Genomic DNA, 144,179 nt, shown 5'->3' with positions numbered 1-144,179 from the left:
GCATTCTGGGGGTGGGTCAGACCGTAAAAACTACAACAATACGAAAGAAACAGAACCTTTGGGATTGTATTTTAGAAGCAACAAAGTAAACTGTCTAAAGCCAAACTTTAGGTAAAAATAGTTTCCTGAAAGTCAAACTTGAACATTAACTTTGATTTGTTTGACTCTTTATTATTTTTAAACTAAGAAAAAGGAAAAGGGTTACACAGCTGGCATCTAAAACGGTAACGACTCATGTTTCAGCCTGAAGGTTTTAGTAGTTCCTGCAGGGTTGAAGCTGTTCAAACGGACTCCATCCTCATGCAGGTGCAGCAGGCGGCTTTTCATCAGGCATCAGTGATTTCTCACTGAGCTGAGATGGAAATGTACCGGCGCAGCGCTCAGTGCATGCACATGCACATGCTCATGCATGCATGACGCCGTGCGCATGTTGCACTGGTTGTTTGTGTAGATCACTGTTGGAAGGGCTGTTTTTGGCCGGCTTTGCCCTTAAATCCGTCTCCCTCTCAGCGTCAGACAAACATGCGTTTGCTGTGGCGGCTGCGGGTTTTGGCGCTGAGACTGACGATTTAGATAAGACTCTCCTCAGGCAGGGAGGTGGGACGCGTTTTGGTCCATTTAACTAACCAGTTAGTTAAAGCCTTTTCACTCATATCAACTCTAACCCAACAAAAGCACATTAAGGCAGAGGCAGACGATAGCCTCACAGAAACATCAGAGAGGAATTTTCACCATCCAACAGAAGCTAAACAGATTTTGACCTTCACTCCCAAACAACATAAGAAAACCACAGTATTGGCATGTATAAAGAAGGGAAATGCCTTCCTTTATTTGATCTAATTCTTTTTAGAGAAAAATAAATATGTGCTGTGATTTACATGGACCAAAAACCCCAAACAGGCCGGAGTCCTCAGCTCCAGGGCTTACTGGCTTCTGTCCACGGTCACGGCTGGAACGCAGAGAGCGTCCCTGGGGTTCCAAGTGCACCGGGACCGTGGGACGACGGGTGTTTTTGATTAGAGGGGAGGGGCGGGGGGTCACGACGGCTTTCTTGCCCTGTGAGGTGATAAGGGGGTGGAGTCTCTCTGTGAGCGCTTGTTGTTCCCACTGTAAAGGGAGGATATAGAGTTGTTGTTGGGGCTCTGGTGTTGGCGAGGGCCAGAGTACAGCGACCACCTCCGGAGGAGCACCACATCCCGCACCACGTTACGGAAGGGTTTGCTGACGAAACAATAGAGGAAGAAGTTGACGGCGGTGTTGAGCATGGCCAGCATGTTGGACAGGTCGTAGGCCAGATGGACACGCCAGTCGCTGTGAACTGAGGACACATACAGGTGGTAGATGACCACGGCCGTTCTGGGCGCCCAGAGAACGGAGAACACAGAGGTGATAGCCAGCAGCATGGCCGTGGTTTTCCCGAGGCGCTGCGCGGGCCTGTGGCCCTTCTGACAGGGCTGCCGCCTCTTCCTCACCCTCAGCGTGTGAATGATCAAGGAGTTCAGCACGAAGAAAATGCTGCAGGGCAGGAAGTAGATGATGGTGACGTGAGTCCATATGAGAACAGAGTCCAGCGCCGTGGGCGGATGGCTGTTCCTCCACATGTCTGACCACCAGAAGAAAGGCACGCCGGACGCCAGCGCCAGCGCCAGCACCGACGCGATGATCCTCCGGGCCCGTGCCGGGTAGCTGATCTGTCGATGCAGGAGAGGGTGGCACAGCGCCACATAGCGGTCCACGGTGAGCGGTACGGTGGACCAGATGGAGGCGTGGTTGGCGGCAAACTCTGCCGCACTGACTGATTGGAGCAGCGCTGCTGGAACGTCGCGGTGGAAAACGGCCGTCTCCAGCAGGAATCCCACAAAGATGATGAAAAGCTGTGACAGGATGTCTGAGCCGGTCACCGCCAAGAGGTAGTAGTAGAGAGCTTTCTTGGTGCGGGAGGCGAGTCTGCACAAGGCCACCGCGGTGAGGATGTTGACTAAAACAAGACACACACGGATAGCTTTGTTGGTGTTCATAATACTAAAACCATACAGGCACATTTCGAAGAAATATTTCAAACATTTATTAGTTGGCCTGTTTTTCTTTTCTTGATATTTTCCATTAATTTCAATGTTGTTCTCTGTTTGGCACGTCCCTTCAGGGCTCGCCACAGCCAAGCAGCTTTCAGTGAGTCACTCAGGCAGTTTGGCAGAGATTTTAATGCCGGATATTCTTCCTGACACAACCCTGTGTTTGTTCCGGGCTGGGGACCGGCACAGGGACACCCAGACCCATGCCCCTATTAAATACATGAAAACTGATGTAAAGGTGGAGGAGGATTTTAATTTTTCTACATCTTTCAGGCTTTATAGACTTTATACATATATGTTGAGGATAAGTCCGCTTTTCCTTTCTGGGTTAGCTTTATAAGATGATCATAATTAAATTCATGGTTTTTGTCCTTTACCTCAATTCCACTTCCTTACCAACCTTTAAACCTTTGTGTGGAAGTGATTATTCCTCTTAGCCGTCTTACCTGGCAGTCCCACACAGAGCAAAACACTGTAGTAGATCACAGGAATGAATCCCAGGACACACTTGGACTTTTGCAGCTCCGCAGGTTGCAGGCCAGGTCCCTGGCGGCTGCTCGCCGTTGCATTTGTCCAGTCGATCATGTCCTCAGCTCCTCCTTCTACAGATGATAAGGATACAGGAAAAGAACAGAATTGTAGAAGGGCAGAGTTTTTAGTAAAATACATTTACAAACAGTAACAGGCTGTTTTTTTGGTTTGATTTTGGCCGTTTTTTCATGAAATAATTGAATCAGACTCTTCCATTCAGAGTTTGCCTCCTGCAGCTGCAGACACATACATCTAGATCAGAATGTCTTCCATAGAAAGAGATTTTACTTTATTTCTTTGTGTTCTGTTAACGATTATAAATCTAAAGTTGATTTGTTAACACATTTACATGAATTGAAAAGTGGTTTAAGATAAAGACGAAGTTCAATAGCATTTTGTTAATAGTAAAACTGTAAGACACACTGAGACCAAAACCTCAGTGTCCGTTTTTTCTCCAAACCTTCTTTCTAGTTTACACTGAGCCCTTCTCATGCTTTTATTGCGGCTGATGGTAAAGTCTAAAACAAGCATCATTTTCTTAATGTGTAAACAGAGAGTTAAACTATTCAACAAAGCATTTGGACGACAAAACTCAGAACCTTAAGTAGTTTTACTTTAAGTAAAACAGAAGCTCCGTCTGTCCAGAAAGATTACAAATAATGGACGAATTCAGAAACCTCACAATGTCTCAGTCGTTTTCCCTTATTCTATTTTGAGTTTGTGTTTGATACAAAAGAATAGATGAAAACAAGAAATAAAATTATCTTTTCCAGGTTAATTTAACATACAAAATCGGACTTTTCCTAAAAGTCTGCAGAAACTATTTTTGAATTAGGATCTGAATCTTTCTGCACCAAGCTGAGCGAAGATTTGATCAGAAGGTATTTTTTCATGAGCATGGCACCAAACAGCCATGGCACCAGGGGTAAACAAACAGTCAAGTGCCACCACAGCATGTGCTGCTGCACAGCCCTGAAGACGATGTTTGCTCAGCCAGACAGTCTCATAGATAAACAAAGGAAACCATAAATCAGTTAATGCGTTTTGGGCTCAGTCAATACACTGCAGGTTGACAACAACAGATGGGCTGGTGACCCCGTCACCCTTCCATTTCCCTCCCATCTTCCCAGTTTCACCTTTGGTCATGTGTGCCGTGTTTCTGTTTTCCTCCCTCTGTTACCTGCTTGCCTTACTAACATCACTCATCAATGAGGCTATATTTGAACAGGGTATCGCCTCAGCTTACAACCACCAACCATTTGTGGAAGTGCACCAGCATGAACATCATCACAGGCCAACAATAACCACATTCACAAAAAAACATCCTGATCTGAGCCGGGCAATCACCACGAGCAGTGAGTCATGTCTAATTACAGCTATTGTAAAGGACCAAAACACAGTTTCTGCTCAATCTACCTGGAATATTTTACAGCCCATAGCTGGAATGTGATCGTAAAGGTGAGGAGCGTCACGAAAGACGCTGCTTGGCTGCTCTAATTTCCCTTAAAGCCATAAACCTGTAGAAAGAACTGGATTGAAAAGGCTTTTCAAAGGTTAATGACCAAATGGTGCATCAGGTCCACTGTGTAAATCTAGACTACAGCAAGCGCCCCCTGCCTCAACCAGCAGAGATGTTTCCTATTTTAGATACATAACAGTTTTCATCGGAGATAAGTACATTTTTTAGGCAAAAAAACAACGCTTTTCCATTTTTCCTTGTAAGATCTTCTTTCCTGAAGACTTAAATGCTCTGTCACGTTGCTGCTGAGTCCATTTCAATCACTGAAGCCTACGGACACCAGACTAGGCTGTCCATCAGCTGGTTTTTGTTCATTTTCTTAACATAGGAGTCCATGGTAATGGCTTCCTACTAAAACATGCCTTCAAATTCCGGCATTTGGTGCTTCCTGGCTTTCTTTAAATGTCACTAAAGAAAGGAGGCAGCATGTATCAGAATACTTAGAACAGTGTTATTTGTGGTTTAGTCCTGCATTCACTGTTTGTGTTCCTCTTTAGATGTCACTGTAATGTTGTCTGGTGTATCCTCATGTCCTACTTTTATCCTTGTTCTTTATTTTAATACTTTGTACATTTTGATATTGAAATACTACTATACTAACTGGTAAGGGACCTGGTTTAACCCTTCTTGGGGTCGCAGTTGCCAGAGTCTGTCCCAGCTACTGTTGTGTGGAGGTATGATACACCCTGCACCGGTTGCCAGTCACTCCCTCCCTCGCTCCCTCACTCACTCACTCACTCACTCAGTCACTCACTCAGTCACTCACTCACTCACTCACTCACTCACTCACTCACTCACTCACTCACTCACTCACTCACTCACTCACTCACTCACTCACTCACTCACTCACTCACTCACTCACTCACTCACTCACTCACTCACTCACTCACTCACTCACTCCACTGTAACTCCCAGTAAAAGTGCAGAAGTTTTCTCTCCAAGAGCACATTCATTAAAACACATAGATAGATAGATAGATAGATAGATAGATAGATAGATAGATAGATAGATAGATAGATAGATAGATAGATAGATAGATAGATAGATAGATAGATAGATAGATAGATAGATAGATAGATAGATAGATAGACGGATTGACTGATCGAAAGATAGAGTTGTATTGTCCAATAGCTTGAGGACAAAAGACTGTAGTAGTATCCAGCTTCTGAACCAGTGACTGTATAAAAGAACTGGACTAAGTGACTCCTCCCTCTAGCGTTTCAAACAGGAAGTGGCTCTAAGAAGCCAAAATCCCCTAGACTTCTCTGGATAAACAGACAGATGTTACTCAGTCATTCTATTGGTCAGAAGAACCAGTCTGAATCAGATTTTTTTTAACATCTCCTTGATAATCCTCTTTTTTTAATGATAATTTTTCTCTAGTTCAAGTTATTCGGGTTCTAAACTGACCAATCAGATGCCTCAATTAAATCATGTGTTGCCCGCTGACCCCCCTGTCATACGTTCAAAACATTTACTTGATGGATATCCTCTTACTGGACCAGCAGGCGCTCGCCACCACAGCCGGATAGAACACGTGCAACAGTTTGAAGCAGATGCTACTGAAAAAGTTCTGATGTTGGCCGCTATGAGAATCTCACTGAGCAAGAACAATTTGTCACAATAATAGACACTAAAACTGCAGGGCAACATGTGAATTTACAGGAATCTACATAACTCCCTCATTATATCAATGAATTGATGCCCACAACTGATAAAATTTGAGCCTTAAGAAACGTGGAGTTTACATAGATGCTGGGGTACAGTGTTGTTTGATTCAATGCGTTTGGAAAAATGAGCGTCCATTCAGGTCTTTCACTCCATTTTACAATAGAGTGAAAGAAATGCCGATTTGGTTGAAAAGTAAAAGAGCGACTTCTCAAGTCAGATTTTCTCCCAACCGTTTGATCCATCCGAGAGTAAAATACCTTTACTCAAGATGATTGTCAACTATGTTTGAAAAGGATTTCGAGGACTAAAAACTTTGATTTATCTGAGTGTTTGGAAGAAAAGCTTAACACTGAGCCTGCAGGGAAGCTTAAATCCAGGCTTTAAATGTTAGAATTGTGGCTTGAAGTCATCCCGCCGTGTGTTTTAGGAGCTGTGTTGATCAATGAAAGCTTTCTCGGCTTTCACTCTTTGTTATGTAAGGACGTGGCTTGTGTGATATAAGATGCCCTATCCAGTATTAATAGGTTTGCTGCTCCCATAGGAGGTGTAGGACACTGGGATGCGTTCATGCCTGCAGTCTTTGACCTTGGACAGAGTCCATCAGTGTGTAGCTGCTGAGGCACAAATGAAATCCAATATCCACATTTTCCTCATTCTTTTGTTCCCGTTTACCTGTGTGATCTGAAAACCTTTTTGATAAAAGTCAAACAAACAGCTGCACGTGGAGTAACATGTATCCCAGAGCAACTTGAATGTTTTGACATGCATGCTGACCACAGTACAGTAAAGCTCCTAATCTGTTTCCCCAATGAGGAGAAACCAAGAGGAACTATGGGGATTATTGGGTTTTCCCTATTTTCCGAAGCTCACATGTCGGGATATCACTCTGGTAAAATGCGCATGAAGACTCTTCAGGATAAAGCTTGAGAACCCCCAGTGTCTTCTTTAGGAAGGATCGCGCTCTCAGGACGAACAGGGACAGATAATCATCACGAATAAGAGCTGTGAGGCTTTTAGCTGAAGGTGACAGAAGGGACCGGCACTCCAGCGAGTTCCAGCACGCGTTTCACTCTGACCTTTGTGGTTCTGCAGCGCCGACCTGCAGCCTCAGCACACTTCCAGTCCTGTGAAAGCTGCTCTTTGGATCTGAAAATGTTCCCACTCAGGAAATGTCACAGTGTCACACAGCCACTACGCACAACCTGTGCATTTTCCACGTATGACATGTCGGTCTTTGGTCATCCATGCGTGATCTTCGTCATTCATTCGTGTTTCTTGCGTTCGGTGATGTGCACTGATGTCCGGCGAGGGTTTCAGCCGACGGGTCTTTACGTGAATTCAGTTTTGAGCTGCTCCAAGTTTTTAGTCGGTTGAGAATTACGCAGTTTACATGTATTTTACATAGTTTATGCATAATTATTACTTAAATCTTGTGCAATTGTGTGTGATTTTTCTGTGAGATACATACACAAATTTGTGTCTTTCCACAACCGTTCCACACATGTCTAACCGACTTTTCACGCATGAACCACCGATGTATAACTTTTATAACACGTAAAAACCACAGGTTTTCTCACTTTTTCCTCATGTATGACCAGTTTTCATCTGAGCAAAGTGTCCGTAGCAGCTTTGGGACACGGCCTAAAGGCGTCTGAGGGAATCACAAAAAGAAACACAAACTGCCTCCTCCATTCAAAATAGAAGACATTCTGTCGTGCTTTGTGTTGTTTTTCTCCTGCCTCTCGGTGAGAAGAAGGAAGTTGAGTTTGTGCTCCTCTCAATTATTTACAAAGAGACGCAGCGCCCGAGACAACGGCGCCGGGACTCAACCGCACAGCTGACATGTCAACGTTTCAGCCGACGGCATGAAAGATGTTTTCAGCCTTTTTGAGATAAGTTTGAGTTTTCCCGAGGAAAACAGGATTCTGGTTTGAATTGTTGGTGCCGCTCAGAGTCTGCCAGAGGCCGAAGCTCTAATCTCTGATCAGGACTGTTGGAAGGACTGAATCCAACAAATCCACGAGGGTGTGGGGACGTTTGTCTACTTTCAGAAGAATCACGATGCAAGTAAATCAAACTAATTTAGAGCATCCCAAAGTAGAAATGGTGGGTGAAACAATCCAGACCTGCTTCTCCAAACGCCTGCAGCTTCACGTGTAGCAGCATGTGGAGCCAGTGAGGCTCGACTGCAGGAACAGCACCAACAAACTTCTCCTCTTTTGTCTTGTTTCTCCTGAATTCGGATGCCTTACCTTCACCTCCAGTTTCACAGGATCACAGTCCGGCCTTTCGAAGGTGGTTCCCCCAGAGACTCCTGCAGAGTCCCTGCCGGATGCCCGCTGAGGAGACGAGGAGCACAGAGAGGAGGAGCAGAGGAGTCCAGGCAGCCAGCACATCCCTGCAACGACTGAGCCGGGGAGAGGAGAGAGGGGAGGCAGAGGAGAGCAAAAAGAAGGGAGGGAAAAGGAGGAGACTGTTGTGAAGGAGGGAAGAAACAAAATGAAACGGAGAGAGTGAAAGGAAAAATGATTAACAAAAACATTTCAGCTGACAGGAGGATCAAAAGCTGTCCAGTCTCCTTAAGAAAGAGCTAATCCAGGTTTCGGTTTCACTGGAAAAGTGACAAAAATACAGTCAAAGCTGCCCATGGAAGCCTTTCTTTACCCATAATTCAAAGTAACATGCAGTTCTTAAGAGACAACACTACAAAATGTTATTTCATCAGAATCATGGCACCCAAAACCTGTGACAGTTGACTTTGCTTTTATTTAAAACAGTATTTTTACATTTTTATAATTGAAATGTAATTTTTCATATTGAATTCTAAATTGCAAAATGCATTTTCAAATTGAAAATGTAATTGTCAATTGAGAATTACATATTACATAATTATGGATAATAAAAAAACAGAAAATGTCCATAGCTATTGATGACGAGAAATGCTTTTAATAACCAAACTACACTCAAAACAAAAAGAGAATCTTTTTAAATGTTTTCTGTCTTTTTGAACTGAGAGAGGGGTTTTATGATTGACAGGTGAGTGGACCCTTTGGTGGACTGTCCCTCCCCATGGTGTCAGGTTGAGCTTGGTCCAGTTTCTTCCTGTGCATATTTGTTTATGTAAATATGGTGAAGCTGGGGCTGCAGGTATCAAGGAGGTTAGCACTCTTTTGTTCCATAGCGAGAAGACAGCTGGGATGTGTGCAACACACCAGCGACTTGTCCAGGGTGCACCTCCCCACCAGTAGCTGGATAGGCTCCAGCAGCCCGTGACCCAGAAAAGGATTCAGCTGGTTCTGAAATGGACGGATGTTCAAGCTGCTCGGTTTGCAGTTATAGTTTGCTTCAACCAGTTAATAATCAGAAACCAGATATCTTTTTATTGTCTTTGTCACTCAACAAAACCTATTTTCAAATGGAAAAACAAAGTTGTTTCAGGAATTCACGTCTGACCTCTTTGCTTCTGCTGAGACTTAAAATGTTATTCTTATGCTGTGTGTCTTTAAACTTTAATTTGATTAATTGATTGATTTTTTCCAAAGTATTAATTGAAGTCAAAACAATTAAAAAATCACACAAATTTATTAAACTCATTACAGAAACGATGAAATACATAAAGATGAAAAAAACAAAACAGAAAACAAAACAAAAAAACACTTAATCACATTTTCTTAATTAAATATAGTGATCATTAACTTAAGTCAAGATTTATTGCTTAAAAAAGAGCGGGAAGAAGTGAGTTTATATAATCCCACCAATACTGAGGTAGATTCCTTTGATAGTAATCGGTTCTGATCCGATAGATTCTTCTCAAGTTACCAAACCCAGTCCTTATTAATGATTGATTATCTTCAGAATACATTCATTCTTGATTTCAGCAAACAGTGACGGTAACCGTTGTGTAATAATCATTGATAATTAAACACATGATCACATTCAACCCGTAATGACAATCTTTAGATTATTGATTGTAATTTAAACATTTCAGTAATCATTATTGTACATTGCAATGTAAAACTCATTGATTGTAATTGAAAGAGCTTTGATTATTTCACCACAATCAAATTCACACACATTTTCGGAATTATTGAAACACCTGTTGATCTTTAACTCCTTTTATCTTAATATGAATTCAGGGTTTCTTTCTACATTTTCTGGAATATTTGGATATTTGAACATTGTTTGAGCTCATTACTGAACCCGTTCCAAAGTTTAGTGCCACACACCGACACACAGAAACTTTTCTTTGTGGTTCATATCAGTTTGATCTTGAAGTTCCTACATCCCCTCAGTTTGTTCCTCCTTCATTTGAGCTGAAATGCTTAAAAAATTTAGACAGTCTGACTGAATAATTTCCATGTGAAGAGAGACAAAAGCACGTTTGTGAATAAAACATCACACACAGTTAAAAACACATTATCTGGACAGCTTAGTGGTATATTTGCACAAAATCCCTATTTCATCACACAACTTAAAAACTGAGGGGGATAAGAAAAAAACATTTCAAATATTCAAGATTCTACATCTTGTTCCCTTTCTTCTCAGAATCAAAGCCTTCACCTTCTAATGTCATGTATGTATTCTTAACAGCATTTGAAACTAACACAATTACATACAAGGAAATGCCCTCTGTCCTCTATCAATGTCTCCTTAATTGAACTAACCCCTCTGAGAAAGCACGTCTCACCCGTTCAAACTGTTGACGGTAGCAGAGCTCCAAAGCAAACAGAGCACTAAGCGAGCAGATCCAACCACCTAATTTGTCTGCAGTGTGTGGACAGACCCTCCGAAAACCTGATCCCTACGTGAGTTCGCTTTGACCCAACATGGCTGCCCCATCCTGCAGATGCATATCATGCTGTGTTTATCTCACATACTCAGAAAATGCCCTGCAGTGGGGTCAGTGCAGACCATAATGAACACAGCAGCTGATGATGGAGAGGCGACCCTATCATTCTGAAGCAAAGCAATGGTTTAAGATTTGTCATGCTGATTTGGTGAAATTGACCATTTATGGACAAAAAACACCCACAAAGATCCACCAACTCTGTCTTCAAGGCAGTTACAGATGTTGATCCAGCATTTAACTTTCAAATTCAGAACTAATGACAGCTGTGGGCCTTTCTTCTACTTTTAAAACACCAAAAATTCCACATTATTTTGCTCTGTTAGCAATGTGTGTCTTTTAAAATGTCATTTCAGACCAAACCAAAGAACGTAAACCATAAAAATCCTGCAAAAAGAAATCAGACCTGAGTAACAACCAGTTTGTTGATCATTATTACATCTGTACAGCTCAGGAGTCATGAATGCATGCACCCAAAAATCCCAGCCATGGCACAGGAAGCACCAACATGAACACCAACTGGACACTGCAGATACACTAGAAACAGTGGTCAAGAAAGATTGCATGTTGGATGTCATGTGTTTGATAAGCACCACTGCTGTCAGCTAAGAACAGGAAACCGAGGCTACAATTGACACAGACTCACTAAACTTGGACCGTAGAAGATAGAAAAATGTTGTCTCCATTTCTGAGTCTCCATTTCTGCTGCCACATTCAGATGGAGGGGTCAGAATTTGACCTCAACAACATGAAAGCAGCATCCTGTCTTGTATCAACGGTTCAGGCTGGTGGTAGTGGTGTCATGGTGTGGGGCATGGTTCCAACTCCACAGCCTACCAGAGTATTGTTGCTGACCATGTCCATCCCTTTCTGACCACAGTGTACCATCTCCGTGTGGAGGCCGTTTGAGTCCAGAGAACTCATTGTCATGTTCTATAAACCAGTCTGAGATGATTCCCGCTTTAGGACATGGCGCCTTATCATGCTGGAAGTAGCATCAAGTTGCTGCTAATTGATTGGCTGATTAGAAATTTGCATTAAAAGGGACCAATATATTGCAAAATTGCCTTTTTGGAGCTTTTAAGTGTATTAAAATGGTAAATCATTAGAAATGAAAAACCTAGAGTGGTATTTTTATCTGTTCATGCATTTCTGAGTATTCCTATCAAAACCTGCTCTCTTAGCAACAGCCCCTTCCAATAAACAAAACCGAGTGTGTTCTCATATTGTGAGATCACAAAGTGAAGAACAGCCCCTTCCGGAGAGAGTCTGCAATACCAGCCCCGCCCAAGGCTAACAGAAACACCCACTTTCTCTGTGGAGCTAGCGGTGATCGGCTAAACAAAGAGTCGGCAACCTGCAGCTCTTTTCTCCCTGTACTAAGGCTCTCTGTGGTTTGATAGAATAACTACGAAGTTCTAAGATTGTCGTGGCGCCTTTAACAACATCGAGATGGGCGAGCGGGCAGATGGAAGAGAGTGAGCGCGGGGAGGTGGCGTGTCTGCAGCGGTGAACACGCGGAGGGGGCGTGTCTGCGGCTGTGAACATTATGGCCACGACTGCCACCAGCGTATAATCCCAACAATGTTCCGACTAGAGCCCTGCGCGGGACTATTTTCTTCATCCCGCTCCCGCCTTCGCCCGCTGAATTTCTGACCAATCCCGCCCGCTCCCGCATGGTATGCGTTACACTCCCGCCCGCTCCCGCAATATGTATGTCCACTCCCGCCCACACCCGCAAAACTCATAGAATTTAGTCCTGCACAGTAATAGAGATGCATTGATTTTGTATTGTCTCCCGTCCCGCAGGAAAAAAACACGTATTTGTATTGATATTATTAAAGAGATTCGTGTCCCTCCTCCAGTCTCATCTTTTCATGCATTCCTCTTTTGTGTAATTTGCAACTTATTTATTAAATATATTTTCACAAATCCTGTTCGGTTAAAAGTGCTGGTGTGTGCGCGCGCACACAGACGGCCTGAAGCGCGTCTGTCTGCGCGGGGCGGGGCGTTGCACACCCCCAACAACAGGTTAGATGACAGTGGCCATTGGGCGTCTCTACCTGGTGCCTTCATGGAGCTTCAGTACATAAGAATCCAACAGCTGCACAGCCTAACGTAGTCCACTAATATATATTCATGAGATATTCATGGCAGCACTGGTCCCGCAGGTTTTTTTTTAGCCGCCCGCTCCCGCCCGCAGCACAATTCAAACCGCCCAATCCCGCGAGATTTGGGTTGGGTCCCGCGGGACCCGGCGGGACCCAATCCCAATGCAGCCCTCTAGTTCCGTCCCCAGCAGGACAACAATGGAGAATTTGGCGAAAATTGAAGTTCCTGAAGAAATCAGTACATTTTATGGCACCTGGGCAAATTTGTTTGCTTTCAACAACTTTACCAGTATGAATAAAATGCAATGAGGAATTAGCAAACAACAAGGTCTCAAATGTGACGAGACATCCCAGAATAAACACGCAGCTTTAGCACCAAAACATCCTGATCCAGATGAGAAAAACAGGTGTTTGTTGACAAAGTAAAAGTTGCTGACTGCTAAACACTTTCATTTTATATCCACAATCTTTGCAAAAGTTCAGATGTTTGTTTTTCAGGGAGAAATGCTGAAACGCTGCTAAGGCCAACTCTTGGATGATGTCATGAAATGGGCGGAGAGAAAGGTGGAGAGAAAGGCGGAGCCTCAGAGTTTGAGTTGTCTAACTTCCGGGTCGGAAAATGATCTGAAAAATAAGTTATATTTTAGCGCTATGGCCTCACAGCAAGAAGGCCCCCGGTTCAAGTCCTGGCTGGGGGACCAGAACCAGAACACAAATGGGGGACCTGAACCAGAACACAGATGGGGGACCAGAACCAGAACACCGATGGGGGACCTGAACCATAAGAATAATCGGTGACCAGAACCAGAACACCAATAGGGGACCTTTCTGTGTGGAGTTTGCATGTTCTCCCTGTGCACGCGTGGGTTTTTCCTCCCACCGTCCAAAAGATGCTTCATTGGTTCATTGGTGACTCTAAATTTCCCCAGGTGTAAGTGTGCATGGGTGTGTGATTGTGGCTCTAGCTGCCCTGTGGCCCCGGATGAATGAATGAATTTATGGATATAACATATCATGCTTAAGAAAAGCGTGATATAGGCTTTTTAATGAGCAGTTGGACAGGTGTATGAAGCAGCAATTGCTTCTACAAAACAATGCTAGAGATATTTTTCATGCTCTGTTAACTCCTTTAAGATTTTCATATTAACATCAGTATCTTAATTAACTGTCATGGTACCTCTGTCAGCCCCGCCCCCTCTCCTCTGCTCTGCTCCTGACTCCACCAGCTGTGAGCAATTCAAACCCTCATCAACCCTGCTGCTCTTAAGGAGACCCAGCTCCACCATTCAACGCCAGTTCGTTACCCCTTATGGTGACTACGCCTGGTTGAGTCTGTTCATGTCTCGTTTGCTCTTGCCTTGCCTTGCCTTGCCTTGCCTTGCCTTGCCTTGCCTTGCCTTGCCTTGCCTTGCCTTGCCTTGCCTTGCCTTGCCTTGCCTTGCCTTGCCTTGCCTTGCCTCAAACCAACCTTGTACCTCCTTGCCTCAGGATTCACCAAAACGAAGGTCACCCGTGTGGAAGTCATCTGCTACTCACCTGCTGCTTCAGCGAACCTTGGAACCGGTCCGCCGCGGTATTACCTCCAGCCACGTCGCGAGCCTTGCTCCTGTCCGGATCGCCAGCCTGCCAAAAACAATCTTGTTATCTCGATTGAGATTAAATATTACTTACCAAGCCACTCACCTGTGTGATCATTCTGGGTTTCAGCGTCTGGGTCTGTCTCGCCTGAAAACTATGACATTAACGTGATTTTTTTGTTTGGTTTCTAACAACAAACATTTTGTCTTTGTCCATCCAGAGTTAATGTATTTTGTTAATCAGCTGTGTTGACTTTCGGAGTAAACTGTGAAAATTGGATTTTATTTTTGGCTTACTCCTCCAGACTTGCTCCGTCTTCGCCTTCGTTGCCATGGTTCGCTCAGATGCAGACAGGATAGTGTCTTTGTTAATCTTGTCAGCATAATCTAGATTTCAATCAGGTAAATGCAGGTGGCAGGTGCAGCAGCTCCAAACGTTTTTCTGTCTCATAAAGTTTTCTATCATTGGGCTGTAGCCTACTGTAAGACATTGATGGGATTTACTCTTATGTAGTACATTTAATGTATAGAAACTACTTTAAATGGATGCAATGTCTCCACTACACCGTATTAGAATATATTGTATATAGAAGCTATTTTGTGGTCTTGGGTAGAAAAAGAGTCTGTTGTTTGAGAAAGAACTGTTTGCGTTAAGTTTTTAACACTACTTTTAAAATGCACAACAGTGTATATATAGAAACAAATACTTTATTGAAAAAGTCAGTATTATAAAAAACACATTACTTAAGTCCAATGAACTCATGTTCTATTTAATCAACTCCTCTTAAAATTAATAAAAATTAACTGGGAAAGCATTTTTTTGTCATATGGACAAAAGAAAAAGGTTTTAATGTGTTGGATTACAATTTCTGGAGATTTCAGACTGGGCTGTCTGCCTCTGTGTCCGGCTTTCCTGCGAGTTTCTTTTCAGGCCATTTAGTTGGAAACATTTTTACATATCACTCATCCTGAGCTTTAGCCTCTCTGCAGACGAGGCGGCTCAGCCTGCAGCTTCAGACTTCGGCAGCACAGTGTGTGTGGAAACTGATCCTCCTCTTCCAGCTCAAACTCATCAGGGTTGGTGCCTCAATTACTTATTGCAGAAATTCCATTTGGCAATAAATCCCCTTTTCCATTCAAACACGTCATCCTTTTTCACATGTTAAGAGTTTGAATACGTAAAAGCAAAACGAGTGTCTTCTTTTTCAACTATTCTGGCCATAAAAACAAACTTGTAGGTAGGTAGGTAGATGGGTAGGTTGGTAGGTTCGTCGTCATGGGAGGACAAACCCCTGCATGGGATGTACCAACGGACCATAACTGAAGTGGCTGATATCAAGAAGTCCTACCAATGGCTAGAAAGGGCTGGCCCACAGGACAGCACGGAAGCGCTCATCCTGGCAGCTCAGGACCAAGCCCTGAGCCCCAGAGAAATAGAGGATCAGATCCACCACACCAGACAAGACCCTAGGTGTAGATCTACCACACCAGACAAGACCCAAGGTGTAGGCTGTGCAAAGAGGCGGCTGAAACAATCCAGCACATCACTGCAGGTTGTAAGATGCTGGCAGGGAAAGCATACATGGATCGCCACAATCAAGTGGCTGGAATAATATACAGGAACATGTGTGCAGAATATGAACTGGAAACCCCAGGGTCAAAATGGGAAACACCTCCGAAGGTGGTAGAGAATGAGAGGGCAAAGATCCTGTGGGACTTCCAGATCCAGACTGGTAGGATGGTAATGGCGAACCAACCAGACATTGTAGTGGTGGATAAAGAACAGAGGAAAGCCGTTGTGGTGGATGTGGAGGTGCCAAGGGATGGGAACATCAGGAAGAAGGAACATGAGAAACTGGAGAAATACCAGGGACTCAGAGAAGAACTGGAGAAAGCCTGGAAAGTGAAGGTGACAGTGGTGCCTGTGGTAATTGGAGCACTTGGGGCAGTAACCCCCAAGGGAGAGGAATTACCCACAAAGGGTGTTTCTGATAATGCACACTCATCTTGCTGGTATCGGGTTGGACTCCCTTTTGTCTTCAGAGCTCCCTTCATCCTTGGTGGCATAGATTCATCAAAGTTCTGGAAAGATTCCTCAGAGAGTTTGGTCCATGTTGACATGACAGCATCACACAGTTGCTGCAGATTTGTCGGCTGTACATCCATGATGTCCATCTCCCGTTCCAACACATCCCAAAGGTTCTCTGTTGGGTTGAAATCCAGGTGAGTCTGTGTGAATTGTAGACTCAGTTTCCTGTTCCTAGCTGACAGCAGTGGTACCCGGTGTGGTCTTCTGCTGCTGTCTTCCATCTGCCTCCAGGTTGGACGTGTTGTTCTTCTGCAGACCTCGGTTGGAACCAGTGGTTCTTTGAGTTCCTGTTGTCTTTCTATCAGCTGGAACCAGTCTGACCTCTGACCTCTGGCATCAACAAGACATTTCTGCCCACAGAACTGCTGCTCTCTGGATATTTTCTCTTTTTAGGACCATTCTCTGTAAACCCTAGACATGATTGTGGGTAAACAATCCCAGTAGATCAGCAGTTTCTGAAATCCTCAGATCAGCCCGTGTGGCACCAACAACCATGGTTCAAAGTCCCTTCAATCCTCTTTCTTCTCTGTTCTGATGCTGGTTTGAACTGCTGTTTCTATGAAAGAATGCAGAGAGAAGTTCATGCCTGCAAAGGTTCTGCAGTGAGATAGACTGAATCTGAGGCCGAGGTGAGGATCAGGTCTCCCTGGACTCCTGCCATGACCGCAGCTTTCCAAACTGTCACTTTTCTGCAGCCATTAGGCAACACGACCCTGAAAGTGTCTGAAAGCCGATCTGATCTGCAGACAAACTCAAGCGCACTACATGTGACTAAATCGCAAAAGATTTTGAGTCTCTTATTTTAGTAGTTCCCCCTCGTCTTAGGCTTTAGTATTGCTGTGATTCAAGACTGCGTTGTAAGAACATGTTTAATAGTGATAAATTTGACATTTTTACGCTATTTGTTCAAGTCATACCAGAGCAGTGACTTGGTCTGCCCCAGACTCTCAATTATTTATCTAATTAAGACAGACATTTGACTCTTGCCATTAAGAAAACACAAACTCAGAGAAAATGTCATTATTTAGGTTTATGTGCTTACACAGTTAGATTTAAACACTGTTGAGGACAACACAATTAGGCACAAGAAAGTCATTAATAATGTCAGAGGCCGTGATAGTGAAAGCCAAAACTGGATCCATGAGCCAAGTCCATCTCACGTTTCATTCAATTGTACATATTTTCCACTTTTTCATGTCAATGTAATCATGGTGTAAATAAACTGACCAAACAAAACATTTCAATAGCTAACACTACTTCTTCTCATGTCAGACTAAAACGAGAAGGACACTTTCATGTTGGGAAACACTTACAACCATGTTCATAATGGAATGAGTGAAAAAGAAAAAGGCAAATGATGTCATTCATGAGTTTGGACAAAGATGAATACTCCTTTTTTCATTTTAAACACACAGAAAGGTTCATGAAAAGTTGTAAAAAATTGGACAAAGTTTGTGGTGTGAAGACGTCTGGCCTCTCATCCGAGCGACTTCTTCTGTTCTGTCCGACTGGTGTTGAGCTGGAGAATCTTTACTGATCTGTTGCCACCCGCTATGGGAATCAAACCCTTGGATTGGTAAGCCAGTTTGAGAAAACGGTCAGGAAACTGGTTACAGACCGCCAGTCCAGTTAATGTTTTTTAGAACTTTTCAGTATATCATGACCTGGATGACTGAGAATCTACATCAACAGAAAGGTTCATATGTTAAACTCCCTTATATTAATAATACAGCTCTCACCCTGTTGGATTGCTCGGTTCGTTGGGTGAAGGACTGAAAGGACTAAAAGGGCAGTAAAAATACTGATGTTGTTTCAGTGTTGTTCTAGGTTGAGTGGTACAAGTTTAGGCCAAATATCTTAATTCCAAATGTTCTTTGTATCCTCTAACTTAAGGACACTTTTTGGTGGCTTGTACTACCATAAAACAATCTATTTCTTTCTGAGAATATTAGGCTTAATCGCTTTAGAACCTGCCTCACAACTTTATCCAGAAGGATTTACTGCAGTTCGCAGCTTTTCAAGGACATGGCTGAACTCAATTCAACATCGGGCCATTGACCCTGAATGTTTGGGGAGACGGCCAGCTTTTCTGATTATTATTGATTAGATTCACCCAGTTTCTGCCTACTCTCCTTTGTTTCCATCTTTTTGCTCTGTTCAGTCAAAATGATGACTCTGAGTTCTGGTCCCAACTGCTCTTAGGGGTGGATACACACTGTCTGCAGGTTAGGCCTGCACACCAAATCCTAAATTTGTTGTTATCGCGATATCAATCTGTGCAACATGCATATCACAAGAGTCCGCGAAAATTGCAATAAATGGTTACTTTAAATTTGCAAAAAAATCTTAGGGCACTTTAAAGTATTTAACAAATTAAATAAATCCATTTATTCATGTGTTAGCTGCTCGCCTCCCATGCAGACGAGGGTCATTTGAAGAATAATTGATGTTTTGTTGACTAGTGAAATGGAAACTAGGTTTTTGGTTGTGTTGCTGTTTGTTCATGTATCGCAAGATATATTGTCTTTGCAATATTGATCTCTAATATTGCTAACAGCATGTCTTCCTCCTATGGTACTGCAGGTGAACATTGGGTAAATCTGCACGCCACATGCAGATCGCCCGCAGCAACCTTAAGGTCGTAGGTAACCCGGTGAACCCGTGAGGCATAAATGCTCGTGCCACAGTCTTCCTACGGCATGCTGCAGGTGTCAGGCTGTGGTGACACGTAAGGGAAAGTTAGGGTGAAGTAGGTGAGACGCAGGGGTGTCCCACAGATTTTTCCTTTCTTTTAACGACCTCTTGAACCCGGAGCACTGCACCGTCAGGGCGGTTGAGGTGAAATGCATGCGCTCCTCGCATGTCCTTAGTGGGCGGCCTGACTGTGAGAAATGAGGAAATTAGACAATCAGAGTGTAGTTTATGTGGCGTCCTACGGGGACACACCCTGCGGCCAGTAAGGAGCCATTGGGATACCTCTCCAATGACTGAAGTGCTCTGTTAAGGGTGCCGTTCGACAGCATCACCCGCCTGTCGTAAATGTGATTAACTTGCATTATCCGTACAAATTCTATACAGTACACCTACCGCACACACGACAATGGTACGTTCCACTTTGATGAGGTGGTTGCAGGAGCCTCAAGGGAACTGCAGGTTACACCTGTGCTCCTCTAAAGACAAACCTCTACAACCCTCTACAGGCCAGGACAACCCAAAAACCTGCAGCCCCTGCTTGGGGGTCGACTCGTACGTGTGCTGTGGGTCTCATGTTGGTGTACTTTCATGTTTAACTAATTTGAAGACTTTTAAGCATCAAACCAACAGATGAGCCATGACAAACGAACAAAGATGAAATTACAATAATTTAAAAGTAAACTCAGAGATTATCTTAGAGCAGGGGTGTCAAACTCATTTTGCCTCGGGGGCCACATTCAACCCGTTTGATCTCAAGTGGGCCGGACCAGTAACATTATAGCAAAATAAAGCAGCTTTGTTTTTGTTAATTTACTCAATTGGTAAAAATGCCTCAACCAACGTGGTAGCCTAATCATTTATTATTACACATTCATTCATGGGGAGCCAATATATCTTAAAAAAAATTTCATTTCACTTAAAAAAAGGTCTACTGAATATTTCACAGACTGAATATTTTACATCGGACTCTGAAGAAATCGCAATAATAAACTCAAGAGGGGCTGCGGAAAAAAATGAAACACCCTACCTAGAATGTAAATGTGCAAATCAATGAAAAATTGAAGTAAGTTAAACTCGCAAACATTGAACATAAGAATTTGGAGCTAACGTTCTTTCTCCCCTGAAACTTCACCCTGCCATCAAAATCAGGATTCAGAACCTGTGAGAAAACATATTTACTGTCATTCAAGTGAGTCAAACACAATGAAATGTCCAAGAGTCTTTTCCTGGTTTGCTGCCTGAATTTTGTTATAACACCTGCCTTCTTCCTGACCGGTCTGTTCAACACCTCTAATAAATATGTACAACTGTAAATTTTCTGTGATGTTGGTGCTTTCATCAGTAGTGACTAAAACACAATAAATGACTGGATTCCTTCATTTGGCACCCAAGTCTCCTCAGAGATGTTGGATCTGTAATTGTAAGCCTTGATAGACTCATATTGGCAAAGGTCGACTGCTTTTTGGGAACAAGACTTCTGCAGCCTTCAGCCTTTTTTCATAAGTTCACCATCAGAAAATGGTTTAGATGTTTGCTCCAACTTGTCTGCAATCAGGCATCTGTCACTGCTCCATCACTGACGTCACGGCTGCAGTAAATGCAGACGGTTATTTTGTCAGTCCAGCTAATAGTTGATAAATCTTCTCTTTTCTAAACTGCAAACAGTGAAACTTTTCTTTATGGTGAGTCTCAGTGGTGCTGAATTTTATATTCTTTGAGCACTGCGACCTGTTGATGACATACCAATCACAAAGGTTTTGCATTCATCTCCATGAACAAATAAAACTCTTTCCATTTTTTCCTGGAAAGCTCAGCCCTCCACTTCAACCTTATTTTATCATTCTGACAACATTTTGTTCATTATTGTATCACTACTGATCATTCTTATAGCAATGTAACAGTGCTGAGGCTCACGAGGAACCAAACTACATCTTACCCAGAGACAGAGCTGTTAGGTTTCCCTTTTGGCACATGCAGATATTTGCTGTTTCATTTGTTTTGCTTTTCCTTTGCTCCCCCTAGTGGCGGAATTGCGCATTTTGGTTATTTCTTTAAAAAAATCATAACTCGCCACAGGAATGGACTAGAAACGTGCTTTTTTTTTCAAACATCCTTTTGATTTTTACTCTTCGTGTGTGGGCCACACTAAACCACCTGGCGGGCCTGATACGACCCGCGGGCCGTATGTTTGACAGCCCTGTCTTAGAGGAAGCATTTTCTACACAGAAACTAAAACACACTTCTGTTTATAATTGAGGTGGACTTGAGGTACAGAAAAATTTAAAAAACTGTAGAAATCACCTATTTAAATGCAATTGGAGCTTCTTTTTTTTAAATTACACATTAAGAAAAGTCTTCTATGTTTTCTACTTTTATTTTTACAGACATTATGTCTCCCAATCACAAAAACTGACAAAGTTGTTCATGATGATGAAGGGATTCTGTGACTGTCATGGTCTCAGTCTGATTATTTCTCAAACTTTAAAATTTGAGATTGCACTAAAGAGTTTATAATTTCCTTTACGTGTTCTTGGAGTTTCTACACTCCTGCCTCAAATCCCACTGGAATCTGGAATCTGTGAATGCAACCAGTCCGCCCTCTAGTGGAGAGAAACACTATTACAGTTTTTGGGAAGCTTCTGTTACAGTAAAACTATACTTTTGCTGAGGGTGTAAAGATTCATTTGAACAACAATTCCATTCATATCATAACTTGTGGTTGATGATCTGATTCAAATTTGACACCGGTTCATGTTGAACGATCAGAACCACCGACCTAAAGTGGATCCAGACCATCTTTCTCCAAACTTCCAGCAGTGAGACTCAGACAGCAATTCCTACTACTGAACAGGGAAGTTTTCCAGATTTTTGAATTTCTTCCAGATCATCAAGTGTAAATGAAATATGTGTCCAAATAAACCAGAAGTGGGGGAGGCGGGTGGGTGGGTCGGCCCCGTCCTGGGGGTGGCTGCTTGGGGGAGCGAGTTGGTCCTCTATCCATATGGCGCCCTGGAGGTTTGACGGGTGGGGGTCTCCACTGAGGCAATCAGTGGCTGCCCCGGCTGGTCGGCTTCCTCATTCCCATCGAGGCCTGAGCAGAGTTCTCCCTGGGGCGGTGCTTGGGGGCGGGGACCTGGGCTTGCTGAACTCGGGGGCGGGGATCTGGGCTTGCTCCTGGAGGGATTCCCTTTGTTGCCGTATGGAACATGCCCCCCCCCCCTCGGTTTTAATTGCAATTTGGACATCTAGGACCCTTGGTAGGGGGTGTTTGGACATCACTGCCAGCAACCAGTGGATGTCCTCTCAGTGCGCCCGCCATTTTTAACTGCACCCCTTTAGTACACACACCCCCTTTACATCACAAAATACTCACTCCAACACACACACCCATACACACACACACCCACGCTCACTAACACACATACATCACACAAGGAAGAGGGACTTCTGATCTTCTGTCCCCCGCCCCATCCCTGGCAGAGGGAACCTAGGCCCTCTGCTGCGGCGGCCCTGTTCCTGGGGCGCTGGCTTCCTGGGCCCGGCGGCCCTCTCTCCACGCAGGGAGAGGGATCCCTGAGCTCTCTGGCAAGACCGGGAGCCAGGGATCATATCACATCTGAGCCTGGGGGTGGTGTGGAGGCTGCTCTACGGGTCAGGCTGGGGGATTCCACTCTCTGCCCCTGCACCCCCCTACTCTCTGGCGTTGGGGGCCGCTGTGGCGGTTCTGCCGGCCCTGCCAGGGGTGGCGGATGTGTTTGCCCGGCAGGCGGTCTTTCTCTATCTACTGTACTGTGGGAGTTTTGGGGGGTCCCGGCTGCCGCTGCTGCAGTGGTGGGGGCCTAGGTGGGGGGGCGGCTGGGTTCCCTCCCTCTTTTTAAATTCCATCATCCACCCCTGAAGAACATTCATGTCCAACATTCACGTCCAATACTTGTTTTGCTCTACTTTTAATTTTGATAGGGAATTTTGGACTGTTCTCAGCTGGAGGAAGGCCCCTCTAGCAAGGCCAAGTGGGCCCCAAAAGTGTCAAAAAGTGGCAGACAATGTGGGCCCCAGATAGGTTTGTGTGAAGTTTCCATGGTGGCCCCTCCTGTGTTTCCCCACGTCGGCTTAAGTAGACACTCAGTGGGCTGGCTCACTACGCCTGGCTGTGTTGTGACCCTGTGGGCGTGCTCTCCACTGATGTGTCCATGGGTTCTTATGGGTTGAGCAAAAGTCCAGCTTGGTAAAGAACTAAGGCGGGGGACCATGAGTCGGAGGGAGGATAGGTTGTGTACAGTCTGACATGTAATAAGAAGAAGGATTGTAACGAAGATCGACCGGTAAATTGAGAGCTTTGCTTTCTGGCTCAGCTCTCTTCACCACAATGGAACCGGTACAGCGACGCATAACTACGGACGCTGCTCCGATCTGAGTAGGAAACACATTTTCCAGTTTCAGTGGAAAGTCACAGACAGTTGTTGTATTTGTAGAAAAAGACCAGAGCATCAGTGATTGGGCAGAGATCTGCATGCTGAAGACTGCTGTGTGAACGACCAGGACACGGGACAGACTCAAACACAAAGGATGGAGCTCTGTTTCATGGTTGAGGATTTAAAATGAGGTGTTAAATCAATGTTAATGAGGAGACTGACTCTCTGACCTAATAAAGCGTTTTTCTGCCTGCAGCGGTGAATAAACTCTAGATGACAATGTGTCACGCAAATGAGCTGAACTGGGTGAACACGCTGACATACATGTCTGCATGTTCAGACTCTGACCATGGGTTGTATTGATCAGGAGGGCTAATAACATGGTCTCTCAAATGAGCTGTTTATGACAAAGAGCAGAGAATAACTGACCTGTCTGAACAATCCTGATGAATGAACAGGGTTCTCAGTCAGAGCTGCCGTTTGTCTGTCAAGATCCTTTTGAAAGACACAAAGGTGTTTGAATTTTTGGTTAATAAAAGAAAATCCTACAATTGTTGCTGACAAGAACAATAAAAAAGACAAAGCCGAATGAGCAGACGAATTAAAAAAGAACCTCATGAAACAGACAGACAACAATCTGACCTCAAGAGCTCATCAAATCTCAGGTGTGTTCACATTATCAGCATGACAGGTGTCTTTAAACAGGTAACCAGTCTGTCTGCCTGTTGAAAGGCTGAAAACACTGTTGGTCTGTTTGGTGAAAAGGTGAGCGACACAAAGATCAGACCACAGAAAGAGAAAGAGAGGTATGGAAAAACAAGGTAAGGACAATAATCCAGATGGTTCTGAAGTGGGAGGTTAAAGTAGAAAACTGAAGAGAATGAATGACCTCTAAAAACATTCAACATAAAGGTCAAGACTGCCCTGTTTCAGGAGACGATCTAAAAGAAAAGAGCAACCAAATCATCCAGACGCCACGCGCACAATCTGAAATCTCTGGACTTTGAAAGCCTTCTGAAGCCAAACGTGCCCAAGTTTGATCACAGTTTCCGGTTCCAACAGGATGATGAGCAAAAACATTAGCATCAGTCACCATTGTCAGCAGAAGAAACCCTTTAAAGCTCAGACAGATGGAGCAGCTCGCTCTGTAGTGCAACCAAACTGCCCGCCGAGCGCTGCAGAAGGCTCACTCACAGCCTGCCACTGGCGTGAATGCAGAAAAGCTTGAACAGCCTTATCCTTAGTGCTTTAAAAGATTCTGTACCACAACAAATCAAAGAGGTGTCTGTTTTTATTGTTGTCAACTGTTTATTTTCTCCTAGTCTTCTTAGTTGCACATTTTCTGTGATCATTTTAAGGTTTTTCTTTGTTTAAGGAGCCATACCAACAGGTTTAAATCATTTATGGAGTAGAAATTCCACATGTTGACTCCAGTCACACGTCTGTTTGCTGTAAAAGCATAATGTCACTGTTTTACTGCTGAAGAGGGTCACAGACAGACGGAACATGGAAAAGAGCTGAAATATACACAGCAAAACGTCCAATAAAGTTTAGAAAATTGTGTCAAAGACTTAATCGCTTAATACTTTGGGTTTCTACTTTTTTGTATTTTAGTTTGTAGAGAGAACAAAGAGCCAATTGAAATGTTTCCGCCCCCTAATCAATAACAGCGGTAAGGATGTACTGGATGTGGCCGGATCATCAGATCCTCCTCCTCCTCCACGGCGGGGCAGCAGGAAGCTCAGGCTCCGAGAACAGCCACGACAGAAGATGGAGAAGCGGGACGCTCGCCTGCTGGCTGGGCTGCTGTTTCTGGCTGCATGGTTTCACCTGGAGGCTGCAGCAGGTAAGATGCTGGAGAATGACAGGTACTGCGCTTGATCCTCCACAACAGACCTTACTGGGAAGATTTGTTAACTGTGGGTTTCTAGTAAAGACTGATGGAATGATTATCTCCATAAGGATGGACAGAAAAGAGGATGAGGGTCATTAGTTTATAACTAAAGAAAAAAGGTTGAATTAGACTTTTTCATGGAAGCAATATATACAACGTATTGCAGCTTATGTTTAATAGTTTTTGCCCCAAAATGCTGCTTTCATCAGACGTGTAATCTAACTTCTTACTAGCAGAGTCCCTGATTCGACGGCGCTGTGGGCGGGGCTGACCCGAGCTCCTGTCACTCTGCAGCGTGTGTCTGTCAGCTGTGACGGTTTTCCTTCGATGCGGTGCTGTGTCTGCATCAGGCATCAGGAAGGAAGTGTCACACATTCGAGAGTCAGAAAGAGGAACTGGACCCAGAGACCATGAAGCAGCGCTCACATCCCTGCAGTTCCTTCACAGAGGCAGGGGGTGGGGTGGGGGGGGGTCAATGTGTATCAAGCTTTAATTAAGCATGACCCACAATGCATCATCAGGCAGACGGGCAGCAGCTCAGCTGATCGATGGCATGGATTTTGATGACACTGACCCACTGTTTGCCCTAATTAATGACCATGTCCAGCTGCATGAGCATCACATGACCAACTTCTCTCACCAGACGTGCTGAAGGTCGATGTCGCCCAGGATGGAGGAAGCAGTGGCGACACCATCAGCCACTCCCTGACTGTGGTGCAGCGTCTGGAAGCTCTGCTGGTTCAGGGCAATGGAAGCGACGTGTCTCTGCGGGTGGAGACCCCCAAAGCAGACGAGGTGAAGGTGTTCCAGGCTCACTCCCTGGTGCTCTCCCTGCAGAGCGCCGTGTTCGAGGAGATGCTGCTGGGCCGCAACAGCAGCACGCTGGTGCTGAGAGAGGGCTCTGACTGTGCTGCTGTGTTTGACAAGTTCATCAGGTGAGTCTGGAGTGCTCAACATCCACCCCACCCCGAACCTGTCCGAGTCCGGACGGATCATCCCACAAGCCCAAACGAGACGCTCCATCAAGAGGTGGACATAAAACCAAATGATTAATGAGGAAACTGCTGTGTAGCTCAATTTGAGCTCCTGTGGTGCAGTGGTAAGACACTGACGGGCCAGCGCTGCAGCAACAATCAATGCAAAAATCTATTTCTATCACAAACCCCTAATGAGTTTCTTTAAAAACGGATTCATCGAATCTGTGACCCAAAAAGATGTCTTCCAGCTGTACATAAAAGCACAAATTGAAAATTCCTGAATATTTTTTAAACCTTTAGGCACCGAATGTGGGTATATTTCAAAAGATGCCATAATAATAAAGGGCAGTAGGTTATGAAGGTTGTGATTTAATAAATGTCAACAAACACAGCCTGAGCTAGGTGTCAAAATGCACACTAATGCTGAAAAAAGGGACAATTACTGTAGAAACTGTAGAAAATGTACCTGAGCTATTTTGCATGAACAGTTATGCAACAAATCTGTGTGTGTTCTGGCAGATAAGCGCTGCACCGCTCTGGTGTGATACAAGGATTATTATCAGATTTCTTACACATCCAAGTCTGATATGTGGTCTAAAACTTCTAGTTAAATGAACATTTGCAGTTATAAACTGTCATCTAGCTACTTTTAAACCACTAATGGGAACACAATAACAGACAGTTGTCGTTTCTGCCTTCCCAACGCAAAAACTTGTAAAGTAAGCTTTATATAGAAAAAAGAATAAATAAAGATTGTTGTACAAGTCCCAAACCTGAAATTCAAGTGGGACTCAGGTCCTCATGTCTCATCTCTGGCTGATAGAAACACGACCAGTCTCACAGTTCACCATGAATCCATAGTTTACCCTCAGGAATGTAATGAAAACAAACACTCTTGTAGAAACCAGAGCGATAACACACCAAGGGTTTCTGTGTTAGTTATAACTTCAGGGAGGGATGGGCTTGTGTCAGGGTACCACACTGTTGCACAGTGTTTTTTTTTTTATTGAAACAAAGAATGTGGAAGTCCTCTGAGGAAACTGCTGTGAAACCAGAACTACAGAGGAGGGAGGGGAGCCGTCTGATCACCATGAAGCTAAAACCAGCATTGTTCCCTTCTCTGTGCAGATATCTGTACTGTGGAGAGATCTCCTTGCATCCAGACCAGGCCACCGCTCTGCACAAACTGGCCACTAAATACCAGGTGTTGAGTCTCCAACAGGGAGTGACCCACTACATGACCCAGAATCTGGCCAGAGAGTCCCGGTCGGGTCACGTGGCGAGCTGGTACGAGTATGCCTTGAAAGCAGAAGACGTGACGCTGAGGGACAGCTGCCTGCAGTACTTGGCCTGGAACCTGTCGTCGGTGCTGCAGAGCGGTGAGTGGCTGACCATCAGCAGCCAGCTGCTCATGACCCTCCTGCAGCGCTCCGACCTCATCCTGCAGAGCGAGATGGAGCTTTTCGCCGGGCTGGAAGCCTGGATTCTTCAGAACGAGCCGGATGGGCTGATGGCAGAAAACGCTTTGAGGGCTGTGCGTTACGCCATGATGCCACCAAGAGAGCTCTTCCGCCTGCAGACCCAATCCACAGTTCTGGCTCGCTATCAGGAGTCGGTGCGAGACCTTCTCTACATGTCCTACCAGTTTCATTCAGCTTCACCACTGCAAATGGCCAAATACTTCGATGTGAACTGCAGCCTCTTCGTGCCCAGGAACTACCTCTCTCCTGTGTGGGGGGCGCCCTGGGCCATCAACAACCCGACACGGGATGACCGCAGCACCAGCTTCCAGACCCAGCTGGGACCCAGCAGCCACGATGCCAACAAGCGGGTGACGTGGAACGCCTTGTTCTCGCCCCGCTGGTTACCCCTCAGCATGAGGTCCATGTACTCGGAAACGGGGGCCATGCAGCCAGCGCGGGTGGAAGGTGGTCGTCCTCGCATCATCATCACTCCAGCCACGTCCAGTGCCGACTTTGCTGGCGTGAACTTCCAAAAGACGGTGCTGGTGATGGCCCAGCAGCAGGGAAGGCTGGTGGTGAAGCACGTGTACAATTTCCACCAGAGCACAGAAGAAAACGGAGATTTCCTGGCTGAAGCCGACCTGTACCGCCGGACATCCGAATATCTCGTTGACAGCTCTCTCCTACTCCACATTGTGGTGAAACCTCTGTACCAAACCCTCATAACCACAAAGAACTAGACTCCCCACTCAGAGGCAGACCGCTCAGGTCCCGTTCTGGGATCTGAACGCGATTGGTTGCATAAAGCGCTTGTTTATCATGTCCTTGAGGGACACTGTGATGACATTTGTCTCAAAAATACTTTCTTGATTTTCTCACTGACACAAAACCAAACAACTACTTCCCAATGCATGACACTGAGATTTCAAACGTGGAACAGAAAGGAACTCTCCTCCAGTCCCTGTTTTCCTCTCAAGGATTTACCACTTATTTACATGTCTTTAATCCCGATGTTTAATTAACAATCCTGATGTTTTAATTCAATCAAAATTAACAATGTAAGACTTTTAAATTCATGCCAGGAAATTTTTGTCAGTGAGAAAAGCCAAGAATATTTTCAGAGGAAGGCTTGTTGCTGAAGGCCGAGTCACAGAGCTGCTTCGAACATTTAGCACATATGTCACGGATGGAAATGGGTCGAACATACGTGGAGAAAAGTTGTGGTCTTTGCATGAAATTTTCACAGATGTATCAGGAATGAACCACATTAAAACCACAGAAGTATGAATAAAACATGCAAAGAACACGTAAACCAATGTAGAACATGAACCGTGTGATTATTGTGATGTTTATATACAATAAATTAGTGATTCCTGCGTCAATTACGTAATCTGAACGTGATTTGTGCGCCGTATACGTGATCTAAAAGTTATACATCGATGGTTCATGCAGGAAAAGTCTGTTAAACGTCAAACGTAGAACTGTCGTGGAAAGACACACATTTGTGTTTGTATCTCACAAAAAAATCACACACAATTACATGAGATTTACGTAAAAATTGCGTCTAAACGATGTAAAATACGGCATCATTCTCAACTGACCAAAATCTTTTAAAAGCTTGAAACTGAATTCACGTAAAGACCAAAACCCTCAACAGACATCTGCGCACATCAACGAATGAGGAACACAGGAAACACGTATGACTGATGTAGATCACATGGATCACGAAAGACTGAAATTTAATATGTGGAAAATGTGCAAAATGTTCAAAGTAGCTGCGTGACACGGCCTTAACGTGTCGTCTGTCTTTTCTAGAATATGGTGCTACTGAAAAACCTTTTTAACATGAAGGTTCACATCTGTTGGTCCAGTGTTGGATGGTTGTCGTTCAAACAAGCCAACAGAATCTTTTAGATTTCAATCTAAAAGGAAAAACCCATTTTGATCAGGAAGGGATTTCATCATTAAATTCTCATCACCAGCAGTACTTTTATTACCTTCTTCACATAAATCTCAATGTCATAAAACATAATCTCACACATGTTTGTAGTTTGTGAAACACACTGGTTCATTTTTTCATTTGTGGTTTTCTTCGGTAGATGTTTTTAGATTTTGCCTGAAAATAAATGTTTTGGCTGTTTTGTGTGGTTTGATGTAATTAGTTTTCTTTCCTTTCATTGTGATTAATTGTTAAAACTTACACAATAACAAAATGAATAAATAAAATTGAATTTTTTAAAGCAGAAAGTGTTCATCAATTTCTGATCAAACTTGTAGTTAGAAAGGCAACAAATCCTGATGATAAAATGGTTTTCTTTGCCTCTTGGCCTGATAGATGATTTTCTCTGCAAAGAAATAGAGTCATAAGTAATCCAGCACAAATAGTCAAATATAATCATTTGAATTTCATTTCAAAGCTTAAGAAAATAAAAGCAAAAGTGTGCTAGTTTGCATTTGCAGAAGAAGCCAAAGATTGTCTTTTCTAATGTTGCATTAATGCGTCTTTGCAACCACTTTCATGCCTGATGCTGCTCATTCAAAGTCAACATTTAAAGAAAGTCATTTAAAAGGGTTAAAACGGGATTTCTGAAGTAACTGTAATCTCTTTCCACATCAGCCCTGAACCTGCTCTGCAGGAATGCATGAGAGTTTAAGCTTCTACCTGCTGCGTTTCAAGCAGGTTTTGCATTATTGTTATACTCTTGATGTTGTAGCTAATGCAAACATAGAGATAAAAACCAAAAGTAGTGTCATCACTATTATTGTCATCTTAAGTTTGCATCATATTCATCATGTTTGAAACCGATAATGAAACAACAGTTTGTCTTTAGAGTCACGAATGTGTTGTTTGTCAGCTTTATCTTTTACACAGATAAGGGCAAAGAAAAGAAATGAAACTGGAAAAAAAAACATGCAACGAAAGCTTGGGTTATTTTTCTACAGTCTTTCTGACGAATGGAACTCCATTTCCCACAATCCTCTGCACCACAAGCAGGAAGAACGTTCTCTCGCAGGGGTTCACTCTGATCCAAGTTAGGAGCTTTCAGCTGCCAGCCTTGGCCCATCATGTAAGTGCTGCTGCGGATTCTCTGCAGAGCAGTTGCAGAATTACCTCTTTTTGCGACGCCGGAGGGGGCCGTGCATTCAAGCCAAGCGGCCCGTGCACGGACACGCACGCTTCGGACGCCAAAAGGCTCAAAGTGCATGAAGATCGAGGCTCGTATTTTTGCATCTTTGTTTGCAAAGCGAGCCGCCAGAAGCTCCAGCGCGAGGAGGGACGATGGAGGGAGGGAGCGAGAGAGAAGGCAAAGTCTTTTGTGCCTCCCCTCCCCCTCTTCAAAGCAGAGGGGAAATGTCTCAGCCAAGGGGAGGTAAGACGCCCGATCCGTGCACGACCAGCGACATGCAATCACGGCTGCACGCTCCGCCACATGCACCGCTGCAGGGCGAGCGCGGCCGGTGCATTTTAAAGTTCGAAGGCGTCGGAGGGTCAGTTGCATTTCCTGTTTGAGATCTTCCCCTTTGCACAGTTCCTGGTAACACGATGCTGGTGCGCGTGCTCGCTCGCACTGAATGACGCTGTCGGTTAGCGCACGGGCAGGGATGTTTTAGCACAGGGCGCACAGTCACGAGATACGCGCAAGGACGGCGGCAACTCTTTTACAATAACGTCTGCACGAGTTGCCTGCACGCTGCCCCGTGCCAGGGCCACACGAGCACACGCATGCATGCAACAAAGCATGCATGCGTGTGCCCCCAGGGCCACGAGCACACACATGCATGCTTTGTTGCACGCTGGGGTCAAGACAGGAGAAGCTGCAGCTGTCAGTGTGTTCAAGTCGGTTAGGAAGGAGACAAAACGAAAATCTAAGAATAGACGGAGCTGGGCATTAGAGGAGGTGGTGTGTTTAGAACAGGACACCCTTCTGCAGAAAGTGGCCTCCTTTTGGGAGAATGTTTGCGTCCAGCACACAGTTTGCAGGAGCACCGACCGGATCTGTTCAGCCTGGGGGGGCTATTTAAGATCAGAAGTGAATCCAACTTCCAGGACAGCTGCAGTGGCGGCTTTCCTCCATGTTTTCCCAGAAGTCAAAAGGGAGGCTGGTTCATTGCATAACATTTACAGGGCCTGCATAACACACAGGTAGGAGAGAGAGATCCCCGGGTAGTCAAAGCCTGTTTATCTGGTACAGTCAAGTGTCCACCCGCCCACCTACGGAGAGGAACTGTCTTTTTGCAGCCAGCTCATCCTGTGATGAATAATGCACACATTTTATTTATGTTTGCTGCATGAATGAGTCCGTCCGGGGCTTTCCTGAGAACAGAGGTGGGTTTCTGTTGTCGCTGGGTGACGTTGGCGTGATGCACAAAGCTGCTGCTGCTGCTGCTGCTGCTGCTGCTGCTGAGCAGTCCGTTAATCACACAGAAGATTGTCCTCACAGCTCCGATTTTTGCAGTGACTTTTCTCAGGGGACAAAATGGTGCTTGCAGCGAAATCCCTTCCACTGGTCACCGTCGGGGCCAAACTGTCAGCTGCTGCTGCTGCGAGGAAGCAGGAGTCCTCAGTGTTGTTGATCTCAAACTTTATTTTAGGAAAAGGACACCAACATATTTCTCAGTTGGAGCTTTTTGCATTAAATGTTTTTGTTTTTGAGCATTTGTTTAACATGTTATGCTAAGTCATGCAGATGGGAAAGCATCACTGCAATGTGATTGCTGATGTGATTGGCAGTTGTACCTGGAATGGGAACACTAATTAGTGCATGATATCATCATAGTAGTAGTTTTAAAGGTTGTCATCTGGACTTGGTTTTTTTTAAAAGTTGGAGACGTTTCACCTCCTATCAAAAAGGCTTTGACAATTCTGAAATAGCTGGTAAAAGAGCTGGTTTACATATGTAACTAGTGCATGCATAGTTTCTGACTTTGGGATTTGGTTTCTGTTCACACAAAAACAAAAGGTAAATTTCACATTAGCAGTTGGTCCAGTGCCTCAGGTTAGAGGTTTCTGCAGAAAGTCTGGCTTCTCCTGTTCTGCTTTGACCACACAGTGACATTGACTGATATACATCGCCTGCTAGAGGCTTCACTGGATTGGGTCATTTTGGTTGTAACAACCTGTCAGTTTCTCTGCCTGTTTGGATCATAAAGACACACTCGCCTGCTAAATCAATACTTTTTTACTCCACTGGAAGCTTAGCGGTGCTTACATGTGCAGAAGACCTTCAGCGGGAGCGTACACAGCTCGAGCAACATCACAGAAAGTCAGAGGGGCCGGCTGCGGCGCAGAGGCGCTGCAGGTTCTATCCCGTCTATAGGAAGAAAACCACAGACTAAGAAACGAGGAGATGGATATTCAAGCCACTGAGCTACAGTGAGCCCATGATTGACAATGAGCCCATTTACAAACCTGCTATTCAACAGACCTACTATTCATACCTTTTCTCTTTACTTGAGCTAAAAAGTGACATGCAGGAAAATCTTATGCTCTACGACTGAAAGCCGCTGTTTCCTGAAAACAACATAAATGGACGTGTTTTTCTCCCAGAAATGTCGACACTTCTGGAACATGCACGCAGCCTTTCTCCTATGTTTTTGTAGGTTTCCATCTGTGCATGTATGTAAAAGAAATGCAAGTGATGGAAGGTATAATAATAATAAATTTTATTTGTTAGGCCCCTTTCTAGGAACCCAAAGTCGCCGTACATAAAAGTGAAAATAAAAATAAAAGCAAATTAATATACAATAAAATATACATTTAAAATAGGCCAGGAATAACAAGATATGGGGGGAATAGGCAGCAGAACAGGTGTGATGTGTTGGATGGAAGGTGTCATTCTGGCAGCTGGGTTTGGAACATATTGTAGTTTTCGTAGAGTCTTTTTGTAATAAACCAAAAAGAAGGGAGTTGCAGAAATCCAGGCGGGAAGTGATAAGACTGTGCACCAGGATGGCTGTGGAATGAGGACTGAGGGAAGGGCGAAGACGACGGATGCTGCGAAGGTGGAAATAGGCAGACCGGGTGATGCTATTGATGTGTGAAGTGAAGGAGAGGGTGCTGTCAAAGATGACACCCAGACTCTTAACCTGAGGGGAGGGGGAAATGGAGGACTTTTCAAAGGGAATGGAGAAGTTCTGGTTCTGTTTGAAACAGATTTAGTGCCGATCTGGAGGAGTTCGGTTTTATCATTGTTTAGTTTTAGGAAATTAGCAGTAAACCAGGATTTTATTGCAAGAAGGCAGCTGGTGAGGGAAGAGGGAGGAAGAGAGGAATTTGGCTTGGTGGAGATGTAGAGCTGAGTGTCGTCTGTAGAGCAAGGGAAGTGAATCTTATATTTACAGAGTACTTGACCAAGAGGGAGAAGGTAAATGATGAATAGCTGGGGTCCCAGGACGGAGCCCTGGGGCACACCTGTATTGACAGGAACCGTGTGGGAAGTGAATGTTTTTAATTGAATGAATTGGGTGCGACCAGAGAGGTGAAGTCAGTTGAGAGGTATGTTTGTGACACCTATGGCGGACAGTCTGTCTAGGTGGATGGTGTGAGAGATGGTATCGAAGGCAGAGCTTAAATCAAGTAGGAGGATGGAAAGTAGGGCGGAGTCAGCAGCAAGGAGGAGGTCATTGGAGATTTTGAGGAGAGCCGTATCTGTGCTGTGAAGGGGACGGAAGGCAGACTGGAACTGTTCATAAAGGTTATTCTGAGAGAGATGTATTCAAAGTTGTTCTGCAACAGTTTTTTTTAAGAATTTTGGAGATGAACAGAGGATTAGAAATGGGGCTGAAATTGTTGAGGTTGGAGGGGTCTAATCCTGGTTAGTATCCAGGTATGAGACCCAGAGTAGCGCTGTGTATTCAAGGCAACCCCAGATATCCCTTTGTGGAATTCAAACTGACAACAGGGACATGGTGTTGTTTATTTATTTATTTATTTATTTATTTATTTATTTATTTATTTATTTATTTATTTATTTATTTCTCCTTGCACCAATGTGGGACAGTTTGCAATTTCGTTGTACTGTTGTACCAATTGTGACTGTACAATAAAGCAACAATAAAGCTTTATCTTATCTTATCTTATTTTTGCAGATGTGTTAGCTCCTCCCAGCACGTTAGCAAAGCTAATGCTACAACATTACTTATTCTTGTAGATCTGGTTTAGTAAATTATAGCCTGAACATTAGTCAGGTTTAGGATCTTTGTAAGTGAAAATTTGTATAGTTTAGTTGCTGAAAAGGTCGATACCATCAGAGGACACAGGTGGTGAATAGATCTGAGCAGAATGATGGCAAAATCTGGTTAAAGGCTAAAAAAACCTTTAAATATTTAGACCGTGTTTTTATATTGTCCTGTGTTATCACTAGCTTCATGGTTTCACAAAATTGGTCTGTAGTCATGGTATTTATTTCTTCATGAGAATCTTAAAATCTGCCTTTTTCATTTGCTTTTCAGCATTTAAAGTTTGGCACAAGTAAACAATTAGCACGAAAATGTGGCTTTTAGTTTGTGCTGGGTTCTATTTCTGAGGCAGCTGGATGGATGATGAAGTTGGTCTTGAACCTGTGACCTGCTGGGTATGAGTCCCACTGTACCATTTCTCTGTGAAATCTTACATTTGCTGATACAAAGGTGGAAAAAATAGGGTTTATGCAGCTTTTCGGGTATTTTTTTTACTGGTTTCTGGAGAGTGGGCGAAGATTTTAGTGAACCATCCTGCTAATGTTGGGGCTGGGTCAACAAGGTTGTAGGTATAACATCCCAGTCAGCTTCATGGTGGTCTATTTTTGACTTGTGTTGTTGGGGGTGCGATTCCTGGCCTTGAAAGTCTATATGGAAAGTGACTTAACCCGTAATTGCTCCCCAAACCTCTATCATATGGTTAATAAGTGAAAACTAAGCACTTTGTAGACTAATAAAACAGTGCTGCATAGACCAAGCGCAGGTTGAGATAGTGGGTGATTAATGTAAGTTGTAATGTCAGAGCCTGTGTCAGCTGGACTAGAAATGACTGTAAGTCAGCTGTTGATGCTGCAGAGCATCCTCCTTGAGGGGGAAAAGCTAAACGTTTTGGTTTGTAAAATCCCACAGAAAATTACATCTGAAAACTGATGGAAATAGAAGTCGTTCAAAAATGTACATTTTGTCATGTGACCACTGGTTCAACACAATCCTGACATTTAAGGGTTCCAGGTGGGCTTTGTGTTTTCTGTATATAAGTTTGGGACGATGTGGATGACAATGTTTTGTGTTCAGTTATTCTTGAGATGAGACCAAGTTTCCACCTTCTGTTCTCAAGTTGGATGCAAACACATGCCGCAGTTCCTTAAATGACCACTGGGGCCAGGTTTCAAGAGCAATTTCTGACTGACTTCCAAGTTAAAAATGTGAATCTCCCCCTGCCTAATGGGAAACACGTATTTTAATCTAATGGGTTTGTGCTGTTTGTCCCACTATGGAGATGTTTTAGAGCTTGTTGGAATACATTACAGTCCAAACTCTTTGACCATCAATCTACCACCTCCATGTTGGTCTGTTGCTGTTTTTTAATATGCAGCAGGACACACATCTACATTACACTTGAAAACAATCTTCTACTAAAGCTGGATTTTATTTCATTTTGCACATAAAAAAAGAAACATTCTTGTACAACGATGTTAATCAAAACATAGAAAATGAAATGATGTGATGTGTTTACACAAGTTATTTCCATTTAAATGGATTTGAATTGAAGAGGCCAACAGATTCTCATAGTAAAACCAATGCTGATGTCAGCTTGTGACCAACAGAACATAACTTCCTTTATAGTGTAAACAGCAACAAAAAAAAAAACAACTTTTACTGCAGTAAAATCCAGAAGATTTAGTTTAAATTATGAGATGTGAGTAGAAGACAAATGTCAAGATTCTAGAATTTGTTTTCTTTAAAAACATCTTTTATAACATTTTGCCTAAATATGGTACCAAACCATCTGTGTTCATCAGCTCCTAGTGGGTTTTAGAGGAATGAGCAGTAATTTCTACAGATCCGTGTCCAGCTGAACTGGAAAATAGGCAATGTTGCATATGTACTAGATTTGACCATTTTTGTCTATTCTGCTTTGATCGTACAGATTCTTTTTTAATTGTTTTCCAAATATTACTACATTGAACCATAAGTCTTTAGTAAGGTAATTTGTTTTGTCCTGAGCCATTCTTTAGTTTTTCTTAGAGCTGATTTGATTTTTTTTTACTTGATAGTCTGTCTTTAATGAAGTTAAAAAAGTTTTAAAAGTCTAATGTCTGTTTTTCCTAATATATGACTGTAAATATCACCATATCTAAAGTCTTGTCTGTAGACTTTACTCTAAATTATTTCCATGACTTTATGACTTTGCAAAAACAAATGAAAATCCAGAAAAACATCAAAGATCCAGAAGCTAAAGTGGATCCAGACTGGACAGAAATGTAGTTTCTCTTTATTGTTTGTGATGCTAGTTATTTCCTCCTTGTGTTTGAAGTTGTCGTGTTTTTGCATGTTTTTGTGTATTTACCTGCAGCGTGGGCCCTGAACAGGAACACATTCTCAGAATTTTTAGTCTTAAAAACATTTGACAGCAGCACCACTTCTCATTTTGCAGTAAAAGCTTGAGCGATGGAGGACCCTGGTGCTTTTAGCAGCTTGAAGTCTTCTTTATTCCATGATTGGGTTATTAGCACCTACAATTCATATATAATGTTCATTTTCATCGTTAGCACAAAGCCTTGCACATCTGAAAAAAATGGACTTCTTTTAAAATGAGTTTTGCTTTAATAGCAGAAGTGTTGACTGTCCAGGAGAGACGTACCTCTAGTTTAGATTTAAGTCCTGAAAAGAGAAGAAAATTAGAGACAAATAAACTTTTAGAGTCATTATTGGGGTGAAAAATGACCATAAAATCACCCACCTTTCCACAGGAAAATAACGATGATCTGAGCTGGCTTAGATTTGCATCCATGATGGACAAAATACTCTGTAACACGGAAGTTTGTGTCCCATCATGATGGCCCGCCCCTGCACAGCATCTGGGAGATGGTAAAAGAGACGTGGATTTAGGGGCGGGGCATCACAGTTAGTGGTTGAAGGAGAATGAGGGGGAGAATGAGTGGAGGCAGGAGGCGTTGCACTTCAGTGCCTAAATGCATACAAACCTCCAGACTACTTTTGCCTGCAGACCACACAGTTCTACAGGTAAATTGCTGTGCTGTCATCAGATTTACTTGAAACTTGCTGCTGATTTCGGAGCATTTGAAGAAGGGGCTAAGATAATCACCCCTCAGCGGGATCAAAAGGCGCAGTACTCAACCACTCAATTTGTTAGTAAGACGGTAAAAGGCCATCTAGAAGCTTAGATGACTGTTTTTGCAAAGTGCATCTAGTTTTTAAGAAATTCAGCTCCTGAAATCAGTAAGGTTGTTCTTATTTTTGCATTGCCCTCTTCATGCATACATCGGGAAAACCAAGTACAAGTTGTAACTGCAGGTTTTCAAGATGATATGAATTAACTAAGAACATGGAATGTTTTTATTAAAATGTACTCAGAACACTGGGAAAAACCATCAACCCTAAATGATATTTATCTATTGCAAAGTAGCAGTAGCATTTACTGAATAAAGGAAATAAGTGGCACCATGGAGCAGATGCAATGGAAAGCTGGTCAGAAGTTAGAATTTTTCTCATTGTATAATGATGTTCTACATGCACTGACTCATCCGCTCTTGTTTTCCTCAGTCCTGAAGAGTAATTTCAGCTGCATCAATGACTCAGTTTTTAAGACGATTTGTAAGGAAAGTCTGTGAAGTGCTGGGAGAGTAAAGACGCATACGACTCTGTTAGTGGTGTAATAGATGTGCATAAAGAAACGATAGCTCACCAGAACCAGAGCAGTGGGGAAAGATGCTATTGCTTAGAGGCTTTGCTAAAGCCTGAACACTTAAACCGTTGTTAAAGGGAAACAAGCAAAGATCTGACAGAGATTTAGTAAAAAAAAACACCCAAAAACTCAGTGTATAAAAAAGTAAAACACCATTGATTTCTTTGGGTCCGATTGCACCCATTTAAAACCAGCTTGTTCTGATTCTGATGGAGATCAGGAGAAAAACTGTCTTGCCATCCAAATGTGCTGCTATGTTGTTTAGCTGGGGATTAACAGAATAAAATGCAAACTCATGCAAGGTTTGCTCCACTTCTATTGAGCAGTTTTTAGACTTTGATGGATTGAGTTGTGAGTTGTGAAAGAGCTGCACTAAAGAGAAACGTTCTTGCTAATGAAGCCATGTCCTTCCTGTGACCCTAAGTGTGAAGCTAGAGACTGATGCTACACAACATTGTTGTCTTGGGGAACATTTGTCTTCTTTTCTGACCATCTATTTGGTTCCCCTCATGATTTTCAGTTATTGATTGCAAGTAAACATGATCTAGACCAGGGGTGGGCAATTCCAGGCCTCGAGGGCCGGTGTGTCTGCATGATTTCAAGATAGCCTTTCCCTACTCATGGCTGATTACCTGGTTCAGGTGTGTCCAGCCAATAATCTTGCCCTACTCATGACTGATTACCTTGTTCAGGTGTGTCCAGCCAATTAGAACATGCCAGAGCAGGGTATGCTGGAAAACATGCAGGAATGCGGCCCTCAGTGCCCACCTCTGATCTAGACGGTGGATCCATACGGGTGCTGCTTGCTTTTAGTTGTCCTGTGGAGAGTTGGAGATCCACTCCAATGAAAATTGTGTTGTTGGTGTTTTTAACACGTTCTCGTGGCTTTTTTTCTAATGGAGCACATTTATAAAGAAAATTGAGATTTAAATCATTGTCAATCAGGAACAGAAGAAAAAGTATTGTTTGAAAAAGCTTGTTGTCTTTAAGTACAAACTACAGTGGGCGGTCCAAAGTCTCTCGGCTCCGCCCCATTCTGATCCTCCACTGGCAGGTAAACAGATCCATGAACGTCTTTGTTTTCCTGGTCTGAATCAGAACTGGATAGATCTGATGTTAGTCACTATTTATTAGGGTTGTGCCGATGGACGATATCATCGTCCATCGTGATGGGTGACTGACATCCCGATGGAGAGACCACCATCGTGATGCCACGCCCCCGCCACGTTGCGCGTCGACACCAGAAGCCGCGGTTACATGTACAAAATATCTTGATGGGATCAATGGTCGGATTAGAATCCAACCGTGTAGATGGGCCCAGAAAAATGTTTTCAGAATATAAAAACGTTCACTAAGGTCACAATTTCGGTCGGAATAAATCATTTGCACATGCGCAGTATTCGCACATGCGCAGTTTGAAAACCGGAAGGGGATACAACTTCCGCCGAGCGGCTTTTTTTCCAAACTTTATTGAATGTTACAATTCAATACAAAACGATAACAGCACCGAGCGGCTATATACATTGACATGTCAGCTCGGTAAAATACGAGATGATCTAAACGTGCTTTTAATAATGTTACGGTTATTATGAAACATCTGTTCGCTCATCATTTGAATTTTAATCCGTGTGGTCAGTGCTTTTTCTGAACGGAGCCAGGATTAGCAGTATGCTAACACGGGCTAACAACATTAGCTTTGGGTGGCGCTGCACGTAAACGTGTAAGAATAACATCAGCCTTTATTTAGTCGGGACACGACTGGAAACACAAATCCGCGTGATTGTTTGAATGTTTTCTAAGGACTGAGCGACATTTCTACTTTGATGCTCAAACCGCTGTGTGTGTGCTGACGATCCGAGCTGTGCTCACACACACGTTTAGACCCGGTTCTGAGTTCGGTAGGTAGTACCCCTAGAGCTGCGGGACGGATCGCAGTCTTAAATCTCCCACACATACCGCTCATGTACCCCCCCCCCCCCCCCCTTCCCATCAAACACAAAGCTGTAAATCCGCACTCCGCCGGTCCACTTCGCTAAGTGCGGGAGCGGACTACTTCTTTTCTATCTTGCTTGTTACTTTTTCTGTTAAAGTCACTTCCCTCAGTTTATACTGGATCATCGCGGATTAACCATTAGTTGGGAAATAAAATGAAAAAAGCAAAATAACGAATAGCAGTTATATAAGAACGAAAAATGTAAAAATACCCCCCCCCCCCCCCCCCCCCCGACGATATCATCGTCCATCCCGATGGTTGACAGCAAACATCGTCAACGGCCAAATTAGGGGACATCGCCCAACCCTACTATTTATGTTGCACCACTAATGTCAGGTTGAGGGTCTGAGGGGCTGTAAGCTAGCAGGAGAGAGTGTAAACAAAGGGCTGACCAACAGTCCCACCCACAACTCAGGGGTGAAGTGTTCATTAACTCTTGCTGCTCAGCAGAAACTAGGGCTGCACGATATGAAGAAAACTCGCGATATGTGATATTAGTAATTAATATTGCGGTAACGATATAATTTGCGGGATATAAACAATTAGCAAAACAACCAAAAATATTATTCCCATTCCATTACAACAGCTTAAAGATTATACTACAAATGACCCTTGTTGACATAGGAGGTGAACATACAACATAATAGGGCGCCATCCGATTAGCTGACAACGTGAAGGGGTCCATCTGATTGGTCAAATGCAGAAAGGGATTCTTTCAATCCATTAAACACTTCAAGCTGCCATAAAATTGTTTGGCCACATCTAAGGTAACCATTTATTGCAAATTTGCTGTCTTTTGCGATACGCATATTGCACAGCTTGATATTGCGATAACGATAAATTTGCGGTATATTGTGCAGGCCTGGCAGAAACTATGTCCTAGAAAACAGACTTTTAGATTTTGGCTAATATTTAAAAATATTTGTTATCCTTGAAAGAGCACTGGGAAGGCTTGGAAAACAGATCAGTAGATGATTGGAGTGAGACGTGACAAAAGGTATCAGATACAGAGCGTTTTTTCTGACCAATAGAACGGCTCACAGTCGTTTGTTTCTCTCTAGACGTCTATGGGGTTTTTGGCTTCTTGGAGCCAGCAGGTATTTCCTGTTTGGAACGCCATGTTCAAGTCTAACGTTTTTTTTACCTTGACCTCTATATGACTGTAGCCTAAACATCAAAGCTGTACTGTGGGCCATGATGTCAACCTCCATGAACCAGAGAAGATGCAGTTGGGGGGTTCGGGGTGGGGGTAAACTTTGGGCCCCCATCCCAGTCAAAAGGAGGTTTTTGTAGCTTATAGAATCAGATCACATTGAGACATAAGTTGATTTCCGAGTAGAAGTTCCTTCTACAGTCCAATTATTTGGACCTTGATGTAAAAAAAACTACTAGCCTCGATTATTAGACTGTCAGAGGTGTTGGGAGCAGCCATGATCACGTCCTGTCAGCATCATTTAATAAGCCCATGACCTCATGCTTCCCAGTGAAGCCTCAAACAGCTGTAACTTTGAAGTCGCTGCCATGTTTAGAGGCTCAGCCTGTGCTACGGCCACGTTGGTTTGGTGATTGGATGCTGGTTTCATTCCTCCTATGCCAGCCCCCCCCCCCCCCCCCATTTCTTTTTCTTCCTTGGTGCTGGTGTCTAGTCCTGTGCTAGCTTGTGCTGCAGTTTGTGGTTAGCTTCCTCCCTCACTCTGTGATTGATCTGTCTTTCTCTAGCTCCGAGGAATTCCATTGAAGAACTCTTGGGATTGTTTGAATTCCAGCCTGATTGCATGTGTGGGTTTGCAGTTGGCACCGTGTCCCCCCCCATCATCTGCGCTCCATAACCGGCCGGCCAGTAAAACACGCTGCAATGCTTCCTGCACATTTCACCAAAGGCTGCTCTGCAAAATCTTCCTCTGCATTTTCTCCAAACTGGACCAACAAAAAGACATGCATGTAAGCATGACACGGAGGGTTGCGTGCTCATGGGAGGTGCAGCACAAACTAAGCAGCATTTCCTTCAGCTGTTCCCTCGCTCTGTTACTTCCTTGGAAAAGGACAGTTGCACCCATTACATAAAAGCTGGTCACTCATGTACCAGTTCTCGCTGGTTTCACAGGAAATAAGGAGTGTTTCAGGGCAAACCTCCCCTGTGGCCTCCCCCCCTAGCATTTCACAATATACTTGAGCATGTGTGCTGGAAATTGCACTGAATAATATTACTGCTAATTTTAATTAAAGCAAGTTGGCTTCCGCAGTGTGCACCTTTGCTTACAAATAATATCAAACACACAAATATGATGCATTTATCATTTTTAGAATGTTCTTATGTAAAATAAACATTTCTGTAAAGTGGGGTTTTGGAATGGTGTAAAGAAAAAACAATACAAATCTCTCCCTCTAACGGCTATAAAGGTTTTGCTGGTACCAGATATCAACGTTTTCACCAATAAAATTTGACACTTTCAACACTTTCTAGCCCTTTTTGGTCAACTGGGCAGTGTTTTACTGCAATGCCAGCAGTGCTGGAAATAGGCTGTAAGGTATTTTACTGTTAACACCAATGGATTATGGGAATTTACTGTAAAAAGCAATGGATCGTGGGAATTATCCTTGTCACTACTGTAATTTCCCAGTAACTGTGAATCAGAAAGCAGTAAGAAAGTATGGCCAATCCCAAACAAACAGATCATTATTTTAGGCTTAACCTGCTATTCCTAAATACAAAGATTGTTTCTTGAGTTCCAAACATTGTTTACATGAGGCGTCACACAGTAAAAACCAAGCTGACAGCATAAAATGTACCCCTGATACCGCATACTTTAGTAGTTTTTTTATATGATTGTACTCTAGATATTATAGGATTCCTCCTTTTTTTTTCTTTTTTTATAAACCTTCCATTGGAGATCTGTATTCAAATTCCATCTCTTTGTGAACATACAGCAGCCAACTGGATATGAGGCTGACCTGCTGTCTATTAGCTAAATGTGACCTTGAATCCACGTAGTGCCTCATTTATAGGATATGTAGGTGATTATGAGGAGCAGCATAATTGAAACCTTTTGTTTTTGTAATTTGCTTTGAGTAAATCTACCATGCTTTTAGTTTTTAGATATTAATTTGTGAATGCTAGAATTTTATTCATATTTTGTTTTCTCTAATTTTTTATTTAAAGTCAGACGAGTTTGGTTTGTACAACAGAATTTGTTTTCTGAATAAGGTTTGGCTTGTTTTGAAGACAGCAACCATTAAGGCCCGTACACACCGGGACGAATTTCGCGCGCGATATTCGCTGACGTTTAACGCCTCGTGACTAAACAAAGGGCACCAATGTGAGTGTGCACACCGACGCGAAAAACGGCACGAGTAAAAGCGTCATTTTTTAAAAAACGCCTCGGGTTCGTATTTTTTGGTTTGACGCGCCGCGTCAAAAACTATACGACCAATGAGAATGGCGCTTTTGTACACGTGTCTGGAGCTTCTGAAGTTACAGTAAAACACAACTTGGGGGCGCTCAAACACAAAACTGTCTTGCTGAGCACACATACGTCACGGCGAAGAAAATATACACCAAGTAGCGTCTACACTGCCGCGAAGAAATAAGACGAAGAAGATGCACTCAAATCCCCGAAAACGCTCATGATACATTTTCAGCTCTTGTACCAGTCGATAAAACTCCCCATGTTCTTCTCTTCTCGTAAGTATGGGATGTACCCAAAATCGATGTCTTTTCCGGCGTCTTTCATCATTCAACAGAACAATAATTTCTTCATCGCTACAACTGGAGCTGGAGCTACTGGTGCTGGAAATATTCATGTTTTCTTTGTTTGATTCTGACAAGCGCGTAAATACTTGCTCTCTTCTTCTGAGTGAAAAGCGACTTTAAGAAGCGTAAAGTTGCGCAGCGCCACCTTGTGTATAGGGGTTATTTCTGTTTTACATTAAGCGCCATCTAATGTCAGGGAATGAATTTGCATGTTCACTCGGCTCATCGTCAGCCAAAATCGCCTGGGTGTGAACACAAAAAACGTGTTGAAAAACGCTGGCGAATAACGGGTGTACGGGCCTTTAGACTGAGAATCCACCACTTGCGTCAGAGTAACCAGATCCATTTCTTTGTAAAGTGTGTTCATTTTGTTAGCAACTTAGCTTGCCCCCCCCCCCCCTTTTTCTTCGTTGTGTTTGTTTTGTGCGACTGCGATTGTCATAGAGGCAACGCAGCGACTGAAGGAGGCGTTGCCTTAGGCGCTTGTTGATGATGCAGGCTCAGGAGAGGGAATGCGCGGGAGATGAAAAGAGGGGCTGTTCTGCTGTATGTGCTCTCCCTGAGATTTGAATAAGGAAGTGGTTGCAGACGTTGTGCTGTATTAACAGTTTGACCCGAGTGAAGAAATAAAGGGCTGCTAGCCTGTTCCAGAGCAATTACCGTTTGTTACCGTTTGCGTCCCGACCGGGACCGGACCGGAAATAACAGCGGTTTCCGACTACGGTCTGAAGCCTGAGGCTGAAAGGTAACACTGGGGGCTCGTCTGGGATACACCATTGTCGACCAGGGCTAACCCAAAGAAGGATTAAATGACGGAACGTGCAAGGCGCCTTAGAGCTTAAAATGGCAGCGCGCTGAGAAAATGCTAGGCCACACAGAGCTAGGCCACGCACAACAAGGAATGCAGCCGCAAACAGAAGCACGAACCCTTTTTCTATTGGAGGTAGCGGAAGCTTACTATCCTCAGAAGAATGTAAATGCTTTAAAAGATCTGAACGAGGGAGAGACTAATCGTTGTGTCACGTGTATGGAGCTAACGTTAGCCGAGGGTGAGCGGGCCTGCCCAGCCCCGATTAAACAAAACGTGGCAGCGGAGGACCTCTACCTGACGCCCCCCATTTCCACCAACCCCTTTATAACGCCCACCAATGAACAACATCACATGGCTGGTGAGTGCATGGCTGGTTTTCATCCACAAAAGTGCAACTATAAGCCCAGGATGTCCACCCCTGTAAAGTCACCATTTGCTAATCCATCCACCCCAACTGCCGCTTGTTGGCTTGCAAATCTCCACATCTGTTCAACTAATGACTAGCATGTTAGAAACAATCCTCCCCTTTCCATCAGACCCCCATCACCTGGCTACGTGCTGCCACAAATGTTGCCATCTTTCACTACCCTGGAAAATAAACTGGCCCCATACAGGATTCACTGGTCACCCAAAAAACTGGGCCATCAGATGATGGGGCAGAACTGCATCAGGACGCCCAGGTGAAATTCCAGTCACCCCCCCAAAGCTTCCACTCACCTGCTGTACGACATGATGCCACTCTGAAGCGTGACGGGGTGGGGCAGTTCCTGCAGAACGAGAGAATTTCAATACTGCAGCCAGATCCCTTTGATGGATCACGATCATGGAGAGATTTTCTGTATCATTTTGAGAGTTGTGCAGAAGCGATTGGACTGAGAAAACCAAAGTTGTTCAGCTTAGATTCTGCCTGGTTGGTGCTGCTGGAGCTATTATTCACAAGAACCCAAGGTCAGCTTTGTGGAGCTTCCAACGAATTTTGGAGGAAATTGAGGCCGCGTACAGGCCAAGTTCTGAACATGCTGTGGCCATCGGCATTGAGCTACGACAGCGAGTCAGAAGACCAGGTGAAGCTTTGCACACTCTCAGGGATGACATTTATGAAAGGGTGGGAATAGTCTATGGTGACTGCAACGAGAGTGAACAGGAGCGGATAAGCGTAGAGATTTTACACTTTAACAGATAGAGACATCATTCAAAATTTGCTAGAAGATCAACCCAAAACGCTGGCTGAATCAAATCAGAAGGCTCACCGTTTTGAAACCACGGGAAACGTGGCTCGAGCTGTCACCCAGCTGATGAGATCGGGCGCAAGAGTGCAACCATTCATGGAGCCAGAGCAGCCCCACTGTGTGAATATATACCAGCAACCATGAAAACGGACAGGCACAAAAGGTTGTTCCCGCTCCCTCGGGGCAAGCAGGTTGTCCTGCGAGTAGGCAGCAAACCGAAAGCAGACGCAAGATTTCCAGAAAGGATTAACTGATCTGCCACAACTGCTCGGGGTTGGGCATTTCCCGAAGACTGCCCCTCCTCTCGCTGTCCCATGCCGGGCCCCCGCAAAGCTAATCTGCTCCCCCCTGTAAACAGCAACAACACTGTGGTCATCTGCGCCAAAAGCCTAGAGGAGGAAATGTGTGTTCAGATAATGATACATGGCGTACAGATGTGTGCTCTGCTGGACTCTGGTGCCAGAAGAAATTTGTTACCCCTTCATCTTTTTCACTCAATTCCTAATGGCCTCCGGCCCCCAACCTCACCATCTGCTGTGCACAATCTCCAAGGCATCGGACTAGAAGGCCTAGCTGTTCTGGGTTAGGTTGATCTTCCTGTCAATGTTGGCTACAGAGTCATTTCTGTAAACTTCATCATGGCTGACACAACTGAGAGTACTGAAGTTATTCTGGGGCACCCTTTTTTACTGCAGACACAAGCATGCTTAGACAATGGCCGTAAAGAGGTAACTCTGTTTGGTGAAAAGGTGTCCTCGTTTAAGCCAGACCCACAACCTGTGACTCATCTAGTGAGAGTGGCATGCACCACTGTATTGGAGGCCGGGCGTGAATACATAGTGCCCCGTACTTCCCAGGTTGGCTTTACTACTTCTGGAGACTTGATGCTGAGTCTTGCAAAACGTTTGCCTCAAAACATCATGTGATGGTGGCACCCTCAGTTGTTCAGCCCTCGCAGTCTTTGTGCATCCCCATTAGAGTCTTCAACCCGAGCACATTCCCCGTCACCTGAAAAGAGGAGTCGTGGCCAGTGTTCTTCAGCCAGCCCAAGTGATGGGGAAGTTGGAGCTCTCACGACCCAAAGTCCAACCTTCCCATGACTCTGGTAACTTGTTCTCTTTCTCCGTGCCTCAACATCTCACAGACCTGTATGAAGAAAGTTGTGATGATCTGCCAGAGGAAAGTAGCAGGGCTGTTACACTCTTACAGTGACGTCTTCTCTGCAGGCCCCACTGACCTCGGCCGAAATAATGTTGTAGAGCATGACTTGACAAGAACATGACATGTTTTTACAATACCTGGGCCGGCAATAAAACAACAAACTCGCCGCACGAGCAGGGAGAAGCAGGAGGCTGCCGACCAGCAGGTGTAACAGCAGCTGGGCCGCACATATTGTCATGGTGAAAAAAAAGGATCAGAGCCCACAACTTTGTGTGGATTACAGGCCATTAAATGACAGAACCATCAAGGATGCCCATCCCTTGCCACGCATACAAGATACTCTTGCCCATAAGGCTGCAGAATTTTTCACCAGGAAGGGACTGTTCGAATGGAACGTGATGCCGTTTGGACAATGCAATGCCCCGGCCACCTTCCAACGGCTCATGGACCGTGTACTAGCTGGGCTGCAGTGGGAGGCTTGTCTGGTGTATCTTGACGACATCATTGTCCTTGAATGCGACAGCAATCAGATGATGGAGCGTTTGGAGCAGGTTTTTACTAGACAGGCCAATCCTAAACTGAAGCCGTCTCTTTCGGGAGCAAGTGGCCTTCCTGGGGCACATCGTGTCAGCTCAAGGGATCTCCACCGATCCACAGAAGGTGCAAAAGGTTAAAGACTGGCCCATCCCTAAAAATATTTCTGAAGTGCGACAGTTCGTGGGGTTGGCGTCCTATTATAGGCGTTTTGTTGCCGACTTCGCCACCATTGCAAGGCCACTTCACGAGCTGACTAAAAAGTATGCTCGCTTCGAGTGGACGATTGAGTCCCTAGAGGCTTTTGAAGAACTGAAGCAGCGACTAACTTCTGCATCTGTCTTGGGCTACCCTCTTGATAGGGGGGAACTGTTTCCAGACACTGATGCCAGCGACTGGGGAGTTGGTGCAGTGTTGTCCCAAGTGCAGGGAGGAGAAGAGAGGGTGCTGGCTAATGGAAGCCGGCGGTTAACAACAACAGAGCAAAATTACTGCACCACTAGAAGAGAACTTCTGCCGGTGGTCGAGTTTCCCTCCCATTTCAGACAGTACCTTCTTGGCCAGTCGTTTTTTCTGCAAACAGACCACAGCAGCCTATGGTGGCTGACCCGCTTAAATGAACTGGAGGGACAGCTTTCCACGTGGTTGGAGAAGCTGGCAGAGTATGATTTTCAAGTACTTCACAGGCCAAGGAAGGCTCATCAGAATGCAGATGCACTCTCCAGAAGGCAATGTTGTGAGTTGTGTGCTTGCAGACTCCCTGACCCAAGCACCAACAGCAACACATCCCAAAATAAGCAGGTACAGTTTGAATTTGATGATATTGTTGCTGAAACCACAATTAGTATCGTTCGTCCAGTGGGGGTGGTGATGATTGATCAGAATGACGAGAGTGATTTCTCAAAATAAAAATTGTATTTGATTATATATTATTTATGTGCAGCTGGTGTTGTAATCATTCAATGTTTGCAGCTCTTATGTGTGTATGCAGACAAATTGTTGTCATCAAACCATCAGTTGGATGCAAGGCTGTGTGCAGCCTTTTTTTGTAAAATGTTTGCAGCTCAGTTTTATGTTATTTTTCTTTATTCACTTAGACGGTTTGATCCTTCATTTATGGAGTTATGTGGGTTTTGATAAGCGGACAAGATTTAAAAAGGATTTATGGTAGAGTAACAAGCAAACATGGTTTCTATGCAACTGTAATTGTCACTTTAAAAAGTTATACTAAATTAATACATGAGTTATTTAACATTAAGGAGTAGTTACATTTATTTTTCATTACATTTAGTTACATGTATAAGTTATATGTGGCCCTTTGAGGACAGACACTATGCTGATGGTGAAAATGAGTTTGACACCCCTGTGGTACTCAGTTCATATAAAATGTAATTTGTAAATCACTCCAAGTTACAACAGATTGAATAAGAAAATGACGAGCCAGCCTCGTTTTACGGCTGCGTTTTGCATTGTTGCTGCATTGGAGCTGTGCAGGAAGTGTAGAGACAAAGTTACAGTTGAAAACCAACGTTACCTTACTTAAACATCCAAATGTGTCTTTTTATAAAATCATCAGTACATCAAATTATTCCCTATTGTAATGGTGTTGAGCAACTTCTGCATAATCCTCCCCCAAAACACAGTGATTGTGTTTGATCCTTCGACCATATTACGGTCCTTACGTACAACATTCGTCAGAGATCTGACGCACAGCATAGATATGATTTTTTATTTTATTAAAAAACAAAACATTTACTCTAACATTATGTCCAATGCTGTGTTGTGTGTCCTCCAGGATGTAATGCATTAGTAATGTTGTATATGACCACAATATAACATCAGTGGTCCTTCTATAAATAATGAGAAAATCCTCAGATTTAATCGATGATTTTGGCACAGTCATGTTTTTGTGACATCCTGTCTATAAGCCTTCATCACTGCCATACAAAGTAGAGCTTTTGCTTCTCCTCTTCCTCTCAGACACATGGATTACATAATCCTCTAACCCTGTCTTTCTTACACCTCTGGTCCCTTGTCACTTAAGCAGCGGAGTCCTGCAAAAGCTGAGGGATTTCCTGAGCTGTGCCACACACACTGCAGCCATTTATCTGCATGTAGAAGCTGTCATGTTTACCAATGCTTTGTTAGGAGCAAAGGTTTGAAGAAGGAAACTGTCCTTCTGTGTTGATTCATGTTGCCTCTCGTCACCTGATCCTCTCGCAGCTGTAAGGTAGAGGCCTTTCTCCGTCAGTCATGGGGAAGAAGAAAGGATGCCGTCACTTAACTGTGAAATCCCAATCGGCCTTTTGATCAGGCATTGTCTAAAATCATCTGACAAATGTCCAGTTTGACTGAAGCCTCTGTCAGAGTGGATCCTTCTTTACTTTCGATGTGGAAAGTGTCAGTGCTTCAGCTTTTTGTTGCTTTACACTTTCTTGAATCTGATTACATTTTAGTTGGGAAGTAAATGAGCTGATGAGCTGCTGCTCAAACCAATAATGTTGTTGAATTGAACTACCGTGTTTTCCGGACTATAAGTCGCTCCGTAGTATAAGTCGCACCAGCCCAAAAATGCATTATAAAGTAGAAAAAAAACACAGATAAGTCGCACTGGACTATAAGTCGCATTATGACGGGAAATTTATTTGACAAAATCTGAGACCAAGAACTAATAACTTGCACAACCTTATATGACACAATCATAGCAGACTGTTTATCTCATAATTTCACAGTAATTCTTTCTCATACTTATTTATTTATTCCTTTCATGAAGCATCATTGGCCAACTAATACTCTGTTTTCATCCTGTATTTGTAGAAACAGTTGTCATTTTTATTGCATTTCTGAATCTATAAAATCATTGGAAAATAGAATATTATGTTGTAAGCCTTCAAGATCTTACTGTAAAAAAAGGTTTGCTGATTCTCTGAGTCACTTAACATACTCTTAACACTTAACATACCGCATACATCAAATTGACCCAGGAACATCATCTCTGTTCCTCACAAATGAACATAACAGGAGGGTTGACAATGTATTTATTTCAATTTAGTTCTAATATAAGTCGCTGCGGAGTATAAGTCGCACCCCTTGCCAAACTGACTTGCGACTTACAGTCCGGAAAATACGGTAGTTTCCTGCTGCAGCTCCCTGTCCAACTATAGTTTAGTTTTGTTGTTATTCTATTATCTCCACCACATTCATTTGTTTAGGCACAAAATTCATATCCAAATTTGAAATGTACATGTTTAACAGTGTTGGGGTAAGGGATTACAAAGTAACAGATTTCTGTAATTCAATTACTTTTGTCAGTAACAGAGGACTGTAACGGATTACAGTTCAAATTTCGGTAATCAGTTACAATTACTGGACTATAGAAAACCTCTTTACTTAGGTTTTCTCTCTGTGAAAAGGAACAAAACGGAGGTTAATAAAAACAAAAAACCAGAGTCACTAGCGCAGACGCGCACGCGTTTATGTGCAGAGTTGGGGATTGACCAAAGCACAGACACGCCCTTATTACTGCAATCACATTACTTTACAAACTACCTCAAAGGTGAGACGAAAAGAGATGCTGCGAGGAGTCCTCTCATGCCCGAGGAGCAGCAGGTGAGCTGCAGGTGAGCTGCAGGTGAGCAGCAGAGCAGAGAGATCCCAACTCTAAAGCCACTCTTTGGTGTGAAAGACAAGAGCCGGCTACTTCCCGGAAGCCTTTTTTCTATGTTAATTTACCGCAATTTCCGGACTATAGAGCGTGCCTGATTATAAGCCGCACCAATTACGTTTTTAAAGGATAAACTGTTTTGTACACGCATAAGCCGCATCTGCCCACATTGAAATGTTATGTGGAATGAGGATGTGTATGTGCTGAAACCGGGCGCGTGTTGAAGAAGGAGGAGGGAGCGCGTGCAGTGCAAGATGGAGCGAGAACGCGCAGCGGAAGTGTGTTGGGGGTGCGCGTTCATGTTTGAGATACAGAGTGAAAGGAAACTGTAATGAAAGAAGGTTTTCCCACAGAAGAACGGTGAATGATTCTTTTTTAACCCACTCTGGAGGCTCTGAGGGTCCGACCGGGGAAGTGAACCCCGAAGGAAGATCCGCCTTCAGCGGAGAAGATCTCCCCTGCATCTGACCACGGTCAGAAAAAAGAAAAGTCATCGCAGGAAAGGTTCAACACATTGTATATTTACAAAGAAAGACGGTAAACAGAAAGAGTTTTCCAAGTTTTAATAATATACCGTAAATTCCGGACTACAAAGCGCACCCGATTACAAGCCGCACCCACCCATTTTCACGTGTAAAATTAGTTTTATACATACACAAGCCGCGGCAGAGTACAAGCCGCGCATGTGTTAAGCCATATTGTCGTCCTGACATATCACGGCCAGAATCCCAGAGTGAGTGCATTTCATTAGCACATTATGGGCGGTTCCAGCTTTGCCTCTGGCTCATGTATTTGAGTGTATCGACATCTGTCAAATAGCATGGACCTCTATTCTGTTCACAAGTTCCTCAGTTATGGTGTTTTTATTTCATTTTTTTTTTACTTATTGACAATCTAGGTATAATACATAAAATTACAAACAGTAACCATATAATCAATATTACATCCCTCAGTTATGATGAGGAAATTTACATCTGCGATTCCACATTTCCCATGAGTCTTAGGGGCTAAAGGCGGGGCCAATGCCCGGCTCGCCATACTGTTGTACGTGTTTAAGAATGAGTATCAGCAGTGCATGGAGGGGTGAACGGGTAAAGCTCTCCTTCCGCTTGTGTCGCGGCAGCGTTATGGGAGTAACAGGGCTGGTTAAAAAACACACCGGTAAAATACAGCAGCGGCGACTGAAAAGCGCGCGCCTCAGCGCGATACGCGCGCCTCAGTGCGGCGCGTGTGTCAGAATTCAGAAGCCTCTGCGCTCCGCTCCCGCCCCGCGCGCTCCTTGTCTCCCCTTCCTATCTACTCCGACAGCTCTGGCCAGGGCTGCTTCAAGGAGGAGCACTTCGTCCCCATTGCGCTGGTGAACGGAGCAAATCGTTTCTGTGCAAAGCAATCGGACTTAATACTGTACGTTTTGTGTATGAGGGGCGGATGCGTTGTTACGTGTGGGAGCCATCAGACTGCCATCGGCCCCGCAGCTCAATCAGCAGGAGAAGATGTCTCCAGCTCACACGGAGGCTGTGAGTTTTTCAAAGCAAAATTCCGCTTTTACGGTTTCCTTAGAAACCGTAAATGGAGTGTAAATTCACTCCATGCGCTGTTCTCTCCGTCAAGCAGCAAACCGGCTTTTCCAAACCCGTTGGTGACGGTGGACTTTTTTACGCTGCTTTTAACGATTGCTTTTAACTTGAAAGCTTCATCATATTGTAGTGGCGATCTGGTGCACGTTGGGTCTAATGGCACCAAAGGATTCTGGGATGCGGCCGGGCATGCGTGTTTCATTTTGTTGAACCACGACTGAAGTGTCTAAGACCTGAAGTCAAGTCCATGCTGTTTGGCTGCTAAGAGGTGTGTTGAATATAAATGCCTTGTGCTTGGTGTTAGATAAAGAATTCAAACTATTCACTGAGTCCGAAAGTACGTACATGGCGGCCGCTAATTAAATCCATAAATTAGCCGCGTCACTGAATAAGCCGCAGGGCTGTAAGCGCAGGAAAAAAGTAGCGGCTTGTAGTCCGGAAATTACGGTACCTTATATAGCTCAATAAGCTTCAGACTCGCAGCAGCGCAGACCTTTGTAAAAACGACAGAGAGAAACAGAGAGAGAGAAAGGTGCACTTATCGGGCCACTTGTGGGCGGGATAAGTCCAACTCATTGTAATGGAAAACTGAAAGTCAGAGAAAAGGAACATGGAGGCATTTAATATTTAGAGTAGCTTAATTTCAGATTTGATAGATATGAATAAAGGTATATCAGGTTTTTTCATATCTAACTTTGAGCAGTGGCATATCCACATGTGTTCCCATTGTTGTCTGAATTCACTGTTGTCTGAATTCGAATGAAGCCAGCTTTATGTCTTGGACCAGAGTCACATTTTGTGCTGTTTTTGCCTGCGGAATTTGTATATGAGAGAAAAAATGTAAAGTAACGAGTAGTGAATTACTCCATACTCATTATGTAATGAATAAAGTGATTAAATTACAATTTTGCTCCAGTAACTACGTAAAGTAATCAATACGTTTTAGAAGTAATTTACCCAACACTGATGTTCAAGCCTTAGTTCTGTTTTAGGATTAGCTATTTGCACAATGCAAATACCATCTCATCTCTTTTGTCTTTTTTTCTTTTTTTGTTGAGTTCATCCATCATCTAAACACGCGTGACTTCCAAATCCACTGTCAGGTGAAGGCAGAGTGCACCCGGACGGCACGCCACTCCACTGCAGGGCCGTTAAATTGTCTTATGCGGGATCGTTTTATCAACTTTAATAAAGAATAATTTCGTTTGGAGACAGCATGAAACCAAAACTGCTTGAAAGTCAATGGTCTGTGACAGGACAGGACCGGCTTTGTTTGTTTTGCAGTCTGTGTGCAGATTAGAAGATGAAGACAGACAGAGAGTATGTGTGCTACCACTCTGCATCTCTACAGTAAATATTTCAATCTATTTATATCCATTATGTAAGCCTTATTGTTTCATTTGACAAACAGAACCAGAAATGGAAAAGAAATGGGTAATTCATTTGCAAAAGTCTTAGATTTTGAACAGGTGAACATTTTCAGGTCTTGTGTTTTGTTGAGGCAGTCAATAAAAATTTGGATTGTGGATGGAATCAAGTTGTGAAGGTAAATCATGGGTGAGTCCTGAATACAACTGCAGTTAGACAGATTCATTTCCTGCTGTTAGCACAGCACTGGTTTCCAGTTACTATTGTTAGCTGTGATAATGCATGTAGGAGGGGCTCACACTAACATTTGAGTGCAACAAAGCTGCTGTGGAAAGCAGAGACCAGGAAGCTGGGAGCTGGGGGGCCACCAGTGGAAGGCTGCATAGCACAGCAGTGTCACACCCTGCACTGTTGGAGCCCACCAGGACAAACTGCTGCGTCCATGTGCCGCTTCAGGAGGGCTTTTTGAATGACAGCTCTGTCCTCTCCTGAAGACAGTAATGCCACAAACTCCAGTCATTACTCTGGTGCGGCGCCAGATCTTCAGTTTTACTTTTCTTAGCATAGCGGCGTGGAGCATTGCACACATTCCTGGAAGAACAGGGCAGAACTGGCTTAACAGCCTTCCCTCAACTTTGCTGTAAGCCTGTGGGCTTCACTGCAAAAGCCCAACTAGACGGTTGAGTTGGCCCAGAGATCCAAATACAAGTGAATTATGACTAGTGTCAGTTATGATCTTCATACAACTGAAAACACCCTTCACTGACAGTGACACATGGATGGCGTCAAAACACTCATGCACTGTTTTCGTATGAAATGCCACAGAATGCTGGGAAATGGAGACAGGAAACACCAACACCCTCAGGACTCGCCTTCATCGTAACTCTTCTACCAGTTAGATTGCTGCTAACTTTTCAGCTTACGTTTTTTGACACTTTTTGCAAAAATATTTCAAAACAATAAAGATAATTGGTAAGCAGTAATGTTAAGCAACTTTTCGGGGGACCCTTTGGGGACTCTGATTTAAAAAGAGCTTCAGTTTGAGTTTTTCTGTTGCAGGGACCTCTGTGTCAATGCCATTTTTCAATACCTAAGCTATCTGTCCCCAGCCTTACTTTGCTCTTCTTTAATGTCTGGCTATTCCTGACAGAGAAATACAATTTAATAAAAAGTATAAGTCTGTCATAAAAACTGGTGTGTCCTGAATATAAGAATACCTCTTGAATGCAACTTTATTAGTTGTGTCCTTGAATCATTAGATGTTCGGTTGCAGAAAGTAATGCGGAGTGGCATTGACGACCTGTAGGAACACTTGCACAGTGAATCCATCTTTCCATAGGACTCCTGTTGTAGTCTGGGAAACACAGCTTTGAAGGTTCTTCTTCTGTTCTTCACTGGCCTTTTTCTATTTAGGGGTTAGGGGGAAAAGGCGTCACGCTTGATTCAGGGGACGTTTGGCTGCAGAGAGCCTCACAAATACCAGGTCAGTTCATCCTGGTTGAACTTGATTCAAACTGTTTGCACTGAAATGTTCTGTTGATAACATTTCAGTCAGACAACTCGTGCAGTAGAGAATGATTTATTTCCATATTTTTTTTTTAGTTTGGCATAGGGCTCCATTCAGATACATAAAACAAAGATCTCAGTAGAAAACTTGGGGTATTAAACCAACCCTAACGGAGCCCACAGGTGGAAGCCGGGGAGGAAGGTGGGGCGACAAACGCAGCGATCGTGGAAATGGATGAAGAGGGCGTAGAGCGCACCCCTGGTTCTTAAGTAGGACGCGGAACAGGTGAGTTAATTGGGCTGAACTGCCCGCAGGGAGGAGTAACCAGGAAAACGCACTGCTGAGCTGCCTGCCTGAAATTCTCCCAAGGTCGTTCACTTTGAAAACTAGGACCACATTTTCTGAAATAATATGTTATGTCACCTTGTTCAAAATATTTAACAAAATCTGTACTGAAAAATAAATCCTTCCGGGACTGATATGGAATTCAGAGTAGCGGCGGTGTGGAAACATTTGGAATGATCCCCAGCCTTATTACAACCAAAGTCCTCATTTATGTCTTTAGGTTTGTTGGAAGTCATGTGATGTGCATCATGTGACATGCTGGAGACACACACTCAAATGTCTCCAGTGTGTTGTAACTTTAGACAACATTTGTCACCAGAGTGCTTGTGTTTGTTTGAATATTTCATCCATCCTCTACTCCTGTTTAATGCCGTGCAGGGTCACATGGCTGCTGGAGCCAATCCCATAACTTCAGGTCCAGGGCGGGTACAGACACCAGGCCACTGCACAACAACACACTCACATCTAAAGTGTCACACAGCCACTACGTACATTTAGCACATATTACAGGGATGAAACTTGGTCACATGTGAACATACATGGAAGTGAGAAAAATTGTGGTTTTTTATGTGAAATTTTCACAGATGTATCAGGAATGAACCAAGTTAAAACCACATAAGAAGTATTAATAAACCACGCTAAGAACACGTAAACCAACGTAGAACATGAACCGTGTGATTATTGTGCTGTTTATATGTAATTCATTAGAGATTAATGCATTAATTACGTCATTTCAACGTGATATGTGCGCCGTATACGTGATCTAAAAGTTATGCATCTGCTGTTAATGCGTGAAAAATGTGTTAGACAAACATGGAACGGTCGTGGAAAGACACACATTTGTGTGTGTATCTCACGAAAAAACACACAATTAAGATTTATGTAATATGTAATTTATGTAATAATTGTGGATAAATTATGTAAAATACTGCATCATTCTCAGCTGACCAAAAATTCTGAACTGCTCGAAACCTATGGAGTGATATTTCTGCCACCATGTTGCACACAAAACTTTCTAAGTTTTTTGCTCAAGATTTTTTTTTTTGCTCAATTTTTTTTTTTTTTTGCTTTGAAAATCGTTTTTTGCAAATTTTTTACGTGCGTTGTGTCAAATCTCGCTTTTGTCTTATCTTTGATTTTGCTGACTACTTTGGCCGCGACTTAGCGTGATATGACTGCCAATGGCATCGCCAAAAAGAAATTTGCATGCGTTGTCTGTCATCTCACTTTTTTCCTATCTTTGCTAAGTTAAGTTTCGGTTTGACGTGACCAAGCTGCCATCAAACAGCTGCTGATTGGTCCAGATTCTAACCAATCAAGTGTCTCTGTCTCATATTGACGGTGCTCCGAGGCAGTGTTGCCAGATTGGGCGGTTTTTGTTCTATATTTGCGGGTAAAAATGGCTTTGGGCGGGTATTCATAATTTGGGCGGTTTTAGGGTCTGTTCGGCGGGTTTTTCCCCCTCATGAATATATAATAGCGGACTACGTTAGGCTGGGTGGCTGTTAAAGTCTTATGTTCTGAAGCTCCGTGAACGCACCAGGTAGAGACGCTTAATGGGTTCTGTTATCTAACCTGTTGTTGGGGGTTTGCCGCCCGCCCCTCCTCTTAGAAGTTGCGTTGTTTAAAGGTGACACCGCGGTCGCGTGTGGGCGGAGCTACGAGCTAACGTTATGGTCTCATCGCTGCATGTCTGTGTTTATCAGTGCATGGTAGACACGGTGAATGAGGAGAGATCAGGTTTATTATTTTGAAGAGTTCTACTTGGTAATCATGTTTCCATGTTTGAGTTCATGAGATCGTCCCAGAAAGTCTCTGCTTCAACTCCCGCAGGGAAAGCTGCGTGTGAATCTGACGCCCCTGTTTCCATCTCTCTGACAGTTTGAAAAAATCTACAAAAGCTGTACATTGTTGTTTCTCCCAATCATAGATAGATAGATAGATAGATAGATAGATAGATAGATAGATAGATAGATAGATAGATATGATTGTGCTTTTAGACTGGACAGGTAGCTGTGGAAAAGCCAGTCGAGTAATATCCCCTTTCTACATCTGTGATTTGTGAATGTGTAACCATCATTCTTTTTCTTATTACTGTTGTTCATCTGATCCCAAACACGTGTGCAGCATAAAATCATATGTGCTTTAAATCTTTTATTGTTTTGTTTTAACAAACAGACCTTAAAGAAAATCACACTTTTCACTAATATTTTGCTCTGCAGGATTCACAGATTACACAGTTTATCTGCTGATGTAATGTCAGCAGATAAACTTTACAGTTTCAGGAGATCCTCAGCCATAAATTCACAAATCTGACTTCATAAAAATGAATGAATGCTAAAAAAAAAGAAAGTATGAATTTTTATGAATTATTTAAAAAATAAAAACGTCTTCATCCAAAAATGAGCGTTAAAAAGAGCTGGTTCAGCCTCTGAGCCTCGTTAGCAGACACCATGTTAGATTCACATGGCGATTTGATTGGTTAAAATCTGGACCAATCAGCAGCTGTTTGATGGCAGCTTGGTCACGTCAAACCGAAACTTAAATTAGCAAAGATAAGAAAAAAGTGAGATGACACACAACGCATGCGAATTTCTTTTTGGCGATGTCAGTGGCAGTCATATCACGCCAAATCGCGTTTAAAGTAGTCAGCAAAATCAAAGATAAGACAAAAGCGAGATTTGACACAACGCACGTGAAAAAATGTGTTTTGCAAACGCAAAAAACATTCTTGAAAGCAAAAAAAACATTTTTGGAGCAAAAAAAAAAAAATTTTGAGCAAAAAACTTAGGAAGTTTTGTGTTCAACTTAGAAAGTTTTGTGTGCAACATGGTGGCAGAAATATCACTCCATAGAAACCGAATTCACGTAAAGACCCGTTAACTGAAACCCTCGACGGACGTCTGAGCACATCGAGGAATGACGAACCCAAGAAGCACCTATGGATGACGTATATCACACATGAATCACCAAAGACTGACATATCATCATATGTGGAAAAGGCCCAAAATATATGTAGTGGCTGTGTGACACAGCCTTAAGAGACCATTGAGATAATTTAGAGTCAAGTTCAAGCTCCACACCGGAAACTCCCAGCAGGAATATTACTGTGGTAGATTGTCTTTTTGCGTTTTTTTATGTTCTTCCAGAGCAAACAAAAAACAGTAAACCCATGAATACCCAAAAACGCTCCTCTCATTTTGTTTGAGGAGCAGAGTTAGTACTTGAGTTTAGCCTTTTGGTAGCAGGATCGTATTGATTCCTATGGACCCTTCAGGACCTCATTTGAACCCAGTCTTCATAGGCGGGGTGGGGTAAGAAGGCTTAAGCCAGGTTCTGCCCGTAGACAGAGGAACCACCCTCACAGGGCGCCCATGGTCAACAAAGTGTCCAGCCGGTACAAAGCCAGTTCCTCACCTTCACCTGGAGGGAGCATATTTGGGTCATTGTCTCCTCTCCCCTTAGCTTCATTGCTCTTTACACTCACATACATTCTGGAGGCCTACACCCTCAGGATCAATGAAAGGATCTCCAAAAACGTCTTATTTACAAAATAATCCAGATGATTTAAACTTTGATGAAGAAGATTTTTAAATACCAGCTTTTTCAAAGCTAATTTTGCCCATGTGGGCTTTAGAGTTTAACAGAATTTGTACATTTCTTAATCAAATAGAACACAAACGACAGGGAAAAGGGAAATGGAGTGGGATGATGATGGACTGATGTCTTTTGCCTGTTGAGCTATGCTTCCTGTCCATGCTGCAGCCGTACTCGTGTCACGCCCAGTTGGTTTTAGAGCGCGGGCAGCAGAACGTCTGCGCTCACCAGTTTGTCTGACGGTGGGATGATGCTTTCTTGTGGAGGAGCAAAAGTCTGCAGGATCCTCTTTGCACAACGTTTTCCATGCAGCTGTGCAGCCAAACAAACGGTCACACACGGGAGTTGGATAGTCTAGAGCTGTGTTATCACATTCACTGGTGTCCACGCAGCGCTAACAATGATGAGACATGACTTTCTATATGACGGAAAACCTGTTGACCCGAAAACAAGCCATGTTCACTCTGCTTCAACCACCTTTGTTTGCTTCCAGGAAAGAAGAAACCAGTGCTCAAGCTCTCCAAGGAAGTGTTTGAGCAACCTGCACCTGCCGCAGTGTAAGAGCTTCATTCATCTCTACATCCCTCTTTACACAATCTGAGCTTTTAAAGCCCACATTCAATGATGGAAAATGTTCATATTGTGTTACTAGGAAGCTCCGTTTTTCCTGAACTCATTTGTTTCTAAACTATTAAACTTCCATCAGCTTTTTTTTAAAAATTAAAATCAGATAAAGAGATAATTGTCGATTAAAGATGATTTTAATGGTTCTGGTTAATCCGGGATCAAAGCTCCTTCACAGGATAAGATGGCAGGTCCAGGATATGAGGCTGAACACCGAAACTGTTCTAGTTCTAGAAAACCCAGATCTGTCTTTGTTTTGCTCGACCACTTTTCTGAATGAGAAAAGAAGGATGTGAAGTGGATTATGCTCACATCAGTGATCTTTCTGCACAATCTATGTGGGCTGTTGTTTCTTTGCTGATTGTAACCAAACTTGTTTTAAGTGCCTTTTTCTTCTCTTTTTTTGTCTTTCTATATGTTTTAGGCCGCCCAGAGATCTGGACTCAAAGGCTTGCGTAACAATTGGAGAAAAGGTCATTTGATTTCTTTTTCTTGGTTGTGCTTCTTTTCTTATCCTGCTCACAAATAGCCCAGTGTTTCCTGAGCCACACTGGCGCTTTGGTAAAGGGACAGTCCGCCTTAAGGAGCGCCCTTGTGGAGAGAGTGGAATGCCTTTTATTGCCCCACGGGCAATAAAACTATTGATGATTTTAAACTCATCAAATAAAAGGAAATTTCCATTGGCAGACCTGTCTGATATTTCTCCACCTGGCCTTCAGTCCGACGTCTTTCCTTCCCTTTCTTCTTGTAAAACACGCTTGTGGGGCAGCTGTGGATGTTTAGATAGTGATAAGAGCTCGGCCTCTGAGCTGTTTGTCTTGTTGCTGTGTGCGGAGCAGAAATGTGAGGTGAAGGCAGACGACCTGGAGCAGATCTGCGAGCTCGGCAGGGGCGCCTACGGCGTGGTGGACAAGATGAGGCATGTGCCCAGCGGTCTGATCATGGCTGTTAAGGTGAGCCAGCTGTTAAAGCTCATTACTCAAGAAAGTTTGTCCAGAATGTAGAGCGCTCATTTTGTTTTTGAATCTGCCAGTTTATTTGAAATACTCAAAATCCCTCATGCCTGCTTTTCTCACCCTGTCTGGGAGAATAAAACAGGAAATGTTGAAGTTGTTTGCTCTCAGAATTGTGGACTGAAGCGATGGAACAGAGAACAGAAATACTTTGGAGGCCATTGTTTCCCCCGTTGTTGTTTATTTTGTAGTTTCCCTGTAGAGCAGTAGGTGGCGGTCTTATTCTGTTGTTGTAACTGAAGCTGCAGCAGCTAAACACAGAGATCTGTGTCTGTTTTGTTATCATGAATTTATTGGATCGGACTAAGTAGGTAGTCCAACAACTGCTCAAACACAGAAGAGTGCGAGCAAAAATTGCAGCCCTGTGCAGTCACAGCTCTGAGAAGGTGCAGATCATTGCTACGCCACGTAAAGTTCCTCTCCAATCATCTTTAGGTCTGTTTTTGTCGATGACGTTTTTAGCCAAAATAAAAAATCCGAGTTGTTTTCTAAGACATAGTTTCTGCAGAGCGGCAGGAGTTCATTCAAGATTCACCTCTGAATTTTGGGTGGGACTGTTTGTGCCGAAGTAAGCCTCAGCTGATATCCCATCATCCCTCTGTTTACACTCTCTTCCGCTAGCTTACAGACCCTCACACCCCCATTCTGACATGATCAGATCTATCCATCCGTAGGGTTCTGATCCTGATTCCAGCTCAGAATAGAGCAGAGTAGGAGACTTAGGCCCCGCCCATTTCAGTTGCGTCACAAAAATGAGCTTTTTCAAACGGCCTGTTTGTATCTGCTTCTGATTCATCCTGTTTATCTAAAAATACACAGTTTTTTTTCTTCTTAATGTCCTTTATCATCAGAAAAATGCCACAAAAACGCGTTCAAAACACCAAAAAACACCATTTGCATGGGAGTGGGTCTCTAGGAGGGAAGCTAAAGAGTCAGAGAGCAAACAGGCAGCAGAAGGTTTCCAGAAGCAGACAACAGTTTTACTGACTGTGGTTTTCTGTCTGCTGTCAGAGGATCCGGGCGACAGTGAACACTCAGGAGCAAAAGAGGCTGCTGATGGACCTGGACATCTCCATGAGGACTGTGGACTGCTTCTACACCGTCACCTTCTACGGGGCGCTCTTCAGAGAGGTAGCGCTTCCTGACGCAACACCCGGAGCATTTAGAACATGCCAGCTGGAGCAAAAGGATCACTGAATAAAAACATTTGAGAAATACTTAAATACTCGAAAGAAGGACACAGTTTCTGCATGTTTCATTGTATTTATCAACAGAAGTTGGATCATATTTAGGGTTTCTATGGTTCTCTCATTGATATAAACACATGTTCATGGTTTGTTTGGATGTCAGTCTGTGTCCAGAGTTTCCCATTGGCAGCTTGTTGTAACACCAAAGTCATGGCAAACCTTCCACTAAACACAACTTTAGAGTTCATTAAACGTGTTGAAAATGAAACAGAACCAATAGCACACAACGTCCGATCAGAAGTGTTTGACGTTCTGTCAGCAAATGTTTTTTTAAAATAAGAAATTTAGTGTCAGAGAGTTATTGAGTCACGCCTGATGGTTGTTCGCTCCGGTTCATCTTCTTCCACTTTAACAGAGTTTGCACAATTTTAAAGCTTTTAAAACATTGTTGTTAGAACAAACTTATAGATATATAATAACATTTAAAAATTTCTCCAAGTTTTTGAGAAAGTTTTGTGTTCATTTTGTGTTATTTTAGACCTAAACAACAATGAGAGGATCTCAGAGTCTGCATGAATGGCAGAAGTTGCAGACACCAGAGCCAAGAACTTTACCTTTCCTTTTTAGGAACTTTCTTTCTTCCTGTTCCGGTAAACCCAGAGACACAGACATGAAGGACATTTTCTGCATCATTATGCTTAAGCATGTCTCACATCGGATGTAAAGTATATTTCTATAAAAGCTTTAGGGATGCCCATAGGGTGGATAATCATCGTAATGCAGCTGAGGGGATTCAAACTCTTCACCTGAGGAAAGTGACATGAGTAAAAAAAGATGAGAAGAAATTCTGCTTCTTTAAAATCAAAACGGTGTTTAGACCGTTAAAAAAAGGGAGACCCAAGAAGCTCTGTAATCAGATTACTTTTGTGATGCAGGTCACCACAATCCACTGCTGCTTCTTCCATCCTGCGGATACAAAATAGCTCCAATGTTTCCTGCAGCTGTGAGGAAATGTTCAGGATTTCCCTGTGCCACTCTCACACTTGGAGAGTCCGGCCTTCCTCGTTCAAACTCTTTTCCGATTCGGGGTCCTGATCTCATTCGTCTCGTGTGTGTTGCCAGGGCGATGTGTGGATCTGCATGGAGCTGATGGACACCTCTCTGGACAAGTTCTACAAGCAGGTGATCGAGAAGGGCCTGACCATCCCCGAGGACATTCTGGGGAAGATCGCCGTCTCGGTGCGTTGGCTCGCTGAGAGACATCAGCGATTGCAGCTTTAGCTTGTCCCTTCAAAGGCTCCATGCGTCTGGACACCGTTGTCTTCTCATTAAGGAGCTCTGTCGTTACAGATAGTAAAGGCTCTGGAGCATCTGCACAGCAATCTGCAAGTCATACACCGAGGTAAGAGCGGAAAGACTCTCCGATGGGGTCTCACTTCTTCCTTTAATGACTCTTCTGATGTTAAAGCAAGATTCTGTCTGAGATGCAAACGCATTTAAGGAGAAACACTGCAGGCTTTTTGCAGATGTTTTTGGGATGTTTGTTTTTGGGATGCCAAGCCTCGGATGCAGCAAAGATCCTTTAGATATGAGGTGTTCCACATTGCATCCTTATGTGTTAAAGAGTCCATTATCTGCATCTATAGGCAGACACTAATACAACAACTAAGCTATTAGTTAGTTAACACAAAAGCATTCTATATTTACCTAACCCTCTACCCAGGGTGCTTTGCAACAAAAGAATCCCTTCCAGAGGTTATGGTAAATGGTGTATACTTATAAAGCGCTTTTCCACGCTCTTTCAAAGACCCAAAGCGCTTTACAGTCACAGTCCCATTCACCCAGTCACACACACATTCACACACACATTCACACACTGGCGCCAACCTTCCGTGTTCAATGTCTTGCCCAAGGACACTTCGACACATGGGCGTGCAAGGCGGGAATCGAACCTGCAATATTACGATCAGGGGTCGACCGCCCTACCGCTGCACCACGGCCGCCCCATTACCATTGGTTATGTTGTAAGTTGTGTGTTTAAAAAGGCACTTTGTGTGTCTTCTCTTCAGACGTGAAGCCCTCCAACGTGCTGATCAACACTCAGGGTCAAGTGAAGATGTGTGACTTTGGCATCAGCGGCTACCTGGTCGACTCGGTGGCTAAAACCATGGATGCGGGCTGCAAACCGTACATGGCGGTAAGCAGGAGGAAACCGCCACGATGGTGGGAGTCACAATCAACCCCCAGCAGGAGAAAGATGAGCATGAATGACACGTGCTCGTTGTGTGAGAGCTGTGCACGTGACAAAACTAGACCCCGGTCCAGTGCACCAAAAGCTGCTCACGGCACAGGCAGCATCAGCGTGGTGGGCATGTGGGAGAAACGACGGAATAAGTCAACTGATTTTGAAAATATTCATAAAGAAAAAATGTTTTTTAACTAGTTCAAGAGATGGTTTTATGAAACAATTGAGCTGTGTGAGTTTTTGGGTCCAGATTAGCAGTTTGGGGAAAAAAAAACCCCGTCTCTGAGTGATGTCATGTCCTGCAGCCGGAGAGGATCAACCCGGAGACCAACCAGAAAGGCTACAACGTCAAATCTGACATCTGGAGTTTAGGAATCACAATGGTAAGTCATCACAGAGGAACAGAACACGCTAAAGAGCAGCAAACACGTTCAGCTGTTTTACAGGAGATATTTGGCTAAAAAGAGATTTTCCTTTTTTTTTAAGGCATTTGATGTTGGAACGTTCATTTCTAAACCATATTTGGGATTGTTGGGATATTTAAGCAGGAATTTCCACTTATTATGAAGAGGAATAAACCACGTTTACACCCCGGTCTGGGTGAATACTCCATTCTGATTGGCTGCTGGGTGTGGATTAAAAAGAGATAACGCACAGTGATAACCGCACCCCTAAAAAAGTAGTTCTGGTCACGTAGCTTAAATGTTCTGTGTTACTGCGCTGGCTTCTTTAAAACAAACTTTTTCTTCATCATCTGGACAACAACAAGCGTTAAGAAAAAACTTTCTCTCTGAACTGATGCTTTATTAAACACATGGGGATCATCAGATGTTACTTCCTTTGCCGCTGCAGTCGAGGTTGGTGCCGGCTGAGCCGGCAAAGGGGCGCACCACGCAACAAAAGTCCACTTTTTGTGTAAAAAGCGATCCAAACCAAACAAATAACAAGAATAAAGGACTAAAACTGGTTGAATATTTATTTGTTTTGTAAATGACTGTGGCATAAGTGGGTTAATGGCTTTTTAAAGTATGCATTATCAGAAAGGAACGCATGACGTGGAAGCCTGAACCATCCGACGCGTCGGATGGTTCAGGCTTCCACGTCATGCGTTCCTTTCTGATAATGCACATTTCGTTGCCCATTCTGTTGTAATTTGCTGTCTGCAAATGAAAGAGTCACATTTCATGTCTAGAAACTCTGATTCCAGATAAATAAAACACAAACAGGTGAATAATTCTGGTATTTTCTGAAACTTTTTTAAAGTTGGGAATTTAAAAAAAAGATAAAAGTTTTCTCTGATGTGAAAAACAGAACAGGGGCGCACCGTTTCCAGTATTTAGAAAGACATGTCACTCGCAAATCTTTCTGTTTTCTTTCATCAAATAGCAGTTGTCATTGACCGTTTTTGTCAACGAAAACGTGGTGAATTCTTGCTGAGCAGATCTGCGTTCCGCTGTCCTGCGAGTGACTTTTCTTCCCCCCCGGCCTTCCCAGATCGAGTTGGCCATCCTGCGCTTCCCGTACGAGTCGTGGGGAACGCCGTTCCAGCAGCTGAAGCAGGTGGTGGAGGAGCCGTCGCCTCAGCTTCCTGCCGGCCAGTTCTCCCCAGAGTTTGTGGACTTCACCTCGCAGTGGTGCGTCTTTGTCTGCTGGCCTCAAGTTTCCCATGATGCTCTGCTTCTGGAATGAGATTCCGGACGGGTCCTCATTTTTGCTTCTTCATCAGAACTTATTCCTAATGTATAATTAGCAGGAGTATTTTTTAGTTTGATCTTACTAATATAGAAGGAATTCAAATCCAACTCTAGACCTTTGCTGCGTTTCCTCTGAAGCGCCATCAGATGTTATCTTGGATGACGCTGGTTCTTGCACGCTGAGACTGGACTGCGTCTGCCTGGTTGCAGACTTTTGCAAAGGCATATTTACTGGCAGGCAGAGCTGGAGTTTCTGTTTCATCTGTCTTCAGATGAAAATTATCCATAAACTTTATTTGTATTGCACCTTTCAAGATAAAAATCACAAAGTGCTTCACAGTAAAACACAGGAAAAAAAAAGAATTAAGAAAAAAGCAGTTTTAAAAAAATGTTTTTAGCTGCTGTGTTAAAGAAAACACTGAGTCTGCAGATCTGAGGCTGAGAGGAAGGCAGTTCCAGAGGGATGGAGCCACTGCTGCAAAGTCTACAACAACCAGCAGACCCTGGTCACATGACCTCAGGGACCTGCTGGGAGTGGACGGCTGCACACGGTCTTTTATGTAGACCGGTGCTTGGCTGTTAAGTGCTCTGTATACTATGTTTTTTTGCTTAAACGTGAAGATGGAGTTGCAGTAATCAAGACGAGAAGTTCTAAAAATGTGGATGAGCATCTCTATCTCAGAACGCGACGCGGACTCAGTTTGGCAATGATTTTAAGATGATAAAAACAAGAGTGAACAAGTGACCCAACATCAAGGGATAAAACCGGGTCTGGGGTCACCCCGAGGTTCCTGACAGACGGCTTGATAGAGGAAGCAAGGGGACCGAACCACTGCAAGGGGGGGAGGCAACTGTCAGGAGCACAGACTAAAACCTCAGTTTTGGCTTCATTTAGTTGGAGAAAGTTCTTATTCATCCAACTCTTGACTGAATCCAGACACCTCCGTAAAATCCTCAGTATTTTAGAAACATCCTGGGCTTTAAAAGACACATAAAGCTGATGAACTCTTTATGAACGCCTCTGGAGGCTCCACGCCGGCTCGGCTGTTTACTGACGGTTATGAAACAGTGACTGAATTCAGGGAAATGTCTTTTTTCCCCCTTGCAGCTTGAGGAAGGTCTCCAAAGAGCGGCCGACGTACACAGAACTGATGGTGAGTCTTTCTTTGTGTTCTTCTCTTGTAATTTGGTTAAGCTGACACTAGGGGGCGCACCAATGCCTCTACTTTTTAGGACTTCTACTTCACGTCACAGAACCCTGGCACTCCGATTCTCAATAATGTGTGGTACAAAAATAAAAAAGCATGCACCTGCAGAATAACACAATGACTAAATACACAGCGAGAGTAAATGTGGAGGTGATGTTTCAGCTGTGAAGGTCCTTTTCTGTCCTCAGAGTGAGCCAGGTCCAAAGACAAACTGTGATCTCCGTCAGAGGCATTGAAATGCACAGGAAGACACAAACATTACCGAGTCTGAGGTCGGACCAGAAACAGAGAATAAACGAACTTGAAAACATGAATCCACATAAAAACAGAACCTGTCAACGCGCCGGTCCCGTCTTTGCAACTTTTCTCAGACGACCAGGAGAATCACGGCCACCATCGCCTCTGCTAGGACGACAGTCAGTTCTCCATGACGTCCCTCTCATAGCCCAGTGACCCATGAATGGGGCTGATAAGGTTCTGGGTCAGTCAGTGTCACGACTGGACTTTATTTGTTTTAATAATGCATGTTAAACCCATAGGCTAAATCACTAAAATCGCAGAAAAAGATAAAAAATAGACCAAATAAATATCATAAAACAACCAGAGACATCAATTATTAAAAGTTTTCCCAAACCTTTGATACACGTTAGAAGACGAGCTGTTAAAGTGCAGCAGGCAGCAGTGAAGAAGTCCAGGTGAGGACAGGAAGACAGAAAATAGTAAGGCAGCTGCTGGTGTTGTTGGCTCATGGAGGCCAAAGCAGCAGCAGGAGTCAGGAGTCAGTCTTCATGTTCCTCAGAAAGTTGAGATCTGACTGCACACGGCGGGATTTTCAGAGATGTGAACCAGACGGGATCTGCGCCTCAGGTTGGACCACATCAGGAACTGGTTCCTCTCTGAGCGTTTGAGGCGGTTCCCCAGGCCCGACGATGCCAGAATGGGCCGAATGTCGGCGTAAAATGCAGTTCTGAGAGCTTTTGTTTGTCTTCAGACCCGTCCGGAACCACCAGAACCTTGTTGTTCTGTCAGATTGCATCCCCTCCCGTTTGTGACGCTTTCATTTTGACCTTCTCCCCACAGCAACACCCCTTCTTCACTTCGCACGACGCCAAAGAAACCGACGTGGCGAGCTTCGTGAAAGTCATCTTGGGGGACTGAGCTGTGCGCTTGGACCCGATGAAAAGAGAAATAATTGACCCACACCCCCCCAACCCAACCCCCCAACCCCCCACCCCCCAGAGGCAAATCTCACCAGAAGCCCGTCCCACCAGAGCTCCTTCCCCTCTGCGGCGAGGGGGGAGAGTGGCGGGGGAGACGGCTGCCTCAACAACTGAAGGTGTCCGTATGCCAAACTTCCCCCCGTGACCACTTTCCGTTTCTGCACCCACCCCTCAAGCGTCAACAGTGGGGGCTGACCACCCGGCCCCCCCTTAGAGTTCTGTTCATCCTGCTGAAGCGTGAGCTTGCAGAGGTTAGGGGTGTGTAGAGATTCATATGATAGTGCTATGTGTGTGTTATCTGCATTTTGCCTCCTGCGCCAACATACGGACCGACTGCATGAACAGAACAGAACCGGCAGGTTCTGGCGGCCAGAGAGGATCGGTTTACGGAACGGATCACGGACTCCAGGTCGCCTGCTGGTCACCAATGGGTACTGCACAACCGCTTTTCCTTGATTGCATTGGAGAGCTTTCAACACGGCATAGGCTCTTGTCTGCCTGTGTGTGTGTGCACGTGTGTGCACGTGTGTGCTCGTGGGGCGCCATACAGGCTGTTTTACGGATCTATCTTAATTACTGTTATTGGGTTGTTTCCGGTTTTTAGGACGTCTTTTGTGCTGGTGGTTAAAATGAAGCAGTGTTCATATTCAGTAATACTGCAGTGAAAAATCATCAAATCCTGTTTTCTTTGTCTATTACATTTGGTACTACCTTAAAAAAAACATCAGTTGGAACAAATGGAAAATCAGAAGGACTTTCATAATAATGAAATCTCTCATTAAATCGCGATGGAAAAACGGCATGATGGGTAAACAAAACCATCACATTACATGCCATAAACCTTAATATATAGATGTCAGAGCACATGGACAGGCTGAAGAACTGAAATGTCCTTTTTTGTTTAAAATTGTTGGGATCAGACTCCTGAACAGATCTGACAGATCTAAAAGGATCTGTTCCTCCCTGATGTTTGTAAAACTCGTTTTCTGGAGTATTTCTGGGACGGTTCGATCCCGCCGGTGGCGTGGAACTCCAGTGAAACTACAAAAGTGCCCCGCCGCCCCGCGTAGCCTCACCTAAGCGGTCTGTGTGCCTCTGTCTGTCTGGGGGGACAAGAGGGTCCATGTCCTCCCCATCATCTGTTCTGAGCCAATCAGAAGCCTCTCCACTTCATGAAAGGAACTGGATGTTGTTACTTTTAATGTTATTACTTTGTTAATTATTCTTATTGCTTCGCTCCAGATTTCTCCTCCCAGACTAATTAACTGCAGTTCCTCTTATTTATTATGACTGTGGTCTCCCTCTGGAAACCATCAGAGACCTTATTGTGCGTTTGTGTGGGTTTTCTTGTTTTGTTTGTCCTCTGGCTCAAAAATGCTTTTCACCTGGACTTTGCAGCCTTCAATGTGCCTGGACGTGTGAATCATGTGGCGTGGAGGAGGAGGAGGAGGCCGGGTCAGCCGCCTCCCCCTCCCCGTGTGCCGCACGGTGTCATAAACGCTGCTGCTTTGTGTCGCTCTGCTGCTTCGGCTGCAGAGCGCTCCTCTTCGTCGTTGTTGTGTTGCTGCTCTGCGTCTGGTTGGTTTCTGCTGGCGGTTCCTGAGGAAGGTGTGCGGGTAACCCCGGTTTGGGTTTAAAGGGGGACCTGGAGGTCTTTTAAACTAACATGAAAGGACTCGTGTCACTAGTGAGCATCTCTTTAAAGATGCTCCTTACCTGCAAAAACACCCATTTCGATTTTTTTGGGTGAGAAATTTTTAAATAAAAAATATGCAAGCTACACAACCAAATTGTAGTGAGATTGCGGGCAGTTCTTTAGTTTTTTTTTTCTTTTTTTACCTCTAAAAAGATAAAAAATGTGAACGCTCAGAGGAGTTAATGATGTTTTTGCCACTTCCTCTGCACTTATAGTTTCCATTGCATTTGAATTTGTTTCATTTAGAATTTTACTTTCTATATTTCATGTTTTATCTTTATTGAGATTTTTTTCTGCCCTGTGTTGGACTGGCGAGCTGTCCAGGGTTAGTTCCGCCTTCTCGCCCCTCATTTCGACCCCGTGACCCCGACTGGGAATGAAGCGGGTTTAGGAAATGAATGGAGGGATTCTACTTCCCTTATTTTTGTGCAGTTATTTAATGTTTTGATTTCAATTGCTCAAAAAGCTTGCAGGGAAATGTGAGAAAAGGTGAAGCTGTGAGACACTAGGGCATAAGTGAGCTTTAAAAATGTTCAGGCCTTAAGGTGGACTCCCTGGCCTTAAGGTGGACTCCCCGGTCTGTTACCACGGAAACCCCCATTGTGACATGGACAGGTGTGGTTTCTGACTCTTGTGCGTTTGGGAAAAAGTCGAGATTCCTTCAGATCTGGTAGAAGACGGTGAGGATCTTAGAAAACGGGAAGCAAATCCTCAAACCGATTGGATGTCATAGACTTTAGGAGCATATCCAGGATTGGCCCTTCAGCAAACTGCACGCCTCTGCTGAGAAACGCCGTGGGGCGCGGGTTGCCGACCTGCTCGTCGATTGGCTGGACTCCCACGGCCTTGACCCCGCGCCGCTCATGTAGGTGTTGCCGTCGGGCTCCGCCTCTCGTCCCGACATCATCGTGATGTTCAGAAAAAGGGCTCCTTCATTTCCGTCTCTGCAGCAGGAACTTTGCTAAACAATCCTGCCACTATCCGGCGTCTTTTTCCTAGTTGACCAGAGAGGAGACCAGATTCCTTTATTTTAAACCGACCCTTAAACTGATCCAGTGACCAGAACCAGACCAGAACCCTTTAATGGGCAGCAGTAGCCCCTGTGTGTTGGTTCAAGTGCCTGGATGTGGGTTTGTGGGCTCGTACTTGGAAACACTTCTGATTGTGATGCCTAAACACCGTTTTAGTCCTTGGGTTCCTTTCCTGGAAACACGGCGTGTTGCTCTGACGGTTTTGCACGACACCTGGGAGCCGTGTCACAGACGCACAACGGGATTGTGTTTCTGTGCTTCAGTCGAGGAAAGCAGTAAAAGCCGTAAAGCTGCGGTGTGAGTCTGAAAGGCCGTTAACGGAACCTCCTGGTCTTTGGAAAACAGCGAGAAGGCTGCTCAGCAGTGCCCCTGGTGGTCAGAAGCGGTACGGTTGCCTGAACATGAAGCAGCACCAAAAGTAAATGAAGGTAACCGTCGTCGTATCAGCAGTTCATTTCTCAACTCATGAAGCCAAATTTAAGGAAAAAAAATCTGTTTTCTTCATTTAAACGCAAAAAAATAACTTGTTTTGTTAATAAACTTTATGTTTTTCCCATTTGGTGCCCCAAATAGTGACATCTAGAGGCTGAAATTGTAAAATACAACCTAGATTCTACAAAAATTAAATAATATTAAATCCTTCTAATGGAAAAAATAAACCTTTACCTCTTTTGGACAGTTTTGTGCAGATTAAAGTAATGTAATGGTTTCAATTCATCATAGACTGTTTCTGAGAAAACAGTCAGGGTTTTACATAACACACTGGAGCAGGAAAACTGTCTCTCAAACTCTGCATTTTACTTTTCCTTTTGCTGGCAGCAGAACTGTCTAGATGTTTCGTCATGGTGCCTCAATCCAAAAAAACATGCAGAGACTTGCATCTTTACTGAAGCCATTCATTCTTGCCAAATATGCAATGAAGACAAGATGGCGACTTCCACTCAGGCTCTGCAGCGCGCTGACATATTAATGTGCAGAAAAACTGTGCAGACTTTGCTCGCCCCAAACGCAAACGCACAGGTTTATGCGGGAATACGGCCTCGACACCCGACAGGGTTCACTCCAAAGCGGAGACCGGCCTCTGCTTCCTAAGTTCTTGTCGAATGGTATCATCAGGATTGGATGTCTTGATTGAGATTTGAACAGAAGCCTTTGGTTCTCACCCTGCATCTCCTGCAGAAAAACTTAAGATTGTTTGGAACAGCAGCAGCTTTCCACAAACGTGCTTTAGAACCGTGCTCCATCTTTGACTCAGATCCCCTTCATAGGACTGTCAGAACACCGAGACATGCAGAATCAGACGTGTTTGGCGTCGCCAGCCCTGGTAGAGATGCAGCCTTCTTTGCAATGCTTTGTAAAATAGTCAAAGGCAGGAGTGCAGATCTGCGCTTCCTCTGCGCGGCTGAAGGAAAAGTCCTGATTTAGTCGCTCCTCAAGGTCAAAGCAGACTGCAGGACGCCTCATCATCAGACCAACCAGCAGATTATCCATATAAGTTGATAAGTATTTCAAATCGAACTCGTTTTTTTTCTTTCTTTTCTATTGTTTGCCGCTCTCCTCGTGGCCGTCACAGTCGGCGAACTTTAAGTCCTTTCCCTAAATTGGAAATGGAAAGGTTTGGTTCAGGAAACCCGGATGATTGGACTCCTGTGTGTCTGCGTGTGGCTCAGCACATGCGTGTCGTCTTCGTGGTTTCTTGTCAGCTTGCACGTGCGTCTGGTTGCATCCTGCCCCCCCCGCCCCACTATCAGCTGGTCACAGGAAGTGGAAACCTGCCGTTTGAACCGGTGAGCGGCTAACGACAGACCGGCACGTCTTCTGGAGGATTCTTTATCACTGGCAGCGTGACACGAGTCTGGGAGAGAAACTCCGCTCAAAGATTTCCAGTAGCCTCCATGTTGGGAGGGGGGCGCCTCTGGCCCCCTCCGGACAGACAGCAGAGTTTTTCCACCTCTGTCCTTTGTGAACGTCCCCCATGCTGCGACCTGTGACCTGTGGAGCTTGTCTGACGGTGAACTGCTGGTAAACGCAGCTCTTTGTGACTTCTGGTGTTGCGGTGTTGTGCTCCCTCAGCCCGCCTGGGGGTGGGGGGGGGGGTGGTGTCCAGATGTGTTACTTTACATGGAAGTGGCTCTTTTTCTGTTGCTGTCTGGAGAACGTTACCATGGCTACGACTCCATGGGAAGTGAAGTTCTCGGTATATTTCCGCGTCCTCCTCTGCTAAAGACTGAAGACTGTTCACTTAGAGCTCATCTGAATTTCTAGAATATTTTAGCTCAACCAGATTGTGTGCAATTGTAACGATGGAAATGAAATAAAAAAAGAGGTATTTTTACACAAACCGCTTCGTGTGTGCTTTGTTCCATCCAGCAGAGCTTTTTGCCTCCCCAGGACAGAGGACTGCTCCCCCTGCAGCTCTTCCCCAGACTCTGAATGAATCCCAGTCATGGCTCCAAACAGAACCGGTTTGTCGTGTGCTGGATGTGAGGAACTTCTGCTGCCGCTGCAGACCAAGTCTGTTTCTACTGAACCATGTTTGTGAGCAGGACGGGTTCTTCTTCTCGGGGAAAGTTTGTCTTTAATGTGTGACCTGTGAGAAGTTTTTCACTTGTGAGCGATCATTACCACTGAACAACTGAGAACCTATTGTTCCATTTCAAAGCTCTGTATTTAGACCGTCTTTCTTTTCTTTTCATCTTGTTTTTTTGTACTTTTTCCTTCATGTTTCTTTGTTTTCTTTAAATCTTTTACTTGTTTGAGTCTTTTGTCTTAGCGTCTCATTCTTCTTCCTGTTTTACCTTCAAACATCCTGCGTGCTGTTCTTTTTTTTCTCATTTTTCTCCGTCGTTTCTGTTTTTTCTAGGGATATTTTGGGTGTTTGTCCTACATTTTCAATCTTATCTCTGCACTAAAGTGTCAAAAGAGTTTTTGGACCAGATTTGTCTCTGTTCCCTTGTTTTCCCAATTCTTTCTCCTCTCCGAGCCCCCCCAACACGACGTCTCTACTGCCAGCGTTGGAGCTCAGACTGTGTTAGGACCCTACAGTCTGAGGATTTCTCCAGTAAAACTTAGTGAAACTGAGTGAACCCGGCTGACAAACAGGCTGGAGATGCAGGGCGAGCGAGCGAGTCGGAGGTTCAGAGGCAGAACCTCCGTGTTTCTGGCACGCCACCTGCCCCCTGTTGATGGCGTGTTTTGACGCACATCCCTGCTGCTGGACTTTGAAGGAATGAAGTGGCGTATTCTTGCTACCAAACAAAACTTCCTCTGTGGGGCATCTGTCAGGCGTGAGTGAGCAAAGTTCCGCCTGTAGTTTAGAAAAGTCCATCCTGCAGTCGTGGGGAGTGAAACACGCAGCTCTCCTGTTTACGCGGCTCAGCTGGAGGTCATCAAGGCCGCCGTGGTTTGGATCCTCATGTTTGAAGCCATCTTCAAGCCGTTTGACGGCTTGAAAATAAAGTTTCTGAGCACATCAACAGGATGTTGATTTTATTGAGTTTCCCTCAAGAATGGATAACCCAGAAGTGTTATTTTATGCTATGCATAAAGTTTCTATATTTGATAAGTACAAGTATAAATTCCATCTGTTCCTTAGGATTGTTTCTTTCTCTTAAAGTTCATAAGTGCTCTACATATTTGCAAGAACTTTAAGCCCCATGGATTGACATCAAACATTTACAGGCTTTTTAGGTAATTATGAACGACTTTTCATCTATTTATTTCTCATGTTCTATTAACCAAAATAAAACCTTTGGAACACTTGTGCAGCAAAACATTTTTGTATTATTTAACAGAAAAGAGAACTTGGATTCTGAACAATGCTGCTTCCATGTAGAGTCTGAAAAAGAATCCAAACTTAAAAAATGTTTAGAACAATTGAAGCAATAGTCCCACAGAATTGCTTTGTTGTCTTTCACCAAATAAAAAAATGTCATCTTGACTCTTTGCGTTTGCTGCGACTCGTGAAACGGTGAGAGGTCACAGTGCAAAGAACAGAGAAATGACAAAGATGTCTGCAGAGTTTGTTTTAGGCAGGAAATCCTTTGCTTGACACGTTCTGGAGAACAAATACCTCAAAGCGCCAAAGTCCCACAGGTTCTGATGTCAAATCCATTGAAAGCATTTTCCTAAACACGGAAAGACTTTTCCCTGATGCTCTGAGCGTCCCGTCAGTCCGTCTAAAGTCATTGGAGAGTTCAGGATTCAGCAGCAGGGGGCGCTGACACTGACCCGGGGGGCTCATGTTGGCTTTAACGGGACCGCCATGGCTCTGCACGACTCACGTCCAGGTCTTCATGTTGCCATTTTAGATTTTTACCTAACGTTTTACGACAGATTTGCTACCGTTGCTCTCTTCCTACTCTGACGTTTCTCTGAGCTCAACTCCAAGAGACTTTAGAGACAAATGTGGCACATGAAGACCCGAGTCCCCCAAACGTGGATGGGATGACGCCTGGTGTCCCAGCGGCCTCATGCCGGATCCCCAGACTGAAGTGGAGTCATGTGGAGAGTTCAGGAGCTTCATTCTATGACAGAAAGTGGAAAAGGATGTGGAGTTCATTGAAGGGGTCTGTGTTCTTAATTTGTAAGCTATTAATGTAGATGTTTTTAAATCTTTTGTCTTTGATGAACAGTATTAATAAAAAATTCACTTCAAAGTTTATAGTTGCATCAATAACAAAATGTTACATTTGAAATGATCTAATGTGGCATTATATACCATATTATTTAGGTTATGAGTCATATATCACTAATGTCACCTTCATCCTAAAACAACTCGTATCACATTTTCTGTTTGTGGACCTAATGTCACAAATAGATGATCAGAAATAAATGGTACAACGATGACTGCTAGCCTTCGTAAATAGTCTTAAATCCTGGAAAAAGTAACTGAACTTTCCAGAATTCAGCTGCATTTAGTGGCTCCACTCATGCTCTATTTAGGGAGGAACTAGAATATCAGAGCTGGAAACGGTGAGGATGGTTTCGTTTGTTCGATAACCTTAAAATTGGCGTCCTTCCGTTAGATCCGGGCGGGTTCAGTGGCAGGACCACAGAACCAGCCTGGCTCTCCTTTAAAGTCCGCCACATGTGCGACTGGCGTCCTATACTGACAGCTCATGACGTCATGGAAAGTCTTCTCACTTAAAAACTGGAGAAGGATTTATAACGAAGAGCAGCTCCCCCCCTCCATCCCCTTTCCCCAGTCAGAGGATGTGAGGCTCAGGTTCGATTCTGGACTCAAAGAAAGTGTTTAAGGCTCTGTTACCAAAAGCAGCCGTTCCATCCTGTCACGTCCAGCCGCCACACTTCAGTGGCCTTGGACTGCAGTTTGCCTAGAGCTTGAAAAAGTAGAGAAATCACAAAAAACGGACTTTGAAGTGCTCGTTCTCTTCATAGCTGACAGATGAATGTTCTGACTGGTAATAAGCGGAATAAAAACTCTTACATAAGACATAAAGAGTTCATCTGAAAGCCTCTGAGTCCTGTCTAAATCTCTTCAGGCTGCTACGGCATGAGACTCGCCAAAATGTCTACAACGATGAGAGGATTTGTCGGGGGAGGGGGGGGGGTTGCAGCAGGAGGAGGAAACAATAGACCTATTAGGAAGCAGGGTGGGGGTGAGAAGACGGGCTGGAAGGTGGCGATGGAGAAGCTTCTGCACCTGCGTTAACACAGCTCCTTGGGAAAGGAGACGCAAACAGGATCTGCAGCTCAAACAACATCCTGCGGCGCCACCGCCTCTTCCTACTCTGGTTGTCCCTGAAGTGCTTCTCCTGGTCCTCTCTGCAGAAACGGGACGCAGATGAGTCAAGCAAAGGCCAGCTAGGGCCACTTCCTTCTCAGCTGGATTGAGCATCCCATTCATTAAGATTGCTGGAAGAGGAGCTGATCAGATCCTGTTGTTGTGAATGAAAGGATGAAAACTCGTCATCAGCTTCCTTTGCATCTAAAAATACGTCTGTGCTCTGTGATGTTTCTTCTCGTATTCGCTCGGCTTCCTTCTGGAAGTTTGGACATTGAGGGAATTCCCTGAAAAAATCCAAATATTGTTGAGAAAGACAAAAACTCAAGCAAGCGGTCGTCCTCCTACTTCCTGTAGCGTCCAAAAATAGAAGAGCTGATGTCATCCAGGAGCAAGACAGTGACACGGTCACGTTTAGAAAGAAATACATCAAAGTTATTTTAAAAAGAACGTTTCCTCTTTGATTAATTTGATCCAGGTTTTGCTTTTACTGTGCAGAAACCATGTAGAGTTAAATCAATCAAGTAAAAGAGTCATCTGATTATTGTCGAAAACAGATTTTAGTCATGGTATTTGGTTGTTTTGTATGTTCTGTAATTCAGTCATGTTTGTCTTCATACATGAGTAACCCTTGTGCTATCCTAGGCACTTTAACATTTGGAGTGGGGTCATCTAGACCAACTAGACCAGGGGTCAGCAACCTGCGGCTCCGGAGCCGGATGCGGCTCTTTCACCCTTGTGCTGCGGCTCTACGTGATTTTGTAAAATAACTGTCATGTTCTAAGATTTTTGTGGGAGCGGGCAGGAGGAAGGGGGCAGAGAGCAGCGTGAGCGCGCGTGTCTCCGCTGTGAAGACGACCAGGGTCTGTTGTGGGATGGAAAGCTCTTCTAAAAAGACAGCCAGTGGCGATCTCGTAGGGGGCACATGAGCGCCCCAAAAAAAAGTAAAATTAAGTAAATTTGCGTTAGGGCGCCCCTACTATCCTGTCAACTGTCTGCTATGATGACCGTATGTTGCGCTTTCTGCGTAGAACCCGTTGTGGGGGGGTTGCACGATGGGGAAACAACTTGGAACTGCAAAGGATGTGAACAGGAAGCGAGGCGGGGGCGGGGGCGGGGCTTAGACTCACTGCTTGTGTTTCCAGACCCGCAACAAACTAATAGCTGCTTCTTAATAAAAAATAGGTGTCATCCATAAAATTAATTTACTTTATTGGGTTACTGGATTTGAAGAAAAAAAAAGAAAGGAGATTAAAGCAAATTAAAGATTAAAACAAAATTGTTTTCATCATCTTACTCATGAACTATGGCGATATATAGCCAAAACCAGTGTTGCGGCTCCCTGTGGTTTCATTTCTTTCGGAAACGGATCCAAATGGCTCTTTGAGTGGTAAACGTTGCTGACCCCTGCACTAGTCAGTGCTCTGAACCTTTTTTCTTCAATGATTTGTGATCTTCACTGGTGTCCATGGATTCCATGAAATCTTTCCACCTTTATCCACCTTTGTCATGGTAGGGAGAACACGTTAATGTAAGGGTGGGGTCATTGAATAGCACAAGGGTAAAATTAGATTCTTAAGAACTTTTTCAGGTTTCTTCTCAGTTGGCTTTGAGTGCTGCAAACAAATCAGGGGGAAAATGTCTCCGATCTCCAAGCCTTTCCATTGTAGAGACGTACCTGAGCCTCCCTCCTGTTTAACATGACTTTTTGACTCAACTACATTACATATTCTATATTGTTCCCTCATGATGCCATATTTGACTTATTGTTTAGAAATCTGGGGGCACAGTTACAGGTCGGATACAAAACTTATTATTCTCTTCATACAATCAATCCACAAAAATATTTCCATAGGAGCCACCGACCCCACAGGAGGTTCAAAGACATCAATCAGGATGTTGAAGTCTGAAAGCAGCATAAAGTTTAAGTACAGAAACCCTGACGGCTCAACACGCAGAAATGAGACGTTCCCGTGTCCCTGAGAGGATTGACCTTTGGTCCAAAATGTGCAAAAGAGCAAGCATGTAACAAAAATCGAAAGTGCTACAGCATCACAGTAAAATGATTGATGCTGCAAAACCTACAAAATAAACACCCCAGATGACAGGTTTTACCGGATTTTCTCTAGACATCCTGTAATATGAAACCAAATCTGAATCGTCTCAATGATTGACAGAAAGAGAATGCAGAACATCCTCTCAGCTGCAAAGCACGGAGGTGTCAGCATCATGGGATAGGAGACACTTCTACAAAAGACACCACCTCAAGAAGAACGTGCTGACGTTAAAATGAAGAAGCAAATGTAGAAAAATAGATACGAATGACATTATTCATTTGGACAACCATAAATAAATGTAAAAATATATAGAAAAATGTGACGGACTGTCCAGGATGAACCCTGTTTTTGCTTGACAGTATAGGCTCCAGCAACACTGTGACCATAAAAGGGTTAAGCAGGTTTGAATGAAGGATGGATGGAATTATAGAAGAACAGACTAAAACATGTTTCTATGTCTGCATGTCTTAAGCAAAATTATGGGAAATTGTCTTTGGTTCATTTATGTTTCTCAAGATCATTTCATTTCTCTCAACCGTTAAGTTATCTTGATAAAACCACACAGTTCTGCAAGCAGTGATGGTAGATCTCTGTCTTCTAGGAAAGCAAATGTCTGAACACTTATTTATTATTAACAATTAAGTTTAAAAACTTTTAACGGAACTAAAACAGGAAAGAGTCCCTCAGCTTTATGGAATAAAGGGTTAATCTGACAAATAATACACTTTTTTTCTAAATATCCAAAGTACTCTTTGTACATTTTTAGTTTCCAACAAATGTATTGTTAAGTTAAAGCGAGATATTTTTCCTTATGTCGACGTTTTGCTGGTTTTCGCGAACATCTTAGGAAATTTTAAGGCATTGGAAGGCTGCTTGAAGCCTCCTCGCCGCAGAGGAAGTGACTGCGATGCAGGAAGCAACCATGTCCCGTTTGTGAGGAAGGACAAGTGTTAACGTTACGAGTCGCGTGGGGACGTTCGTTCTGGGAGGGCATCCTGCAGGCAGCGAGTGCTTCCTGCTGCTGCTTCCAGAGCCACACAGCAAGGAGTGGGGACGGACTGACAGCTGAAGCTGCCCGACATGTGAAACTGCCATCAATTGGCCACAGGTGGAAACAGTATGGCGCCCACAGGAGAATTTGGCATCTGCCGGCGCAGCAAGCTTCTGAATGGAAAAGAAAGGTTCTCGTTTCTCGTGCACGCTCGCAGAAAGAAAAACCCCATACATGCTCACTTTTTGGTCTTTCCATTTTAGTGAAGAGAAATCCTTAAACTACAACTTAGACGGGGTTTCAGTAAATGATTATAGGTCTTGCCCTAAGAAGCTGTTTTAGGGGATGTCACCTGTCAATCAAAGCATCCTGCCACTATTTGTGCATAACACAATTGTCATCATCAACATCTTGTGGAGCCATAGACGCAAATTAGAACTTTGAAAAGGGCTGAAAATCTTTATGTCGTGTATATAATTTGACATTGCAGTGATTGGGGGAGGTATCCCCTAGCAGCAGTTTCCTGAAGAACTTTGGTTCTGGTTTCTTTCTTGGTTTTTTTCTTTACACTGTCTCGTATCTACAGACAAACACCAGTGGTGGAGCAGTTATTCTCGACTTCACCAAAAGAAAAAGCCACCGCAGATTCAATTTGTTTTCCAAAGACACTGCAAAAAGTCACCGTCAGCGGGCCTTCAGAACCACCACGTCTGTGGCCAGAAGACGACTACTCTGAGGAGTGGACGGACCGAAAGGGGCTCACCTTCAAGTCTGTCAGGTAGAGAGTTAGCTGGACCCAAAAGCAGACAGGGATTGGGTTTGAAGTAGTGCAGTTTATTGAACGGAGAGATGAAAGGCTGGGTGGCAATGTTCATGGGTGGTTGAACACACACACTTTTGGGAGGAGGCTGGAGTGCCTGGAAAAACCCTCACATGCGTGAGAAGAGCTCCACACAGGAATGGTCCCGGCTGGGATTTGAACCACGAACTCCTCACTGCAAGGCAAGACGGTAAACCAGTACGCCACCATGCTGCCCCAGTATAATCCTTGTGCTATCCTAGGCACTTGGGTCATCTAGACCCACTAGACAGTGCTCTGAACCTTTTGTCTTCAATGATTTGTGATCTTCATTGGTGTCCATGGATTACATGAAATCTTTCCACCTTTATCCACCTTTGTCATGGTAGGGAGAACACGTCATTGTAAGGATTGGGTCATAGGATAGCACAAGGGTTAAGTACAAGACTATTAAAAATGGATTTTGATAGCACTCAGAATCATGCCTAAAGAGCTTTTTCTTTAACAAGAAAGAGACGTTTCTATTGTTTTCTAGTTAAGAGAGTCCTCTGGGGGACCGGGATTCTAAAATACATGAAACGGTAACATTTGTACCAGAGTCCTGTCAGATTTAGCAGCAGAACTAAAGCCCTTTTGTGCCATAACTGGACAACTGAAGAGGCTTATCCCCATCAGGATAATGAGAGGGAGTGAGATTCACTGAAGGTGGTTTTATGATCAGCAAGATGAAGCTCAAACCTGCCGATTGAGATGAAAGAAACTTTGAGCTGCCGTTACGCACACGATCTGAAGAAAAGAGTCCTTAAGACAAAAGCTCTCATCAGAGGAAAAATCCTCTTAGGGTGATTTTGAAAAAAACTCAAATCCTGCATCTACAGCAGAGTAGCGGGTAAACAGCCTCTGTCCGTGTCGACCTTCACACAGAGCATTTCCAAACACATGATCCACCAGATCCCAGCGCTGACGCCGCTTACAGCTGCTGCTGAAAGGTTCAGAAGGTTTAAGGTCGCCACTGTAGGAATGAAGGACTAACTCCAGCATCCAACGACGGGGGCCGGTGCAGCCGCGCCACATTTCAAAGCCGAAACTTTACCCGGCAACCACAAGGCCCGGCCACGCCTGGAATGACATTGCAGAGGATGCCCCGAATAACCGTGCAGAGAGTGACTGCAGGTCAACAGCAACAGAAACATAAACAACGTATGGCTTCATGCTGACACAGGGGTTTCCTATAGGAGGCATCCAGTGCAGAAACATTACATCATGTGACGGCTGCCACTCATGCAGTCATAGCAGTAACTAATTCTATAAAGTTCATTGTGTCTCCAAAGTTAAATGAGTTCTTAAATTATTTTTTATCAGACATGGTTTGTTTTTGTCAACATACATGTTTCGGCGGAAACCCTTCCGCCTTCGTCAGAGTCGTCATCAGGTGGTAGCGTGTGACGAGCGTGTAAGAAACAGGACACCGGGATGAGGGGGCCTTCCTGCTCTCTCATACACGGAGCAACATCCTCCAGCAGGAAACGGACATCAAGGGGCGGAGTCACGAGTCTGACAGGTGACTCCGCCTCCATCACAACCATCTGTCTTTAAAGACGTCACACGCTACAACCTGATGACGACTCTGACGAGGGCAGAAGTGTTTCCGCCGAAACATGTACACTGTAAACCCGAACGTTCAGAGTAATTAAATATAATGAGTAGCTATTACTCAAAATTAAAAAAAAACTCCTCTAACTCAATCATATGAAGTTTGTTCAACATATCCCCTGTTTTGAGTATATGTAACTACTAATTTTTAATTTAAAATAAAATATGTTTAAATTAAGTAAATTAAACTTAAAAACATAATTCAAGTGTAATATATAGATTTAAGTATTGCAAACTGTAAACCCGAACATTCAAAGTAATTAAATATAATGAGTAGCTAATACTCAAAGTTTTCAAAAAAGCTATTCTAACTCAATCATATAAAGTTTGTTTAACACATCCCCTGTTTTGAGTATATGTAACTAATAATTTTTAATTTAAAATAAAATATGTTTAAGTAAAGTAAATTAAACTTAAAACATAATTAAAGTGTAATATGTAGATTTAAGTATTGCATCCTGGATTTCTTATCTCTCTTGTTTCAGGTGGATTAAACAATTCCTTGCCCCGCATGCTCTCAAATTTTTATTTTTATTTTTCTAACTATTGTAGCAACCTCCAGCCCCACCTTCAGCCCCTTAAGACTCATGGAAAGTGGGAAATCTTGGTGTGAAAACCATGAGTGAGAGGGCTGGAAGCAGAAGTGAGATCCATCCTGTTTGGCTGTTTGTGTGTGTTCAAATAAATGGAGGAAGTAGGCAGACGCGAAGGCTCCTTTGTACAACAAAAGATAGTTTAATAATATAATTCTTGTAATAGTAAAATTTACATATGAATTTAAAAGTTTATTCCTTTTTTAAATTCATAAATATAGAGAAAAGTACTTTCATTAGTTTTATTTAGGTATTGCACAGAAAGGAGTGAGTCATTAATATTGATAGGCAGGTGTTTACAACATTTTGCTGTACAATCTAAAAAGAGGTTTTGGGCTGTAGTTGGAAAGATTAACTTTTTTCCATTGTTCTATCTTAATTATTTGGTTTGGTGAAAATAAATCATTTTTTTGAGTTCATTCAACTTAAAAATGACACGTAGTTGTCTGATGTAGTTATTTCACTTTCAATCGACTTAATTGAATTAAGTTGGTGTAACTTTTGTGTAAATGCACCATGATGTCATAACGTAAGGCAGCGCAAGGAATTATGGGATACCATTTTCTTTGCCAAACTGGGCAGATTGGGGTTTAAGTGTGCGTTTCTGTCCATGGTTTTTGGTGTGTAGCTGTTTTATTCTGTTTGAACTAGTAAATTAAACTGTTATTTTTATTTCTTTCTGCACCATAAGTTAGAGTTTGGTAGACGACGATGACCAACCCCGTAGAGCAGTAAACATGGTATGTCCCATTATTAAAGGCAGAGTTCGCAACACCTGAGCTCCTGTCTTGAACTATGAGATGTTGCTGGGTCATTCATGTCTTTGATGTGAATAGTTCAAGGTCCAGTAGTTGAAACTTTAGAAAAAAGTGCCAATGTAAATTGTTGAAGCAAAATTTATAACATGTTTTTTCAGTTAGACCAACTTATCAATTTGAGATAAATTGCCATGAAAAACTGAGTTGCATAAACTCAATTCAATTAGGTGTTACCAACTGAAGTAATTCAATTAAGTTGGATCAACTTTTTTTCTTTTTAGAGTGTTTTAAGTTACCATTACTCTATTTTTTTAGGCAATCATTTGCCTAAAGAAAATAAGTTTTGAAAAGCATGGTTTTGAGTTTACTGACTCAAACAAATTGATTATCCCTGTTCAAGAAGGTAACTAATATATATCGAGTTCTGTCAAGATAAAATTGTTGTTTTTCCCTATTTTTTTAAGTTATGCAAACTTATTCCTGTGGCTTTAAAACTCAAAACTGCGAGTCATTGTAACTGATGACAATTAAGTTGTCTTAATGTGTAAATGTAAGTTATATTTAATGCCAATATTTGACTTGCACAAATTGACACTTTTAATTTAACTGTTATGAAGAAATACAAGTAGCACACAATTAAATCTTTTATGTTATGGAAAACTCAGACTTTTTAGTTAATCAACTCAAAAAAATTGTGGCAAATGATTGCCTTAATTTTTTTAAGTTCTGGTAACTTGTTCGGGTTAACAGTGTAAGGTATGTTGACAACACAAACCGTGTCTGATAAAAAATAATTTAAGAACTCGTAGCTGTTTTTGTTCACCTTGAGGTTTTTTATTTGCATTGCTACATGAAAAACAATTCCATTTATTACCAATGGATATTTTGAAGAATATATTTGATTTAAATATATGATTTAAATACGAATGCTCATTCTGTAGTCAGTGCTGTTGCTCTGCTTCACACAATCAACACAAGAGCACAGAAGGAGGTGGAATCGCCTGCAATGAAGGCGGAAAAAAACTAAATATTACTGTATTGTTATAATCATAACATTACAGGACAGTACAGCTTTCAAATGCCACAAAGGGACGGACCATGACGGACCAGTGTGAAGTGTCACTAGGTGTGTTTGTGGGAGTGGTTGTGTGGCGGACTGGCGACCTGTCCAGGGTGTTCCCCGCCAGGACAGGCTCCAGCAACCCTGAAAGGGATACAGGTGGTTAGGGAAATGGATGGCTGGAAAAACAACCTTCTTTCACTGGTCCTTGTCGTTGTCACATGTCAATCTAAAGTGTCATTTCCAAGCAAACAGATTTGGTTGAATTGAAGTGACTTTAATTAAAACGTCATGTACTCTGAAAACTCATTTAAGTCACGGTGTATTTAGTTGCCATCTCTTTATTTACCACGACTCCAAACTGCCATAAAAGCTGAGGATCTGTCGATTTTTCTCTTTAGCTTCTTTTTGCATCTTAAAACAGGTCAGGATGGATGTTCATGAGCAGCTTTAGATAGAGTTCCAGTCTTGTTGTAAATCATCTCCTCATTCACAAACAGAAAGTCTAACATGCGTTTTACTGAGGATTTCTCCATCTGGACAAGTGCTGCCAAACAAAGTCAGGGGTAAGTAGACGGGAACTTCCTCAAAATGACGACAAGTCCTACTGAAACTGTTTTATTTGGACCAACTGTCAACTTGACAGACCCATTGCTCCACCCCACCCTTCATATCTTACTGTTTAACTTTTCTGCAGCCTCCACATTGCAGGGAATCACCGATCCCTGCCTTTACCATGCAGGTCCAGGTTAGTCACTGAAGGTGAGACGGTCAAATAATCCTTCCAATTCAGGATCATCTTTATTTTCTTCATATTTTCTCCACCTTACAGAGATTTCCATTAGATCTTTAGTATTTTGTGTCATTTTTTTGTCCTAGCACTTAATTAATGATAAAATAATGACTTCAAACAACAATTTAAAAGACGTGTGCAGCACTTTTAACAGCTTTATTGGCAGCAGTTTCACTTGAACATGCAAATACAAAACAGTACTTTTTTTTAGAGTTTGATCACAAACCTTCCTGTACGGGACAGGACGGCATTTTTGGAAAGACCTATGCGTACATAACGTGAGTAAAGCCAGCAGATCGAGGTTGGTGACTCAGTGAAAAGATGCAACTTACTTTTAAAGCATTAAACTTTGGGTTTGAAAAAGTAATTAAAATAGCCAAAGGTCCCTTAAACTATGAGGAAATACATTGAGAAGGGTTTAACATCCACATTTCAGCCCCTTTCTGTGACTGAGCACTAAATGTAGCGTGTCGGTCTCTTATATGCTGCAAACATGACCTGCCTCTAATATTCCTCCATGATGGCGGCAGAAGTGGAAACTGTTTTCCTCGTCTGCTGTTATAATCACGGGCAGGTGCACGCCCACCTGAGATTTGTAAAGCGAACCTTTCTTTAAAGGTTAGAATGGAACGGTACGGAAAGGAGCTATTTTTGAGCAGGCTCTCCAGGAGGAAAGTGACAAATATAACAAAGCTGGCAGGAAAGGGGACAGCTGCCCGTCCACAAGCAGCAAACGGGCCAAGAGGTCCGGACGAAAGCAAAGGACTGGAGGAAAGGACGCATGTGTCTCTCAGTCAGGGTTGACCAAGATTAAGTAAGAGGAGCATTTCAACAACGGTTACCGTAAGTTTTGGTTAGAAAATGACACCACAGGAAGAGTGCTCATACTGTAGAAGACTCGTACTTCCTACCGTCTGCTTGCAACAGGTTTTAACTGTCCCGCTACATGCAAAGACTAGTAAGTAACCTGTTTGTTTAGTCCAGAAAATCTTTACAACATTGGATTACATGATCCAAATTTCAGACGGGAAGGGGTTCCTAATTCATGATCACTGCGCTTGACAGTGGATTGGAAATGTTAATCGTACTGTCTTCCTCCAGGTCAGAGGTCCTTACTTTCCTGTTTCATCATGCATACACACACATAGCATACTTCTGCATGCATGAAATAGTTGTTGTGGTACTTATTTGTTTCAAGCTTTAGGTCATCATTGTGTTTTATTTTCTTTTATTTATATTCCAGTAATATGAACATGACTAGGACCAGCCTGTTCTAAAGCTGTTCAAACTCTTTACACGATTTAAAAACTTAATCAAACTAAGAAAAAAACCTTTAAGCCATACATTTTTTAATAATTTAATAATATTTAATAATAATAAAGAGGATAGAAAAAGGCAAAATTTAGATGTGCTAAATTTTAGTGAATTCAAATACGAGTCTCTTAAAAGTCCAAAAAATTACCTTATATAGTCAGGTCTGTGAATTTCATGACTGCTGGTGATGAACTGTTCAAAGTTCCGTCATGAATCTTAAAACACAGATTTGTAGAGAAGGAATAGTGCTTGGCTCTTGCAGATGTGTGGGCGGGGCCACAGATTTGAGCGTTTTCCTGCAAACATGCTTCTTTGCTAAAATCCCAGTTGGTGCCGTGAGCTCTGAAGCTGTTCGTCATGTTGAAGGAAGGGCTTTTCTACCTTCCTTTACAGTCACAGTCCCATTCACTGCAGAAGAAGGAGAGGCAAAGTGGGGCTTAGTGTCTTGCCCAAGGACTTTGACGGTTGAGGCGGGAATTGAACCTGTGATCAGAGGTTGACCGCCCTACCTATGCACCACAGCGAGTTGAGAGATGCACAGGATGCCAGTGCTGACATTTTTTCAAGGAGCTAAAGCCTGAAGCTTTGGCTTTTTAGAGGGATAGATTTGTACCATCAACATCTGCGACACAAAAACGATTCTACGTTCCAAATGAGACCAAATTCCTTGTAGTCACTCGATTACAATCAAAGACGAAAACCTCTCTAGTTTTATGTCCTAAAGTTTGTTTATGAGGAGTTTTAACAGGTCCAACAATCACTGCTTAGCAGACTTTGTAAAAGAGTTGTGGTCCTGGAGTTGATTTTGACAAAAACGGTTCTGCTGGACTGCAGGACCGTGTTCTGCTGTGTGCAGCTCCATAAAGCCACACAAGCTGGTTCCGGTTATTGTTCCCAGACTCAGGAGAAAGCGTCACAAGTTGCACAGCGGCACCTTTCAAGGGTTTCCCCACAGTGACCTAGTTACGAAGTCTGAGACCCCCCCCATTGCAGCGAAAAACCAAAAAAAAAACTGCAAATAAAAAACATCATTGCTGCTGCAGCAAAAAAAAAGCCTCAACAGAAGAATAAAAAAAACAGGAGTATGAATTGGAAAACGACGGAGAAGTGGGTGAAGATGTTAGTGTTCACTGTCACTGTGTGCACTTTGAATGATAGTTAGGCTGTGTAGCCCCAGGTTTAAAGGGGAACTGGAGGTTGTCGGTTTATTAATAGCTATTACACACAAAGTCAGAGTGCAGAAAAGACCATTAGTGACCATTAATGGAGTTCTGCAGCTTTACTCCAACATGCAGCAAAACCCAGTTCCATGCACCACTAAACGGTCCGACTCCAGAGCAGAGTTTACCCCAGACTTCACTCAACCAACAACAGCTACTGAGATTCTGGAACCAAAGCACATCAAAGTGAAACAACGCCGGCCAAATACCCCTGGCAGCTCATTACAGTGCTTGTTGTTGTTTTGATCTTTAATAATCATGCTAATAACAATTTAAGTAGCAATAATTATATGGATGAATAGGAAGTTTGATTTTTTGAGCTGTGATGGTGGGTCTCGGCCAATGTGGCCCTCTCTGACACAATTCATCTCAGTCTGTCAGGAAAATCCATGGAGATGATCAGATGTGTTCCTGGCTGAATTTTATATCTGTTCACATGAAACCCTGCAGACCCCATTAGTACGGTGGCCCAGCACTTTTAACCATGTCAGGAAAAATGTGGAAAAACCTTTTTTAATTACCACCTAAACTAAAACAAGACAAGAAAATGCTAAATTAAAAAAAAATTGTCACCAATGCCATTAGTAACTTTACCCTTGGCTAAAAACCCATACATCTGATTTACTTGGCAATTTTTAGGTGTAATAAACAATTTAGGAGTTTAACTCTCAGTGTACGTTTTTAAGAAAAAAAAAGTATACAAATGAAAATATAAAAATACACTATATTACCTAAAGCATTGGCTCCCCTGTCCAAATGATCAGAATCAGGTGTCCTAAACCCTCGGTCCAACCACAGGAGAATCAAATCAGCCCTCAGACATGCAGACTGTTTTTCCAAACATCTGTGAAAGAATGGACTGAATTCAAGCCTGGAACTGTCATAGGACGCCACCTGTGCAACAAATCCAGAGGTGAAATGTCCTAAATCTTCCACAGTCAGCTCTTTCAGAACAACATGGAAGAGTTTGGGAACAACAGCAGCTCAGACACCAAGTGGTCGACCACGTGACCTGATGGAGAGGGGTCAGAGGACGCTGAAGCACAAAGAGGTCACCGACTTTCTGCAGTCAGTTGCTACAGAGCTCCAAACGTCATGTGACCTTCAGATTAGTCCAAGTCCAGCACCCAGAGAGCTTCATGGAATGGTTTCCATGGCCGAGCAGCTGCATCCATCCACCCATCACCAAGTGAATGCAAAGCCTCGATGCGGCTGTGGAAAGCACGCCGCCACTGGACTCTAGAGCAGTGGAGACGTCTTCTCTGGAGGGATGAATCACACTTTTCCATCCGGAAACCTGATGGACCAGAGTCTGGGTTTGGAGGTTACCAGGACAACGGTACATTTTGGACTGCATTGTGCCGAGTGTTAGATTTGGTGGAGGGGGAATAATGATGTGGGCTTGTTTGTAAAGGACTTGGCCGCTTAGTTCCAGTGAAATGAACTCTGGATGCCTCAGGATACCAAAACATTTTGGACAATTCCATGCTCCCAACCTTGTGGGAACAGTTTGGAGTGGCCCCTTCCTCTTCCACCATGACTGTGTACCAGTGACCAAAGCAAGGTCCATGAAGACATGGAGGACAGAGTCTGGTGGGATGAACTGGACTGGCCTGCACAGAGTCCTGACCTGAACCCCATAGAACACCTTTGGGATGGATTAGAGCAGAGAGCCAGGCCTTCTCCACCAACATCAGTGTGTGACCTCACCAATGCGTATATGTACATTGCAGTACAATAAATCAACTGTAAATCATTCTTATGCTGGATTACATGAAATAATTATATTTACAGTATTAAAATAATTGTAACTTTTTTCAGTTTTATTAAAATTCATTGGTGGAGTTCATTTTTGACACTTGAGTTGTAAAAATCCAACACTTATTCTGTTAATAGTGTAACTACAGAGTGTTGTTCCAACCCTATCCTGGTGTAAAATATGTACCTCTTTAAAATGAGTTACATTTCATCTTGTAATTTTGCCGTGCACTTGAGCAATATGGCAGACAGCAGGTTTTGAAGAATCCCCTTCTTAATTTTTGGAACACATGATGAGAAGTTTCCCCTTTTTCTCTGAGGTTTCTTTTAGCTGCTGAAAAAGCTCACGTGTTCCTCGCAGCACTTACCGGTAAAATGAAAACAAACGTCTTACTGGAAGAAAAGGGGGCGTGCACCGACCCACAGGATGACACTGACATGTTCACAGGCTTGCTGTTGAAAAGTCACATAGCAACAGCGGGTAACTCCTCATGCTCCAGCAGTCACAACATCAGCTGAGCTTTAAAAAAAAGAAAACCAGGTCAGGGGGGTTTAGGAGTGGCCCCCAGCAGTTATTGTCTCCTCTCTATCACACCCTGTTGAATGCATCCCTAACAGCTGCCAGAGGAGCAGCTGATTAAAAGCAGGGGTGTGGAATCACAATGAACTGTGGGAAATCCCAAACGGGAACAGAGGAGGAGGAGCTGACGGACAGCAGTCAGCGACAGTTTCACTTTAAGTATAACTGCTCGACCCTGTGACCCCGAAAGGGATGAAGAGGAAGATGGATGGCTGGATGTTTATCCCCAAACTATTTAAACGGGACACTATAACGTAAATGAAGGGTTTTTTCAAACAAATAATTTTTCAGTTGTTTACCTTTTGTGTAAACTAGATCATTTTTTTTATGTTACTCTTAACTGTTGAATTTACTGTAATCGTTCCTTAGTGTTTCTGTCTGATCCCTCTTCTTCTCTGCCAGCTGCTTGGAGGCCTTGGATAATTCCACAGTCAGCAGCTGTGATCTAAAAATACAGCATAGACTTCCTACCTTCAGGAAAAAGTTGGAAGCAGATTCAGATCCTCCAGTGAATTTCCTGTAATCCTGTCCCTCAGGCATTACGGGAAACGGCAGAGGCAACATCGAGATGTCAAGGGCAGAAGTCAATGGGTTGGTTTTATTTTGGACCATTAAGTCGCTCTCAGCCTTCGCTGGAGTTTCTTTGCTCCAGCGGTCAGTAGGAATGTGTGACACGCACTGCTATGGACACACCTGTCAAACAAACATCCACTCACAAGGGTCAACCGGGGTGAGCCCTACACAGAGGAACACATGCGACACGTGCACTGTGGCTTAGTGTCAGTGTGGCAGCTCCTGTTGAGGCACAGCAGTGTGGATGCACATGTGCACACATGACTTAAAGGAAGCTGTATGGGCGATACGTAAACTGTAAGCCTGAAATGTAGGTCATTGGGTTCAGAAACGTCAGTACAAACAAAGTCAAACAAAATGTATAATTACACTATATTAACCAGTATTGGCTCACCTGCCTTGACTCTTTGTTAGAGATCCCATTCCTAACCCATAGAGTTCAACATGATGCTGGTCCACCTTTTGCAGCTGTTCCAGCTTCAACTCTTCTAGAAAGGCTGTCCACGAGGTTGAAGAGTGTTTCTAGGAGTTTTGGACCATTCTTCCAGAAGGTCATTGGTGAGGTCACACACTGATGTTGGTGGAGAAGGCCTGGCTCTCTGCTCTAATCCATCCCAAAGGTGTTCTATGGGGTTCAGGTCAGGACTTTGTGCAGGCCAGTCCAGTTCATCCCACCAGACTCTGTCCTCCATGTCTTCATGGACCTTGCTTTGGTCACTGGTGCACAGTCATGGTGGAAGAGGAAGGGGCCGCTCCAAACTGTTCCCACAAGGTTGGGAGCATGGAATTGTCCAAAATGTTTTGGTATCCTGAAGCATCCAGACTTCCTTTCACTGGAACTAAGGGGCCAAGTCCTGACAAACAAGCCCACATCATGAATCCTCCTCCACCAGATTTCACACTCGGCACAATGCAGTCCAAAATGTACCGTTGTCCTGGCAACCTCCAAACCCAGACTCTGGTCCATCAGGTTTCCAGATGGAAAAGTGTCATTCATCCCTCCAGAGAAGACGTCTCCACTGCTCTAGCGTCCAGTGGCGGCGTGCTTTCCACAGCCGCATCGAGGCTTTGCATTCACTTGGTGATGGGTGGATGGATGCAGCTGCTCGGCCATGGAAACCATTCCATGAAGCTCTCTGGGTGCTGGACTTGGACTAATCTGAAGGTCACATGACGTTTGGAGCTCTGTAGCAACTGACTGCAGAAAGTCGGTGACCTCTGTGCTTCAGCGTCCTCTGACCCCTCTCCATCAGGTCACGTGGTCTACCACTTGGTGTCTGAGCTGCTGTTGTTCCCAAACTCTTCCATGTTGTTCTGAAAGAGCTGACTGTGGAAGATTTAGGACATTTCACCTCTGGATTTGTTGCACAGGTGGCGTCCTATGACAGTTCCAGGCTTGAATTCAGTCCATTCTTTCACTAATGTTTGGAAAAACAGTCTGCATGTCTGAGGGCTGATTTGATTCTCCTGTGGTCAGACCGAGGCTTTAGGACACCTGATTCTGATCATTTGGATGGGGGGCCAATACTTTAGGTAACTTAGTGTGCACAGCATTGATCAATAATAATAAATAAAAAAATCTGATCACTAATCGGGAGCCAACATCCAATTCTGGTCGAGTCAGCAATCACGTGATCGGGTCTGATTGTGATTTGATTGGGACATCCCCAGTTATTATGCTTTCTGTACCAACTAGTTTGATGCATTGACCTCATAGAATAACCCCGTTGAAAACAATTTTTATTTTGGTGTAGTAGTATTTTAAAGCTTTAATTTTTGTTCTTTTCTCTTCCACGTTATGAAACCGTGTTCAGCAGCATGTTGAGTCTTTTCTGGGATTCAGACTAGTGTATGATAAAAGCATGTGGTTATACATAGCACAGTGTTCTTGTCAGCTACAGAATAAAAGGATGAAGCAGCAGTTTGGTTTGAAGACAGTGTTCTGGCCTTACGCAGTCAGCTTTCATGGGAGTCATGATTTACAGTAGACAGTCAACACTGAGCTGGAGGACAGGCACTAAAGCCATAAAATCCCATCATCCATGAAGACAAGGAATATATTTTGACCTGATGAGCCTCCATGTGTTATCAGGTCTCCTGTGTGTGTTCTGTTCATGATAAATGGACCTGGAAGAACCTCACATACAGCTGCTGGTGACACAGGACTCTCTGGTTTCATTTGTTTTTATGATGGAAACACATCCAGCATGGAATCAGTCCATCAAAAAAAAAAAAAAAAGCAAAGCAGAGATAATGTGCTAAAAGATGTGTTTACCTGCTCCCCACGCCCACCGTTTCCATGGAGAGGCAAGAGCTGCAAGACGACGGGTCGATGGCCAGGACTTGGGCTGCGGCGAGAGCGGGAGCTTCACCAAGCTGATGGAGGCAAACACACACAAGCACACCAACACACACATGTGGAGCACCATTAGCCTCCATAAAACGCCATCGCTTGCCAGCATTAATCATCCCGCGCTCGTTGTTTTGAGCTCTTTAGCCGAGGTGTACCTAGATGTCTAACAGCAGCTTTTTCCTCATTAAGAGCGCACAGCACATGTGATCTCTAGAGAACAGCCAGGTCCCTAAAATTTGTTGTTACTTAACGTCACTTTCCCCAGAACAGAAAACCTAACTGTGTTATGCAACATTAGGAATCGTCACCCAACTGTTCCTCAGTTCCATTTCATCTGTGTCTTCTTTTTACTTTGATTGTCATCAAAACGTCATCTAAATGATAATGTGGGACGGCCACAATGAGTGGAGTTTGTTCCACCCCCAGTAACAAACAGTGGTACGTTTTAGTAAGTAAGATTTTGGGTGCATCCATCTGACAGAAAAACATAAAACTACCACCAAAGAAAGTGTTTAAAAGCTGCATACCTCTATTTAAATATGTTTTTCAGGAAACAAAGAACTAGAGGTCCAAAAAAAAGAAAAAGAAAACAAAAAATAATAAAATATTGTTTTTTATTTGTCAACTAAAATTCAGTATATTTCTTCCAGATATTTAAATGAGTTGGAACCCAGTGATGCTGAAGTTAAAGAACAATTCCAATGAAAATGGTATTTGTTATGTTCTTAACATGTTGCATTTTTCTGATGATGGAGGACATATTTAACAAATATAAAGTTCCATTTCTGAGTAATGTCTTTATTCAAATTATGATGGATCAGGAGCAGACGAAGAAAAAGCTTTTGCTGCTAGAAAAAAAGTGTGACGTAGGACTTACAATGGCGGGCCACAAGCTTCCTGCCCCGCCTCTTTCTGATCATCCACCTGTAGACCAACAGATCCATGAACGTCTTTGTTCTCCTCGTCTGAGCTGGAATCTGGATCAGAACTGGACGGATGGACAGCTCCACTAATACCCACCATTTCTGTTGCGCCCGTAATGTTAGATTAGGGGAGTGAGGGGCTGTAAGCAGGAAAGCATGTACAAAAAAAGGAATGATGGGAAAAGGGGTGCAGGACTTAATACAGTCCCGCCCACAAGTCAGAGTGGAATTTGAAAACAGATCAAAAGATGATTTCATTTTCCTTTCCAAGTCCCTTTCATGGGGGAAAGGAATTGAACTTGAATGGAGTAGATTTAGTGATTTACAGGCAGGTTAACTCGGATTTAAAGTTTCTCACAGCATTTCTGCCATTCATGTTGGAAAAAATACCACAAATGAATTAACAAACCCTGTGGGCCCACTACATACACACCCAGAAAATGTCAAATCAACTATGATGGATTAACTAAAGCCAGTGTGGGCCGGCTTTGATGCTGAAGAGGGGTCTGTTCTGCCACTAACCACGTTGCTACCTGCTTGGAGATTTTTAGGACTAAACGTGTTCTTTATTGGTCGGTCCTGTAAAGCTTCAGATGACGCTAATTCAAAAAGCTTTATGATCAACTGGAGTCTAAACACTATAAAAACATTGTAAAGCTGTTTTTAACAGAAAATAAAATGTAACATAATGAGAAAGAAAGGAGAAGCAGAGGTCTGGGGTATGTCATCAGGTGCAGTATGTCGTTGCTGTATTACAGTGAAGCCATGTTCCACCCAACACACTTTGACTACAGATGCACAGGGTCAAAGCAGAAGGTTTCACTATTGTTTTTTTAGAGGTGGCTGGCAGCACCACAGCATATTTCCTTTTGGATCTATTTTTCTGGCTGCATCCCAAATGTGTCAATATCCTTTTAGGTTGTCCCAGATGACATAAAAAAAAACACGTTCCATGTTCTTTTTATTCAGCCACAATGTTTCCGCTCTCTTTTCACACCGTAGGCTCCCTTTCTTTTCTTTTTGAATCAGTCCAGACAGACAAGGTGACCAGTATTGCTGTTAAATTCATGTCCAGATTCCTAATATGGTGATAAGATCAACTTCCTTTCTTGATATTTGTGCTTTAAAAAGTTTATTGACTAATTCTAACAGCTATCATGACTTTTGATTAGATTTTCCTCTGACAGGGGCTCAAGCAGTAACACCTCTATTCATGTCTTTAGTGCCGCCTGGACAGAAAGGGTGCAGTCTGGCTCTTCTTCATACACACTTTGGCTGAAAAACTGTCCAAGTCTCTAAAGATTTTCCAGTTTTAGTTTTACTTTCATCGGAGCGGTGCCGGCCCATTGTGCCACAGAACCTTCATGAGCTTCAGTTAAACATTGTTCTGCCGCTGAAAGTATTTTGTTGATACAACAAAACAACCAACGAACAACAGGCAGCTAACAAAAAAAAAAGCAAACGGCCGTTAGAAGACTGAAAAATTAAGGTATTTTGCCAAAGTGTCAGTGAGTCCAGTCCAAAAGGCGCTCAGAAACTGTGGCAGGCGGAAAGTCAAAGCTGAAACAGAACATGTTTCTGAGGACCTCCTGCATGATGGACGGTTTACTGTACAACGGCTTCAAGAACAGCTGAAGCCTTATGCTGCATTCACACGTGTTCAAGAACACGCGGTTTCATGAACGCGCATGCAGCTGGTGGTGTTCACATGCAGGGCGGAGGATTCTTCTTCTTTTGTATTTTTACTGTTTACTAGCGATTGTTTGCCACCTGCAGTGGGATGAGGATTGGTTTGAAATGCCAAAGTGGTGCAAATCCAGCAAATCTTTCTCCAGGCTTTCTGTTTTCACAGCTCTGTTCCTAAAAAAGGTCGCTGTGATGTCATAAGTCCAGCATGCTAAATCATCTTTTAGAGCTTTTAGGTGTTTTATAATGTTCATTCCTCACTATAAACAAAACCAAAGTGGTATTTTGATCCATTCATGCATTTCTGAATATTCCTCTAAAATCCTGCTCATTGAACACCAGCCCCTCCCAACCCACGAAAACGAGTGGGTCCTCACACTGTGACATTACAGAGTGAAGAACCTCCCCTTCCTGGAAGAGTCCATGCTGCCAGCTCCGCCCCCAGGATAACAGACACGCCCACGTTCTCAGTGGAGCTTGCGGTGATCGGCTAAACGCTTTTATTTTATATGAACATCCATGTTTGGAAAAGTTCTCAGATTTTTCTTTTCGTGGAAGAATCACAGGAACGCTGCTGAGGCCGACTATAGGATGATGTCATGGAATGGGCGGCACCCACAAGGAGAGAAAGGCGGAGCCTCAGAGATCAAGTTGTCTTACTTCTGTGTATGGAAAATGAGCTCGTATTTCATTAAAAAAAATCCTTCTTTGGTGTTCCAAAGGTCATCTATGATCATATGTATGGATATGGGGCGACAGTGGCTCAGGTGGTTGAGCGGGTCGTCCAATGACCGAAGGGTTGGCGGTTCAATCCCCGCTCCCACCAGCCAAAATGTCACTGTGTCCTTGGGCAAGACACTTCACCCTCCTTGCCTCCAGTGTGGCTCCACTGGTGTGTGAATGTGCATGAATGCTCCCGGTGATGGTCAGAGGGGCCGTAGGCGTGAACTGGCAGCCACGCCTCTGTCAGTCTGCCCCAGGGAAGCTGTGGCTACAACCATAGCTTACCATCACCAAGTATGAATGAGGAGTGAATGAATAATGGACACAATGTAAGCGCTTTGGGTGTCTTGAAAAGCGCAGATAAATCCAATCTATTATTATTATATGGTCTACTGTGAAAGGCTTAAGAAAAGCAGGATATAGGCCCTTTACATTTTTTTTATAAAATAGAAAATGACTGTTTTCAGCTGTTACACCAATATAAATTATGTTCAAATAAATTCAAGTTTGATCTAGAGTATTCCATTATTTTTTTTGGGGAATCTGGAAAAGTCCATCAGTTTTTTTTTCTGATTGCCATATACGTTTTTGATAAACAAGACTTGTAGGAAGAAAGCAGCAGTTTTTTAGGCATACATCAATGACATCATCTGGATTGGCACAAAGCCAGTGCTGCAGAAATGCAAAGGCAGCTCCATAAAGCGAGAGATCGAATCTTCAGCTCCCAAGTGCTTCCATTCACCAAGAGCCAAATGACTTTCCACTCAGTTTGATACACTCAGACTAACTGTCTTGAAAGTGAAAGCCTCTGTCTCTGCGTTAAACAGTGACATCTTCCTCAGAGTTACTTTTAGACGATTCACTTTGAGAAACAACATCATGTTACATCATTCCACACCAGATTTAGTATGTTCCTGTTCTTCTGTGGCCCTCCCAGGAGAACAACCAGCTGCAGCTGGTTTCTAGTATCCTCTTGCTCCAAGCTATGCGTCCCTTGGCAACAGCTGGCCCGAACAGGGGGGTGCCACATCTCCAGTGTATGCTGGTACAGGAAAAACACGGTGTACCTGTGCCGGCTGATCACAAGCTCCTTATTGGGGGAAAATAAAGTGACAAGTTTGGATTTTTCCACTTCACTTTTCAGGTTCTCGGCTTGATGTTGAAACATATATCTAGAAGTATTAGAAAGTCTATTTAAAAATATGAATTGGATTTGATTTTGGGTATCACTGCAAGTCAGCGAATTGTGCCAGTTTTCCAACACATTCAGTGATCTGATAACGACATTAAGCTTTAGCTGTGAAGGCTTCATCCCTGTCCAGCATTTGCTGAAGTTTCACAACAAACAAGCTAGTAAAATTGTTTTATTGCAACCTTTCTTTAATAAAGGAACAAAAACAGAGCAGAGTGCAAAGCAAAGACCAACCTAAAACAACTCATTTGTAAATTTTTTACAATCATAGAATTTATTTGGACAACCGTTGTGGTGTCACATGCACGAAGCATGAAACTTTGTAATAAGACAAGTAGAATTCAGTATTCAGTATTCAGTAAAATGCCTTCTTAGCCTGCTTCCTCTTGTGGGGACTATGGGGATTTTGCCTCAGTCTCACACACCCGTGTGGCATTACCCGCAGGTTCTCAAGAGGTGCCATTCATTCATTCATTCATTCATTCATTCATTCATTCATTCATTCATTCATTCATTCATTCATTCATTCATTCATTCAATCATTCATTCATTCATTATTTATTCATTCATTCATTCATTCATTTATTCATTCATTCATTCATTCATTCATTCATTCATTCATTCATTCATTCATTCATTCATTCATTCATTCAATCATTCATTCATTCATTATTTATTCATTCATTCATTCATTCATTTATTCATTCATTCATTCATTCATTCATTCATTTATTCATGCATTCATTCATTCATTCATTTATTCATTCATTCATTCATTCATTCATTCATTCAATCATTCATTCATTCATTATTTATTCATTCATTCATTCATTTATTCATTCATTCATTCATTCATTCATTCATTCATTCATTTATTCATGCATTCATGCATTCATTCATTCATTCATTCATTCATTCATTCATTCATTCATTCATTCATTCATTTATTCATGCATTCCTGCATTTATTCATTCATTCATTCATTCATTTATTCATTCATTCATTCATTCATTCATTCATTCATTCATTCATTCATTTATTCATGCATTCATGCATTCATTCATTCATTCATTCATTCATTCATTCATTCATTCATTCATTCATTCATTCATTCATTCATTCATTCATTTATTCATGCATTCATGCATTCATTCATTCATTCATTCATTCATTCATTCATTCATTCATTCATTCATTCATTCATTCATTCATTCATTTATTCATGCATTCCTGCATTTATTCATTCATTTATTCATTCATTCATTATTCATTCATTCATTCATTCATTCATTCAATCATTCATTCATTCATTATTTATTCATTCATTCATTCATTTATTCATTCATTCATTCATTCATTCATTCATTCATTCATTCATTCAATGAATGAATGAATGAACTCCTCTCATTCAGTGAAAGGAGTGGCTGAGATGAGGTTCTGATGCTGGTGGAAAAGGAAGGATGGGGCATTTTTTCAGTCCAAGTTGGTGGCCACGGGGGTGAGGGCAGAGGGAGTTGACTTTTCTTTTCACCTGGAGCAGGAAAATGACTAGTGGGACTCAGAGAGAAACACCTGGTACTGAACAGTGCGGATTCCTTGGATTTCTTCAAGACAATCAAGTGTACATGTGTGTTTTTTGGTCCTGTGTGTTACTAGTTGTCGTGTCAGCGGCGCTACAGCGGCCCAACACCAGAAATGATCCGTGTTTTTTCTGTTTAACGATCTTTTTCAGTGACGGACCTCGGACCAGCTAGCAGGGACATCCGTTAGGAGGCTGACGCTGGACGCTCTCACCTTTCCATTGCACCTTTCTGAAGTTTAGGATGAAGGAAAAATCCATATCTGCAGGAGATTCAGAAAAAGCCATGAGCCTTTGAAGGACTCCACAGGTTGGCCGTCAGTGACTCTGACACAGACTTTGATAACAAATATGACCGACTGCTGCATTCCTGTAGTGGCCACAAACATCACAGTAATGTCAAACAGCATCTGGGATGAGCAGTGGCTGTTCCACTGAACCCCCCAACCCCAACCCCATTAGAGTCACCACTGAATTTTGTTTGTCCGTGTAAACTTGACACAAAAGCTGTCTAACACTGTAAAATATATAATATATCGTTCTTTACTTCAGAAAGGAAAACCAGCTCATAGCTGCTGTTTTCCATCCTATGATTGGCACATTTCTAGTTCTGACTGGTTAGGTTTATGTCACCATTGAGTTGCAGTAAATGGTAAATATTCACCTTTAAAATTGCAGACTTATGAAAATTCCATTGACTATATAGAACCCAACATGATGGAAAGAAATAAAAAATAAACTTCACACATGCAGGCTCAAAATGAACCCACTCTAACTTCAAAACCCCAGTTAACTGCTTAAAGAACGTTTTGAAAACGTTAATTATTGATTATTGAAGTAATCATCAAAGCGGTATGTGCAGCTGGGGTCACAGAGACGTGGAAATGCAGCAGAAAGCAGCCGCCATTCATCCCGTGACGGCGGTGGCGCTCTCTGAATGTGGGGTTGAGGGTTTTTCCTAAGGGACACTTCCACACATGGAGCAAGGCGGGAGCCAAACCTGCTTCCAATACGAGGTCAACCGCTCTACCTCTGCACCACTGGGTAGTAGTCATTTTCACTGTGTCAAACAAAAATAAACATGAGACTACAATGTCACCTATGCAGAAATTCAGAATTTTGATCTTTAAAATGTTTTCATTTTTGTTCTTTTTTTGATTCTAAAGAGCTTCTTTCTTTTTAAAACTCCTGTTCGTCATCATTACTGTGCTTCATGCTAGAGCGTTCGACCACTGATCACAGGTTTGGATCCCGGCTTACCCACTCATGTGTTGAAGTGTTCTTTGGAGAGACGCTGAACCTCTCATTGCTCCTGATGGTTACAGGTTGGCGCCAGTGTTGGCGGTGGGGTCGGCATCAGTGTGTGAGGGTGAATGGGACAGTAAAGCGCTATATAAGTATTCGCCGTTTAGCATTTCCACAGAAAGGCTGAGCTGTATAAAAGTCATAAATGGGTCATTGCACAAACAAACTTGTGCTGTCATGTTTACTCTGGCTGCATGCATTAGAAGCTGCACGTGCCTGTTGTGTGTTGTACTCTGCCGTTCAGCTGTGGAGCTGATGGTAAGCTCCTGATTGGATTTGTTTTGATGCTGTTTGCAGTCTAATGTTTGTGCTGTCAGCGTCACGCTCTATAAAAAGAACGAGTCAAACCAGATGGAATCAACGATTCGTTCTCATAACGTGAATGGCGGTAGTGAAGACGGGAACACGTCTCTAATTGGCTGCTTCTGTGTTTATAGGTGTGGTGATGCACAAATCTGCTGCATACCACTGTGCTAACTTAAGCTTTCCATTGTCCCTCTGTGATGATAAGTCACAAAAATTCCAAATGAAAGTGGTGTTCTGAAGCCACATCCCACTGCCTCTCACATCGCTCACATTCTTCAGCTTTTTTTTCTGCTTGGACACTCTGGTGGATGCTTTAGACCTATAATAGGAGGATCAGAGCTGGATTTGTTGAACAAACTACTGAGCTTCGGCTCTGAAACTTTTGTGAGTCTGCAGAGCCGCATTTTGACCGCAGGTGCAACAACAGAAACTGTAAGGTTGATATCAGTTCTAATCATTCCCAAATGAAATGAAGGGGCAAGAGCGATCAGTATGTTTCTTTGACCTGATCTCCTTATTTTGAAAGCCAAAGCACTGTTTATAAGCAGCATTTTAAGGCTTTCTTGTGACAGGAAGCCCAACCAAGCATTGAGTGCATAACATTTTTTAGAAGGTAACCACACAAATGCCCCTGACAGGGCAAAAAAGATCCTCAGGGGTTCATCCTTTTAAGTTTAAATCAATGTGGGAAGAATGCCAGCAGTCAAACTATATTCCGTTCAAGTCCAGACACGTCTTCAGTTTCGAAGAACTGCATATCTTCAACAATGAGAATCAGCAAAAAAACATTTACGGGAAATCGGACGAACTGACTGGCAGGCTGTTTCCTGATGCAGACGTTGCTTCACAGGTTTCCCACCTTTGCCTCAGATGGAAAGATTTTCTCTTTTTCATTTTGTTCTTCACCTCAATTCTGTTGCCAGAGCTGATAGTGGAATCATCAGCCTGTGTTCAACCCTTGTGCTGTCTTGTGGGGTTCAGATGACCCGATCCTTACATTGACGTGTTCTCCCTACCATGACAAAGGTGGATAAAGGTGGAAAGATTTCATGTAATCCATGGACACCAGTGAAGATCACAAATCATTGAAGATAAAAGGTTCAGAGCACTGTCTAGTGGGTCTAGATGACCCAACTCTTTAGTCTAACTCTAAAAACTCTTTAGTTGGTGGACTGGTTGGTGTTTAGCCCTTGTGCTATCCTAGGCACTTTAACATTGGGAGTTGGGTCATCTAGACCCACTAGACAGTGCTCTGAACCTTTTTTCTTCAATGATTTGTGATCTTCACTGGTGTCCATGGATTACATGAAATCTTTCCACCTTTATCCACCTTTGTCATGGTAGGGAGAACACGTCAATGGAAGGGGGGGGGGGGTCATCTGAGATAGCACAAGGGTTAAAGAAACTTCGCCCCTGTCAGGATGGCAACAACCAAGAGACCTTTAATATTCTGATTCAAGAATAACACAGCCTTCCATAGCTGAAAGGTTCTATGTGTACCAGTCTAATTCTGTTACTCGGCCCACTGGCTAAGACATGCAACAGCAAAACCATCAATTTGATTCATGTATGGAAACACACAGCCACAGTGTGTTGCCAACATTACCAATAAGGCTGCTTGTTTGAGTAAATGTCTTTGGTTTTGGTTTTAATATTTGGTCTCTTCCTGTTTTTCTGCAAAGAACCCAGACAAAATCCAGAGCTGTGTGCCAGCTTTGGATTCTGAAATGTTCTCCTCTAAGCTAAATATGACAACATTGCCATCTGTCAGACCATAAAGCTCCCCCTGCCAGGCTCGGGTTGCTGAGCTGTACGTGACCTGTCTGGCCACTTCATGTAAACCCCAAAGTCTAAAGAAGACCCCAAAGAAACCCTTGCTGGGAGAAGGGGTAATGATAAAAGCTCAAAAGTATGTTTAACGTAGACGCACCTATTTAGAGGGAACACAACCAGACTACATTTGCTACCTGAAGAATGTTAGTTTTTCTCTCCACCGCTGTAATGAAAATGGGTAAATGTAGTGATGTGATATTCTGTATCCAGGCTTCAAACAGAGTGCCGAGTCATGGAAGGGACGTTTCTGCAATATATAGGCGTGCTTCATTCAGGGCAGGAGCAGAAAAGGATGGCATCCGCAGCTTTGCTGCCCAGCCGTGTCACATGACTGGCTCTGAAAGTGGCTCGGAGTTTTGAATCCCTCAGACTCATTCGAAATGTGGACGTCTGATGGAGAGTTGCAGAGGATGTTAGGATGGAAATGGAAACAGTTTGGAGACAAATTCTTGATTGATGAGAAACGGTTGTTTTTAATCAAATCCAATGGGTTCCCTGAGCCAGAAGGACTGGCTGTGTCAGTGTTTCAAAAGGTCATTCACTGTCTGTGCCCTGATCACCCCCATCTCGGGTTGGGTACCGAAATTGGGTCACTACCGGTACCGACGTTTTGTTTTTGGATGTAGATTTCTGTGTTTTGTATCAAATATGCCAATGACTTGAATTGTTCAGTACTTATTTTACATTTGGTATGATTCAATTCAACTCAATGTTATTTCTATAGCCCAATATTACAACAACAGTCGTCTCAATGGGCTTCATACCGGTAATTGTATAATAAACATTAAAGATCTTGAAGTCATAGAACTCGATCGGTAATGGTTAAACTAAACTAAACTGGGCATCTCTGCCCTTAGACCCTCCTTCTCGGTAAGGAAAAACTCCTGAAAAAAACCAACCAGATTCCTAAAAAAAAAGAAGAAACCTGCTGCGACAAGAATAACATGGGAACTTTAGAAGGAAACATGTTGTGTACCACGGTAAAAAGAAGGAAAAAATCTATGTATATAATTTTTTTTATCATGCTCCGGAGGTCATGAAGGTATCAGCATCATGAGTCACATATCATACTGGATCTTAGAATTTATGACTGGAGATCCATCCAAGATACATGGTCCACGATTCCATAGTGACCACAGATGTTGGCGTTGCAAAGCTGCTGCTGCTGCTGCCCACCAACCATGGGAGGAACAAAAATTCAAATTATTTTGGCAACATTTTTGCAAAGTTTTGTATTTTCAAAGAATAAAACACAAACCAGATTTTTTTAGGAAATAAAACATTTTCCGCATATTTTTTTTCAATAAATTTAGCTCGACACACATTTGTAATGTATTGTAATTATTTATTAAAGGGACACTGCATACAAAAACAGCGTGGAGTGCTCTAAAATAGAGAAACAGGATTAGCGTATTTTCATTCTCTGTCCCGTGCTGACCATGGCCAGCCACCAAGAGACTGTAGATACAATAACATGAATAAGATAAAATAAAAAAGTACATTGATAACATGAAATTGCATGAAATAAAATGATATAAATTTAACATAACATAGATTAAGTTCAAAAAGGTTTAAGATACTTAGTTCCCCACGGTATACATCAATAAAATCACCAAAATCAGAACAATACTATAAAAAACTATGACCACTCCCCCATGTTTTAGTTTGATTTCTATCAAACAGTTTTATAGCATTTTCTCTAGTTTTAGTTGTGAGTGCAAGTTTGGTTTTCCAGCCGCCGTGATCTAAATTGTTTTGAGAACGATGGAAGTGTCCAAGGCTTTCTGGGATTGTGTTCCAGGTTTGAGAGGCTGGAAAGGAGAAAACCGTCTGTCCAAAGCTGCTTTTTCGAGAAGGAATAACGCAGTCTCCTCTTGAACGCTGTGGTGCATCTATTTTGTCTTTTTTTTTTTTTTGGACAAAGTCTTGAAGTGGGGGAGGAGCCAAGCCGTGAAGGATTTTATAGACAAGAATGCAATCTGCATGTTGAATCATTTTGTCGCAGCTCAGTAGATTGTTTCTCTATATTTCACAATGCTGATTGGCTTTTAGGCTTTTCCTTCAAAGTTTTCAGAGCTTGTTTGTGAACAGTTTGTTTCAGAGGTTCTACATGCTAATGCCCAGCTGGTCATACAGTAGGTCATTTGTGAGATATCATTCCGTCATAGTACATCTTAGCAGCTTCCAGAGTTAAGCGCATAAACACATCTGAATTCCTGCTTGTCTGCATGATCAAAGGTAGAAAAGAGAAGCGTAATGGATCACGCAGTGGCACGTTTGTTGGGCCTTCTTCTAACGTTACACGGATGTTTCCCATTGAATGTCAGCAGTTTTAGTCAAAAACAGGTTCTGTGGGACTGGAGCTTCAAGTCCATGACTCTGTCATTTCTGCTGTGAGAATAAAAAGGTTCATTCTGCACGTTTAAAACTCACATTTTGATCCCCAGGCTACCCACAGATGACCTTCTTATCAGTGGCAAAATACTCAAATGAGCTATAAATGTGCACATAAGGACAGGAACGTACAGCCTGTAGGACGCTGGAGCTTTTATTGCACAACAACCATGTGGAATCAAGTTTTTTTACAGACAAAAACCTTGGAGAGCTTCCCGCGACTGTTTTACTTTGGTGTTACCTCTGAGATTTCAGAAGTGTGAACGTGTGCCGCTCTTTTGGTTTGTGGTGAAGCAGTCAGCAGGGGGATGCAGAAAACGGAAACCCCTCTTTGGGGACTCGAATCATCTGCTCGATGTTTATTTTTGTCTTCAAATGCAGCAAATGAGGCTGAGAATTTTCAGGTAAAATAAGGAATTATTCAGGATCCGGCATCACTTCAAAATATTGTTTACAGGCCTGCTGTTGAACCCAATTAAAGCCCAGTTTTTCACCAAACTGTTGTTTTGTAGCGTTTTGGGAAGAGTCAGGAGAACCAAAAGTCCAGCCTCAACCAGACTGGCAAAAAGGGGACAACAGATGGCAAAGTACAACTGAAAACCAGACTGAGAAGAATCCTTTAGGAACAGAGAAACACCAGAACACGACTGAAACCAACACAAGCAACAAAAATGTAACCATAAACGCAGCGCTCCTCCGGAAGACATAAGTGCTCTCGCATTTTTTACTGTTTTTAACCTCATTACTTGGTTTTGACAAACTTCATTAACCTCTGCAGTATTTGGGAAATCTAGAAACCAAAATCGGAATTGGTGTATTTTTTTTTCCAAAGATGTTCACATGTTCACACATTTCACTGTAGGAAACATTTGCCATTCTGCAGAAAATTCAACTTGTAAATCTACTTTTAAATAATGAAGATAGGGCTTTTTTTGTTCATACATTTTTGTCTCAGCAGAAAAAAGGGCACAACCTTTAAAGTAGACCTGTTATATGAGCAGCCTTCAGGGCACAGCATGCAGACTTAATCTCAGTGCAGCTTCAGCTTTTGGCCGGGTTAACAGATTTTTTTATCGTGTGTATGGGACCAGGCTTGTTCCGAAGGTTGCAATAAGGAATTTTCCCCTTGTGACAATAGCAGTTTTTGCTCTTTTAAAACAGATTTATAGACGTGTTGTTGAAAACACTTTACAAATGTACAGTCTATGAGTGTCTCCTCTGAAAGTTGCATGACAAAAATCTGACCCAGCTCCTTCATTGGTGTGGTGCTCCAGCTGCCAGCCCAAACTCAGCTCCCTTATTGTTTATGATGCAATTTTTTAAACTGTCAAAAAATGCTTTTTAACTATCGTCATTAACGGATTACAGAAGTCAGAAGGGCTTGATTTGCATGTAAGCTGCTTCCAGGACAACATAAAGAGCTTCCTAGTTCAAAGAATAGAAACTAGACGTGTTCTGATGTGTATTTTTGCTCTAAGCAAAAGTTTTTTTTCTTACAAGCTGGATTCTGTTCATTTCTTAAATATTATGTCAAACTTCATCATCTTAGGGACGCTCATCCATTTCATGAGTCAAAATGTTCACTGTCACGGAGGTAGTTGAAAATATCCTCGCACCGTTTTCATGGTTTCTCCCTGAAATTGTGTAGCAGCGTGTGGATGAAGGTTTTCGTCAGGCGGATGAAGCCGCCTGGATGAGAGGTGAAGCGTTCACAGAAAAAAAGACTTAAAGTCCAGATCACACGACTCAACTTCACCTGGATGAATGAGAACCTTCATTAAAACTCACATAAAGAGGACCACAGGTAGTTTGGGATTTCTTTGTAAATACAGGCCTTGAGGGTTCCCAAACATTTCATCGTGATATTTCCCCTCCCTTTGGGCCTTTGCCTTCTAAATAGTCTGTGCAGTTGAAGTCATGGAACTTTGACAGGCTTCATCTTAAGCCTTAGTCACAATGACCCTTAGGGGTGGAAAAGTGTTGCATGAAAAATGGACAAATCTGTTCACCGCACGCAGGTGACCAGCACAAAGCTTTGAGATTGTTGACCTCCCAGTGAGCCCATAGGGCATAAATGACAACAGACATGCTGTGGGCCAAAGGTCGTGAGGCACCATTGAGAAACAAGTAAGGGGAAGTAAAGGGAAGTGAGATGCAAATGTGTTCTGCAGAATTTTTCCCTGAAAAGCCCGTTAGTGCTGTTCACGTGAAAGGTGCATGTTCCCCGCACCTCCTTTGCACGCAGACTCACTGTTAGAAGTAAAGAAATTGGGCAATCAGCGTGTCCTACGGGCACTCACATACCACGTGCACACCGCGTGCATGCTGCATTCGTGTTATGTCAGGAAGGAGCCAGCTTACTAATTCCTAGAGTGTGGCACAGCATCACCTGTACATCATCAGTGCGTGCAACTGACATGATCCTTACAAAGAGTTCACCTTACTGCATGCAGGACGATGGTACGTCCCGTTTTCATGAGGTGGCCCCACGAGCATCAAGGGAACTGCAAGACACACCTGCGCTCCTCTTAAGGTCGTGTCACACAGACACTTTGTACATTTTCCACATATGAAATGTTGTTCTTTTGTAAACCATACGTGATCTATGTCATTCTTACGTGTTTCTTGCGTCCGTCGATGTGCGCAGATGTCCGTCGAGGGTTTCAGCCGACGGATCTTTTCATGAATTCGGTTTTGAGCTGTTCCAAATGTTTGGTCGGTTCAGAATGACACATTCCTGATACATCAGTGAAAACTTCATGAAAAGACCGGCAGAACCTGTAGGGGATCGACCCACATGCGACTAAGGCTGTACACCTGTTGTTTTGTGTTTCTTTGACACAAAAGGAGAAGGCACAATTTGGTCATTTTTAATCTATTAAGTGTCCAGATCTCTTCAGTAAATTGCTGCATTTTCATTAGATGCCCTTCAGATTAATTTAATAATTTTTGACTCTTTATTTTTTTTTACCTCTTAAAATGAATCACCTCCATCCTCCACTGCTAAACCAGTTCAAAGTTATTCATTGTCATAAATGTATGTACTTGATTGAATTGCTGTGCTCACTGATAATCTCTACACATGGAACACATTAGGCAATATATACAATATTTAGAGATAACAGCATTGTTCTATTCCAACACACGAGGATCTAGAAGCTTTAAATTGTCTCATACTGAGTTTCTGAACTGTGCCTAACAATTGTGACATCTCAGTCTCTGTAACTTTACAGTCGTGTGGCGTTCAAGAACACAAGCAGGCCTGTCGTTGCGTTCCTGTGGGCTTTAACTGCGTTTTAATGGCTGCTTTTTGTGATTGTAAAGGTTTTGTTTTTTTTAAAGTGGAAGTTCAAATTGTTATAACAAATATCACTTCATTTGTAATATGTTGCTTCATTAGTAGATGTATATTCAGATTTTATCATATTCATTCATGTAAGAGAGTTTCATAGCAGAACACCTTTTTAGAAATGCTCATTGGGTCGTAGCTTTTTAAGACATTTTTTAAAACACTTTCTGTTTCGTGTTTTGGTAGTTACTGCAAGTTCAAGATAAATGTCATAAATGTCTTCAAAATAGCTTAGCAAATTGACTGGTTTTGTTTTTACCACTTTGGAAAAGCTGAAAAAACAAAACAAAAGGTAAAAACTTCTCTGTGGGCAAAAGTCCCAAACAAGCCGCCTCACCTTTTCCCTAAATCCGAGGCGTTTACAAAAAGCCACTCTCTCCTGGAAACCCGTTCTGTATTATGAGCGATCCGTTATTACAGGTTGGAGTAGAGGAATGTCGTTAACAGTGAAAAATACCTAAGCTGCCGACAAACAAAATCTACTTTCTGTTTGAAATATTTGCATTTTGTGACAGTTGGCCATATATGTCAAGGAATGTATTTGATTTGACAGTTTTGGCACCCAAATAAAAATAAAATTGTTCCAGCAGACAGAGTTCTTATTGATAGGAATGAAGGAAGTACTGTTTAGTGTCATTTTGTGTTTTCCAACCCTGGAAACCCGGGGAAGACGGGTGTGACCGTGACAGACCCACTCTCCTTCTGCAGAAGTCTAACAAAAATGTTTGTTTCCTGTGGGGTTCTTCTCTTTGTTATCAAATAGTCAAACCCCGACAATCTTTTCTGAGCAACCTCCCCTTGCTGATGGTGGTTTTTCTGGCCAAACAGGCATCCGTTTGAAGCAGGAAGTGTTAACTTCAGCCAGACAAAAAACACCGAGGATCACAGGTCTGCTGGAGCGCCAGGTCTGTTTGAAGGCTTGCTTCCCAGAAGCACCCATAAAAGCCAGGCGTTCCGGTTATAGTTCAGGAGAGCAAATTGGGTTTGAGTTGCAGCTCTGAGCTAGTCTGCTCCTTCATTGTTGGTGTTGATTCCGGATGCTGCTATTAAAGCCCAAGCAGCCTCAATCAGCTGAGCTGCATGATGTGGAAAACACAAAGAAATTGGGATAAAAAGTCTACAGTTTGGACACTTGATATCTCAGATGTTTGGAGGGAAATAATGAAAGCTGGCTGCTGTGTTTTTTTTACTCACACACAGTTTTTGTTTTCATGAAGGAGGAGTAAACAGAGCTGCACAATAGACTCCCAGACGTTCACCTCCAGCTGTAAAATCTGCCACGCTGCTGCTCAACAATACGCCACTACTCTTCCTTCTGGACAGGAAGTGCCTTTCCTGCCCACAACTTTATCCTGATAATTCAATAAATAAAAGTTCAAATAAATGATTATGTGACCGGAAAGCACTTCCACACTTTCCCACCCTCAAAGCCCCCGGGGGGGGGGGGGGGGGGGGGGGGGGGGGGTTCAAGTAAAAGCTGCTTTGCTTTGAATTACATTTACACCAGTAGAATCACTTATGCCAAAATGACTCCAGTGAAAGTAGGAAAGCAAATCTTTAAAAAAATTCAAGCACTGAATAAGTTTGTGATGATTATTGATATTTTATGTGAGGGTTCATGGCCGACAAAGCCTGGAAGCCTGAACCGGTTGCTTCCGTGAAGTGCGTTAAAAAGGGATAATGCACACTTCGTAGGCCATTAACCCGCTTAAACTATGGTCACTTCCAAAAGAAACAATTATTAACCAATTCTTAGTCCCTAATTCTTGTTTTTTTCTGATTTGGATCGCTTTTGACACAAAAAGCGGACTATTTGTTACGTGGTGCGGCGTGTTGTCGTTGTAACGTGACAAGGTGCCGCACCACCACTGCAGTCAAGATTCGGCCATATAAAGCGATGCATGTATGCTGATTGTCCCAATGGGTTAAATAAAGCATCAGTTCAGAGATAAAGTTCACCTCTTGCCGCTTGTTTTTGTCCAGATGATGAAGCTAAAGGTTGTTGTAAAGAAGCCGGCGCAATGATACAGAAGATTTAAGATAAGTGACTGGAAGTTCTTTTTGAGGCGTGCGGTTATCACTTTTTAATGCACACCCAGCCGCCAATCAGAATCGAGTATTCCCTCTGACCACCTTAACCCTTGTGCTCTCTTAGATGACCCCACCCTTCCATTGACGTGTTCTCCCTACCATGACAAAGGTGGATAAAGGTGGAAAGATTTCATGTAATCCATGGACACCAGTGAAGATCACAAATCATTGAAGAAAAAAGGTTCAGGGGTCACCAACCTATTTCATGGGCACTAAGTGGTATGAAGGGCGCCACAGGACCTGTTTACTAAAAACCTCCTCCATGTAAAAGACTTTTGGTCTTCTTTTAATAATTGGCTCAAATCCAAAAATATCATCATTAACCCTTTAAATTGGAATACAATTAAAATTCGATTACAATTAATTGACAAAAATCTGGACTTTCTGATTAATGCACTGATTATAATTTCAAAGCGTTTTATTCATACTTGTAAATTCTTAAAGGTGAAGCCTCACATTAATGGATTACTCAACCGTCTCAACCTATTCTCTAAATCTTTACATTACTTGAATCATAAGAATGCCCAGACATTGTGTAATTTATTTGATCTATTTAAACTTTTGTAATAGACCCTAATTTTTATTGATTTATCTTTTCAAGTTATATTTGTTTTTTTGTCTACCTTTATCTCAGAATTGATATTGTTGTCGTTGACAGACATGCCCTGATTGTTTGTTGAATATTTGCTTTAATTAAAAAGAAAAATTAAAAAAAATGTGTTGGGTGCATTCCCTGCGGACGCCACAAGGGGTGCTCGCGGGCGCAGGGTTGGTGACCCTGGTCTAGTGGGTCTAGATGACCCAACTCCCAATGTAATCGTGCCTTGGATAGCACAGGAGTTGATTGATGTGTACATTTTACTGTAATTAGATATCGAAATAAAAAAATAAAAACGTTGCCCACCTGGTTTACACCGTTAAGGCTTTGGATGTCTGGAATGAATTTTTTTTACCAACATTTTTTAGACGTGCTGTGCAAAGAACAATAATTGAAAATTTAACACTGGAGAACCCACTGGTTGTTGTTTTGTTTTAATTATTGAAATTGTATTATTTTAATGTTTGTTTTATTTTTAAGTTTCTTCTACATGAAATCAACAAACAACAAAAAAACAGTCAAACTTCTCCTAAACGGTTGTTCTTGGGTTCTCCAGGGTTACATTATTACTGTGGTTCACTTCAGGAACTTTAGCCTGAGTTAAAAACCCCTTCGCCAGCAGTCCTGCACCGTTCACCTGCCCATCTGTACCTCTGCTCTTTTATTTCTATAGCAGAAAGTTTTCTCTCCTCTTCTTCAGTCTGATTACTCAGATCCTGATCTACTTGCCTGTTTTGACCCCAATCCCCTCCGTCTGTACTCCTGCCTGTGTGGTGAAGAAACTCTGGATCTAACGCGTGAACTGAATCCAAGCCTGCAGGTCTGGAGTGTGAGAACTGTCTCAGGAGAAGGTCAGAGGAGCTCAGAATGGAACCAACCACCCCTGAAAGGCTTGGCTGCCTTGGCCTGGTGTCCTGTCGGCCAGAGCTGCTGGTCTGCTCGCTGGTGCCCCGCCCCCTCTTTGGTGTGCGGGATCTGGTCAGCCTCGTCTCTCTGTGTAGCAATCTGAGAGATAAACCCCAATACTTCTCTGCCATCTGGGTGTTTGCCGTTTTGGGGATTCGGTTTTTCCTAATCTGCTGACTGAACCTTGTTCATGAGCTTCAAACTGTTTGTCCCAAGTCCCCCAAGTCAGGTCTTGGTTTCCATCTCTGCCCCAGTGTCAGTTGAATAGTCTAAACCTGTTTCTACCAGTGATCATTGAAGACTTATCAGTTTACATTCTATGCAAATAGAACAACTGAACGCGCTGACATCAGCAGGTTTACTTGAAGCCGCTGTACACTCAGGAGAGGAGCGAGAGCCATCGTCAAGTTACTTTTCCAGAGTGAAAAGCACAGAAGCCGTTCTTCCTTAGATGAATTAGTAGCTTAGCTGTTTCTACACTCCTCCCCTTACTCTGAAAGACCTTCTTAAACCAGCCAAGCAATAAAGTTTCATCAGAATTTACCAAAAGACTTTAACAGCAACAGAGAAATACACAACTCACATCGGTTTTGTTTTTAGAAACTGACATTTGGTGTTTGAAGGATAGAAACAACTCTGGCTTATCTTGACCGTCTTCATGTTGTTTATATTTGAAAACAGGAATTTTCTATACTGTCCATAGAAAAAAGATAATCCGTTGTCCTTTTCCCTCTCTGCCTTTCACCTCTGCCCCCCCCCCCCTCAAACCACAGAAAGCAGATTTTAGGAAAAAAGAAAATCCTGTCTTCTTTATTGGCTTGAATTAACACCATTTTATTAGGGGTGAAGTTGAAAAAGTCTCGGAGTGATGCAGCAACTGAGAATCTCAGAAGAATGGAACCAGTCAGTACTGTGGCGCTAATGTTTTGAGCTGTGCGCGCCTTATTATGGCGATCTTTGGGTTATGGCAGCAGCCATTTCCTGTTCTGACAGTGAGGACCTTCATGCAGGACAAAGGACTCGAGCCACGCAGAAGGGACGTCCTCTGAGTTTTCTGGGGACAGGGATAACAAACATTTAAATGTAAAACAATACCAGTTTTTTTTTTAAATAACGTCCAATACGCCCATGCTCATGATTTTTTAATGTGCTCATCCTGCTCAGCAGTTCCAGAGCGTGTTCACCATAGTGAAGTGTGTGTGCACATGTAGAGAGGTGCATGGTGATAACAGACAGGGTTTATGGTTTGTGCTGGTCAGTGCTGCAGCCATGTCTTGAAATTGAGCTGAACGTGCTCAAATGAAACCAGATAAGCCTCGGCTAGGGAAAGTGGTTTTATTTGCATAGCACCTTCCATACGCAGATATAAAGTGAAGAAGATGCTGCGGGGCAAACGGCAGTGTTTAAACGGCCAGTGCCTCAGTCGGTGTTGCAGGAGCAGAGTCACAAGGCCTTGTACGCACACAGAATGGGTAAAGCCTGTGGGTCAGGTGGTTGAAATGTTAGAACCTCAATCAACGGCAAACAGGTTGGTGCTACTGTAGATTCACAGTTATGACAGGTGCAATGGAAATAACTAGATCCTCTGAGAGGGGCTAGAAAATGTCTGCATCCAAATATTTCTATTTGCAGGAGTTTTGTTCTGCAGATTAGCGCTTTTATTTCCTCGATTTTGGCTGCTTATCGGCCCAGATCATCGCTTTGAACGGATCCAGTTCAGTTGTTATTGGAAGAGCAGAGACAGAAGAGAGAAACAGGGGAAGACAGGAAGAGATTGATGACTGCACTCTGCTCTAAAGGACAGGAGAAAGAGGCGTTAATCTCTGTGTGCACAGTGAAGCTGCAGCAGCTGCTCCGTGTCACGGCAGCCTCTTGACTCAGCCGTCCCCTCATCTCTCCAGGCTGTAGTCACATCCAGGTAAATGTTCAGGTTAGAGCGCTTTCCTTCACCGAGCTTCACACCGAAACCACTGAGCAACTTTGAACAGAAGCATCTCAGGGAAATTCTTTTTGTAATCAAGTTTATTCTTTTAAAACCACCTGGGCTGTTTTTCCTTTGATTGATTTAGGGTCTGTTTTTTATGCTTTCGCATTTTGCTTTGCATCTTAAACTACTTAATCTTTTCATTTGGGGGATTTAGCTATTTTTTAAATAACTTTCAACCCAGTAGATGAGTTTTTCATATTTCTAAACATAAAAACACAAACTTATCAAGATTTGAATCACTCAAATAATCTTTGTCATTTACACTAACAAGAATAAAGATTACATGACTGTTGATTAAATATTCTGCCTCTTTGACTCAATTTTATTATAATTAATCAGCTGGGAAACAAGCAAGCAAATGAGAGTTTGATTATGTTTTCCCACCAGTATTTTATTGAAAAAGATTCATATAACATCATGTACAATAATAATAATAAAATTAATACAAAAACCTGTACATTCTGTAGTTTTGCTGGGCATTTGGAAGACTGATAAAGTAACTGCAAAAGGTAGGAAGGCATTTACACGAGTTCATTCCATGGATCCAAGCGGCTTTCCACGTCCGTTTAAAAACAAAAAGAAAAAAAATACAATGCAGGATATACATTTGTGTTGAGTCTTGTGCAGCACAGCGTCATGTGTAGGGCTTACAGTACATTTGGCTTCAAACTTTACCGACACAGATCACAGACTGACAGAGTGAAAAAGGTCTGGTTCTGGTAGAAAAGGAACACCTTCAGTGTGCCAGATTTCTCTGGACATTCAATTTTTAAACTCTATCAAGTTGATGCCTAAAGGAATTATTGTCCTTATTGAAAAGAATATTGGTTTCTATGTTTCTGTCGATACATTTTAGCGCTGACCTGTTGAGGCTTGATGATGTGGCTCAAGATAAAGAATAAAAACGCAACTGTACACACCCACTTCAAAATCAAAATGTACCAAACCTAGTTAGGTGCTGTTTTTTTTTAATAGAACACACAACTTGGATAGAAACACTCTTTGGTATTTTTTTTATATCAGAAAAGAGTCAGAAGCAACACCATAGCAGCACGTTTAAGAACATTCAGATTCTCGTATAAACCCTGGTCTGCATTAAATTAATCTCTGTCAGTTTGGTGCCATTGATTCCTCTCTACTCTGATCGCTTAACATGAACAAGCATGTCCCGCTCTGCAGCGCGGCCACTTCTGAGCAGTCGTCTAAAGGGCTTCCTGTCAAAGGGAAAGCTCAGAGAACCAGCGCCGTCGTCCCCAAAGGAAGGTCTCTGTACGTTCTTCGACTTATTGCGTTACAGAAATTGCACTCAGTGACGTCTGTTCACTATGAGACCAGCTCATGAACAAATAATCATTGTTCCAGACATCCGTAGTATCTATGTTAATGCATCAAATATGAACTTTTCTCTTCAAGTGCAAGTTCTACTACGTTCCAGCACTAGAAAACAGGAACAAATCTGAAAGCATCTTGTTCTTGCTGGACAGAAAGTTCTTTAGTTTCCAAGTCATCCCATCCGCCTCCCTCCTCTCTGCAGACACTGAGCAGCGCACATTCATGAGGAAACGGTGGAGAATTCATTCTGCAAGAATCACGTGCGTCATAGTGCTGTGTTTTGTCATAGCGTTTGTTGAGGCAGACTCCGACTTTTTGCCGCTTCTCACAGCAGTACCGTTCGATTCGTTTCCAACAGCCGGCTCAGCTCGTTGTGCCTTTCGGAGCGGAGGGTGAATCTAAAGAAAGTCTGCGTGTGCAAACTGAGCTGTCATATCTCTGACTCCCGCCTCAAAGACCGCGGCTCTAGCGGCACCATGGCTTGGCTGTGTTCAGTGTCTGAAATGTTGTCCGTCTGGGTGCCGTCAGGACCAACACTACTCCCGTTGCCCTCATCCATGTCCTCTTTGTTTTCCAGTGCCATCTCGTTTTCGTAGCAGAATGAGTTAGTGCTGGACAGGATGTATTTTTTCTCTGCGAGGTCTCTGGCACTGCACAGAGGCGTGCTGGGTACCTCATAGGTCTTGTGAAAGCGGGAGTAGTCCACCTTGTAGTAGTTCTTTTCCTCAAACAGCACAGGCTCAAAGCGGTGGCCCCACAGGATCTCGTTGGCCACATAGGAGCTGCGGCACTGTGTGGTCATCGCTGTCGCTTCGACCATGCCCTCCAGGATGACCACAATTTCAAATTCCGAACCCTCCAGGTCCTGTTTGCTCATGTTGTAGAATGGGCTGTCCTCGTCAATCTCGTGAACGATGGTGATTGGGGAGACCAGGAAGATTCGGTCGATTCCACTGTCAAAGCCCACATCAATGTCCATCTGGTCGAGGGGGATGTACTCCCCCTCTTCTGTCGTTCTGGATTTGAGAAGTTGGGCGCGCACATGTGCCTCCACCAGGTGGCTTTTCCGCAGGTTGCCCACACGCCACATCAGGCAGAGCTTGTTGTCCCTCATGGCCACTGTGGCGTTGTGGCTGAACACCAGAGTTTCATTTCTCTTTTTGGGTTTGGCCATTTTTGCCATCACTGCACCAATGATAAAGGCGTCAATGATGCAGCCCACTATGCTTTGGAAAACCACCACGAAAACAGCCACAGGGCACTCATCCGTCACATATCTGTAGCCGTAACCGATTGTAGTTTGAGTTTCGATGGAGAACAGGAAAGCGGCGACGAAGCTGCTCACATTGGTAACACACTTTGGCGCGTCCGTGTCTTCCAAGTCGCCATTAAAAATGGCCAGCAGCCAGAAGACACAACCAAAGAACAGCCAAGACAGGAGAAAGGCGAGGCAGAAGATGATGAACATCCACCTCCAGCGGATGTCCACACACGTGGTGAAGATGTCAGCCAGGTACCGCTGGCTCTTCTCGCTCATGTTGATGAACTGAACGTTGCAGTGACCATCTTTCTTCACAAATCTGCTCTGCGGCTGGTGCTTTGTGTGCACCTTGGCTTTTCCATTGCTGTAGCCATTGGGAACTGCCATAGTGGCAAGCTTCATGCCGTCCTCCTCTGATGACACAATGCTGTAGCGACTGGCTCGCACACTTCCCATCACCTCAGTCTGGGAGGGCGGTGCTGCTTCTGCTTTGGAAAACAGTCTGAGTTTTTGGAAGAAGCGTTGGAGAAACAGTTTCGAAACACTTGAGGACCAACTTATTGAGGAAATGGTGGCGAGATGAGGCGGGCTGAAGGGATGCTCTTCAGCCTCAGCAGCCTCTCTAAGTGAAGTGGGAGAAGAGGAGGATCAACAGGTCACTCCTCTTTCATCAGGGGGCTGAATTCCTTTGACATTATTTGCTACAAGAAAGAAGAAAACACGTTTTCTGTTAGACAAGCCGCTTTCATGAAATTTAAAGCAACGATTCAACAACTGATAAAAATAAAATATCGGTAATATTTTAAAACCTTCAAATATTTTCATTTATTACCAGGAATTCATAGCAAAAACATCAGTAGTTCTTCCTTTTCTCTGCCAAAATGTCACCAACAAAGACAAACAACAGAAGGCAATTTCAACTAAGTGCTCAACTTTCACTAGGACAGTAATTACACTCAGTTCCACTGATTTAACGATTTGTTTATATATATATTTTTTTACATTTTCTTGGCTACCTGGTGCCTTTTCAGGTTTTAGGTTTTGAGCTAGACTGGGTTTTAGAGTTTCGGTCTGATTGCAACGGCAGGGTTATGTAAGCCTGGGTGTTCAGAAAAAGGAAATAAAGTTTCAGAAGTTGAACAAAACCTGTTCTTTTCTTCTCTGACGTTTACATCAGGCTTAAAGTGGTTAGCCTTATCCGAAAAGTTTGCGACTTCTCTTCAATAGTTACTTGAAATTGTGTTGATATCTTGATTTCTACAGCGAACAGGATTTTAAAGTATGATGCATGGCTTGTTGACTCATAGAGATCTCTCTCTGTTGGGATCTCATCACTGCAAGTTGGTCTCCCAGCAGGGCTGAACCATCTCTCATTAGCTTTGGCTGCCTTGGCGACTGATTTAGCCAGACTCTGGCTAACGTGCAGGCTGGAAGAAAGGTTTTTGATTGCTCGGAGCTAAACGCTCTTCAAGCGCAGGCAGATCCCTGCTATGACAGCTGGTAGGAACTTAAACCAGTCATTACTCAAAATGTAGTTTCAGATCTCTGCAGCATCTAAAGCTGCCTGATGCAATTTGTCTCACTCAAGCTTCTGTTTTAATTTTTATTTTTTAATTATATCAGATATTCAAAAGTCTAAATGCACACATGATCATTTATTCATTTATGCATGCGACTTATTTCTTTGTTAACATCCACATTTGACCTGCTGGTTTAAAAAAAGAGACAATTTTGTGAATGCACATGTAAAAACTCTGAACACTTTGCACCACACATCTCCTAAAATGCATAAAAGTTCTCAGCTACACTTGAATATTGTTAGGACTCAGAGACGTTTGCAGAGCTGGCCGAGTCAGTGCGCCAAATGCCAGCGACAAATGCTAACAGGTGCGAGGAGGGGGCTTCTGATGTTCACAGCGCACACCAGAGCCTATTTCCACGCTGTTCCGCACAAATCTAACGTTAGAATGCAGACAAGCAAAGTGGCCCTTCGCTAGTAGAGCAGATAAAGGGAACATCTTGGCGGGCTCAGTGTGACAGATGGGGCCGCACAGGTCGTGCGTAAAAAGCCAGGACGTTGGCGCGTCATGGAGTAAATGATTACACAAATTATTTAATATTATGGTGAACAATGCAAGATTCTGGCAAAAAAATACAGCTACTGCAATATACAAGCACCTGTATATTTGATGATGACATGAAAAAGTACAGAAAAATGTTAGAAAACTTCAGAATTTCCTGTACCTGTAGCTCATTTGTGAACCGGTGGGAATCCACATGGAGAGATTTAATCCAAATGATTACTTTCCCGCCTTTGTGTCCGCGCTTGATGTTAATATTTAAGGAAAAGAGCTCCCCTCATGTCTCTGGAGAGCCGCTCTTCATCATCTGCTTTGCCTTGAGCTCCCTCGGAGCGTTTTAAAGCATTGGCACCGGCACGGCCCGCCCCCTGCTCTGCGCACGGCCAATGGCGGAGAGGCGGGGAGCGCAGACGGAGAAAAGAAGCGCAATAACGTCGAGTTTTGTGTAACTGCACGGATGAGAACAGGACATGACAGGAACGAAAGACCTGGTTTTTCCTGTAAGTAGGTGGCGATGTGTGCAATCTAAAAAGTTTTTCTAAACAGCTGATATGCATCTAAAACGTGCACGGGGAAGTATGTAGTCTACAGGTAGGCATTGGTTTTCAAAAAAGACGAAACACGTGTTTTTGTTTGTTTGGAATTGTAAATAACATTTTAACCCAAAAAGTTTGAAACTTGGGGATAAAAAAGTGAATTTCCTTCCCACCTGCAAACACATCACCACTCTATTTGCCCTTGTTTTTTTTCAGATCCTATTTTTTAAATGCGGGTCTGGAAAAATGTGTTCCGTCGGAAAAACTGAGTCATTCAATAAAGACCTCCATGCCTTTATTATGATCTGACTGTCTGTCTCCACTGAGCTATCAGGTTGCGTCGGATGTTTAGACTATGTATCTGCTGGCTGATGTTTCCAGGTTGTCTTCAACCCCTCCTCTAAACCTAAATCACCTTTCCTGCTCGTTAATTTGTCACAAACACAAACCCGCAGCTTTTTTTTTGTTTTTTGTTTTTTGTTTTTTATAAAACTCTCGAACGGCTCGATTTTCCCCTGACAGCCTTATTTTTAGGTCCGGGTATTTATAGCTGCATGTATATTTAGCCTGAACCACCTGTGGCAGTGAAGTGTGCACGGCGTGCGTGCGTTTGTTTTCCATGCCCAATTTCCGTCACGCATGCAGCGGGGATCCAGTGCTGCGTGCGGACCACAAGGTGGAGGGCTGGAGGCTGGAGTTGACCTGCGCAAAGCTCCCACGCACGCACGCACACACGCACGCGCGGATGTATGCAGCAAGCAGCTGAGAGGAAGAAGTGGGGGCCCTCTTCATGCATGTCTTCTGCAGCAGCACCAACAACACTGATGACAAACACGGCTTTCAGGAAGCTGTTCCAACAGTTAAAACTTACTATGACAATTCTGGATTCTGCAGCTTTTACAACTTCCTCCAACTCAAAACGCTGCAAACACAATCACATAGTGTTCTAGCATTGGTACCAAGTTCCTGTTTCCTTTTTTGTGCTCAGATACACTTTTGCCTAGAATTAAACTCCTTTTCTGTATTAATAATACAGTCGTAAACCTGGGCCTGCATGTTTCAGACCTGATATCTTGGCAGTGTGAAATGTTTTTTTAGACCAATTATGTTGAAAGAATTCCACACCAGACATCTGTCACAACACACCAGTGTGCTGCAGCTCGCTGGTTGAAGAGCGCTGCTCCATGTATTATTTGTGCAGCGAATCAATCAAGAGCTCTTTTTCACAAGCATTCTTACACACTGGCTTCGCTTCTACCTTTTATAATATTCAAACTAAAACCTAGGTTGAGACAGTCCAATTATAATAATAGGAAAAGGCTGACAGAAAGTGTAGTCTATTTTATATTTAAAATATAAAGTATCCAGTATAATGCATGTACATTTTCAATCCAAGAGATTACAGCGGAATCCAAGAAGAACAAACCCTAATATTCAGTCATTCAGGCAAAAAGCAGAAACGTTCCTTCATATTTCTACTAAAAATAAATTGTTAGTGTAATACTTTAATTCCACCTTAATATAGTAAATATTGAGACCTGTTGAACAGAAAATAAATAAGTGTCATGTCTAAATGTTTACTTCTACCTGCTGGTGCTTAAATGTTTTTACAGGAACCTGGAAAAGATCAATAATGGCTCAAACTAAAGCATATGAAATATGAATTACTGTTGTTGTTGTTGTATCTTCTTTAAAACAAAAAAAGTTGTCATATTTAAATACATGGTTATGTCAGTTAAATGCTAAATGTTGTGTCAAAATCCTTGAACAAAAGTAAAGAACCTGGAATGTGCTGCCTGAGCTTGGACTTCAGGACTGTTTAGTGAAATGCTTTGTCCTCATATTATCAATTACCTTCATCATTTTTGTTCATGTGATGCTCAGTAAACTTTGTCTAAATGTGCTTAATGCATTCCTGAGAAGTTTTAGATGAATCAGCAAACTAAAACGCAAAATGTACTCAGGTCAGAACAGCCCACCGTTTTTCTATTTAAAGAATTATCTATAGAATTCCCCACCAATTACCGTCAGAAACCCTCAGTGGGGTTTTTAAAAATTCTCTGTTAAAGTCAAACTTAGACTTTATATTATTGTTATGTAAACAAAATGCGTGTAAAGCCGTTCAAAGTACCTCAGTATTTAGTACACTGCACGCACATTTACAATACATTTTTCCCTTATTGACCTCACAATAAGGCTGTTTTTTTTTTTACAAAAACATTGAGAATATTGAAAATAATGTTTCAAAGAAAAAGAGAATTGTATTAAGTTTAAACTCCTGGGCGAGTTTCAACAAACACAGTGGAAGGAATGGAAAATGTTCCATGTGTTCATGTAAACCTGATGACTTGACTTACAATAGAGGACGTGACACAACCTCACAACAGGTTATTTACTATCATCATGGACAGTTGGAACTTATGTAAAAGGATGGAAAACCAGGGGCAAATAAAGGCTGTTTGGAGCTAAATCAAATGACCTTTATTATAGAAATCCGTCCACTTTTCTCCAGTGTTCATCCGTGTTTCTGCTTATTGTGTGATTTTAATTATCTGCACGCCAACATTCATCAGAAAACCATCTCATGACGATTTTGCATCAATCAAAATCAAATACATAATCTGAATAACCAATAAAATATCAACCATCACCTTTCGTGACATTAGAGTAGCAATTGAAGTTTATTTAACTAAATTAAACAGTATTGACCTGATTTTATGGTCCAACCCATGGCTTTGTTCTGATTTGTAACAATGGGAATATTATTAGGAGATGTTTGCTATAGTCTTCTGATAAATACGCATTTAAAAGGTTATATCAAATTACGACAGAGAATTTTCCTTTTTTTATTAACCTTAAATCCATATCCTGGAAAATCAGAATTTAATGTTGAAAAATCCCACCCAAAGCAGCTTTTCTGAGCTTTTAGATGGTCTCAGCCTGGGTTTGAAGCTGTGACTTGAAGCTAAGACTTCCAGCACACGCTCTTGACGTGATTTAAAAGGAGACCCTTCACCAAAGGTCACCGGTAAATGAGCTGGTTGTTCACAGATGTATACAAATGAACAGAAAAGGAGGGGAAAGAAAAAGCAGGACTCTGTGCGAAGACAACAGCAGTCTGGAACGGGTTTGGTAAACTGGAGTCAGAGCACCAAGAGGCGGGACACGCCGACTAGACATAGTCTCCAGCCCCTGTGCTATCTTAGATGACCCCCCCTTACATTGACGTGTTCTCCCTACCATGTCAAAGGTGGATAAAGGTGGAAAGATTTTCATGTAATCCATGGACACCAGTGAAGATCACAAATCATTGGAGAAAAAAGGTTCAGCGCACTGATGCAGGAATTTAACCAATACTTGAAAAGAAGAAATTAACAAAAGCCTGACATCTATGCAGAAAACATGGCTTTTGAAAAGTTTAATGTAATATTTAATTTCCAGACCCACTTAACTTCTGTTTTCTGTCATTTAATCATTTCAATAATATCAAACAGTGTAATGTTTTTATGTAAAACTTGACTTTATTTTTAAACAACAAAGAATATTCAACTTAATATTGAACTCCATAGTGACTGACATAACCATGTTACATGACCTGAGACAAATGCTGGCTGAAGAATGAGAGTATGACTTTAGAGACAAACATGAGGGAGAAATGTCAAGTCTTTGTGGCTGGGTTTGGTTTTTTCTCACTCTTTTCAGGTTTCTTTGTTAAATAAATTAATTTAAAACTTTCCAAAAGTGTCTTTTCCTTTAAATTTCAATCATTTAATCCAACAAAGGTTTTGTTTCGTGTTTAGTTGTCCTTCACCAGAGATTTGAAATGGCGTTCCTAACAAAAGAACGTAGGTCTGTACTAAACACAACGTTCTGTTTCTGACAGGAAGTCCATCCATTCATCTCCTAGTTCTGTTAGTTCTGTAGAGGGTCATTAAGGTTGCTGGAGCCTATCCCAGCTACTTTAAGGGCTGGACAGGTTGCTGGTCCATCGCAGGACCACATGACAAGCAGTCAGTTAATCCTTTGACACCTGAGATGTTGGTGGTGCCACCTAAATGGCATTCCGTAACTCCTCGACCCATCACACGATCAACACGAATCAGCAGATTTACGTTGATTGCATTGAAATTTTACTACTGTGAAGTGTTGCAAATCAGCACAAAGCTGCTTTACTCCACTTCAGAATCCACTGGATTCATTGTGTCAACGCTGGAGCTAAAGCTCTGAGATAAAAGGTGTAAAGAATAAACGAAATAGTGTAACAAAGACCTTTTATTACCAGCCACACTCTTGATCATTAGAAAATTGTCTTTAGGTTTAAATGTTTAAAAACAATTTGTTATTTAAAGTGTAACACATGTTTAGTGGCAGGGCCAGTAGACAGAAGACATCTGAGAATAAGCCTCCCTGGTAGGATTTACAGTCTACAGTGTTGCAAAAAGTATTCAGTCAGCCACCAACTGTGCAAGTTCTCCCAGTCAAAAAGACGAGAGGCCTGTAATTTTCATTATAGGTATACCATCATCTGTGAGAGACAAAGTGATAAAAAAAAATCTAGAAAATCACTTCTGATTTTTAAAGAAGTTATTTGTGGAAACAAAAATTAAATTAAGGTGTTATAAACAAAAATATTTGGTCAACAACAAAAGTTCAACTCAGTACTTTGTTTTATACCCTTTGTTGGCAATGACAGCAGTCAAACGTCTTTTGTTAGTCTTCACAAGGTTTTCACAAACTGTTGTTGGTATTTTGGTCCATTCCTCCATGCAGATCTCCTCTAGAGCAGTGATGTTTTGGGGCTGTCGCTGGGCAACACTTTCAATTCCCTCCAAAGATTTTCTATGGGCTTGAGATCTGGAGACTGGCTAGACCACTCCAGGACCTTGAAATGCTTCTTATGAAGCCACTCGTTCCTTACCCGGGCAACGTGTCCTTGGGGGTGTGGTCATGCTGAAAGAGCCAGCCACTTTCGATATCAGCTGCAAAAGGAAAAGGACCTTAATCTAAGTCTGTAGACATAACAGTTAAAAGAACTTATAAACTCTGTTAAAACCAGAAGGACGGCTGTCAATCAGGCAGCAGAAGGTGGTGTACCAACCTTGGACAATGCTCAGAATATGGACTCTTTTATTTCACAGCATTACCTTATAATGATATTAAAAAAATGCTTAATCGATTATTGAAGGAAGTTAAAAATGATTGATCTCTAATTCACTTCACTTGCTCAAAAATTGATTCTTGATTTTTCCTTAGGAAAATAATTTGCACATTTTTTTAACTTTTGATACTTGATCTGCATATGCTATGAAGATTTTTTAAACAGTGTTATGTCTATTTTTTCGGATATAGTGTTATTTCCAGATTAAATTAATAAAAAGCCCTTAATTATATTACAAAGGAGAGCTATTCGAATTATTCACAAAGCTAAATTTAGAAGTCATACAAATGAACTTTTCTTTAAGTCAGATTTATTAAAACTCAAACATGTAATTGAGTTCCAGAACTTATTATGTTTGAAGCTAGAAACAGAGATTTACAAGAAGACTTACAAAAAACCTTTTTTTTTTACTACAGGAGGTGATAATCATAGAAGAAGATTTGATTTCAAACAACAGTTTGCTGGAAAAACACTAAAGCAAAAGTGTTTGTCTATAGTAGTGGTAAAAATGTGGTATTCCCAGGAGAATGAGTTAAAATGTTTTCAAAATATTATTCAATTAAACCCTTGTGCTATCTTAGATGACCCCACCCTTCCATTGACGTGTTCTCCCTACCATGACAAAGGTGGATAAAGGTGGAAAGATTTCATGTAATCCATGGACACCAGTGAAGATCACAAATCATTGAAGAAAAAAGGTTCAGAGCACTGTCTAGTGGGTCTAGATCAGTGTTTTTCAACCTTTTTTGAGCTACGGCACACTTTAACTTTGACAAAAATCGCACGGCACACCAGCATCCAAAAATAAAAAAAAGGAGAAACCCATAGTCTGTATTGATCTACAGCCACTCCACAATCTCACGTGCATTTTTGTGATAATTGTGGCAGAAAAAGCTGGAAGCTGCAGCTGTTTTTTCTAAAAGATGTAATAAAATTTAAGTTAGAAAATTTAAAAACTGTTTGATTTGTGTTCGTTGTTGTTTCGAGCAGCGCAGGAGAGACTCATTGTGCGCCGAGACGCTGTCACTTTAACCCAGTGCATCATGGGAGATGTAATGCAAACAGCTGCCAAACGCAGACAGACTCTCGTCTCTGAGCTCCATTGTTTTGTTCACTTGTTCCACGGTCTGATACCAGATCCTGTGGAAAGCTACACCGCTAAAGACGAGCTTTAGCTGGTATTTTTGTTGGAACTGAGAGACTTTATGAGCAGAATCTGAACAAGGAAGTGAAGACTTTAACCACTTCTGATTGGTCAGACTGATGACATGTGATGAATCCTCCAAGAATGATTGGTGGAGACAGTTAAAGGGGCGGGACTTTTCCGAAAACAGTTCATAGCTGCAGCTAAATCGCGGTACCGTTATTCTTCTTAAAATGTCTTTAATAGAATCAAATAAACACAAAGAAAAAAGTATTTTATGATCTTTTATATTCCTAAGTACTCAGTGTTTAATCAGGGCCTGTTTGGATGAACACAGAGTTGATCTCCTGGAGATGGTAAATGTTTTTAGATCAGTTAATCAGGGTAATTTCGCATTGAAAAGCACTGGTCTAGATGACCCATCTCCCAATGTTGAAGTGCCTAGGATAGCACAAGGGTTACAAGGGAACAGACAATTATAAGAATTGTTTTCTTCAATTCTGCTCCTTTCCAATCGTGAAAATGTTCAATAATGTACGACAAACATGTAAACATCTTTGACAATCAACAAATTTCATGAAAGGAACAACTAAATAAATAAATGAAATGAAAATAAATGTTGGTAAATGACACAACACTCAAAACCGGGTGGACCTCCTACCGCTCACACTACTGCGACACAAAATAGTAAAAAAGATATTTAAATCTAGTGAGGTTCATGTGTAGCTTTCAACACCAATAAAAAGCTTTAAATGTATTTTTCTTTATTGAACAAGAAAAGACTATTTTCAAATAAATACAAAAATCTGACAAATTTTGTCAGGAAAATTAAGAAAGATACATTTAAATCAAGAGATCGTCTTTATTTTTTTAAATTTCAAAAATATTTCATGACACATTCTTAACAAATATCAATAGCAGAGAAAAAGCTTTGTACAGATTCTGACACTGCACATCAAACTACTGTCTATGCTGGTGAAGATTTGTGTTATAGCTTACTTGTTTTAAGACAATTACAGAGAGAAATGTGAAAAGCAGACGGATGAATGAAAGAGCTCTTAAATCCTACCGGTCTGTTCTGTTCCGTGCATTTTCTCAGGTGTTGTAAAAACAAAAGCAGATTCAAAACAGAACCACATTTGTGACTCATCCAGAGAGCTCAGGCTTTTAAATTATTAACCCTTGTGCTATCCTAGATGACCCCACCCTTACATTGTTGTGTTCTCCCTACCAAGACAAAGGTGGATAAAGGTGGAAAGATTTCATGTAATCCATGGACACCAGTGAAGATCACAAATCATTGAGGAAAAAAGGTTCAGAGCACTGTCTAGTGCAGGGGTCGGGAACCTTTTTGGCCAAGAGAGCCATGAACACCACATATTTTGAAATGTAATTTCGAAAGAGCCATACAATAATGTAGCGTCTCTTTCCCACACTGAGGCACGGAGACTTAACATCTTTTAAAGTTCTTTATTCTGGTTACTGTAGACCGCAACAAACGCCGTACAATTAATTCAGCAACTCCTGAATCTCTCCCGCCGAGACGAGACGAGAGCGCTTCTACCAATTTTACATTCCCCTGCTCCCGCTCCAGCCCTCCCATTTCCCTTATTCGGCCCATAGCTTAACCCCATTGGTCCAAATTACCTAACAACAGGCTGAGCGACAGAACTGAGGGCCAATCAGATCTCTGCTTGATGCGTTTAATGAACTCCAGAACTTATAACGCGGCCCAACAGCCAAGTTAAACTCAGTCCGCGACAATATGTTTAAAATTAAATATACAGGTGAATGTGTGCATTTGATGTAATTTCAACATTTTTAGAGTACAATAAGTCTGTGGATTCTTTTTAATAACATTGTTATGCTGTTGCTAATAAATGATGAGTATTTCTCGTGGTAGTTTTGCTGATTGTCTAGTCCGGTTGATACGTGGTGAGTTTCTGCTTCATCCAGGCGTTGAGACTTTAAACGCGATCGTAGGTCTGAATGTTCTTTAGATGTGAGGCAGACTGATCACATGCAGACACGGAGCCAAACACACACTCTGACGCTGCAGTGAGTGACGGGCAGCGGGTTTTACGTTTTTACAATCCCTGCGCGTTTCACCTGCTGCCTGTCCCCACAACTCCACCCCCCCCCTCAGCTTTCTTCCTCACACCTCCCGTCCCCGCAACTGCGCGCTCTTTCTCAGAGACTGGAGCACGCAGTTTTAGGCACGGCAATTCACAGGTTTCCGGGTGGTACAAACTCTGTGAAATAATAGACAATTGTAAACTTATACTAGTGCTGGCGTAGATTTCTCTCTCTAAGCACCGCTACTACTGCGCGCCTCTGGCATCGCATCGCGCGAGAAGGACTGGTCTAATGAAAAAAAAAAGTACAATTAAAGATTTGTCTGCGAGGCACATGTGACCATCAAAAGAGCCATATATGGCTCCCGAGCCATAGGTTCCCGACCCCTGGTCTAGTGGGTCTAGATGACCCAACTCCCAATGCCAAAGTGCCTAGGATAGCACAAGGGTTACAGTGTTTCAACCCCACAACCCTTTGCTTTTTAAACCTAATATCTTTTTGGTTGAAATGTGCTAAATCTGACTCTGAATAAAATCCTGCAGAAAGCTTTCTGTGTAAAATGTTCAGCCTCAGCTCATTCTTCATCAGGGAGGCCATGAGGTGGAGACAGAGTGTCCAGACATTTCCTTCCTGCTTGACATGTCGACACGGTTGTCTCAGGGTCGTCATCTACGACTTCAACTCGCACTGATGGAGTTTTCAGCTGATTTCGGTGACACTCGGACCGCGGCGAGGCCTTCGTGGTGCTCCTGGGAGATTTCCGAGCAGACAGCTGCAGCTGCTTCTTTCGCTCAAACTCTTCAGCACTGAGCATGGGCAGGTGCACCTTAGCGGTTTGATTAAACAGGTTGTAGTCCACCCTGTAGTGGTTCCTTTTAGCCCTAATCATCTCCTGGAACAGATGACCCCAGAGGATCTCGTCTGGAGTGTAGGATGTCCGTGTTTGGTGCAGGATGCCCGTGGTATCATCTGTGTAAGTGAATGTCACCACCAACTCAAAGTCAGCCTTCCGAAGATCTTCTAGAGTCATCTTGTATAATGGGCTCCCAGGCTCAATTTGGTGTAGGACAGTGGTGGGTGTGACAAGGACAATGTCCCTATGCAGGATGACCAGATCTTCATGGGTGACATCTATTTTACCTGTGGTGTGCACTGTGAAGTGAACAATCTGAGCAGAGGCCGTCCCCTCCACAAGGTGGGACCTGCGGAAGTCGCCGACCCTCCAGGAGAGGCACAGGTAACCATCTCGAAGGCTGATGACAGCGCAGTTGCTGAAGCCCACGGTCTGCGCCCTCTTTCTCGCGGAGGCCATTTTAGCAACTGCTACGCCGATCACAAAGGTGTCGATGAAGCAGCTGATGACGTCTTGGACAGTGACAAGGATTATGGCACTCATGCAGTTCTCTGACATTCCTCTAAAACCATAGCCGATGGTGGTTTGAGTTTCAAGCGAAAAGAGGAAGGCAGCCGTGAAGCTGCGCACCTCGTATACGCACGGGTCATTGTGGTGGTCCCGGACATCCCCATGGGCTATAGCTATGACCCAAAACAGGATGCCAAAGAAGAGCCAGGACAGGATGTACGACAGGGTGAACATCAGGAACATTATCCTCCACTTGATCTCCACCAAGGTGGTAAAGATGTCCGTGACAAACAGCAGCCACTCCTCAGGAATATGACGGAAGGTAATATTACAGCTGCCCTCTTTGCGGATATAGCGCTTTTTCTTCAGACTAGGTCCATTTTCCGTCTTCACAGTGATATTGTCTGCAGGGCTCACAGAAATGTATTGATTAGGCATCATTAAATCTGGGGAGAAGATAGAAAAAGAAACAATTTTAGTGGATTCATTTGTCAGTTTTGCTTTTTATGTCCCAACTTAACTTTGATGATAAATACCTCTCTGGAAATGGGTTATGCGCCACAGTCTTTTAAACATGCAGTTGTTAAACCCCTTCTGAAAAAGCCCAGTTTAGTTCCTAGCAACTTGGCCAACTATAGACCAATATCAGACCTCCCTTTTATTTCAAAAATCCTAGAATGAGTTGCAGTTAAGCAGCTTTACCGCCACCTACAGGACAATAGCCACTTTGAAGATTTTCAGTCAGGGTTTGATAATTATTGATACTTTATTTATCCCTCAATGGAGAAATTCTTCACTGCATTACTGCTCATCCCCTGGGGGGAGCGGTGAGCTGCAGACTAGCCGTGCTCGGGAGCGACAGCTGGCTGGGGAGGGCGGGGATCAATCCGCCAACCCTTTGTTTGTTGGATGACCTGCTCTACCCACTGAGCTAAACTGCCGCCTGTTAAGCCCTCACCACAGTGCAGAAACTTCACTAGTTAGAGTCTCTAATGACTTATTACTGGCCTCAGAAAAGGGACTACTTTCTATTCTGGTCCTGTTGGACCTCAGTGCAGCCTTTGACACTATCGACCACGGTATTTTACTCAAAAGGTTAGAGCATGACATCGGGATGAGAGGATCTGGCCTACAGTGGTTTGTATACTATTTATCCGATAGGTACCAGTTTGTTAATGTAAATGGACATTCCTCTCATTGCACTCGAGATAGCTGCGGAGTCCAACAGGGCTCAGTTTTAGGACCCATCCTGTTTATGCCTTATATGCTACCCCTAGGAAACATAATCAGGAAACACAGCATTAATTTTCATTGTTATGCCGACGATACGCAGTTGTATTTATCCATGAAACCTGACCAGAATGACAATATAGAGCAACTGAACGCCTGCATCAGAGACATTAATGACCTCCTCTTGAACCCAGAAAATACTGAGGTCATTATGCTAGGTCCTAAAAACCTCAGAGATGCTCTGTCTGCTCAGATAGTCTCCCTAGATGGCGTAAATATACCCCCCAATTCCACAGTTAGAAACCTTGGGGTTTTCTCAGACCAAGACTTATCATTTGAGGCTCAAAAATCATGTAAATCTGCATTTTTTTCCACCAGCGCAAAATAGCTAAGATCAGAAATATACTTTCTAAGAGTGATGCTGAAAAACTCATCCATGCATTTGTTACGTCGAGGGTGGATTACTGTAACTCCTTGTTAGCAGCGTGTCCTAAGAGTTCCTTAAAAATTCTCCAGCTTGTTCAGAACGCAGCAGCTAGATTGTTAGCTGGAACCAGCAGAAGAGATCACATCACTCCTGTGTTGGTTTCACTTCACTGGATCCCAGTTGATTCTAGAATAAAGTTCAAGATCGTCCTGTTAACCTATAAGGCCTTACATGGAATGGCCCTGTCCTATATTAAGGACCTCATAGTCCCTTACCATCCAATCAGAACACTTTGCTCGCAAAACGCAGGACTTCTTGTGGTTCCTAGAATTAGTAAAAGTACGGTTGGAGGTAGAGCGTTTAGTCACCAAGCCCCTGTCTTATGGAATAAACTCCCAGCTCATGTAAGAGAGGCCGACTCAGTTTCTACATTCAAAGTTAGACTGAAAACATTCCTATTTGGACAGGCTTATTGTCGGACCAGCTAGTGTTCAAAGAATATTTACCTTACTGTTAATCTGTTAAAATTAAATCTAACTATAACAATTAGTTTTTAATAGGCTGCTAGTAATTTTGGAGCTGGAGAAACTATGGTGCACTGAGGTTCTGTCCTCTTTTCTCATCTACTTCTGCCCTCCTTCTCTCCTCTATTCTTGATCATTTATTTATCATTTAGTTCTCCATGCCTTTGTTTGGTGCAGTATGATTCATGTACTGTCCCATGTACTGGGGACAGTACATGCACTGAGTGCTTCCAGATTCCAGTTGGCTCATCCGTGCCTCTCTACCTGGCCGTGTACCTCGTCTCTGGCTTGCCTCTACTACTGCTTCTACACCTGGCTGTGGACCCTGCCTCCGGCTCGTCTCGCGCCCACGGCCGTCCCCCAACTTCAACTGGATGAGGATCATTTGCTGGAGTTTGTAGATAAGCTAATTCTTCTCTATGAGTTCTGGTAAATCGCATGTCCGTCCTACAGGGGCGGATCCCTCCTTCATGTGGGCCCCTGAGGTTTCTTCATTTTGTTCGGATTCCGTTTTTTTCTAGGAGTTTTTCCTTACCACGAAGGGGGGTCTAATGGCAGGGATGCCTTAGTTAAAGTTTTAGTATTATCCTATTGAATTCTTTGCATTTATAATCCTTTTTGATTGTATGATTACCATTCAATTACCGGTACAAAGCCCATTGAGACGACTGTTGTTGTGAAATTGGGGTACATAAATAAAAATGATTTGAATTGAATTTGACCTTTTTTTTCCGAATAGATGTGTAAAGTTTTTAAATCTGCCATCCTTCAGCTTGTTGGCAGTGATACACTGACAAAAAAAACTATCTCCTCTGAAGATATATACACTCCTTTTTATCATAAGCACTGCTTAATATGATCATCTGAATTGTCAAAATTATACAAAATCAAGTTTTTCACATTATGGTGGCAATTAGGCTCCCCAGAAAATGTGCCTCTAAATCAAATATATTCTTGATTTTTAGCAATGTGATCTGAGTTTAGCCCTCCATTCCAAAAAAAAACAAACAACCAAAACAGACAGATGTACCAGATGTTGGAGTTCCTAAGAAGAAGACTAGAGCCTGGTGTTAAAAATGGCCAGTTGTTCATTGACTGCCGTGTTAAAAAATTCAATTTGACATAAAAAACGACACTAAATTGTACAGTCTGGTGTCAAAAACATGTGAATTTGATTTGTTGGTTTATTTTCTATTTATGTCAACCCCAGTATGAATTCTTTTTTTTAAGAGCTAAAATTTGTCTTACATGGCCACACCACCAGAGAGCTTGTCACCAAAAACAAACATGCATCTTTGTGTGTAATAGAAACAGATGAGTAACCAACCGTCTGCAGTCCGTGTCTTTTGTTCCTGCAGAACCCGGATTCCTGCACTCCTTCTAAACCGTGTTTTGGATTTTAAACCCTGTAAAGCCTGGTAAATGCCTAATCCAGACTCACTCTTCTGTTTGCTCCTGTTACGCATCATAATCAGGTTCAGGCTGAACATCTTGAGCAGTCCATTTTCATAGCCAAGCAGTTTTCGCACTTTTAACCCTTGTGCTATCCTATGGGGTCCAGATGACCCCCATCCTTACATTGACGTGTTCTTCCTACCATCACAAAGGTGGACACCAGTGAAAATCACAGATCATTGAAGAAAAAAGGTTCAGCGCACTGTCTAGTGGGTCTAGATGACCCCACAAAACAGCACAAGGTTAATGAGGGATTCGGGAATCCGATCATCTTATAGTTTGTCGGGGTTGGATGTCTGTGGCATCATCTGTCTAAGTAAATGAAAGCACCACCTCAAAGTCAGCCGTCCGAGTCCTAAAGTCGTCTTGAACAGAATACGTGAAAGTAAGAAGATTTTTTATGATGGATGCTTCAAGCATCCTTCATAAAAAACCTCTGGACTGTGTAGTATCACAACAATCAAGTGCAACCTTTATCAAAAACCCAAATTCCCTCTAGATTTATTCTCTAATGAAACCTTTAAAACTATTTACCTCACTGTTTTTGTGGATGGGGGGTCTTGACCTGCATAGATGCTTAGTTAGAGTCAAATGTGGATGTTTGGCGGACATAATTCCTGCTCTTACAGGTTCCAGTTTTTTGTTTGTGTGGACCTTTCATCAGAATGGCGAGTTCCATTTAGCTGACCCAAAACTGGCGCTGTGAATGCAGGTCATGCAGGCTGGAGCAAACACGAGACGAGTGTCTGACCTCTGACCCAATTCAGAAATGCCCAGCGGTGACACACAGACTTTGTGTCTGGACTTCTCTGCCTCCAACATGAGTCATTTTAGAGTTTGATGGCAGTGCGTCTTCAAATTACTGACTTTACTAATTAGTTACAGCGTGTCTCTTTACCAGCCAGCTGTTAAATGAATTACAAGCAACGCAGTTTGTAGTCATGATCCATAGCAGTTTCATAAAATAAAATGATTACTTTCATAGTCTGTGAACGATCTGTAAACATTTCATTATGGCTGTTGAAGAAAAATGATTTTCATCCAAACTGTGGATTCCAATCTTTTATCTCGTTTTTAAAAAGGTGCTTTGTAGCCATTAAAGAAAAGTTCTGCTTAACATTTGTAAATCTGAAAAACTAGCAGCCTTTGGCAACAAAAATGCTTGTGAATTTGACTTTTCTTGACTGGAAGAGCAGCTGACAAGAGAAAAACGAATTCTTTCAAATACTTAAACCTCACTTTATTTACCTCACATTGTTTCATCCTTGCACCTATTTTGCTGTTGTATGAGGCTTTATAGAGGTCTTTATTACAGGATGATTCCCTTGTCTCCCCCTGCTCTCTGTTAATATATTGAATCATAAAAATGCAGTTGAGAAATAGAACTTTTGTAAATTACACTCTTCTTGCTTGTTCTCTGAGACCCACTCTAAGGAAAATGGTGTTTTCAAAATGTTCTTGCAGCATTTCTCTCATGATAGAGGACGTTTATAATAGAATTTGAGATAAAAACGTCATTACTTTTTTCATTTCTTTACTCAAATTGTAGTGAATCAAGAACAGATGAAAAACAGCTGTTTGAAAAAGCTCTTAGTTGTGATGCAGCAAGTGAAATGGGCGGGGCTACAGTCTCTCTGCTCCGCCCCTTTCTGATCATCCACTTGCAGACAAATAGATCCGTGCACGTCTTTGTTTTCCTGGTCTGAGCTGGAATCTGGATCTAAACTGTATGGATGGATAGATCTGAGGTTGCTGCTGTTTTTTTTGTTAGTTTGACGGGTGTGAGGGGCTGTAAGCCAGCAGGAGAGAGCGTAAACAAAGGAATAATGGGATATGAGTGGAGGCTTACTTTCATGGCAGCAGTCTCAGCAGTTTCCAAGTTGGAAACGCTTTGAAAATAGATCAAAGGATGGCCAAATTGGGATTTTTAATTTCTACTTCATCTGGCTGTCTCTTCTAAACACAAGTAGAAGGTAGTGCTCTTTGTTTTGTTTTTTTTGTTAAAAATTGAATTTGCGTTCAGCTGTGCTGTAAAGACGCAGCACCAATAACCATGCTGGTCTGTTAAAAAAAAGTCCCCTGATTCATTTATTTTGAAGTGAAGGTCAAAAACCTGTCAAAGGGCCAATGAGAGAGAGAGAGCTGTGCTGGTGTCAGCAGGGGAAAAACGAATGTGGAAACTGGAATAGTGTTGTGGCGCGATCACAGGCGGAGGAAGGATCGATCCCGGCCAAGCCACAGAAAGCATCCTCTACGCCCAAAACAAATGACCTTTGAATCACCACTATCTGACTGAGTGAAATGGGCTCCAGTCGCAGACTCCACTTTCTTCTGGCCACAGAAACAAGGTTCCCGCTGCCAGAATATGGAGCTCACTCAATGAGGTCATCAAAATAACTTCCTATTAGCTTCCCATAATCCCCTCCTCAAAGTCCTGAGGTGTTTAAAATAAGAAAAGCATAAAGTCCTGCTGGAAAACTAACTGATTATTGAGATGATGTTGTTCAAAGAGAAGTTTCCATCTTGTTAGAACTTGCACATACAAAGTAAATCCACTGAGTCTCAGTAAAAATGCTTTACTGCAATGCTCACATCTGAGCTGTGGTCCCTCGCCATACTGTGGTTCACCTTTCGTGGTCTGTTTATGCATGTTTTTAACTGCAAGTTTGCATGCCTTTTCTTTTTGAAGTTTTTTGTTTTTGCGTTCTGATTGGCTGTAGATCTTGTCAATCAATCTCCTCCGTTTCTCCTGTGCAGGATGCGTTGTGGTTGCCAAATTTACATAAAACATAGAACGGGGGCAGATCCTTCCTTTTTCTATGTCGGTATGAAATTTGGGAGTTTAGGTGAGAGAAAAGTGTCAAAATGTTCATGTCTGTGAGTAGCAAGGTTTTTTTCTTCAGCACTAAAACATCAGTAATCCGACTTTGCGAATTTCCCACGGTATTTTTAGAATAAAAGTGCCGCGATAAATGAGGGAACACTGTACATAACCCTTGTGCTATCTTAGCTGACCCCACCCTTACATTGACGTGTTCTCCCTACCATGACAAAGGTGGATAAAGGTGGAAAGATTTCATGTAATCCATGAACACCAATGAAGATCACAAATCATTGAAGAAAAAATGTTCAGAGCACTGTCTAGTGGGTCTAGATGACCCAACTCCCAAAGTTAAAGTGCCTAGGATAGCACAAGGGTTAATTTCAGACGTAACTGAGCCCACTGGGCGTGGACACATCTATTAGATATCTAAATTATGGCTATTTCAAAGCTCACATATAAGGATATGCATTGTGTATATTATAAATAAATCATAGAGGTCTATTGCACATCGTCTTTGGATCTCTAGCTGATGAGTTTCCCAAAGTTAATTGTGTTACAGTCCCATCATGTCTTGCGCATTGCAAACACGCCATTTGGGTATTTTCTCCCCACTGGACACATGATGTAAACAAATTATTTAATAGAATATTATTAAATAACAAATTAATAAAAATAGCCTTTAGGCTTATTCCAGCACATTGCAGCCATGGGTTTAATGTGCACCGTCCCGCTTAAATAAATGAATAAATAAATAAATATGGATCTACAATAGATGTCTATTATTTATCTAATAGTTGTCTAGTAGTCATCTGTTAGATGACTACTAGACAACTACGATAAATGTCTAGTAGATAAATAATAGACTACTTTTGGTGATTTCTACTGGACATCCCAGACAATGCAATTTTGTTAATCTATTACCAATAGTGTTCTCTGAAGCTGGATTGGAACCAGCAACCCTGTGACTTTAATAAACATCTAAAACTCTCCCAAGATTAGATGTCTAATCCCAGCTGTTGGACAGGACAAGTTGCTTGTTTATAGGTGACCAAATTACTGAGCCACTAGAAGGCCATTGAATAAAAAAACATGAATTTTGAAAATAAAATTGAAGTAAAAAATCTAACCGTTAGTAACTGGTGCGCACAAGATTTTTTTTTTTTTTTACTTCTTCAATGGCCCTTTAGGGGCTGCAGACCAAATAGGTAATTTCCACCATGACTTACAAATAAATTCTTAAAAAATCAGACAAAGTGATTTTCTGGATTTTTTTTCTCATTGGTTGAATGCTGTAAAGCATTCAACCCTTTGTTTTTCTCTTCTGCTATCTTCCGCCGTTTTTCGGCACTTAACTCCTTCTACAATTTTTAACCGATTGTAACCATTCAACTTTTAAAATGTTCAGCTCTTTCAGCTCATTCCTGCTATGACTTTTGGTTTTTCAAATCCTTTTACTTTTTAAGATATTCCAGGTTTTCCGGGAATTTTTTTCTCCATTGAAATACATGGAGAATTTTTCGTTCAGAAGTTCACAGTTAAACTCCTTCTACAATTTTTCACCTATTTTAACCGTTTGACTATGAAAATGTTCAGCTCTTTCATCTTATTCTAGCTATGACATTTTGGTCCTTCAAATCCCTGAACTTTTCCATTTATTCCCGGATATTCCTGGATTTTCCAATCTTTTTGCTCCATTGGCCACACCTTTGCTTCTTTAAACAATTGTAACTTTAACATTCTTTTGGCTAGAGACACCGTTCAAATATTGAAATGTTCACAAGGTTTTGGACTTCAACATAAGGCTCAAAATTATTATGGGATGGCAACACCACCTACAGTTTGGCGGCCATTTTGTGCCAAAATGTGAGGCAATTTTAAACTTCTTCAAACTTTCACCTATTTTTACCATTCTACTATTACAATGTTCAACCCTTTCATCTTATTTCTTTCAGCTATGACTTTTGGTCCTTCAAACCTTTGAACTTTTCCAGATATTCCCGGATATTCCCAGATTTTCCAATGTTTTTGCTCCATTGGCCACACCTTTGCTTCTTTAAACAATTGTAACTTTAACATTCTTTTGGCTAGAGACACCGTTCAAATATTGAAATGTTCACAAGGTTTTGGACTTCAACATAAGGTTCAAAATTATTATGGGATGGCAACACCACCTACAGTTTGGCGGCCATTTTGTGCCAAAATGTGAGGCAATTTTAAACTTCTTCAAACTTTCACGTATTTTAATCCTTCTACTATTACAATGTTCAACCCTTTCAGCTTATTCCTTTCAGCTACGACTTTTAGTCTTTCAAATCTTTGAACTTTTCAAGATATTCCAAGATTTTCCAGGATTTTCCAAGATTTTTGCTTCATTTAAATACATGGAGAATCCTTGAAAACCTTTGTTGCTTTCAAGCATTATAACTTTAACAAGCTTTCAGCTAGAGGCACCGTTCAAACATTGAAATGCTCACAAGGCTTTGGACTTCAACATACGTTTTGAAATTATTATGGGATGGCAACACAACCTACTGTTTGGTGGCCATTTTTTGACAAAATCTGAAGCAAATGTTGCAATAAACTTCATCCATGGCTGGAACTGAACATATTGAAATTCACTGGATCTGGACATATAAGGAATGTGGGCGTGGTTAGCAAACAAAGCTCGTTGCTAAGGACGTCCAAAAGTTTACTTTTTCCGATTCATCTGAAACCGACGTTGATTTGTTCCTCATCTCCAGGCGACCCAAACATAAAATGGTTGCTATGGAGATAAAATCAATAGAAAAGCCGCCATTTTGAAAAAAGTGGATTTTCTGTCAACTTAGAACATGTAGCTTTTACCAATATAATACTCTCAAACAACGTGTTTTTTGGAGTCAGTTGATGATGCTGATTCCAATGCTAGTACTTTTAGCCATTTTAGCAACATCTTCAAATTTTCAACAATTCAGCCATTTTTTCAACAATTTCAGCTTTCATGCTTAAGTCCTACAAATTTTGACCTATTTCAGCCATTCTACTATTACAATGTTCAACTTTTTCAGCTTATTCCTGCTAGGACTTTTGAGCCTTTAACTTTTCATGGTTCTTCCAGTACAGTTCAGACATTTCTTCAGCTAATTCAGCTTTCATTCAGCAGTACAGCATTCTACCCTGCATTTTCTTCTGGAAATGCAGCTCCTTCTAGTTTTGTTTGAGGTACACCTTTGATAAAAAATGACAGGCCCCTCCCATCGTCTTTGCCCCACTGACTATACATAAATGCAGTGTAACAAAGTAGAGTAGTTAGAAATGTCCAGTAGACATCTCTAGTAGATGTATATTAGGCATCTAACAGACATCTGCTGCCTACTGGGAGGTTGTTATTTTAGCACTTTAGAGCTTGTTATCGGGCATCCATTACAACAGAAGTTATGAAGCAGCATGAAATTCTGAGTATGAGTTGGACTTGACAAGCAAGCCCACTGATCCATGCATGTTAACAGCTTTTTTCACTTATTACGTTTCACTCGAACAAGTCCTGCGTGTCGAACGCTGCAAAAATATTTGCAAATAAGCAACAAAGAATAATAAAAGTTCAAAGTTGGAATCTCAGAGTGCCGTTGTGCAAACAAAGTGATTCCTAGAAGTTTGCTTCTAGATCCGTTCTCAGTCACTCGACAACCTTACGCCATCATCACAGACTAAACAAACAGATACACGTTAGTTTAGCTGTGCTAAACTGTGACAAGGTAGCTCAGACACACCAAGACCTCAACGTGCTGATCAATGATTGATAACATGGATGCATGCAGCAACACGGAAACTGCCTCCGGGGGCGAAAGTTTCAAAGAACAAAGGAAAAGTTCAACTTCAGGCGAATAAAACAGGTCAGGTAGCAGGTTGATAAAAAATAAAGATTAGAAGAAATTATTTTCATGTCCCATTACTATTTCACAGATATAAAAGGCAGAATCCTCACAATGTCAATAACAAAGACCCAGTAGGAAGATGGGAATTTACGGCGGGAAAAGGAAACGTCTTTGCAAAGATCAGTTCGTAAAAAGCCTTTAAATCTAAATTTTCTGACAGAATCTGCTATTTACTTGAATGATGGACTTCACCTTAACTTTTCTTGTCATTTCATTGATTTCTGCGTGAAATTTTGTCCTAGCAGCTAATTTTAAAATTTTTTATATCCTGTTTTTCTTTAGCCTTTCAGAGCAGACTATATCCATATATGTGATCAGACATGACCTTTGGCACACTAAAGAACCATTATCTTATTAAGAATGAGTTATTTTCAGAACTGTTTTTCTGACCTGGAAGTAAGACGACTGGATCTCTGAGGCCCCGCCTTTCGCTCTGTATGGATGACGCCCATTTCATGACATCATCCTAGAGTCGGCCTCAGAGGGGTGTCTGCGTTTCTCTCATGAAAACATCCAAACTTTTGCAATGATGGACGTTCATATTGTTCACATAAAAGGAAAGCATTCAGCCGATCACCGCCAGCTCCACTGAGAAAGTGGGCGTGTCTGTTGGCCTGGGGGCGGAGCTGGCTGCACAACCTCCTCCTGGAAGGGGCGGTTCCTCACTTTGTGATGTCATAATGTGAGGACCCTGTCGTTTTCATAGATTGTGAGGGGCTGGTGCTCAGATAGCAGGTTTTTAGAGGAATACTCAGAAATTGATCAAAATACCTCTTTTGGGGTGTTTTAGTGAGGAATGAACATTATAAAACACTTAAAAGCTCAAAAAATGGATTTTATATGATATAGGCCCTTTAAATATTTGCTCGTAAAAATGTTTTCTCTGCATACTGCATTTTTATTTCTTGAAATTTCTTGGTTTTGTGTATACTTTGATGCTTATTTCGTGCCTCTTTTTTTATGTTTTTGCATCGATAAAGTCCATCCTGCACTTCAGTTTCTTAATGCAGAAGAAAGCTCCTGCAAAAAAATGTCAGGAATTGAGCCTCATGAGTCAAAACATCGCCAGAAACGTTAAATCAGGATATTTCCATCTTCTCTCATGTGGTCAGTTTATAATCCAAACTAATTTAAACCACTGTTAATTTGTCATTTTAATGCAACAGTAACTTTGACCATAATAGCAAATTAATGTGGAGAGTTGGGCCTCGAAAACACTTTTTACTTCAACGTGAATGTGTTTCTAATTGGCCCAAGAGATTCAGACGGATTTTCCATCCGTGCACAGTCTATTTCACTGTAGCGCACAGCATGTGAACATGTGGGAGCCCTCTGATTCTCTTCCTTCATTACACTATCCTGATCAGAAGGAAGTGTCCTGCATGCGAGCAGCAGCGAGCTCTCTGTGTGTGGTGCCCCCCCTCCAGCCTGAAAGTTTTCTCCATGTCCACTCTGCAATAAGAATTGGAGCCTTTCTGTGTACAAAACACAAAGACAAGCGTTTACAACCTAAACACTTCCTGGCCTTTTGTATAAAGTTTCCACTGAACTCCGGGGAGTGACATTTTAGATCCCTGTGATCTTTGCTGCTGTTTTTCACTGAAATAATTTCCCCTTCACTTTTTGTTCTCTAAATTTGGAGTAGAAGTTTGTCCTTCATGGCTGACAGTGGATAATAAGGGATGAACTCTGGGAAAACTTGAGCAATTTGGCTTGTTTCCTCTCCTGCTTGGGGCACTTAAAAGCCCATTACATGCTCACTTACTGCAAATGACAGCGTACTACCCGTGTGTGGTTCAGTGGAACGGAACCGAGCACACAGGTGGCCGGTCGGAGCCTCACCCCAGGCTCTCTGCTGACCTTCAAAACCTCCGTCCTGCACAACACTTTAACCCCAAAGAGATTTTTAACCTAAAGCTTACCTGGTGGTGGTCAAATTGCAAACCCTTGAAGGCAATGTTGGAGCTATTTTGAACCCATTTTTGAACAAAGAAGATCATCCAAAGTTTATCAGCGAAGACTTACGACAGAGAGACTTGATGTTTTGACATGATTGTGTTTTGGCAGCATGCTCATGAGGGTTAATGGTTTATCCAAACTTGTTGTGTTTTATCAGAAAGAGATCAGGATAGTTATATACAAATGCAGGATTTAACCTGCTTTCTGTAAGCTTCTATCAGTTTGACTTTTCCTCTTTTTCTAACCTAAGATTTATTTCTGATTGAAGTCTAAGCAAACCTGCAACACATTTTAGTTTTCTTACTCCAGAACTGCAGTAAAGGGAACAAACTCCCGTTTTTCATGGGAAACATGTCGGTAAGCGTTTTAATGAAAGGGCCAGACCCTAATTTTGAAGCATTACTAAGATAATGCACACAAGCATGTAACATTATCTAAAACTAACCCTCTCAGATTTCCCAGTGAAACACGATGAAACTTTGTGTTACTCTTCTTATCACTGAAAGCTTGGATTACTGACTGTTTTGCTCACTCAGATTTTTTCCCCTCAAAGTTCACACATCACAGCTGCGTTAAAACAAAGTAATAAATGTTAAAGTCATCTAAGGGTGATGACAAATCTTTTTGGTAGAGTTTCTACGCTGCTCATAGATTCTCACACAGATCCCACATTTTTGTTGTTAACGTCTGGACAGGATTTGTAACTTTACAAAGTGAACAGGTTTGCAGGTTACAGGCTGTCAGAACCCAGTTTAACAGATTTCTCTGCCTACCTTGCTGTTCAGACGAACGCTGAGCTGGCTGCAGGGTGGTCTGTCCCTGTGCTGACGAGCTCTGCAGGCAGTCACCTGTGGAATGAACTGCCCCACGAGCTGCAAAAACTAAAGATTAACACCTCCTTGCAACATCACATGGTGTCAGCGAGGCAGGTGAGCTATCGCCTTCTCATTCTGTCTGTGCACTAAGATCTAAAAGGGGTTTTAAGTCTCATTCTTCAATCAATGTCAGGTTTCAAAAAATAGAAGCTTTTTTAAAAAGCGTTAAAATGTTAAATATAAATGCCCATCTTAAAACATTAGAATGCAAAGAAAGCATTTTTTCTCATTTAAGAGGAAGACTTGTCCTTTAGAATGAGTCTTTACAAACAGATTACAACTTTTTAAGCTTTAGTTCCTCTAAAATGTGATGTTTGCTTACGAGTAATAAAAAACGAAAATTCTGTGTGGAAAACTAGAACACTGTTGGAAACTCACAATCCCACATCACAATCAGCTAATGACCTAAAAACACCTGCACAGGTTTCCTGAGCCTTGAAATTCTCTCAGTAGGGACACAACCAAAGGAAGTTACTTCCAAAATGTCATAAATGACAGACTTGCTGCTGTTATTCAAAGGTAATACCTAACCTTACAATATTACTGTCTCAGAATTATAATGCTTTACATGACGAACTCTTAAATTACCGTACTCTCTTTGTAATAACTGTGGAAGTGGAACATAAAATCTGAAGGGGCTGATGTTTGACAGAACATGTCACATTCAGAAATCGGCTGATATGGTTTGATAATGAGTACTA

The 144,179-nt window shown here is 42.6% G+C and overlaps 5 protein-coding genes and 2 long non-coding RNA genes across 8 annotated transcripts in view; 2 read left to right on the top strand and 5 right to left on the bottom strand.

Annotated features, from left to right (window-relative positions):
- gpr142 (G protein-coupled receptor 142) overlaps positions 1 to 8,198 on the bottom strand; it is an 8,573-nt gene extending 375 nt beyond the window's left edge. Inside the window, exons 1-3 of the mRNA XM_011488519.4 lie at positions 8,046 to 8,198; positions 2,519 to 2,674; positions 1 to 1,978 (exon numbers count right to left, since the gene is read on the bottom strand). The exon at positions 1 to 1,978 is cut by the window's left edge and continues 375 nt beyond it. Coding sequence (XP_011486821.1) covers positions 1,038 to 1,978; positions 2,519 to 2,657 — 1,080 coding nt within the window. The 5' untranslated portion in view covers positions 2,658 to 2,674; positions 8,046 to 8,198 and the 3' untranslated portion in view covers positions 1 to 1,037. The remainder of the gene's footprint in view (positions 1,979 to 2,518; positions 2,675 to 8,045) is intronic.
- A 16,949-nt stretch (positions 8,199 to 25,147) lies between these two features.
- Positions 25,148 to 30,103, top strand: btbd17a (BTB (POZ) domain containing 17a). The gene is made up of 3 exons (XM_004080759.5): positions 25,148 to 25,368; positions 26,060 to 26,351; positions 27,522 to 30,103. The coding sequence occupies exons 1-3, from the start codon at positions 25,293 to 25,295 to the stop codon at positions 28,594 to 28,596; spliced, it is 1,443 nt and encodes a 480-aa protein (XP_004080807.1). The 5' UTR covers positions 25,148 to 25,292; the 3' UTR covers positions 28,597 to 30,103.
- Positions 30,104 to 30,843: 740 nt separating this feature from the next.
- map2k6 (mitogen-activated protein kinase kinase 6) lies at positions 30,844 to 74,540 on the top strand. 2 transcript variants are annotated; one of them, XM_023949369.2, is made up of 12 exons: positions 30,844 to 31,227; positions 60,775 to 60,838; positions 61,330 to 61,378; positions 61,745 to 61,858; positions 62,930 to 63,049; positions 64,228 to 64,344; positions 64,456 to 64,507; positions 65,175 to 65,302; positions 65,656 to 65,733; positions 66,845 to 66,984; positions 68,153 to 68,198; positions 69,333 to 74,540. In XM_023949369.2, the coding sequence occupies exons 1-12, from the start codon at positions 31,137 to 31,139 to the stop codon at positions 69,408 to 69,410; spliced, it is 1,077 nt and encodes a 358-aa protein (XP_023805137.1). In that variant the 5' UTR covers positions 30,844 to 31,136; the 3' UTR covers positions 69,411 to 74,540. The 2 variants fall into 2 exon arrangements, with proteins under 2 accessions (XP_023805137.1, XP_078794269.1); XM_078938143.1 differs by having other exon boundaries at positions 31,200 to 31,345; positions 69,333 to 72,675.
- A 2,069-nt stretch (positions 74,541 to 76,609) lies between these two features.
- On the bottom strand, positions 76,610 to 77,768 carry LOC144988056 (uncharacterized). Its single transcript, XR_013651803.1, has 3 exons — positions 77,649 to 77,768; positions 77,469 to 77,541; positions 76,610 to 76,725 (listed from the first exon to the last, which is right to left on the bottom strand). It is a non-coding gene; the product is annotated as an uncharacterized LOC144988056 (long non-coding RNA).
- Positions 77,769 to 77,849: 81 nt separating this feature from the next.
- LOC144988057 (uncharacterized) lies at positions 77,850 to 95,439 on the bottom strand. Its single transcript, XR_013651804.1, has 3 exons — positions 95,325 to 95,439; positions 94,370 to 94,470; positions 77,850 to 77,986 (listed from the first exon to the last, which is right to left on the bottom strand). It is a non-coding gene; the product is annotated as an uncharacterized LOC144988057 (long non-coding RNA).
- A 20,245-nt stretch (positions 95,440 to 115,684) lies between these two features.
- Positions 115,685 to 120,311, bottom strand: kcnj2a (potassium inwardly rectifying channel subfamily J member 2a). Its single transcript, XM_078938161.1, has 2 exons — positions 120,157 to 120,311; positions 115,685 to 118,613 (listed from the first exon to the last, which is right to left on the bottom strand). Exon 2 carries the CDS (start codon positions 118,366 to 118,368, stop codon positions 117,082 to 117,084), a length of 1,287 nt encoding a protein of 428 aa, XP_078794287.1. The 5' UTR covers positions 118,369 to 118,613; positions 120,157 to 120,311; the 3' UTR covers positions 115,685 to 117,081.
- A 7,267-nt stretch (positions 120,312 to 127,578) lies between these two features.
- kcnj16a (potassium inwardly rectifying channel subfamily J member 16a) lies at positions 127,579 to 143,467 on the bottom strand. The gene is made up of 2 exons (XM_004080761.5): positions 143,377 to 143,467; positions 127,579 to 130,716 (listed from the first exon to the last, which is right to left on the bottom strand). Exon 2 carries the CDS (start codon positions 130,709 to 130,711, stop codon positions 129,482 to 129,484), a length of 1,230 nt encoding a protein of 409 aa, XP_004080809.2. The 5' UTR covers positions 130,712 to 130,716; positions 143,377 to 143,467; the 3' UTR covers positions 127,579 to 129,481.
- Between the last annotated feature and the right edge of the window lie 712 nt (positions 143,468 to 144,179).

The sequence above is a fragment of the Oryzias latipes genome, chromosome 19 (genome assembly GCF_053564925.1).
Source record: "Oryzias latipes strain Hd-rR chromosome 19, Olatipes_Hd-rR_3.1".
NCBI lineage: Eukaryota > Metazoa > Chordata > Actinopteri > Beloniformes > Adrianichthyidae > Oryzias > Oryzias latipes.
Note: the sequence above shows the minus strand (reverse complement) of the source record. Positions and strands in the feature narration are given on the sequence as shown.

Excerpts from the sequence above, each read along its gene's own strand:
- btbd17a (XM_004080759.5), top strand. The coding sequence starts at position 25,293 with ATGGAGAAGCGGGACGCTCGCCTGCTGGCTGGGCTGCTGTTTCTGGCT. Across the intron at positions 25,369-26,059 it reads TCACCTGGAGGCTGCAGCAG|ACGTGCTGAAGGTCGATGTC; the intron begins GTAAGATGCTGG and ends TTCTCTCACCAG. Across the intron at positions 26,352-27,521 it reads GTGTTTGACAAGTTCATCAG|ATATCTGTACTGTGGAGAGA; the intron begins GTGAGTCTGGAG and ends TTCTCTGTGCAG.
- map2k6 (XM_023949369.2), top strand. The coding sequence starts at position 31,137 with ATGGAGGGAGGGAGCGAGAGAGAAGGCAAAGTCTTTTGTGCCTCCCCT. Across the intron at positions 64,345-64,455 it reads TGGGGAAGATCGCCGTCTCG|ATAGTAAAGGCTCTGGAGCA; the intron begins GTGCGTTGGCTC and ends CTGTCGTTACAG. Across the intron at positions 64,508-65,174 it reads TCTGCAAGTCATACACCGAG|ACGTGAAGCCCTCCAACGTG; the intron begins GTAAGAGCGGAA and ends TCTTCTCTTCAG.
- kcnj2a (XM_078938161.1), bottom strand. The coding sequence starts at position 118,368 with ATGGGAAGTGTGCGAGCCAGTCGCTACAGCATTGTGTCATCAGAGGAG.
- kcnj16a (XM_004080761.5), bottom strand. The coding sequence starts at position 130,711 with ATGATGCCTAATCAATACATTTCTGTGAGCCCTGCAGACAATATCACT.